A 144,179-nucleotide genomic window follows, 5' to 3' on the forward strand; every position below is an offset into this window, starting at 1 on the left:
GCAGACACCTACAGCTAGTCTCTCATTGGTTCTCCCTATTCCTGTTCATCTTGCGCAGAAATTGCAAACTGTGCCAAACAGCAGGTTAAAGGCACTGACTCTCCAAGTGGGTAGAGTGTTAGTAAAGGGTCTGGAATTGTGAACCCAAGTAAAAGGGGACGAAAACTGAGATGCATTTGAAAACGTTTCCCGGTCACACGGTGCACCATACTGTGGGTTTCCCATGCATGTTTTAGCTGAAGGAAGAATCGCTTAAACCTGGAGAGTTGGGACCCATGGAATGGGTACCATGCAGTATGACTTCAAATGGTCTGCGTTTGCTCTTCGAACCTCACCAATGCTATCAGCCCGAAGTGTCCAACTTTATGTCTCACTCAGCTCTGGGTGTAGATGAGGTAAATCCAGGTTGCATCACAAGCCCTGAATGAATTATTTAAGAATTGCTCTCTATTTCACTGTCATTGTGTTTTGTTTTTGTAATTCATTTTGATAATAGGATTTATCGGATTTTCTCTGCTACCTTCATGCAGCTGTACACACGCTTGATTCTCTTATGGAGACATATAAATCCATGGGTTTGAAGATTCTTACTAGTCAGGTGTATTCCTAGGCGTTGAATATAGGGTGTTTAGCCCATTTCGTTGAGCAAGGTGTAGGTCTTGACTATTACATATTTGACGTATGGAATGGTATCTGTGCTAATTTCTATCTCTGGTTTTATGCAGCACCCCAACTCACCTTTCCCCTTAAGCAAACATAAGTTGGTTTTCTAAATTTGAGACCCTGTTCTGTTTTGTAATTCAGTTCATGTGTAGCCAAGATTACATTCGGTGTATTAGAGATAACTTATGATGTTTCATTTTCTGTGTGACTTATTTCTCTTAGAATCATCGTACCTGAATCCACTCATTATGCCACGACGGGCCAGATGACATAGATTTCATTGGTGAGTGATATTCCATTGTACGTACGTACCACAACTTCTTTATCCATTTTTCGCTTTCTGGGATATTTAACTTGTACCGTAGACGAGGTTCTTGTAAACAGAGCCGTCTGAAAGTTTGGGGTGGCTGTGTGTTTTTTATTTTAATTTCCCTAAGCTATAGGACCATAAGTGGAAGAGCCGTAGGCTCCGTTGCTTTGTTTCTTAGGTGTTTCAGGAAACACCATACACTTCTCCAGAGTGGCTGTTGGCAATTTACATCCCGCCCATCAGCATAACAAGGCTCCCTGTTCTCCATGGCCTGTGCCGCCTTTCTGGATTTTACACTTTTTTCAGATGGCCCTTTTGACCGGGGGGCAGTGAGACTTCATTGTAGTGCAGATTTCTTTAACATGCTTGCTTGGTTGGCCAAAAAGTGCGTATGCGTTTTTTCCTGAATATATTCAGGAAAAAACGCATACGCCGTTTTTGGCCAAGTGCATCATTGTCGACGTTCTGCCTCTTTTCCTATGCTTTAAATGCAATTCCAGTCTACCCCCTGAAATCGTTTTCCTGCAATTCTGCCCCGCTTTCAAGTCCTCTTCGCAGCCTTCCTTCAATATATTTTTGGACGATAGCTGTCATTTATAACTCTGCAGGTTTGTGAATTACAGTGCCCCTGAGCTCCTTTCTTCAAATCGCTTTCTTGTGAGCTGGCCGCAAACCCGCAGGATTGCTTCAGGCCCTAATCTTGTTCCGGCACGGCATGCTGAGCCTTTGGTTAATTCGTCTTTCTGGTGGGAAATGTGCGTTAAATTTGCCCGTGCAGACACCTACAGCTAGTCTCTCATTGGTTCTCCCTATTCCTGTTCATCTTGCGCAGAAATTGCAAACTGTGCCAAACAGGAGGTTAAAGGCACTGACTCTCCAAGTCTGGAGAGTGTTAGAAAAGGGTCTGGAATTGTGAATCCGAGTAAAAGGGGACGAAAATTGAGATGCCTTTGAAAACGTTTCCTGGTCACACGGTGCACCATACTGTGGGCTTCCCATGCATGCTTTAGCTGAAGGAAGAATCGCTTAAACCTGGAGAGTTGGGACCCATGGAATGGGTACCATGCAGTATGACTTCAAATGGTCTGCATTTGCTCATCGAACCTCACCAGTGTTATTACCCCGAAGTGTCCAACCTTATGTCTCACTCAGCTCTGGGTGTAGATGAGGTAAATCCAGGTTGCATCTCAAGCCCTGAATGAATTATTTAAGAATTGTTCTCTCTTTCACTGTCATTGTGTTTTGTTTTTGTAATTCATTTTGATAATAGGATTTATCGGATTTTCTCTGCTCCCTTCATGCAGCTGTACACATGCTTGATTCTCATATGGAGACATATAAATCCATGGGTTTGAAGATTCTTACTAGTCAGGTGTATTCCTAGGCGTTGAATATAGGGTGTTTAGCCCATTTCGTTGAGCAAGGGATAGGTCTTGACTATTACATATTTTTTTTTTTTTTTTGCTGTACGCGGGCCTCTCAGTGTTGTGGCCTCTCCCGTTGCGGAGCACAGGCTCCGGACGCGCAGGCTCAACGGCCATGACTCACGGGGCCAGTAGCTCCGCGGCATGTGGGATCCTCTCGGACCGGGGCACGAACCCGCGTCCCCTGCATCGGCAGGCGAACTCTCAACCAGTGCGCCACCAGGGAAGCACCCTTGACTATTACATATATGACGTATGGAATGGTATCTGTGCTAATTTCTATCTCTGGTTTTATGCAGCACCCCAACTCACCTTTCCCCTTAAGCAAACATAAGTTGGTTTTCTAAATTTGAGACCCTGTTCTGTTTTGTAATTCAGTTCATGTGTAGCCAAGATTACATTCGGTGTATTAGTGATATCTTATGATGTTTCATTTTCTGTGTGACTTATTTCTCTTAGAATCATCGTACCTGAATCCACTCATTATGCCACGACGGGCCAGATGACATAGCTTTCCTTGGTGACTGATATTCCATTGTACGTACGTACCACAACTTCTTTATCCATTTTTCGCTTTCTGGGATATTTAACTTGTACCGTAGAAGAGGTTCTTGTAAACAGAGCCATCTGAAACTTTGGCTTGGCTGTGTGTTTTTGATTTAAATTTCCCTAAGCTATAGGACCATAAGTGGAAGTGCCGTAGGCTCTGTTGCTTTGTTTTTTAGGTGTTTCAGGAAACACCATACACTTCTCCAGAGTGGCTGTTGGCAATTTACATCCCGCCCATCAGCATAACAAGGCTCCCTGTTCTCCATGGCCTGTGCTGCCTTTCTGGATTTTACACTTTTTTCAGATGGCCCTTTTGACCGGGGGGCAGTGAGACTTCATTGTAGTGCAGATTTCTTTAACATGCTTGCTTGGTTGGCCAAAAAGGGCGTATGCGTATATTCCGGAAAAAACGCATACGCCCTTTTTGGCCAAGTGCATCATTGTCGACGTTCTGCTTCTTTTCCTATGCCTTAAATGCAATTCCAGTCTAACCCCTGAAATCGTTTTCCTGCAATTTTGCCCCGCTTTCAAGTCCTCTTCGCAGCCTTCCTTCAATATATTTTTGGACGATAGCTGTCATTTATAGCTCTGCAGGTTTGTGAATTACAGTGCCCCTGAGCTCCTTTCTTCAAATCGCTTTCTTTTGAGCTGGCCGCAAACCCGCAGGATTGCTTCAGGCCCTAATCTGGTTCCGGCACGGCATGCTGAGCGTTTGGTTAATTCCTCTTCCTGGTTGGAAATGAGCGTTAAATTTGCCCGTGCAGAAACCTACAGCTAGTCTCTCATTGGTTCTTCCTATTCCTATTCCTCTTGCGCAGAAATTGCAAACTGTGCCAAACAGCAGGTTAAAGGCACTGACTCTCCAAGTGGGGAGAGTGTTTGTAAAGGGTCTGGAATTCTGAACCCGAGTAAACGGGGACAAAAACTGAGATGCATTTGAAAATGTTTCCCGGTCACACGGTGCACCATACTGTGGGCTTCCCATGCATGTTTTAGCTGAAGGAAGAATCGCTTAAACCTGGAGAGTTGGGACCCATGGAATGGGTACCATGCAGTATGACTTCAAATGGTCTGCATTTGCTCATCGAACTTCACCAATGCTATCAGCCCGAAGTGTCCAACTTTATGTCTCATTCAGCTCTGGGTGTAGATGAGGTAAATCCAGGTTGCATCACAAGCCCTGAATGAATTATTTAAGAATTGCTCTCTATTTCACTGTCATTGTGTTTTGTTTTTGTAATTCATTTTGATAATAGGATTTATCGGATTTTCTCTGCTGCCTTCATGCAGCTGTACACACGCTTGATTCTCTTATGGAGACATATAAATCCATGGGTTTGAAGCTTCTTACTAGTCAGGTGTATTCCTAGGCGTTGAATATAGGGTGTTTAGCCCATTTCGTTGAGCAAGGGGTAGGTCTTGACTATTACATATTTTTTTTTTTTTTTTTGCTGTACGCGGGCCTCTCAGTGTTGTAGCCTCTCCCGTTGCGGAGCACAGGCTCCGGACGCGCAGGCTCAACAGCCATGACTGACGGGACCAGTAGCTCCACGGCATGTGGGATCCTCTCGGACCGGGGCACGAACCCGCGTCCCCTGCATCGGCAGGCGGTCTCTCAACCAGTGCGCCACCAGGGAAGCCCCCTTGACTATTACATATATGACGTATGGAATAGTATCTGTGCTAATTTCTATCTCTGGTTTTATGCAGCACCCCAACTCACCTTTCCCCTTAAGCAAACATAAGTTGGTTTTCTAAATTGAGACCCTGTTCTGTTTTGTAATTCAGTTCATGTGTAGCCAAGATTACATTCGGTGTATTAGTGATATCTTATGATGTTTCATTTTCTGTGTGACTTATTTCTCTTAGAATCATCGTACCTGAATCCACTCATTATGCCACGACGGGCCAGATGACATAGATTTCATTGGTGAGTGATATTCCATTGTACGTACGTACCACAAATTCTTTATCCATTTTTCGCTTTCTGGGATATTTAACTTGTACCGTAGAAGAGGTTCTTGTAAACAGAGCCGTCTGAAACTTTTGGGTGGCTGTGTGTTTTTTATTTTAATTTCCCTAAGCTATAGGACCATAAGTGGAAGTGCCGTAGGCTCCGTTGCTTTGTTTTTTGGTGTTTCAGGAAACACCATACACTTCTGCAGAGTGGCTGTTGGCAATTTACATCCCACCCATCAGCATAACAAGGCTCCCTGTTCTCCATGGCGTGTGCTGCATTTCTGGATTTTACACTTTTTTCAGATGGCCCTTTTGACCGGGGGGCAGTGAGACTTCATTGTAGTGCAGATTTCTTTAACATGCTTGCTTGGTTGGCCAAAAAGGGCGTATGCGTTTTTTCCTGAATATATTCAGGAAAAAACGCATACGCCCTTTTTTGGCCAAGTGCATCATTGTCGACGTTCTGCCTCTTTTCCTATGCTTTAAATGCAATTCCAGTCTACCCCCTGAAATCGTTTTCCTGAAATTCTGCCCCGCTTTCAAGTCCTCTTCGCAGCCTTCCTTCAATATATTTTTGGACGATAGCTGTCATTTATAACTCTGCAGGTTTGTGAATTACAGTGCCCCTGAGCTCCTTTCTTCAAATCGCTTTCTTGTGAGCTGGCCGCAAACCCGCAGGATTGCTTCAGTCCCTAATCTGGTTCCGGCACGGCATGCTGAGCGTTTGGTTAATTCCTCTTCCTGGTTTGAAATGAGCGTTAATTTTGCCCGTGCAGACAACTACAGCTAGTCTCTCATTGTTTCTCCCTATTCCTGTTCATCTTGCGCAGAAATTGCAAACTGTGCCAAACAGCAGGTTAAAGGCACTGACTCTCCAAGTGGGGAGAGTGTTTGTAAAGGGTCTGGAATTGTGAACCCGAGTAAAAGGGGACGAAAACTGAGATGCATTTGAAAACGTTTCCCGGTCACACGGTGCACCATACTGTGGGTTTCCCATGCATGTTTTAGCTGAAGGAAGCATCGCTTAAACCTGGAGAGTTGGGACCCATGGAATGGGTACCATGCAGTATGACTTCAAATGGTCTGCATTTGCTCATCGAACCTCACCAATGCTATCAGCCCGAAGTGTCCAACTTTATGTCTCACTCAGCTCTGGGTGTAGATGAGGTAAATCCAGGTTGCATCACAAGCCCTGAATGAATTATTTAAGAATTGCTCTCTATTTCACTGTCATTGTGTTTTGTTTTTGTAATTCATTTTGATAATAGGATTTATCGGATTTTCTCTGCTGCATTCATGCAGCTGTACACACGCTTGATTCTCTTATGGAGACATATAAATCCATGGGTTTGAAGATTCTTACTAGTCAGGTGTATTCCTAGGCGTTGAATATAGGGTGTTTAGCCCATTTCGTTGAGCAAGGGGTAGGTCTTGACTATTACATATTTGACGTATGGAATGGTATCTGTGCTAATTTCTATCTCTGGTTTTATGCAGCACCCCAACTCACCTTTCCCCTTAAGCAAACATAAGTTGGTTTTCTAAATTTGAGACCCTGTTCTGTTTTGTAATTCAGTTCATGTGTAGCCAAGATTACATTCGGTGTATTAGAGATAACTTATGATGTTTCATTTTCTGTGTGACTTATTTCACTTAGAATCATCGTACCTGAATCCACTCATTATGCCACGACGGGCATGATGACATAGATTTCCTTGGTGACTGATATTCCATTGTACGTACGTACCACAACTTCTTTATCCATTTTTCGCTTTCTGGGATATTTAACTTGTACCGCAGACGAGGTTCTTGTAAACAGAGCCGTCTGAAACATTGGGGTGGCTGTGTGTTTTTGATTTTAATATCCCTAAGCTATAGGACCATAAGTGGAAGTGCCGTAGGCTCCGTTGCTTTGTTTCTTAGGTGTTTCCGGAAACACCATACACTTCTCCAGAGTGGCTGTTGGCAATTTACATCCCACCCATGAGCATAACAAGGCTCCCTGTTCTCCATGGCCTGTGCTGCCTTTCTGGATTTTACACTTTTTTCACATGGCCCTTTTGACCGGGGGGCAGTGAGACTTCATTGTAGTGCAGATTTCTTTAACATGCTTGCTTGTTTGGCCAAAAAGGGCGTATGCGTTTTTTCCTGAATATATTCAGGAAAAAACGCATACGCCCTTTTTGGCCAAGTGCATCATTGTCGACGTCCTGCCTCTTTTCCTATGCTTTAAATGCAATTCCAGTCTACCCCCTGAAATCGTTTTCCTGCAATTCTGCCCCGCTTTCAAGTCCTCTTCGCAGCCTTCCTTCAATATATTTTTGGACGATAGCTGTCATTTATAACTCTGCAGGTTTGTGAATTACAGTGCCCCTGAGCTCCTTTCTTCAAATCGCTTTCTTTTGAGCTGGCCGCAAACCCGCAGGATTGCTTCAGGCCCTAATCTGGTTCCGGCACGGCATGCTGAGCGTTTGGTTAATTCCTCTTCCTGGTTGGAAATGAGCGTTAAATTTGCCCGTGCAGAAACCTACAGCTAGTCTCTCATTGGTTCTTCCTATTCCTATTCCTCTTGCGCAGAAATTGCAAACTGTGCCAAACAGCAGGTTAAAGGCACTGACTCTCCAAGTGGGGAGAGTGTTTGTAAAGGGTCTGGAATTCTGAACCCGAGTAAACGGGGACAAAAACTGAGATGCATTTGAAAATGTTTCCCGGTCACACGGTGCACCATACTGTGGGCTTCCCATGCATGTTTTAGCTGAAGGAAGAATCGCTTAAACCTGGAGAGTTGGGACCCATGGAATGGGTACCATGCAGTATGACTTCAAATGGTCTGCATTTGCTCATCGAACTTCACCAATGCTATCAGCCCGAAGTGTCCAACTTTATGTCTCACTCAGCTCTGGGTGTAGATGAGGTAAATCCAGGTTGCATCACAAGCCCTGAATGAATTATTTAAGAATTGCTCTCTATTTCACTGTCATTGTGTTTTGTTTTTGTAATTCATTTTGATAATAGGATTTACCGGATTTTCTCTGCTGCATTCATGCAGCTGTACACACACTTGATTCTCTTATGGAGACATATAAATCCATGGGTTTGAAGCTTCTTACTAGTCAGGTGTATTCCTAGGCGTTGAATATAGGGTGTTTAGCCCATTTCGTTGAGCAAGGGGTAGGTCTTGACTATTACATATTTTTTTTTTTTTTTTTTGCTGTACGCGGGCCTCTCAGTGTTGTAGCCTCTCCCGTTGCGGAGCACAGGCTCCTGACGCGCAGGCTCAACAGCCATGACTGACGGGACCAGTAGCTCCACGGCATGTGGGATCCTCTCGGACAGGGGCACGAACCCGCGTCCCCTGCATCGGCAGGCGGTCTGTCAACCAGTGCGCCACCAGGGAAGCCCCCTTGACTATTACATATATGACGTATGGAATAGTATCTGTGCTAATTTCTATCTCTGGTTTTATGCAGCACCCCAACTCACCTTTCCCCTTCAGCAAACATAAGTTGGTTTTCTAAATTTGAGACCCTGTTCTGTTTTGTAATTCAGTTCATGTGTAGCCAAGATTACATTCGGTGTATTAGTGATATCTTATGATGTTTCATTTTCTGTGTGACTTATTTCTCTTAGAATCATCGTACCTGAATCCACTCATTATGCCACGACGGGCCAGATGACATAGATTTCATTGGTGAGTGATATTCCATTGTACGTACGTACCACAAATTCTTTATCCATTTTTCGCTTTCTGGGATATTTAACTTGTACCGTAGAAGAGGTTCTTGTAAACAGAGCCGTCTGAAACTTTGGGGTGGCTGTGTGTTTTTTATTTTAATTTCCCTAAGCTATAGGACCATAAGTGGAAGTGCCGTAGGCTCCGTTGCTTTGTTTTTTAGGTGTTTCAGGAAACACCATACACTTCTGCAGAGTGGCTGTTGGCAATTTACATCCCACCCATCAGCATAACAAGGCTCCCTGTTCTCCATGGCGTGTGCTGCATTTCTGGATTTTACACTTTTTTCAGATGGCCCTTTTGACCGGGGGGCAGTGAGACTTCATTGTAGTGCAGATTTCTTTAACATGCTTGCTTGGTTGGCCAAAAAGGGCGTATGCGTTTTTTCCTGAATATATTCAGGAAAAAACGCATACGCCCTTTTTGGCCAAGTGCATCATTGTCGACGTTCTGCCTCTTTTCCTATGCTTTAAATGCAATTCCAGTCTACCCCCTGAAATCGTTTTCCTGAAATTCTGCCCCGCTTTCAAGTCCTCTTTGCATCCTTCCTTCAATATATTTTTGGACGATAGCTGTCATTTATAACTCTGCAGGTTTGTGAATTACAGTGCCCCTGAGCTCCTTTCTTCAAATCGCTTTCTTGTGAGCTGGCCGCAAACCCGCAGGATTGCTTCAGGCCCTAATCTGGTTCCGGCACGGCATGCTGAGCCTTTGGTTAATTCCTCTTCCTGGTGGGAAATGAGCGTTAAATTTGCCCGTGCAGACACCTAGAGCTAGTCTCTCATTCGTTCTCCCTATTCCTTTTCATCTTGCGCAGAAATTGCAAACTGTGCCCAACAGGAGGTTAAAGGCACTGACTCTCCAAGTGGGGAGAGTGTTCGTAAAGGGTCTGGAATGATGAACCCGAGTAAAAGGGGACGAAAACTGAGATGCATTTGAAAACGTTTGCCAGTCACACGGTGCACCATACTGTGGGTTTCCCATGCATGTTTTAGCTGAAGGAAGAATCCCTTAAACTTGGAGAGTTGGGACCCATGGAATGGGTACCATGCTGTATGACTTCAAAGGGTCTGCATTTGCTCATCGAACCTCACCAATGCTATCAGCCCGAAGTGGCCAACCTTATGTCTCACTCAGCTCTGGGTGTAGATGTGGTAAATCCAGGTTGCATCACAAGCCCTGAATGAATTATTTAAGAATTGCTCTCTATTTCACTGTCCTTGGGTTTTGTTTGTGTAATTAATTTTGATAATGGGATTTATCGGATTTTCTCTGCTGCATTCATGCCGCTGTACACACGCTTCATTCTCTTACGGAGACATATAAATCCATGGGTTTGAAGATTCTTACTAGTCAGGTGTATTCCTAGGCGTTGAATATGGGGTGTTTAGTCCATTTCGTTGAGCAAGGGGTAGGTCTTGACTATTACATATTTGGCTTATGGAAAGGTATCTGTGCTAATTTCTATCTCTGGTTTTATGCAGCACCCCAACTCACCTTTCCCCTTAAGCAAGCATAAGTTGGTTTTCTAAATTTGAGACCCTGTTCTGTTTTGTAATTCAGTTCATGTGTAGCCAAGTTTTCATTCCGTGTATTAGTGATATCTTATGATATTTCATTTTCTGTGTGACTTATTTCACTTAGAATCATCGTACCTGAATCCACTCATTATGCCGCGACGGGCCTGATGACATAGATTTCATTGCTGTGTGATATTCCACTGTACGTACGTACCACAACTTCTTTATCCATTTTTCACATTCTGGGATATTTAACTTGTACCGTAGACGAGGTTCTTGTGAACAGAGCCGCCCGACACTTTGGGGTGGCTGTGTGTTTTTGATTTTAATTTTCCTAAGCTATAGGACCATAAGGGGAAGTGCCGTAGGCTCCGTTGCTTTGTTTTTTAGATGTTCCGGGAAACACCATACACTTCTCCAGAGTGGCTGTTGGCAATTTACATCCCGCCCATCAGCATAACAAGGCTCGCTGTTCTCCATGGCCTGTGCTGCCTTTCTGGATTTTACACTTTTTTCAGATGGCCCTTTTGACCGGGGGGCAGTGAGACTTCATTGTAGTGCAGATTTCTTTAACATGCTTGCTTGGTTGGCCAAAAAGGGCGTATGCGTTTTTTCTTGAATATATTCAGGAAAAAACGCATACGCACTTTTTGGCCAAGAGCATCATTGTCGACGTTCTGCCTCTTTTCCTATGCTTTAAATGCAATTCCCGTCTACCCCCTGAAATCGTTTTCCTGCAATTCTGCCCCACTTTCAAGTCGTCTTCGCAGCCTTCCTTCAATATATTTTTGAACGATAGCTGTCATTTATAACTGTGCAGGTTTGTGAGTTACAGTGCCCCTGAGCTCCTTTCTTCAACTCGCTATCTTGTGAGCTGGCCGCAAACCCACAGGATTGCCTCAGGCCCTAATCTGGTTCCGGCACGGCATGCTGAGCCTTTGGTTAATTCCTCTTCCTGGTGGGAAATGAGCGTTAAATTTCCCCGTGCAGACACCTAGAGCTAGTCTCTCATTGGTTCTCCCTATTCCTTTTCATCTTGCGCAGAAATTGCAAACTGTGCCTGACAGGAGGTTAAAGGCACTGACTCTCCAAGTGGGGAGAGTGTTCGTAAAGGGTCTGGAATGGTGAACCCGAGTAAAAGGGGACGAAAACTGAGATGCATTTGAAAACGTTTGCCAGTCACACGGTGCACCATACTGTGGGTTTCCCATGCATGTTTTAGCTGAAGGAAGAATCCCTTAAACTTGGAGAGTTGGGACCCATGGAATGGGTACCATGCTGTATGACTTCAAAGGGTCTGCATTTGCTCATCGAACCTCACCAATGCTATCAGCCCGAAGTGCCCAACCTTATGTCTCACTCAGCTCTGGGTGTAGATGTGGTAAATCCAGGTTGCATCACAAGCCCTGAATGAATTATTTAAGAATTGCTCTCTATTTCACTGTCCTTGGGTTTTGTTTGTGTAATTCATTTTGATAATGGGATTTATCGGATTTTCTCTGCTGCATTCATGCCGCTGTACACACGCTTCATTCTCTTACGGAGACATATAAATCCATGGGTTTGAAGATTCTTACTACTCAGGTGTATTCCTAGGCGTTGAATATGGGGTGTTTAGTCCATTTCGTTGAGCAAGGGGTAGGTCTTGACTATTACATATTTGGCTTATGGAAAGGTATCTGTGCTAATTTCTATCTCTGGTTTTATGCAGCACCCCAACTCACCTTTCCCCTTAAGCAAGCATAAGTTGGTTTTCTAAATTTGAGACCCTGTTCTGTTTTGCAATTCAGTTCATGTGTAGCCAAGTTTACATTCCGTGTATTAGTGATATCTTATGATGTTTCATTTTCTGTGTGACTTATTTCACTTAGAATCATCGTACCTGAATCCACTCATTATGCCGCGATGGGCCTGATGACATAGATTTCATTGCTGAGTGATATTCCATTGTACGTACGTACCACAACTTCTTTATCCATTTTTCACATTGTGGGATATTTAACTTGTACCGTAGACGAGGTTCTTGTAAACAGAGCCGTCCGACACTTTGGGGTGGCTGTGTGTTTTTGATTTAAATTTCCCTAAGCTATAGAACCATAAGTGGAAGTGCCGTAGGCTCCGTAGCTTTGTTTTTTTGGTGTTCCGGGAAACACCATACACTTCTCCAGAGTGGCTGTTGGCAATTTACATCCCGCCCATCAGCATAACAAGGCTCCCTGTTCTCCATGGCCTGTGCTGCCTTTCTGGATTTTACACTTTTTTCAGATGGCCCTTTTGACCGGGGGGCAGTGAGACTTCATTGTAGTGCAGATTTCTTTAACATGCTTGCTTGGTTGGCCAAAAAGGGCGTATGCGTTTTTTCTTGAATATATTCAGGAAAAAACGCATACGCACTTTTTGGCCAAGAGCATCATTGTCGACGTTCTGCCTCTTTTCCTATGCTTTAAATGCAATTCCCGTCTACCCCCTGAAATCGTTTTCCTGCAATTCTGCCCCACTTTCAAGTCGTCTTCGCAGCCTTCCTTCAATATATTTTTGAACGATAGCTGTCATTTATAACTCTGCAGGTTTGTGAGTTACAGTGCCCCTGAGCTCCTTTCTTCAACTCGCTATCTTGTGAGCTGGCCGCAAACCCACAGGATTGCCTCAGGCCCTAATCTGGTTCCGGCACGGCATGCTGAGCCTTTGGTTAATTCCTCTTCCTGGTGGGAAATGAGCGTTAAATTTCCCCGTGCAGACACCTAGAGCTAGTCTCTCATTGGTTCTCCCTATTCCTTTTCATCTTGCGCAGAAATTGCAAACTGTGCCTAACAGGAGGTTAAAGGCACTGACTCTCCAAGTGGGGAGAGTGTTCGTAAAGGGTCTGGAATGGTGAACCCGAGTAAAAGGGGACGAAAACTGAGATGCATTTGAAAACGTTTGCCAGTCACACGGTGCACCATACTGTGGGTTTCCCATGCATGTTTTAGCTGAAGGAAGAATCCCTTAAACTTGGAGAGTTGGGACCCATGGAATGGGTACCATGCTGTATGACTTCAAAGGGTCTGCATTTGCTCATCGAACCTCACCAATGCTATCAGCCCGAAGTGCCCAACCTTATGTCTCACTCAGCTCTGGGTGTAGATGTGGTAAATCCAGGTTGCATCACAAGCCCTGAATGAATTATTTAAGAATTGCTCTCTATTTCACTGTCCTTGTGTTTTGTTTGTGTAATTAATTTTGATAATGGGATTTATCGGATTTTCTCTGCTGCATTCATGCCGCTGTACACACGCTTCATTCTCTTACGGAGACATATAAATCCATGGGTTTGAAGATTCTTACTACTCAGGTGTATTCCTAGGCGTTGAATATGGGGTGTTTAGTCCATTTCGTTGAGCAAGGGGTAGGTCTTGACTATTACATATTTGGCTTATGGAAAGGTATGTGTGCTAATTTCTATCTCTGGTTTTATGCAGCACCCCAACTCACCTTTCCCCTTAAGCAAGCATAAGTTGGTTTTCTAAATTTGAGACCCTGTTCTGTTTTGCAATTCAGTTCATGTGTAGCCAAGTTTACATTCCGTGTATTAGTGATATCTTATGATATTTCATTTTCTGTGTGACTTATTTCACTTAGAATCATCGTACCTGAACCCACTCATTATGCCGCGATGGGCCTGATGACATAGATTTCATTGCTGAGTGATATTCCATTGTACGTACGTACCACAACTTCTTTATCCATTTTTCACATTGTGGGATATTTAACTTGTACCGTAGACGAGGTTCTTGTAAACAGAGCCGTCCGACACTTTGGGGTGGCTGTGTGTTTTTGATTTAAATTTCCCTAAGCTATAGAACCATAAGTGGAAGTGCCGTAGGCTCCGTAGCTTTGTTTTTTTGGTGTTCCGGGAAACACCATACACTTCTCCAGAGTGGCTGTTGGCAATTTACATCCCGCCCATCAGCATAACAAGGCTCCCTGTTCTCCATGGCCTGTGCTGCCTTTCTGGATTTTACACTTTTTTCAGATGGCCCTTTTGACCGGGGGGCAGTGAGACTTCATTGTAGTGCAGATTTCATTAACATGCTTGCTTGGTTGGCCAAAAAGGGCGTATGCGTTTTTTCCTGAATATATTCAGGAAAAAACGCATACGCCCTTTTTGGCCAAGAGCATCATTGTTGACGTTCTGCCTCTTTTCCTATGCTTTAAATGCAATTCCCGTCTACCCCCTGAAATCGTTTTCCTGCAAATCTGTCCCGCTTACAAGTCGTCTTTGCAGACCTCCTTCAATATATTTTTGGACGATAGCTGTCATTTATTACTCTGCAGGTTTGTGAGTTACAGTGCCCCTGAGCTCCTTTCTTCAACTCGCTATCTTGTGAGCTGGCTGCAAACCCGCACGATTGTCAGGCCCTAATCTGTTTCAGGCACGGCATGTTGAGCCTTTGGTTAATTCCTCTTCCTGGTGCGAAATGAGCATTAAATTTGCCCGTGCAGACACCTACAGCTAGTCTCTCATTTGTTCTCCCTATTCCTGTTAATCTTGCGCAGAAATTGCAAACTGTGCCCAACAGGAGGTTAAAGGCACTGACTCTCCAAGTGGGGAGAGTGTTCGTAAAGGGTCTGGAATGGTGAACCCGAGTAAAAGGGGACGAAAACTGAGATGCATTTGAAAACGTTTGCCAGTCACACGGTGCACCATACTGTGGGTTTCCCATGCATGTTTTAGCTGAAGGAAGAATCCCTTAAACTTGGAGAGTTGGGACCCATGGAATGGGTACCATGCTGTATGACTTCAAAGGGTCTGCATTTGCTCATCGAACCTCACCAATGCTATCAGCCCGAAGTGCCCAACCTTATGTCTCACTCAGCTCTGGGTGTAGATGTGGTAAATCCAGGTTGCATCACAAGCCCTGAATGAATTATTTAAGAATTGCTCTCTATTTCACTGTCCTTGGGTTTTGTTTGTGTAATTCATTTTGATAATGGGATTTATCGGATTTTCTCTGCTGCATTCATGCCGCTGTACACATGCTTCATTCTCTTACGGAGTCATATAAATCCATGGGTTTGAAGATTCTTACTAGTCAGGTGTATTCCTAGGCGTTGAATATGGGGTGTTTAGTCCATTTCGTTGAGCAAGGGGTAGGTCTTGACTATTACATATTTGGCTTATGGAAAGGTATCTGTGCTAATTTCTATCTCTGGTTTTATGCAGCACCCCAACTCACCTTTCCCCTTAAGCAAGCATAAGTTGGTTTTCTAAATTTGAGACCCTGTTCTGTTTTGTAATTCAGTTCATGTGTAGCCAAGTTTACATTCCGTGTATTAGTGATATCTTATGATGTTTCATTTTCTGTGTGACTTATTTCACTTAGAATCATCGTACCTGAATCCACTCATTATGCCGCGACGGGCCTGATGACATAGATTTCATTGCTGTGTGATATTCCACTGTACGTACGTACCACAACTTCTTTATCCATTTTTCACATTCTGGGATATTTAACTTGTACCGTAGACGAGGTTCTTGTAAACAGAGCCGCCAGAGACTTTTGGGTGGCTGTGTGTTTTTGATTTTAATTTTCCTAAGCTATAGGACCATAAGGGGAAGTGCCGTAGGCTCCGTTGCTTTGTTTTTTAGATGTTCCGGGAAACACCATACACTTCTCCAGAGTGGCTGTTGGCAATTTACATCCCGCCCATCAGCATAACAAGGCTCGCTGTTCTCCATGGCCTTGCTGCCTTTCTGGATTTTACACTTTTTTCAGATGGCCCTTTTGACCGGGGGGCAGTGAGACTTCATTGTAGTGCAGATTTCTTTAACATGCTTGCTTGGTTGGCCAAAAAGGGCGTATGCGTTTTTTCCTGAATATATTCAGGAAAAAACGCATACGCACTTTTTGGCCAAGAGCATCATTGTCGACGTTCTGCCTCTTTTCCTATGCTTTAAATGCAATTCCCGTCTACCCCCTGAAATCGTTTTCCTGCAAATCTGTCCCGATTACAAGTCGTCTTCGCAGCCTTCCTTCAATATATTTTTGGACGATAGCTGTCATTTATAACTCTGCAGGTTTGTGAGTTACAGTGCCCCTGAGCTCCTTTCTTCAACTCGCTATCTTGTGAGCTGGCGGCAAACCCACAGGATTGCTTCAGGCCCTAATCTGGTTCCGGCACGGCATGCTGAGCCTTTGGTTAATTCCTCTTCCTGGTGGGAAATGAGCGTTAAATTTGCCCGTGCAGACACCTAGAGCTAGTCTCTCATTGGTTCTCCCTATTCCTTTTCATCTTGCGCAGAAATTGCAAACTGTGCCCAACAGGAGGTTAAAGGCACTGACTCTCCAAGTGGGGAGAGTGTTCGTAAAGGGTCTGGAATGGTGAACCCGAGTAAAAGAGGACGAAAACTGAGATGCATTTGAAAACGTTTGTCGGTCACACGGTGCACCATACTGTGGGTTTCCCATGCATGTTTTAGCTGAAGGAAGAATCCCTTAAATCTGGAGAGGTGGGAACCATGGAATGGGTACCATGCAGTATGACTTCAAAGGGTCTGCATTTGCTCATCGAACCTCACCAATGCTATCAGCCCAAAGTGCCCAACCTTATGTCTCACTCAGCTCTGTGTGTAGATGTGGTAAATCCAGGTTGCATCACAAGCCCTGAATGAAGTATTTAAGAATTGCTCTGTATTTCACTGTCCTTGGGTTTTATTTGTGTAATTCATTTTGATAATGGGATTTATCGGATTTTCTCTGCTGCGTTCATGCCGCTGTACACACGCTTCATTCTCTTACGGAGACATATAAATCCATGGGTTTGAAGATTCTTACTAGTCAGGTGTATTCGTAGGTGTTGAATATGGCGTGTTGAGTCCATTTCGTTGACCAGGGTGTAGGTTTTTTTTATTACATATTTGGCTTATCGAACGGTATCTGTGCTAATTTCAATCTCTGGTTTTATGCAGCTCCCCAACTCTCCTTTTTCCTTAAGCAAACATAAGTTGGTCTTCTAAATTTGAGACCCCATTCTGTTTTGTAATTCAGGTACTTTGTAGCCACGTTTACATTCCATGTATTAGTAATATCGTATGTCTTTTTCTTTTTGAATTATGTGACTTTGAATGATCATACGTAACTACTCTGGGGTTGTTACAACTGGCCATATTTCACTGATTTTCAGGCTGAGTAATATTCCACTCTATATAAGTGCCACACCTCTATCCATTTTTTCCCTCCAGAGACATATAAATTATATCCTAGTCGAGGATCTTTGAAACAGAGAGGCGGTAAACATTGGGGTGCCTGTGTCCTCTCCATTTTTGTCTTTCCCAAGATATACGTCCATGAGTGCAAGTGCCCTGTGCTCTGTAGCTCATTTTTTAGATGCTTTAGTAAACACAATACACTTCTCAAGAGTGACCATTGGCAATATACATTTCCACTATAAGCCTCACAGGGCTCCCTTTTCTCCTTGCCCTGTCCTGCATTTCTGGTGTTTACACTTTATGAGGAAGGCTCTTCTGACTGATGCGAAGTGATATGTTTTGTAGTACTGATTTCCAGTGCCCACCTGTTTGGTTGGCTAAAAAAGTGTATGCCCTTTTCTTGAATATATACAGAAAAAGACGCATACACCCTTTTTGGCCAACTGCAATGTTGGCAATGTTCAGCCCCTTTTCTTGTGCTTAATGGCGAGTCCTTTCTACCTCTTCCAATCCCTTTCCTGCCATTCTCCGTTGCTTACAAGTCCTTTTCTCTGACTTTCCTCAAGACATTTTTCAGTGAGAGATATTTTCAACTCTGCAGTTTCGTGAATTTTAGCGGCCCTGAGTTCCATTTTTCAACTTGTGTTTATGGGAACTGGCCACAAAGCAGCGGGATTTCCTCAAGCCCTATTCTGTTTCCATGGGCAACCCTAGCTTTTAGTCAATTCGTCTTCCTGATTGGAAATTAGAGTGACATGTGCCTGTCCGAACACCTAGGACTTGTCTCTCATTGTTCCTCCTCCTTCTGCTTCATTCTCTGGACAAATTCCAAACTGTATGCAACAGGATGTTGACAGTGCTGACATCTCCAAGTGGGAAGACTGTTCGTAAAGACGCTGGAGGGGTGAACCCGAGCACCAGGAGATGAGGAGATGAGATGCCTTTTCCAAACTCTTCCCGATCAGACGGTATACCATCTTCTGGGTGTGACAGGCATATTTTAGCTGTAGGAAGTGTCCCATTCATGTGAGGAGAACACCAGGGCTTTTTCAAAATCACTGTCTCTCCACAACCCAAACTGGGGAATTTTTTAAGCTACGGCTACACATATGTTCATTAAGGGCCTTGGGAAGTAGGCAGAGTCCAAACTTTAGATGATTGAAGTCTTCAGGGTCAGAAGCACTCACCACCGGCTTCCGTTAGGTTCCATTTTAACTGTCATTAATAGATGATGTCAATAAAAATATCTATTCTTTTTTCAGATTATTTCCCCTTATAGGTTATTGCAAAATATTGAGTGTAGTTCCCTGTGCTGTACAGTAGTTCCTTGTTGATGATCGATTTTATACATAGCAGTGTGTATGTGTTAATCCCAAACTGTTAATTTATCCCTCCTCCCACCTTTCCCCTTTGGTAATAATAAATTATAAGATTTTATACTTCTCAGAAATGGGGGAGCTGAAAGAGAGGTATCATTTTCAATGGAAAAGCATTTAAAACAAGATTGAAGCTTTAACCAAGATTATTAGATGTACATCCTTGGAAAGAAATCACTTCGTTTCTCTAGTATTGACCTGACAAATAAGACAAACCTTTCACTGAACTTGCTTATAATAAAGTGATGGAAATATCAAATGGAAGTGTTAGAAACATCTTATTTTACCCGAGCCTTATACACTGTTCTATGTTAATTACAGTTTGGCTCACACATCTGTTCATTGAAGTTACAATGTTCTCAATTTCTGTTACTGATCCTCCAGAGTGGACCCCAACAACTGTCCCCCTGCCCAGTGTCATTGGAGCCAACAGATCGAGACTGAGTTTGGTTCAGAAGCAAAGGAAACTTTATATTTTGATCAGAGAATGCAGAGGTGAGAGCATGTGCTACCCCGTGGGCTGTGGGCTGGGCTGCTGTGTAGAGATCCTGTCAGAGTCAGTGGGAGGGAGGGGGCGGAGCTCTCGAGGGCCCGGTTGGCTGCAGCTCAGGCTCTATATCACGGAGTCTGCACTGTGCTCCAGGAGCTGAAGTGTCGACCCAGCCATTCTGCACTAGGAAATCTGGTCTGAAGTGCCGGCTGTTGAACCTCTGTATGCGGGACCCTAGGAGCACGTGAAATTAGACAAAGCACAAAGGATAAAAAAGGTTAGACTTTATTTTATTGCCCAGATTCTATTTTTATCTCCCAGGGATTTTTAAGGGGCTTTGCCTGGGACAAACCCCTCTTCTGCATTTTGTCCCCTTCCTCATTCTTAGAGTGCTGAGGGTGCAGACCCTTCATCTGTAACTGCTGAGTGCTGAGTTAGGAGCCCTCATACCTGTGGGAGAGGGTCTGAACTTCTCCCCAGCAGCCTCCAGGTGACGTTGATTGTCCGCAGGCCTCCTGCCTCCCTGCTCGTCCGCCTGAGCACAAGTATTGGTAGTGTTATAGATTCTAATGACCTTTAAGGGTCCAGGAAGGAGATGTGCAGTGACGCTGTGAGGTCCAGTTTCACCTCGCCCCACATTTGTTCGGCCACCTTAGGCTGACCGTTTCTGCCAGCCTAGATGCTCTGACCAGTAGTCTGTGCTTTCTTCAGTTAGGCCCCTGAATTAACGTAAAAACAGCACCAGGTGTCAGCACCCTGACTGCTCAACTCCCAGACAGTCCAGGGTCAGTGGTGATGAAGGACCATGATGGCCACTGAGTCAACAGCCTTTTGAAGCAAACAGGAGTCCAGCCGGTCTTATTGGCCACCATCATCACAGTGTCTGTAGGCTTTTCTATGGTGACAGCTTGATATACTGTTCCCCTGCCAAGATTATTACCTCCCCTCTGGGTGCAGTAAGTCCTGCAAGCAGTAGTCTACTCTTTTGGGACACACTCTTGTTGTTTTATGAGAGAAACTCCAGGTCAAGTGATGGTCACACGAGTCGTCATGGTGCCCCTTTGCCCCAGTTATCTCTCTGGAGGTTGGAGTTGGAGGACCTCCTCACTCAAGGTCAGTGTGCCCACGGAGCAAACCCTGCAACTTCAGGGCATGGTTGGGGGTTAGGATCACCACGTGGGGTCCTTTTCCCTTAGGAGGGAGGTGGCCTTTTGGGCTGCTGATTTCCAGGTTTTCAGATACTGCCAGTATCTTGGCCAGATGTGGCGGTGGGACAAGCCCCTTGGTGACCGTAGTTTATCCTACCTGGATGGCATTCTTGCATTGTTCCATTTCAAGTGGTCCCAGGTTTTGCACTAATACTCCAATGGCCCTTCAAATTTCACTAGGAATGTAAAGGTCAAAGGGTTTAGCTAAATTAGGGAGTTCCAGGGCAAGGGTCTGAATTGACTGCTCTTTCCATTCTTGAAAGGCCACTTCTGGATTCTATTCAAAAGGATCATCATCTTTTTCTTTCAGTGTTTCATATAGAGGCCCAGCTAGTAGACTGTAGTTAGGGATCCAGAAGCAGAAAACCCTGGCCTCCCCAGGAACCCCTAAGCTGTCTTCTAGTTTTAGAAATGGGTAAGGCTGTAAATTGTTTCTTCCCTTTCCTGGGATGGGCTTCTCCGACCTTCTGTGAGAATGCAGCCCACGCAGGTCACCATAGTCTGTGATATTTGAGCTTTTTCTTGGACAACTTGTATCCTTTATTGGCTTGGTAGTTCAGAGGTCTCCTTAGTAGGGCTGGCGATCAGAATGTCGTCTGCATATTGAAGGAGTGTTTCCTTTTCCAGAGGTAGAACTTTTAGGTCTTTAGCTGAGCTTTCCCCAAAGATGGTGTGGGAATTTTTGAACCCTTGGGGCAACACGGCCCGGAAGTATTGTTTTAGTTGTATGTTGAGTCCTGCCACTCACAAGCCAAAATTTCTTGTGACTCTGGGACTAATAGAATACAAAAGAAGTCTTCATTGAAGACTAATACAGAATACCATGTCCTGGTGGTTAGTAGAATGACCAGCAGGGTGTAGGGTTTAGGAACTACTGGAGGTATATCCTCGGTGGCTTCACTGACTGTCCTGACATCTTTTACCAGGACTCCAGCAGCCCATGGGGCTCTCGAGGTCAGGCCAATCCCAGGATATGGAGCTCACCTGGGCAGGTACCCCACCCCCACCCCAGCCCACGGGGCTCTCGTGGTCAGGCCCCTCCCAGGATACAGAGCAACCCTTTCAGGTACCGTGGCAGGGCTGGGCACACAGGAGCCATGCACATCGCCCTCATTGCAGAGCACTCCCAGCTCACCTGTCACTCAGATCTGACACAGAGCACCTCAGAGCAGGACTTGAACTAACAAACAGCAGCTCCGACAGGTCTGTGACCCTGGGCATCACTCTGTGTGGCCTCCCTCCACCTGGTCTTCCAGAGACTTCCACTGCACCCGGGGCACCAGGCCTCTGTCTCCACCCACCACCCACCCCTCCTCTCCCTGACTCCTGGGTTCCTCTCATTAGGAGAGGGTTTTCTTGAAGTTGTCTCCCACTCATGGGCCAGATAATATAATTAGAAAACAAGCCAGAGCTGCAGCCCCTTGTCTATCCTGACTCTCAGGAGCCCACACCTGTTCCTTGGACCTGGCCGATTCAGCAAGTTCCAGTTTCTGCAACTGTGAGCCCCTGAGGGGTGATTATTGGCTGGCCTGGGAAGCCCGACCGTGCCGGCCAGACCTCCCCAGGTGTGCCTGGGTTGAGATCAATATAAACACCGCTCCAGGCAGCAAGAGCACCTGCAGCTGTGCCTGACGCCATTTTCTGCCCTGTCAGCAGTCTCGGGGCTGGACTGGTGGGAGGGAGTGAGAGGCCACGGCTTTGTGGGTTGCCCAGTGTGAGTGGGGCTCTGCTGGACTTTCTGCAGCAGTTGCCAAGATGCCACCTGCTAAAGAAGAGGATGTGCCACCCATACCTGCCGATGGAATTTCTCCCTGGGCAGAGGTGAGTAAGGAAGAAAGCAGTGGGGGCTGGGACAGGAGGGGTATCTCAGGCAGGGAAATGGAAAGCTTCCAGAAGAGCACCCAGGGCCAGGACCATCCTGTCTGGCCTGCAGGCACCAAGTCGGCTGGCATGCTGTCGCTCATGTGGCTCCATGGCCCTTCCTCTAGGCTTTCAAGTCCTTGTACATATTCAGGTGTTTTACCTGGGAAGGGTGGGAACATTTCTGCAGCAGCTGGCCTGGGGCTCGGCCCACGTTTACTCACAGATGCCTCGGCACGGGCCCCCAGCTTTGCAATGAGGACGCTTGTTGCGTGGGGCATGCTGGCTGAATGGGAGATGATTCCCCACCACTGACCAACTTCAGAATTGTTTACAACTGGAGCAAGGGCCCTGATACGGTTTTCCTCTGTGTAACTGGTGGGTTCTGTTTTTTTTTCTTTTTTTCGTTTTTGGTTCAAGGTAGATTTTATTCCTCTTTTTTGTATTTACAGATATAAGCATGGAAATAATTTATTCATATAAATACATGTATGTGAAGGGAAGAATATTTTTTCTGTTTTACTTTTTGTAATTTTGAATTTTATTTTATTTTTTTATACAGCAGGTTCTTTTTGGTTACCTATTTTATACATAGAAATGTATACATGCCAATCCCAATCTCTCAACTCCTCCCACCACCACCCCCCTAACAGCTTTCCCCCCTTGGTGTCCATACGTTTGTTGTCTACATCTGTTGCTCTATTTCTGCCTTGCAAAACGCTTCATCTGTACAACTTTTCTAGGTTCCACATATATGCATTTATATACAGGATTTGTTTTTCTCTTTCTGACTTACTTCACTCTGTATGACAGTCTCTAGATCCATCAACGTCTCTACAAATGACCCAATTTCATTCCTTTTTATGGCTTAGTAATATTCCATTTTATATATGTACCTCATCTTTATGCATTCGTCTGTCTGTGGGCATTTAGGTTGCTTCCATTACCTGGATATTGTAAATAGTGATGCAATGAACATTGCGGTGAATGTCTCTTTTCGTTTTATGGTTTTGTCTGGGTATATGCCCAGTAGTGGGATTGCTGTATTATATGGTAATTCTATTCTTAGTTTTATAAGAAACTCCATAATGTTCTCCACAGTGACTGCATCAATTTACATTCCCAACAATAGTGGAAGAGGTTTCCTTATCTCCGCACCCTTTCCAGCATTTGTTGTTTGTAGATTTTCTGATGATGCCCATTCTAACAGGTGTGAGGTGATACACCATGGATTAGTCTATTTCGTTGAGCAAAGAGTAGGTCTTGTCTATTACATATTTGGCTTATGGAACGGTATGTGTGCTCATTTCAATCTCTGGTTTTATACAGCACCCCAACTCAACTTTCCCGTTAAGCAAGCATAAGTTTTTATCTAAATGTGAGACTCTGCTCGGTTTTGTAATTCAGTTTATGTGTAGCCAAGTTTACACTCCCTCTATTTGTGATATCTTATGATAATTATGTTTCTCTGTGTGACATATTTCTCTTAGAATCATCATACTTAAATCCACTCAATTTGCTGCTACAGGCCTGATGACATTGATTTCATTGCTGAGTGATATTCCGTTGTACGTAAGTAGGACAACTCCTTTATCCATTTTTTTCTTTCTGGGATATTTAATTTGTACTGGACTCAAGGTTCTTGTAAACACAGCAGCCCTGGATATTGTGTTGGCTGTGTCTTGTTGATTTTAATTTTCCTAAGCTATAGGGCCAAAAGTGGAAGTGCCCTAGGCTCTGTAGCTTTGTTTTTTAGATGTTTCAGCATACACTATAAACATCACCAGAGTGTCTGTTGGCAATTTACATCCCGTCCATCAGCATAACAAGGCTCCCTGTTCTCCATGGCCTGGCCTGTGTTTCTGGGTTTTACACTTTTTTCAGATGGCTCTTTTGACGAATGGGAAATGAGAGTTCATTGTAGTGCGGATTTCCATTGCTCGAATTCTTGGTTGGCCACAAAGGGCATATGCGTTTTTTCCTGAATATATTCAGGAAAAAATGTATACACACTTTTTGTCCAAGTGCATCACTGTCAAAGATCTGCCGCTTTTCACATGCTTTAAATGCAATTCCAATCTACCTCCTGAAATATGATTCCTGCAATTCTGCCTCGTTTTCAAGTCCTCTGTGCAGACTTACTTCAATATATTTTTGCCAATAGCTGTCATTTACAACTCTGCAGGTTTGTGAATTACAGTGCCTGTGATTTCCTTTCTTAACTCGTTTCCTTGAAAGCTGGCCACAGAACCGCAGGTTTGCTTCAGGCCGTAATCAGGGTCCCGCACGGCACTCTGAGCCTTTGGTTAATTCCTCTTCCTGGTGGGAAATTAGAGTTAAATGTGCCCCTCCAGACACCTGCCTCACTCCCAGCCCCTTGGTGATGTGTGTCCTCTGGTTTGAGGCCACATGTGCTGGGTTCCTCACCTTTCGCAGATGTGGCCCCACTGGTGTGCGGACACTCCTGCCTGGTTCCCATCCCCTTGGTGATGTGAGCCCTCCAGTGAGAGTCTGATCCTGGTTGGGCTCCTCACACTTCTGTGAGGTGGGCCCTCTTCTCTGAGGTCACTCCTGCCTGGCTGACACACCCCGCCTTGGCGACGTCGGCCCTCTGGTGGCAGTTGGAGCCCGCTGGGAGCCTCCTCCCCTCAGTGATGAGACCCTCTGGCATCAGGCCCTAACTGCTGGTTACCCACATTTTCTGATACGTGCTAAGTGGTGTGAGGGCACTCCTGCCAGGTTCCCATCCCCATGTGCCTTCTGCTCTATGGTCCCAACACCTGTGTTGTTCACAGTTTCAGGATGTTGGCTCTCTGGTGTTAGTTCACTCAGGCCTAGATCCCATAGACTCTGTGCTCTGAGCCGCCTGCTGGGAGGTTCCTACTGCTGGATTCCTTACCATTTTTATTCTTTGGGTCCTGTGTTTTCATGCTCCTCCTTCCTGACTCACTCCCAGCCCCTTTGTGATGTGGGTCCTCTGGTTTGAGGCCACATGTGCCGGTTTCCTCACCTTTATTGATGTGGCCCCACTGGTGTGAGGACACTCCTGCCTGGTTCCCATCCCCTTGGTGATGGGGGCCCTCTGGTGAGAGTCTGATCCTGGCTGGATTCCTCACCCTTCTGGGAGGTGGGCCCTCTGCTGTGAGGTCACTCCTGCCTGGCTGGCACACATCACCTTGGCGATGTGGGTCCTCAGTTGGGAGTTGGTGCCTGCTGGGAGTCTCCTCCCCTCGGTAATGAGGGCCCTCTGGCGTCAGGCCCTAACTCATGGGCTCCCAAAATTTTCTGATATGTGCCCTGTCGTGCGAGTACACTCCTGCCACGTTCCCATCCCCATGGGGATGTGGGCCTTCTGCTCTGAGGTCCCACCAGCTGGGTTGCTCACAGTGTCATGATGTGAGCCCTCTGCTGTGAGTTCACTGTGGCCTGGATCACATAGGCTCCGTACTCTGGGCCACCTGCTGGGGGGTTCCAACTGCTGGATTCCTCACATTTTTTATTCTGTGGGCCCTGTGTTGTTAGGCTACTCCTGCCTGCCTCACTCGGAGCACCTTGGAAATGTGGGTCCTCTGGTTTAGGCCACATGTGCTGGGTTCGTCACCTTTCTATAATGTGGCCACACTGGTGTGAGGACACTCCTGCCTTGTTCCGGTCCCCTTGGTGATGTGGGCTCTCTGGTGAGAGTCTTATCCTGGCTGGTTTCCTCACCCTTCTGTGAGGTAGGCCCTCTGCTGTGAGGTCACTCCTGCCTGACTGGCACACGTCACCTTGGCGACGTGGGCCCTCAGTTGGGAGTTGGTGCCTGCTGGGAGTCTCCTCCCCTCGGTAATGAGGGCCCTCTGGCGTCAGGCTCTAACTCCTGGGCTCCCAAAATTTTCTGATGTGCGCCCTGTGGTGTGAGTACACTCCTGCCAGGTTTCCAACCCCATGGGAATATGGGCCTTCTGCTCTGAGGTCCCAACGGTGGGTGGCTCAGTTTCATGATGAGGGCCCTCTGGTGTGAGTTCACTCCGGCCTGGATCCCATAGCCTCGCTGCTCCTGGCCGCCTGCGGGGAGGTTCCAACTGCGGGATTCCTCACCTTTTCTCTTCTATGGGCCCTCTGTTTGGAGACTCCTCCTGCCTGACTCACTCCCAGCCCCTTGGTGATGTGTGTCCTCTGGTTTGAGGCCACGTGTGCTGGGTCCCTCACCTTTCGATGATGTGGCCCCGCTGGTGTGAGGACACTCCTGCCTGGTTTCTATCCCCTTGGTGATGTGGGCCCTCTGGTGAGAGTCTGATCCTGGCTGGGTTCCTCACCCTTCTGTGAGGTGGGCCCTCTGCTGTGAGGTCACTACTGACTGGCTGGCACACCCCGCCTTGGCGACATCGGCCCTCTTGTGGCAGTTGGAGCCTGCTGGGAGCCACCTCCCCTCGGTGATGAGGGCTCTCTAGCGTCAGGCCGTAACTGCTGGGTACCCACTTTTTCTGATACGTGCTAAGTGGTGCGAGGACACTCTTGCCATGTTCCCAACCCCATGGGGATGTGGGCCTTCTGCTGTGAGGTCCCAATGGCTGGGTTGCTCACAGTTTCATGATATGGGCCCTCTGCTGTGAGTTCACTGCAGCCTGGATCGCATAGACTCGGTGCTCTGGGCCGCCTGCTGGGAGGTTCCCACTGCAGGATTCCTCAGCTTTTTTATTCTATGGGCCCTGTGTTGTGAGGCTACTCCTGCATGCCTCACTCCGAGCCCCTTGGAGATGTGGGTCTTCTGGTTTAGGCCACATGTGCTGGGTTCCTCACCTTTCTATGATGTGGTCACCCTGGTGTGAAGACAGTCCTGCCTGGTTCTGATCCTCTTGGTGATGTGGGCCCTCTGGTGAGAGTCTAATCCTCTTTGGGTTCCTCACACTTTTTTGAGGTTGGCCCTCTGCTCTGAGGTCACTCCTGCCTGGCTGGCACACCCCGCATTGGCGACGTTGGCCCTCTTGTAGCAGTTGGAGCCTGCTGGTAGCCTCCTCTCCTCGGTGATGAGGGCCCTCTGGCATCAGGCCCTAACTGCTGGGCTCCCCACATTTTCTGATGTGTGCCCACTGGTGCGATGACACTCCTGCTTGGTTCGCTTCCCCATGGGGATGTGGGCCTTGTGCTCTGAGGTCACAATGGCTAGGTTGCTCACAGTTTCATGATGAGGGCCCTCTGTTGTGAGTTCATCATTGCCTGGATCCCATAGCCTCGGTGCTCTGGGCCGCCTGCTGGGATGTTCCAACTGCTGGATTCCTCACCTTTTTTATACAATGGGCCACGTGTTTTGAGGTTCATCCTGCCTGCCTCGCTCCGAGACCCATGGAGATGTGGGTCCTCTGGTTTGAGGCCACATGTGCTGGGTACCTCAACTTGCGATGATGTGGCCCCACGGGTGTGAAGACACTCCTGCCTGGTTCCCAGCCCCTTGCTGATGTGGGCCCTCTGGTGAGAGTCTGATAATGGCTGGGTCCCTTACCCTTCTGTGAGGTGGGCCCTCTGATGTGAGGTCACTCCTGCCTGGCTGGCTCACGTCACCTTGGCGATGTGGGCCCTCTGTTGGCCACTGAAGCATGCTGGGAGCCCCCTACCCTCTTTAAGGAGGGCCTTGGAAAAAACGCATATGCACTTTTTGAACAAGTGCATCATTGTTGAGGTTCTGCCTCTTCTCCTATGCTTTCAGTGCATTTCCCGTCTACCTCCTGAAATCGTTTTCCTGGAATTCTGCCCCGCTTTCAAGTCCTCTTCGCAGCCTTCCTTCAATATATTTTTGGACGATAGCTGTCATTTATAACTCTGCAGGTTTGTGAATTACAGTGCCCCTGAGCTCCTTTGTTCAACTCGCTATCTTGTGAGCTGCCTGCACACCCGCAGTATTGCTTCAGGCCCTAATCTGGTTCCGGCACGGCATTCTGAGCCTTTGGTTAATTCCACTTCCTGGTGAGAAATGAGCATTAAATTGCCCGTGCAGACACCTACAGCTAGTCTCTCATTGGTTCTCCCTATTCCTGTTCATCTTGCGCAGAAATTGCAAACTGTGACAAACAGGAGGTTAAAGGCACTGACTCTCCAAGTGGGGAGAGTGTTAGTTAAGCATCTGGAATGGTGAACCCGAGTATAAAGGGACGAAAACTGAGATGCATTTGAAAACGTTTCCCAATCACATGGTGGACCATGCTCTGGGTTTCCCATACATGATGTAGCGGAAGGAAGAATCCCTTAAACCAGGAGAGTTGGGACCCTTGGAATGGGTACCATGCAGTATGACTTCAAAGGGTCTGCAATTGCTCACCGAACCTCAACAATACTATCAGGGCGAAGTGTCCGGCCTTATGTCTCCCCAGCACTGGGTGTACATGTGGTAAATCCAGGTTGCATCAGAAGCCCTGAGTGAATTATTTAAGAATTGCTCTCTATTTCACTGTCATTGTGTTTTGTTTTTGAAATTTATTTTGATAATGTGATTTATCGGATTTTCACTGTTGCCTTTAGGCCACTGAACACACGCTGGATTCTCTTATGGACACATATAAATCCATGGGTTTTAAGATTCTTGCTAGGCAGGTATATTCCTAGGCGTTGAATATGGGGTGTTGAGCCCATTTCGTTGAGCAAGCAGTAGGTCTTGTCTATTACATATTTGGCTTATGGAACGGTATCAGTGCGAATTTCAATCTCTGTTTTTATGCAGCACCCGAACTCACCTTTCCCAAAAAGCAAGCATAAGTTGGTTTTCTAAATTTGAGACACTGTTCTGTTTTGTAATTCATTTCATGTGTAGCCAAGTTTACATTCCGTGTATTAGTGATATCTTATGATGTTTCTTTTTCTGTGTGACCTATTGCACGTAGAATCATCGTACCTGAATCCACTCATTATGCCGCGACAGGCCTGATGACATAGATTTCATTGCTGAGTGATATTCCATTGTACGTAAGAACCACAACTTCTTTATCCATTTTTCGCCCTCTGGGATATTTAACTTGTACCGTACAAGAGGTTCTTGTAAACAGAGCCGTTCCAAACTTTGGGGTGCCTGTGTGGTTTTGATTTTAATTTCCCTAAGCTATAGGACCATAAGTGGAAGTGCCATAGGCTGTGTTGCTTTGTTTCTTATGTGTTTCAGGAAATACCATACACTTCTCCAGAGTGGCTGTTGGCAATTCACATGCCGACCATCAGGATAACAATGCTCCCTCTTCTCCATGGCCTGTCCTGCCTTTCTGGATTTTACACTTTTTTCAGATGGCCCTTTTGACCGGGGGGCAGAGAGACTTCATTTTAGTGCAGATTTCTTTACACGCTTGCTTGGTTGGCCAAAAAGGGCGTATGCGTTTTTTCCTGATTATATTCAGGAAAAAACGCATACGCCCTTTTTGGCCAAGTGCATCATTGTCGCTGTTCTCCGTCTTTTCCTAGGCTTTAAGTGCAACTCCTGTCTACCCCCTGAAATCGTTTTCCTGAATTTCTGCCCAAATTCTAAGTCCTCTTCGCAGACATACTTCAATATATTTTTGGACGATAGCTGTCATTTATAACTCTGCAGGTTTGTGAGTTACAGTGCCCCTGAGCTCCTTTCTTCATCTCGCTAACTTGTGAGCTGGCCGCAAACCCGCAGGATTGCTTCAGGCCCTTATCTGGTTCCAGCAGGGCATGCTGAGCCTTTGGTTAATTCCTCTTCCTGGTGGGAAATGAGCGTTAAATTTGCCCGTACAGACACCTACAGCTAGTCTCTCATTGGTTCTCCCTATTCCTGTTCATCTTGCGCAGAAATTGCAAACTGTGCCCAACAGGAGGTTAAAGGCACTGACTCTCCAAGTGGGGAGAGTGTGAGTAAAGGGTCTGGAATGGTGAACCCGTGTAAAAGGGGAGGAAAACTGAGATGCATTTGAAAACGTTTGCCGGTCACACGGTCCACCATACTGTGGGTTTCCCATGCATGTTTTGAGCTGAAGGAAGAATCCCTTATAACTGGAGATTTGGGACCCATGGAATGGGTACCATGCAGTATGTCTTCAAAGGGTCTGCATTTGCTCATCGAACCTCACCAGTGCTATCAGCCCGAAGTGCCCAACCTTATGTCACACTCAGCTCTGGGTGTAGATGTGGTAAATCCAGGTTGCATCACAAGCCTGAATGAATTATTTAAGAATTGCTCTCTATTTCACTGTCCTTGTGTTTGGTTTTTGTAATTCATTTTGATAATGGGATTTATCGGATTTTCTCTGCTGCATTAATGTTGATGTACACACGCTTCATTCCCTAACGGAGACATATAAATCCATGGGTTTGAAGATTCTTACCAGTCAGGTGTATTCCTAGGCGTTGAATATGGGGTATTTAGTCCATTTCATTGCGCAAAGGGTAGGCCTTGACTATTACATATTTGGCTTATGTGAAGGTATCTGTGCTAATTTCTATCTCTGGTTTTATGCAGCACCCCAACTCACCTTTCCCCTTAAGCAAGCATACGTTGGTTTTCTAAATTTGAGACCCTGTTCTGTTTTGTAATTCAGTTCATGTGTAGCCAAGTTTACATTCCGTGTAGTAGTGATATCTTATGATGTTTCATTTTCTGTGTGACTTATTTCACTTAGAATCATCGTACCTGAATCCACTCATTATGCCGCGACGGGCCTGATGACATAGATTTCATTGCTGAGTGATATTCCATTGTACGTACGTACCACAACTTCGTTATCCATTTTTCACATTCTGGGATATTTAACTTGTACCGTAGACGAGGTTCTTGTAAACAGAGCCGTCCGACACTTTGGGGTGGCTGTGTGTTTTTGATTTTAACTTTCCTAAGCTATAGGACCATAAGGGGAAGTGCCATAGGCTCCGTTGCTTTGTTTTTTAGATGTTCCGGGAAACACCATACATTTTTCCAGACTGGCTGTTGGCAATTTACATCCCGCCCATCAGCATAACAAGGCTCGCTGTTCTCCATGGCCTGTGCTGCCTTTCTGGATTTTACACTTTTTTCAGATGGCCCTTTTGACCGGGGGGCAGTGAGACTTCATTGTAGTGCAGATTTCTTTAACATGCTGGCTTGGTTGGCCAAAAAGCGCATATGATTTATTTCCTGAATAAATTCAGGAAAAAACGCATACACCCTTTTTGGCCAAGAGCATCATTGTCGACGTTCTGCCTCTTTTCCTATGCTTTAAATGCAATTCCCGTCTACCCCCTGAAATCGTTCTCCTGCAATTCTGCCCCACATACAAGTCGTCTTCGCAGCCTTCCTTCAATATATTTTTGGACGATAGCTGTCATTTATAACTCTGCAGGTTTGTGAGTTACAGTGCCCCTGAGCTCATTTCTTCAACTCGCTATCTTGTGAGCTGGCCGCAAACCCACAGGATTGCCTCAGGCCCTAATCTGGTTCCTGCACGGCATGCTGAGCCTTTGGTTAATTCCTCTTCCTGGTGGGAAATGAGCGTTAAATTTGCCCGTGCAGACACCTAGAGCTAGTCTCTCATTCGTTCTCCCTATTCCTTTTCATCTTGCGCAGAAATTGCAAACTGTGCCCAACAGGAGGTTAAAGGCACTGACTCTCCAAGTGGGGAGAGTGTTCGTAAAGGGTCTGGAATGGTGAACCCGAGTAAAAGGGGACGAAAACTGAGATGCATTTGAAAACGTTTGCCAGTCACACGGTGCACCATACTGTGGGTTTCCCATGCATGTTTTAGCTGAAGGAAGAATCCCTTAAACTTGGAGAGTTGGGACCCATGGAATGGGTACCATGCTGTATGACTTCAAAGGGTCTGCATTTGCTCATCGAACCTCACCAATGCTATCAGCCCGAAGTGCCCAACCTTATGTCTCACTCAGCTCTGGGTGTAGATGTGGTAAATCCAGGTTGCATCACAAGCCCTGAATGAATTATTTAAGAATTGCTCTCTATTTCACTGTCCTTGGGTTTTGTTTGTGTAATTCATTTTGATAATGGGATTTATCGGATTTTCTCTGCTGAATTCATGCCGCTGTACACATGCTTCATTCTCTTACGGAGTCATATAAATCCATGGGTTTGAAGATTCTTACTAGTCAGGTGTATTCCTAGGCGTTGAATATGGGGTGTTTAGTCCATTTCGTTGAGCAAGGGGTAGGTCTTGACTATTACATATTTGGCTTATGGAAAGGTATCTGTGCTAATTTCTATCTCTGGTTTTATGCAGCACCCCAACTCACCTTTCCCCTTAAGCAAGCATAAGTTGGTTTTCTAAATTTGAGACCCTGTTCTGTTTTGTAATTCAGTTCATGTGTAGCCAAGTTTACATTCCGTGTATTAGTGATATCTTATGATGTTTCATTTTCTGTGTGACTTATTTCACTTAGAATCATCGTACCTGAATCCACTCATTATGCCGCGACGGGCCTGATGACATAGATTTCATTGCTGTGTGATATTCCACTGTACGTACGTACCACAACTTCTTTATCCATTTTTCACATTCTGGGATATTTAACTTGTACCGTAGACGAGGTTCTTGTAAACAGAGCCGCCAGAGACTTTTGGGTGGCTGTGTGTTTTTGATTTTAATTTTCCTAAGCTATAGGACCATAAGGGGAAGTGCCGTAGGCTCCGTTGCTTTGTTTTTTAGATGTTCCGGGAAACACCATACACTTCTCCAGAGTGGCTGTTGGCAATTTACATCCCGCCCATCAGCATAACAAGGCTCGCTGTTCTCCATGGCCTTGCTGCCTTTCTGGATTTTACAGTTTTTTCAGATGGCCCTTTTGACCGGGGGGCAGTGAGACTTCATTGTAGTGCAGATTTCTTTAACATGCTTGCTTGGTTGGCCAAAAAGGGCGTATGCGTTTTTTCCTGAATATATTCAGGAAAAAACGCATACGCACTTTTTGGCCAAGAGCATCATTGTCGACGTTCTGCCTCTTTTCCTATGCTTTAAATGCAATTCCCGTCTACCCCCTGAAATCGTTTTCCTGCAAATCTGTCCCGATTACAAGTCGTCTTCGCAGCCTTCCTTCAATATATTTTTGGACGATAGCTGTCATTTATAACTCTGCAGGTTTGTGAGTTACAGTGCCCCTGAGCTCCTTTCTTCAACTCGCTATCTTGTGAGCTGGCCGCAAACCCACAGGATTGCTTCAGGCCCTAATCTGGTTCCGGCACGGCATGCTGAGCCTTTGGTTAATTCCTCTTCCTGGTGGGAAATGAGCGTTAAATTTGCCCGTGCAGACACCTAGAGCTAGTCTCTCATTGGTTCTCCCTATTCCTTTTCATCTTGCGCAGAAATTGCAAACTGTGCCCAACAGGAGGTTAAAGGCACTGACTCTCCAAGTGGGGAGAGTGTTCGTAAAGGGTCTGGAATGGTGAACCCGAGTAAAAGAGGACGAAAACTGAGATGCATTTGAAAACGTTTGTCGGTCACACGGTGCACCATACTGTGGGTTTCCCATGCATGTTTTAGCTGAAGGAAGAATCCCTTAAATCTGGAGAGGTGGGAGCCATGGAATGGGTACCATGCAGTATGACTTCAAAGGGTCTGCATTTGCTCATCGAACCTCACCAATGCTATCAGCCCAAAGTGCCCAACCTTATGTCTCACTCAGCTCTGTGTGTAGATGTGGTAAATCCAGGTTGCATCACAAGCCCTGAATGAAGTATTTAAGAATTGCTCTCTATTTCACTGTCCTTGGGTTTTATTTGTGTAATTCATTTTGATAATGGGATTTATCGGATTTTCTCTGCTGCGTTCATGCCGCTGTACACACGCTTCATTCTCTTACGGAGACATATAAATCCATGGGTTTGAAGATTCTTACTAGTCAGGTGTATTCGTAGGTGTTGAATATGGCGTGTTGAGTCCATTTCGTTGACCAGGGTGTAGGTTTTTTTTATTACATATTTGGCTTATCGAACGGTATCTGTGCTAATTTCAATCTCTGGTTTTATGCAGCTCCCCAACTCTCCTTTTTCCTTAAGCAAACATAAGTTGGTCTTCTAAATTTGAGACCCCATTCTGTTTTGTAATTCAGGTACTTTGTAGCCACGTTTACATTCCATGTATTAGTAATATCGTATGTCTTTTTCTTTTTGAATTATGTGACTTTGAATGATCATACGTAACTACTCTGGGGTTGTTACAACTGGCCATATTTCACTGATTTTCAGGCTGAGTAATATTCCACTCTATATAAGTGCCACACCTCTATCCATTTTTTCCCTCCAGAGACATATAAATTATATCCTAGTCGAGGATCTTTGAAACAGAGAGGCGGTAAACATTGGGGTGCCTGTGTCCTCTCCATTTTTGTCTTTCCCAAGATATACGTCCATGAGTGCAAGTGCCCTGTGCTCTGTAGCTCATTTTTTAGATGCTTTAGTAAACACAATACACTTCTCAAGAGTGACCATTGGCAATATACATTTCCACTATAAGCCTCACAGGGCTCCCTTTTCTCCTTGCCCTGTCCTGCATTTCTGGTGTTTACACTTTATGAGGAAGGCTCTTCTGACTGATGCGAAGTGATATGTTTTGTAGTACTGATTTCCAGTGCCCACCTGTTTGGTTGGCTAAAAAAGTGTATGCCCTTTTCTTGAATATATACAGAAAAAGACGCATACACCCTTTTTGGCCAACTGCAATGTTGGCAATGTTCAGCCCCTTTTCTTGTGCTTAATGGCGAGTCCTTTCTACCTCTTCCAATCCCTTTCCTGCCATTCTCCGTTGCTTACAAGTCCTTTTCTCTGACTTTCCTCAAGACATTTTTCAGTGAGAGATATTTTCAACTCTGCAGTTTCGTGAATTTTAGCGGCCCTGAGTTCCATTTTTCAACTTGTGTTTATGGGAACTGGCCACAAAGCAGCGGGATTTCCTCAAGCCCTATTCTGTTTCCATGGGCAACCCTAGCTTTTAGTCAATTCGTCTTCCTGATTGGAAATTAGAGTGACATGTGCCTGTCCGAACACCTAGGACTTGTCTCTCATTGTTCCTCCTCCTTCTGCTTCATTCTCTGGACAAATTCCAAACTGTATGCAACAGGATGTTGACAGTGCTGACATCTCCAAGTGGGAAGACTGTTCGTAAAGACGCTGGAGGGGTGAACCCGAGCACCAGGAGATGAGGAGATGAGATGCCTTTTCCAAACTCTTCCCGATCAGACGGTATACCATCTTCTGGGTGTGACAGGCATATTTTAGCTGTAGGAAGTGTCCCATTCATGTGAGGAGAACACCAGGGCTTTTTCAAAATCACTGTCTCTCCACAACCCAAACTGGGGAATTTTTTAAGCTACGGCTACACATATGTTCATTAAGGGCCTTGGGAAGTAGGCAGAGTCCAAACTTTAGATGATTGAAGTCTTCAGGGTCAGAAGCACTCACCACCGGCTTCCCTTAGGTTCCATTTTAACTGTCATTAATAGATGATGTCAATAAAAATATCTATTCTTTTTTCAGATTATTTCCCCTTATAGGTTATTGCAAAATATTGAGTGTAGTTCCCTGTGCTGTACAGTAGTTCCTTGTTGATGATCGATTTTATACATAGCAGTGTGTATGTGTTAATCCCAAACTGTTAATTTATCCCTCCTCCCACCTTTCCCCTTTGGTAATAATAAATTATAAGATTTTATACTTCTCAGAAATGGGGGAGCTGAAAGAGAGGTATCATTTTCAATGGAAAAGCATTTAAAACAAGATTGAAGCTTTAACCAAGATTATTAGATGTACATCCTTGGAAAGAAATCACTTCGTTTCTCTAGTATTGACCTGACAAATAAGACAAACCTTTCACTGAACTTGCTTATAATAAAGTGATGGAAATATCAAATGGAAGTGTTAGAAACATCTTATTTTACCCGAGCCTTATACACTGTTCTATGTTAATTACAGTTTGGCTCACACATCTGTTCATTGAAGTTACAATGTTCTCAATTTCTGTTACTGATCCTCCAGAGTGGACCCCAACAAGTGTCCCCCTGCCCAGTGTCATTGGAGCCAACAGATCGAGACTGAGTTTGGTTCAGAAGCAAAGGAAACTTTATATTTTGATCAGAGAATGCAGAGGTGAGAGCATGTGCTACCCCGTGGGCTGTGGGCTGGGCTGCTGTGTAGAGATCCTGTCAGAGTCAGTGGGAGGGAGGGGGCGGAGCTCTCGAGGGCCCGGTTGGCTGCAGCTCAGGCTCTATATCGCGGAGTCTGCACTGTGCTCCAGGAGCTGAAGTGTCGACCCAGCCATTCTGCACTAGGAAATCTGGTCTGAAGTGCCGGCTGTTGAACCTCTGTATGCGGGACCCTAGGAGCACGTGAAATTAGACAAAGCACAAAGGATAAAAAAGGTTAGACTTTATTTTATTGCCCAGATTCTATTTTTATCTCCCAGGGATTTTTAAGGGGCTTTGCCTGGGACAAACCCCTCTTCTGCATTTTGTCCCCTTCCTCATTCTTAGAGTGCTGAGGGTGCAGACCCTTCATCTGTAACTGCTGAGTGCTGAGTTAGGAGCCCTCATACCTGTGGGAGAGGGTCTGAACTTCTCCCCAGCAGCCTCCAGGTGACGTTGATTGTCCGCAGGCCTCCTGCCTCCCTGCTCGTCCGCCTGAGCACAAGTATTGGTAGTGTTATAGATTCTAATGACCTTTAAGGGTCCAGGAAGGAGATGTGCAGTGACGCTGTGAGGTCCAGTTTCACCCCGCCCCACATTTGTTCGGCCACCTTAGGCTGACCGTTTCTGCCAGCCTAGATGCTCTGACCAGTAGTCTGTGCTTTCTTCAGTTAGGCCCCTGAATTAACGTAAAAACAGCACCAGGTGTCAGCACCCTGACTGCTCAACTCCCAGACAGTCCAGGGTCAGTGGTGATGAAGGACCATGATGGCCACTGAGTCAACAGCCTTTTGAAGCAAACAGGAGTCCAGCCGGTCTTATTGGCCACCATCATCACAGTGTCTGTAGGCTTTTCTATGGTGACAGCGTGATATACTGTTCCCCTGCCAAGATTATTACCTCCCCTCTGGGTGCAGTAAGTCCTGCAAGCAGTAGTCTACTCTTTTGGGACACACTCTTGTTGTTTTATGAGAGAAACTCCAGGTCAAGTGATGGTCACACGAGTCGTCATGGTGCCCCTTTGCCCCAGTTATCTCTCTGGAGGTTGGAGTTGGAGGACCTCCTCACTCAAGGTCAGTGTGCCCACGGAGCAAACCCTGCAACTTCAGGGCATGGTTGGGGGTTAGGATCACCACGTGGGGTCCTTTTCCCTTAGGAGGGAGGTGGCCTTTTGGGCTGCTGATTTCCAGGTTTTCAGATACTGCCAGTATCTTGGCCAGATGTGGCGGTGGGCCAAGCCCCTTGGTGACCGTAGTTTATCCTACCTGGATGGCATTCTTGCATTGTTCCATTTCAAGTGGTCCCAGGTTTTGCACTAATACTCCAATGGCCCTTCAAATTTCACTAGGAATGTAAAGGTCAAAGGGTTTAGCTAAATTAGGGAGTTCCAGGGCAAGGGTCTGAATTGACTGCTCTTTCCATTCTTGAAAGGCCACTTCTGGATTCTATTCAAAAGGATCATCATCTTTTTCTTTCAGTGTTTCATATAGAGGCCCAGCTAGTAGACTGTAGTTAGGGATCCAGAAGCAGCAAACCCTGGCCTCCCCAGGAACCCCTAAGCTGTCTTCTAGTTTTAGAAATGGGTAAGGCTGTAAATTGTTTCTTCCCTTTCCTGGGATGGGCTTCTCCGACCTTCTGTGAGAATGCAGCCCACGCAGGTCACCATAGTCTGTGATATTTGAGCTTTTTCTTGGACAACTTGTATCCTTTATTGGCTTGGTAGTTCAGAGGTCTCCTTAGTAGGGCTGGCGATCAGAATGTCGTCTGCATATTGAAGGAGTGTTTCCTTTTCCAGAGGTAGAACTTTTAGGTCTTTAGCTGAGCTTTCCCCAAAGATGGTGTGGGAATTTTTGAACCCTTGGGGCAACACGGCCCGGAAGTATTGTTTTAGTTGTATGTTGAGTCCTGCCACTCACAAGCCAAAATTTCTTGTGACTCTGGGACTAATAGAATACAAAAGAAGTCTTCATTGAAGACTAATACAGAATACCATGTCCTGGTGGTTAGTAGAATGACCAGCAGGGTGTAGGGTTTAGGAACTACTGGAGGTATATCCTCGGTGGCTTCACTGACTGTCCTGACATCTTTTACCAGGACTCCAGCAGCCCATGGGGCTCTCGAGGTCAGGCCAATCCCAGGATATGGAGCTCACCTGGGCAGGTACCCCACCCCCACCCCAGCCCACGGGGCTCTCGTGGTCAGGCCCCTCCCAGGATACAGAGCAACCCTTTCAGGTACCGTGGCAGGGCTGGGCACACAGGAGCCATGCACATCGCCCTCATTGCAGAGCACTCCCAGCTCACCTGTCACTCAGATCTGACACAGAGCACCTCAGAGCAGGACTTGAACTAACAAACAGCAGCTCCGACAGGTCTGTGACCCTGGGCATCACTCTGTGTGGCCTCCCTCCACCTGGTCTTCCAGAGACTTCCACTGCACCCGGGGCACCAGGCCTCTGTCTCCACCCACCACCCACCCCTCCTCTCCCTGACTCCTGGGTTCCTCTCATTAGGAGAGGGTTTTCTTGAAGTTGTCTCCCACTCATGGGCCAGATAATATAATTAGAAAACAAGCCAGAGCTGCAGCCCCTTGTCTATCCTGACTCTCAGGAGCCCACACCTGTTCCTCGGACCTGGCCGATTCAGCAAGTTCCAGTTTCTGCAACTGTGAGCCCCTGAGGGGTGATTATTGGCTGGCCTGGGAAGCCTGACCGTGCCGGCCAGCCCTCCCCAGGTGTGCCTGGGTTGAGATCAATATAAACACCGCTCCAGGCAGCAAGAGCCCCTGCAGCTGTGCCTGACGCCATTTTCTCTGCCCTGTCAGCAGTCTCGGGGCTGGACTGGTGGGAGGGAGTGAGAGGCCATGGCTTTGTTGGTGGCCCAGTGTGAGTGGGGCTCTGCTGGACTTTCTGCAGCAGTTGCCAAGATGCCACCTGCTAAAGAAGAGGATGTGTCACCCATACCTGCCGCTGGAATTTCTCCCTGGGCAGAGGTGAGTGAGGAAGAAAGCAGTGGGGGCTGGGACAGGAGGGGTATCTCAGGCAGGGAAATGGAAAGCTTCCAGAAGAGCACCCAGGGCCAGGACCATCCTGTCTGGCCTGCAGGCACCAAGTCGGCTGGCATGCTGTCGCTCATGTGGCTCCATGGCCCTTCCTCTAGGCTTTCAAGTCCTTGTACATATTCAGGTGTTTTACCTGGGAAGGGTGGGAACATTTCTGCAGCAGCTGGCCTGGGGCTCGGCCCACGTTTACTCACAGATGCCTCGGCACGGGCCCCCAGCTTTGCAATGAGGACGCTTGTTGCGTGGGGCATGCTGGCTGAATGGGAGATGATTCCCCACCACTGACCAACTTCAGAATTGTTTACAACTGGAGCAAGGGCCCTGATACGGTTTTCCTCTGTGTAACTGGTGGGTTCTGTTTTTTTTTCTTTTTTTCGTTTTTGGTTCAAGGTAGATTTTATTCCTCTTTTTTGTATTTACAGATATAAGCATGGAAATAATTTATTCATATAAATACATGTATGTGAAGGGAAGAATATTTTTTCTGTTTTACTTTTTGTAATTTTGAATTTTATTTTATTTTTTTATACAGCAGGTTCTTTTTGGTTACCTATTTTATACATAGAAATGTATACATGCCAATCCCAATCTCTCAACTCCTCCCACCACCACCCCCCTAACAGCTTTCCCCCCTTGGTGTCCATACGTTTGTTGTCTACATCTGTTGCTCTATTTCTGCCTTGCAAAACGCTTCATCTGTACAACTTTTCTAGGTTCCACATATATGCATTTATATACAGGATTTGTTTTTCTCTTTCTGACTTACTTCACTCTGTATGACAGTCTCTAGATCCATCAACGTCTCTACAAATGACCCAATTTCATTCCTTTTTATGGCTTAGTAATATTCCATTTTATATATGTACCTCATCTTTATGCATTCGTCTGTCTGTGGGCATTTAGGTTGCTTCCATTACCTGGATATTGTAAATAGTGATGCAATGAACATTGCGGTGAATGTCTCTTTTCGTTTTATGGTTTTGTCTGGGTATATGCCCAGTAGTGGGATTGCTGTATTATATGGTAATTCTATTCTTAGTTTTATAAGAAACTCCATAATGTTCTCCACAGTGACTGCATCAATTTACATTCCCAACAATAGTGGAAGAGGTTTCCTTATCTCCGCACCCTTTCCAGCATTTGTTGTTTGTAGATTTTCTGATGATGCCCATTCTAACAGGTGTGAGGTGATACACCATGGATTAGTCTATTTCGTTGAGCAAAGAGTAGGTCTTGTCTATTACATATTTGGCTTATGGAACGGTATGTGTGCTCATTTCAATCTCTGGTTTTATACAGCACCCCAACTCAACTTTCCCGTTAAGCAAGCATAAGTTTTTATCTAAATGTGAGACTCTGCTCGGTTTTGTAATTCAGTTTATGTGTAGCCAAGTTTACACTCCCTCTATTTGTGATATCTTATGATAATTATGTTTCTCTGTGTGACATATTTCTCTTAGAATCATCATACTTAAATCCACTCAATTTGCTGCTACAGGCCTGATGACATTGATTTCATTGCTGAGTGATATTCCGTTGTACGTAAGTAGGACAACTCCTTTATCCATTTTTTTCTTTCTGGGATATTTAATTTGTACTGGACTCAAGGTTCTTGTAAACACAGCAGCCCTGGATATTGTGTTGGCTGTGTCTTGTTGATTTTAATTTTCCTAAGCTATAGGGCCAAAAGTGGAAGTGCCCTAGGCTCTGTAGCTTTGTTTTTTAGATGTTTCAGCATACACTATAAACATCACCAGAGTGTCTGTTGGCAATTTACATCCCGTCCATCAGCATAACAAGGCTCCCTGTTCTCCATGGCCTGTCCTGTGTTTCTGGGTTTTACACTTTTTTCAGATGGCTCTTTTGACGAATGGGAAATGAGAGTTCATTGTAGTGCGGATTTCCATTGCTCGAATTCTTGGTTGGCCACAAAGGGCATATGCGTTTTTTCCTGAATATATTCAGGAAAAAATGTATACGCACTTTTTGTCCAAGTGCATCACTGTCAAAGATCTGCCGCTTTTCACATGCTTTAAATGCAATTCCAATCTACCTCCTGAAATATGATTCCTGCAATTCTGCCTCGTTTTCAAGTCCTCTGTGCAGACTTACTTCAATATATTTTTGCCAATAGCTGTCATTTACAACTCTGCAGGTTTGTGAATTACAGTGCCTGTGATTTCCTTTCTTAACTCGTTTCCTTGAAAGCTGGCCACAGAACCGCAGGTTTGCTTCAGGCCGTAATCAGGGTCCCGCACGGCACTCTGAGCCTTTGGTTAATTCCTCTTCCTGGTGGGAAATTAGAGTTAAATGTGCCCCTCCAGACACCTGCCTCACTCCCAGCCCCTTGGTGATGTGTGTCCTCTGGTTTGAGGCCACATGTGCTGGGTTCCTCACCTTTCGCAGATGTGGCCCCACTGGTGTGCGGACACTCCTGCCTGGTTCCCATCCCCTTGGTGATGTGAGCCCTCCAGTGAGAGTCTGATCCTGGTTGGGCTCCTCACACTTCTGTGAGGTGGGCCCTCTTCTCTGAGGTCACTCCTGCCTGGCTGACACACCCCGCCTTGGCGACGTCGGCCCTCTGGTGGCAGTTGGAGCCCGCTGGGAGCCTCCTCCCCTCAGTGATGAGACCCTCTGGCATCAGGCCCTAACTGCTGGTTACCCACATTTTCTGATACGTGCTAAGTGGTGTGAGGGCACTCCTGCCAGGTTCCCATCCCCATGTGCCTTCTGCTCTATGGTCCCAACACCTGTGTTGTTCACAGTTTCAGGATGTTGGCTCTCTGGTGTTAGTTCACTCAGGCCTAGATCCCATAGACTCTGTGCTCTGAGCCGCCTGCTGGGAGGTTCCTACTGCTGGATTCCTTACCATTTTTATTCTTTGGGTCCTGTGTTTTCATGCTCCTCCTTCCTGACTCACTCCCAGCCCCTTTGTGATGTGGGTCCTCTGGTTTGAGGCCACATGTGCCGGTTTCCTCACCTTTATTGATGTGGCCCCACTGGTGTGAGGACACTCCTGCCTGGTTCCCATCCCCTTGGTGATGGGGGCCCTCTGGTGAGAGTCTGATCCTGGCTGGATTCCTCACCCTTCTGGGAGGTGGGCCCTCTGCTGTGAGGTCACTCCTGCCTGGCTGGCACACATCACCTTGGCGATGTGGGTCCTCAGTTGGGAGTTGGTGCCTGCTGGGAGTCTCCTCCCCTCGGTAATGAGGGCCCTCTGGCGTCAGGCCCTAACTCATGGGCTCCCAAAATTTTCTGATATGTGCCCTGTCGTGCGAGTACACTCCTGCCACGTTCCCATCCCCATGGGGATGTGGGCCTTCTGCTCTGAGGTCCCACCAGCTGGGTTGCTCACAGTGTCATGATGTGAGCCCTCTGCTGTGAGTTCACTGTGGCCTGGATCACATAGGCTCCGTACTCTGGGCCACCTGCTGGGGGGTTCCAACTGCTGGATTCCTCACATTTTTTATTCTGTGGGCCCTGTGTTGTTAGGCTACTCCTGCCTGCCTCACTCGGAGCACCTTGGAAATGTGGGTCCTCTGGTTTAGGCCACATGTGCTGGGTTCGTCACCTTTCTATAATGTGGCCACACTGGTGTGAGGACACTCCTGCCTTGTTCCGGTCCCCTTGGTGATGTGGGCTCTCTGGTGAGAGTCTTATCCTGGCTGGTTTCCTCACCCTTCTGTGAGGTAGGCCCTCTGCTGTGAGGTCACTCCTGCCTGACTGGCACACGTCACCTTGGTGACGTGGGCCCTCAGTTGGGAGTTGGTGCCTGCTGGGAGTCTCCTCCCCTCGGTAATGAGGGCCCTCTGGCGTCAGGCTCTAACTCCTGGGCTCCCAAAATTTTCTGATGTGCGCCCTGTGGTGTGAGTACACTCCTGCCAGGTTTCCAACCCCATGGGAATATGGGCCTTCTGCTCTGAGGTCCCAACGGTGGGTGGCTCAGTTTCATGATGAGGGCCCTCTGGTGTGAGTTCACTCCGGCCTGGATCCCATAGCCTCGCTGCTCCTGGCCGCCTGCGGGGAGGTTCCAACTGCGGGATTCCTCACCTTTTCTCTTCTATGGGCCCTCTGTTTGGAGACTCCTCCTGCCTGACTCACTCCCAGCCCCTTGGTGATGTGTGTCCTCTGGTTTGAGGCCACGTGTGCTGGGTCCCTCACCTTTCGATGATGTGGCCCCACTGGTGTGAGGACACTCCTGCCTGGTTTCTATCCCCTTGGTGATGTGGGCCCTCTGGTGAGAGTCTGATCCTGGCTGGGTTCCTCACCCTTCTGTGAGGTGGGCCCTCTGCTGTGAGGTCACTACTGACTGGCTGACACACCCCGCCTTGGCGACATCGGCCCTCTTGTGGCAGTTGGAGCCTGCTGGGAGCCACCTCCCCTCGGTGATGAGGGCTCTCTAGCGTCAGGCCGTAACTGCTGGGTACCCACTTTTTCTGATACGTGCTAAGTGGTGCGAGGACACTCTTGCCATGTTCCCAACCCCATGGGGATGTGGGCCTTCTGCTGTGAGGTCCCAATGGCTGGGTTGCTCACAGTTTCATGATATGGGCCCTCTGCTGTGAGTTCACTGCAGCCTGGATCGCATAGACTCGGTGCTCTGGGCCGCCTGCTGGGAGGTTCCCACTGCAGGATTCCTCAGCTTTTTTATTCTATGGGCCCTGTGTTGTGAGGCTACTCCTGCATGCCTCACTCCGAGCCCCTTGGAGATGTGGGTCTTCTGGTTTAGGCCACATGTGCTGGGTTCCTCACCTTTCTATGATGTGGTCACCCTGGTGTGAAGACAGTCCTGCCTGGTTCTGATCCTCTTGGTGATGTGGGCCCTCTGGTGAGAGTCTAATCCTCTTTGGGTTCCTCACACTTTTTTGAGGTTGGCCCTCTGCTCTGAGGTCACTCCTGCCTGGCTGGCACACCCCGCATTGGCGACGTTGGCCCTCTTGTAGCAGTTGGAGCCTGCTGGTAGCCTCCTCTCCTCGGTGATGAGGGCCCTCTGGCATCAGGCCCTAACTGCTGGGCTCCCCACATTTTCTGATGTGTGCCCACTGGTGCGATGACACTCCTGCTTGGTTCGCTTCCCCATGGGGATGTGGGCCTTGTGCTCTGAGGTCACAATGGCTAGGTTGCTCACAGTTTCATGATGAGGGCCCTCTGTTGTGAGTTCATCATTGCCTGGATCCCATAGCCTCGGTGCTCTGGGCCGCCTGCTGGGATGTTCCAACTGCTGGATTCCTCACCTTTTTTATACAATGGGCCACGTGTTTTGAGGTTCATCCTGCCTGCCTCGCTCCGAGACCCATGGAGATGTGGGTCCTCTGGTTTGAGGCCACATGTGCTGGGTACCTCAACTTGCGATGATGTGGCCCCACGGGTGTGAAGACACTCCTGCCTGGTTCCCAGCCCCTTGCTGATGTGGGCCCTCTGGTGAGAGTCTGATAATGGCTGGGTCCCTTACCCTTCTGTGAGGTGGGCCCTCTGATGTGAGGTCACTCCTGCCTGGCTGGCTCACGTCACCTTGGCGATGTGGGCCCTCTGTTGGCCACTGAAGCATGCTGGGAGCCCCCTACCCTCTTTAAGGAGGGCCTTGGAAAAAACGCATATGCACTTTTTGAACAAGTGCATCATTGTTGAGGTTCTGCCTCTTCTCCTATGCTTTCAGTGCATTTCCCGTCTACCTCCTGAAATCGTTTTCCTGGAATTCTGCCCCGCTTTCAAGTCCTCTTCGCAGCCTTCCTTCAATATATTTTTGGACGATAGCTGTCATTTATAACTCTGCAGGTTTGTGAATTACAGTGCCCCTGAGCTCCTTTGTTCAACTCGCTATCTTGTGAGCTGCCTGCACACCCGCAGTATTGCTTCAGGCCCTAATCTGGTTCCGGCACGGCATTCTGAGCCTTTGGTTAATTCCACTTCCTGGTGAGAAATGAGCATTAAATTGCCCGTGCAGACACCTACAGCTAGTCTCTCATTGGTTCTCCCTATTCCTGTTCATCTTGCGCAGAAATTGCAAACTGTGACAAACAGGAGGTTAAAGGCACTGACTCTCCAAGTGGGGAGAGTGTTAGTTAAGCATCTGGAATGGTGAACCCGAGTATAAAGGGACGAAAACTGAGATGCATTTGAAAACGTTTCCCAATCACATGGTGGACCATACTCTGGGTTTCCCATACATGATGTAGCGGAAGGAAGAATCCCTTAAACCAGGAGAGTTGGGACCCTTGGAATGGGTACCATGCAGTATGACTTCAAAGGGTCTGCAATTGCTCACCGAACCTCAACAATACTATCAGGGCGAAGTGTCCGGCCTTATGTCTCCCCAGCACTGGGTGTACATGTGGTAAATCCAGGTTGCATCAGAAGCCCTGAGTGAATTATTTAAGAATTGCTCTCTATTTCACTGTCATTGTGTTTTGTTTTTGAAATTTATTTTGATAATGTGATTTATCGGATTTTCACTGTTGCCTTTAGGCCACTGAACACACGCTGGATTCTCTTATGGACACATATAAATCCATGGGTTTTAAGATTCTTGCTAGGCAGGTATATTCCTAGGCGTTGAATATGGGGTGTTGAGCCCATTTCGTTGAGCAAGCAGTAGGTCTTGTCTATTACATATTTGGCTTATGGAACGGTATCAGTGCGAATTTCAATCTCTGTTTTTATGCAGCACCCGAACTCACCTTTCCCAAAAAGCAAGCATAAGTTGGTTTTCTAAATTTGAGACACTGTTCTGTTTTGTAATTCATTTCATGTGTAGCCAAGTTTACATTCCGTGTATTAGTGATATCTTATGATGTTTCTTTTTCTGTGTGACCTATTGCACGTAGAATCATCGTACCTGAATCCACTCATTATGCTACGACAGGCCTGATGACATAGATTTCATTGCTGAGTGATATTCCATTGTACGTAAGAACCACAACTTCTTTATCCATTTTTCGCCCTCTGGGATATTTAACTTGTACCGTACAAGAGGTTCTTGTAAACAGAGCCGTTCCAAACTTTGGGGTGCCTGTGTGGTTTTGATTTTAATTTCCCTAAGCTATAGGACCATAAGTGGAAGTGCCATAGGCTGTGTTGCTTTGTTTCTTATGTGTTTCAGGAAATACCATACACTTCTCCAGAGTGGCTGTTGGCAATTCACATGCCGACCATCAGGATAACAATGCTCCCTCTTCTCCATGGCCTGTCCTGCCTTTCTGGATTTTACACTTTTTTCAGATGGCCCTTTTGACCGGGGGGCAGAGAGACTTCATTTTAGTGCAGATTTCTTTACACGCTTGCTTGGTTGGCCAAAAAGGGCGTATGCGTTTTTTCCTGATTATATTCAGGAAAAAACGCATACGCCCTTTTTGGCCAAGTGCATCATTGTCGCTGTTCTCCGTCTTTTCCTAGGCTTTAAGTGCAACTCCTGTCTACCCCCTGAAATCGTTTTCCTGAATTTCTGCCCAAATTCTAAGTCCTCTTCGCAGACATACTTCAATATATTTTTGGACGATAGCTGTCATTTATAACTCTGCAGGTTTGTGAGTTACAGTGCCCCTGAGCTCCTTTCTTCATCTCGCTAACTTGTGAGCTGGCCGCAAACCCGCAGGATTGCTTCAGGCCCTTATCTGGTTCCAGCAGGGCATGCTGAGCCTTTGGTTAATTCCTCTTCCTGGTGGGAAATGAGCGTTAAATTTGCCCGTACAGACACCTACAGCTAGTCTCTCATTGGTTCTCCCTATTCCTGTTCATCTTGCGCAGAAATTGCAAACTGTGCCCAACAGGAGGTTAAAGGCACTGACTCTCCAAGTGGGGAGAGTGTGAGTAAAGGGTCTGGAATGGTGAACCCGTGTAAAAGGGGAGGAAAACTGAGATGCATTTGAAAACGTTTGCCGGTCACACGGTCCACCATACTGTGGGTTTCCCATGCATGTTTTGAGCTGAAGGAAGAATCCCTTATAACTGGAGATTTGGGACCCATGGAATGGGTACCATGCAGTATGTCTTCAAAGGGTCTGCATTTGCTCATCGAACCTCACCAGTGCTATCAGCCCGAAGTGCCCAACCTTATGTCACACTCAGCTCTGGGTGTAGATGTGGTAAATCCAGGTTGCATCACAAGCCTGAATGAATTATTTAAGAATTGCTCTCTATTTCACGGTCCTTGTGTTTGGTTTTTGTAATTCATTTTGATAATGGGATTTATCGGATTTTCTCTGCTGCATTCATGTTGATGTACACACGCTTCATTCCCTAACGGAGACATATAAATCCATGGGTTTGAAGATTCTTACCAGTCAGGTGTATTCCTAGGCGTTGAATATGGGGTATTTAGTCCATTTCATTGCGCAAAGGGTAGGCCTTGACTATTACATATTTGGCTTATGTGAAGGTATCTGTGCTAATTTCTATCTCTGGTTTTATGCAGCACCCCAACTCACCTTTCCCCTTAAGCAAGCATACGTTGGTTTTCTAAATTTGAGACCCTGTTCTGTTTTGTAATTCAGTTCATGTGTAGCCAAGTTTACATTCCGTGTAGTAGTGATATCTTATGATGTTTCATTTTCTGTGTGACTTATTTCACTTAGAATCATCGTACCTGAATCCACTCATTATGCCGCGACGGGCCTGATGACATAGATTTCATTGCTGAGTGATATTCCATTGTACGTACGTACCACAACTTCGTTATCCATTTTTCACATTCTGGGATATTTAACTTGTACCGTAGACGAGGTTCTTGTAAACAGAGCCGTCCGACACTTTGGGGTGGCTGTGTGTTTTTGATTTTAACTTTCCTAAGCTATAGGACCATAAGGGGAAGTGCCATAGGCTCCGTTGCTTTGTTTTTTAGATATTCCGGGAAACACCATACATTTTTCCAGACTGGCTGTTGGCAATTTACATCCCGCCCATCAGCATAACAAGGCTCGCTGTTCTCCATGGCCTGTGCTGCCTTTCTGGATTTTACACTTTTTTCAGATGGCCCTTTTGACCGGGGGGCAGTGAGACTTCATTGTAGTGCAGATTTCTTTAACATGCTGGCTTGGTTGGCCAAAAAGCGCATATGCTTTATTTCCTGAATAAATTCAGGAAAAAACGCATACACCCTTTTTGGCCAAGAGCATCATTGTCGACGTTCTGCCTCTTTTCCTATGCTTTAAATGCAATTCCCGTCTACCCCCTGAAATCGTTCTCCTGCAATTCTGCCCCACTTACAAGTCGTCTTCGCAGCCTTCCTTCAATATATTTTTGGACGATAGCTGTCATTTATAACTCTGCAGGTTTGTGAGTTACAGTGCCCCTGAGCTCATTTCTTCAACTCGCTATCTTGTGAGCTGGCCGCAAACCCACAGGATTGCCTCAGGCCCTAATCTGGTTCCGGCACGGCATGCTGAGCCTTTGGTTAATTCCTCTTCCTGGTGGGAAATGAGCGTTAAATTTGCCCGTGCAGACACCTAGAGCTAGTCTCTCATTGGTTCTCCCTATTCCTTTTCATCTTGCGCAGAAATTGCAAACTGTGCCCAACAGGAGGTTAAAGGCACTGACTCTCCAAGTGGGGAGAGTGTTCGTAAAGGGTCTGGAATGGTGAACCCGAGTAAAAGGGGACGAAAACTGAGATGCATTTGAAAACGTTTGCCAGTCACACGGTGCACCATACTGTGGGTTTCCCATGCATGTTTTAGCTGAAGGAAGAATCCCTTAAACTTGGAGAGTTGGGACCCATGGAATGGGTACCATGCTGTATGACTTCAAAGGGTCTGCATTTGCTCATCGAACCTCACCAATGCTATCAGCCCGAAATGCACAACCTTATGTCTCACTCAGCTCTGGGTGTAGATATGGTAAATCCAGGTTGCATCACAAGCCCTGAATGAATTATTTAAGAATTGCTCTCTATTTCACTGTCCTTGGGTTTTGTTTGTGTAACTCATTTTGATAATGGGATTTATCGGATTTTCTCTGCTGCATTCATGCCGCTGTACACACGCTTCATTCTCTTACGGAGACATATAAATCCATGGGTTTGAAGATTCTTACTAGTCAGGTGTATTCCTAGGCGTTGAATATGGGGTGTTTAGTCCATTTCGTTGAGCAAGGGGTAGGTCTTGACTATTACATATTTGGCTTATGGAAAGGTATCTGTGCTAATTTCTATCTCTGGTTTTATGCAGCACCCCAACTCACCTTTCCCCTTAAGCAAGCATAAGTTGGTTTTCTAAATTTGAGACCCTGTTCTGTTTTGTAATTTAGTTCATGTGTAGCCAAGTTTACATTCCGTGTAGTAGTGATATCTTATGATGTTTCATTTTCTGTGTGACTTATTTCACTTAGAATCATCGTACCTGAATCCACTCATTATGCCGCGACGGGCCTGATGACATAGATTTCATTGCTGAGTGATATTCCATTGTACGTACGTACAACAACTTCTTTATCCATTTTTCACATTCTGGGATATTTAACTTGTACCGTAGACGAGGTTCTTGTAAACAGAGCCGTCCGACACTTTGGGGTGGCTGTGTGTTTTTGATTTTAATTTCCCTAAGCTATAGGACCATAAGTGGAAGTGCCGTAGGCTCCGTTGCTTTGTTTCTTAGGTGTTCCGGGAAACACCATACACTTCTCCAGGGTGGCTGTTGGCAATTTACATCCCGCCCATCAGCATAACAAGGCTCCCTGTTCTCCATGGCCTGTGCTGCCTTTCTGGATTTTACACTTTTTTCAGATGGCCCTTTTGACCGGGGGGCAGTGAGACTTCATTGTAGTGCAGATTTCTTTAACATGCTTGCTTGGTTGGCCAAAAAGGGCGTATGCGTTTTTTCCTGAATATATTCAGGAGAAAACGCATACGCCCTTTTTGGCCAAGAGCATCATTGTCGACGTTCTGCCTCTTTTCCTATGCTTTAAATGCAATTCCCGTCTACCCCCTGAAATCGTTCTCCTGCAATTCTGCCCCAATTACAAGTCGTCTTCGCAGCCTTCCTTCAATATATTTTTGGACGATAGCTGTCATTTATAACTCTGCAGGTTTGTGAGTTACAGTGCCCCTGAGCTCATTTCTTCAACTCGCTATCTTGTGAGCTGGCCGCAAACCCACAGGATTGCCTCAGGCCCTAATCTCGTTCCAGCACGGCATGCTGAGCCTTTGGTTAATTCCTCTTCCTGGTGGGAAATGAGCGTTAAATTTGCCCGTGCAGACACCTACAGCTAGTCTCTCATTCGTTCTCCTTATTCCTTTTCATCTTGCGCAGAAATTGCAAACTGTGCCCAACAGGAGGTTAAAGGCACTGACTCTCCAAGTGGGGAGAGTGTTCGTAAAGGGTCTGGAATGGTGAACCCGAGTAAAAGGGGACGAAAACTGAGATGTATTTGAAAACGTTTGCCAGTCACACGGTGCACCATACTGTGGGTTTCCCATGCATGTTTTAGCTGAAGGAAGAATCCCTTAAACTTGGAGAGTTGGGACCCATGGAATGGGTACCATGCTGTATGACTTCAAAGGGTCTGCATTTGCTCATCGAACCTCACCAATGCTATCAGCCCGAAGTGCACAACCTTATGTCTCACTCAGCTCTGGGTGTAGATGTGGTAAATCCAGGTTGCATCACAAGCCCTGAATGAATTATTTAAGAATTGCTCTCTATTTCACTGTCCTTGGGTTTTGTTTGTGTAATTCATTTTGATAATGGGATTTATCGGATTTTCTCTGCTGCATTCATGCCGCTGTACACACGCTTCATTCTCTTACGGAGACATATAAATCCATGGGTTTGAAGATTCTTACTAGTCAGGTGTATTCCTAGGCGTTGAATATGGGGTGTTTAGTCCATTTCGTTGAGCAAGGGGTAGGACTTGACTATTACATATTTGGCTTATGGAAAGGTATCTGTGCTAATTTCTATCTCTGGTTTTATGCAGCACCCCAACTCACCTTTCCCCTTAAGCAAGCATAAGTTGGTTTTCTAAATTTGAGACCCTGTTCTGTTTTGTAATTCAGTTCATGTGTAGCCAAGTTTACATTCCGTGTATTAGTGATATCTTATGATGTTTCATTTTCTGTGTGACTTATTTCACTTAGAATCATCGTACCTGAATCCACTCATTATGCCGCGACGGGCCTGATGACATAGATTTCATTGCTGAGTGATATTCCATTGTACGTACGTACCACAACTTCTTTATCCATTTTTCACATTCTGGGATATTTAACTTGTACCGTAGACGAGGTTCTTGTAAACAGAGCCGTCCGACACTTTGGGGTGGCTTTGTGTTTTTGATTTTAATTTCCCTAAGCTATAGGACAATAAGTGGAAGTGCCGTAGGCTCCGTAGCTTTGTTTTTTCGGTGTTCCGGGAAACACCATACACTTCTCCAGGGTGGCTGTTGGCAATTTACATCCCGCCCATCAGCATAACAAGGCTCCCTGTTCTCCATGGCCTGTGCTGCCTTTCTGGATTTTACAGTTTTTTCAGATGGCCCTTTTGACCGGGGGGCAGTGAGACTTCATTGTAGTGCAGATTTCTTTAACATGCTTGCTTGGTTGGCCAAAAAGGGCGTATGCGTTTTTTCCTGAATATATTCAGGAAAAAACGCATACGCACTTTTTGGCCAAGAGCATCATTGTCGACGTTCTGCCTCTTTTCCTATGCTTTAAATGCAATTCCCGTCTACCCCCTGAAATCGTTTTCCTGCAATTCTGCCCCACTTACAAGTCGTCTTCGCAGCCTTCCTTCAATATATTTTTGGACGATAGCTGTCATTTATAACTCTGCAGGTTTGTGAGTTACAGTGCCCCTGAGCTCATTTCTTCAACTCGCTATCTTGTGAGCTGGCCGCAAACCTACAGGATTGCCTCAGGCCCTAATCTGGTTCAGGCACGGCATGCTGAGCCTTTGGTTAATTCCTCTTCCTGGTTGGAAATGAGCGTTAAATTTGCCCGTGCAGACACCTAGAGCTAGTCTCTCATTGGTTCTCCCTATTCCTTTTCATCTTGCGCAGAAATTGCAAACTGTGGCCAACAGGAGGTTAAAGGCACTGACTCTCCAAGTGGGGAGAGTGTTCGTAAAGGGTCTGGAATGGTGAACCCGAGTAAAAGGGGACGAAAACTGAGATGCATTTGAAAACGTTTGCCAGTCACACGTTGCACCATACTGTGGGTTTCCCATGCATGTTTTAGCTGAAGGAAGTATCCCTTAAACTTGGAGAGTTGGGACCCATGGAATGGGTACCAAGCTGTATGACTTCAATGGGTCTGCATTTGCTCATCGAACCTCACCAATGCTATCAGCCCGAAGTGCCCAACCTTATGTCTCACTCAGCTCTGGGTATACATGTGGTAAATCCAGGTTGCATCACAAGCCCTTAATGAATTATTTAAGAATTGCTCTCTATTTCACTGTCCTTGGGTTTTGTTTGTGTAATTCATTTTGATAATGGGATTTATCGGATTTTTTCTGCTGCATTCATGCCGCTGTACACACGCTTCATTCTCTTACGGAGACATATAAATCCATGGGTTTGAAGATTCTTACTAGTCAGGTGTATTCCTAGGCGTTGAATATGGGTGTTTAGTCCATTTCGTTGAGCAAGGGGTAGGACTTGACTATTACATATTTGGCTTATGGAAAGGTATCTGTGCTAATTTCTATCTCTGGTTTTATGCAGCACCCCAACTCACCTTTCCCCTTAAGCAAGCATAAGTTGGTTTTCTAAATTTGAGACCCTGTTCTGTTTTGTAATTCAGTTCATGTGTAGCCAAGTTTACATTCCGTGTAGTAGTGATATCTTATGATGTTTCATTTTCTGTGTGACTTATTTCACTTAGAATCATCGTACCTGAATCCACTCATTATGCCGCGACGGGCCTGATGACATAGATTTCATTGCTGAGTGATATTCCATTGTACGTACGTACCACAACTTCTTTATCCATTTTTCACATTCTGGGATATTTAACTTTACCGTAGACGAGGTTCTTGTAAACAGAGCCGTCCGACACTTTGGGGTGGCTGTGTGTTTTTGATTTTAATTTCCCTAAGCTATAGGACCATAAGTGGAAGTGCCGTAGGCTCCGTAGCTTTGTTTTTTCGGTGTTCCGGGAAACACCATACACTTCTCCAGGGTGGCTGTTGGCAATTTACATCCCGCCCATCAGCATAACAAGGCTCCCTGTTCTCCATGGCCTGTGCTGCCTTTCTGGATTTTACACTTTTTTCAGATGGCCCTTTTGACCGGGGGGCAGTGAGACTTCATTTTAGTGCAGATTTCTTTAACATGCTTGCTTGGTTGGCCAAAAAGGGCGTATGCGTTTTTTCCTGAATATATTCAGGAAAAAACGCATACGCCCTTTTTGGCCAAGAGCATCATTGTCGACGTTCTGCCTCTTTACCTATGCTTTAAATGCAATTCCCGTCTACCCCCTGAAATCGTTCTCCTGCAATTCTGCCCCACTTACAAGTCGTCTTCGCAGCCTTCCTTCAATATATTTTTGGACGATAGCTGTCATTTATAACTCTGCAGGTTTGTGAGTTACCGTGCCCCTGAGCTCATTTCTTCAACTCGCTATCTTGTGAGCTGGCCGCAAACATACAGGATTGCCTCAGGCCCTAATCTGGTTCCGGCACGGCATGCTGAGCCTTTGGTTAATTCCTCTTCCTGGTGGGAAATGAGCGTTAAATTTGCCCGTGCAGACACCTAGAGCTAGTCTCTCATTGGTTCTCCCTATTCCTTTTCATCTTGCGCAGAAATTGCAAACTGTGCCCAACAGGAGGTTAAAGGCACTGACTCTCCAAGTGGGGAGAGTGTTCGTAAAGGGTCTGGAATGGTGAACCCGAGTAAAAGGGGACGAAAACTGAGATGCATTTGAAAACGTTTGCCAGTCACACGGTGCACCATACTTTGGGTTTCCCATGCATGTTTTAGCTGAAGGAAGAATCCCTTAAACTTGGAGAGTTGGGACCCATGGAATGGGTACCATGCTGTATGACTTCAAAGGGTCTGCATTTGCTCATCGAACCTCACCAATGCTATCAGCCCGAAGTGCCCAACCTTATGTCTCACTCAGCTCTGGGTGTACATGTGGTAAATCCAGGTTGCATCACAAGCCCTGAATGAATTATTTAAGAATTGCTCTCTATTTCACTGTCCTTGGGTTTTGTTTGTGTAATTCATTTTGATAATGGGATTTATCGGATTTTCTCTGCTGCATTCATGCCGCGGTACACACGCTTCATTCTCTTATGGAGACATATAAATCCATGGGTTTGAAGGTTCTTACTAGTCAGGTGTATTCCTAGGCGTTGAATATGGGGTGTTTAGTCCATTTCGTTGAGCAAGGGGTAGGACTTGACTATTACATATTTGGCTTATGGAAAGGTATCTGTGCTAATTTCTATCTCTGGTTTTATGCAGCACCCCAACTCACCTTTCCCCTTAAGCAAGCATAAGTTGGTTTTCTAAATTTGAGACCCTGTTCTGTTTTGTAATTCAGTTCATGTGTAGCCAAGTTTACATTCCATGTAGTAGTGATATCTTATGATGTTTCATTTTCTGTGTGACTTATTTCACTTAGAATCATCGTACCTGAATCCACTCATTATGCCGCGACGGGCCTGATGACATAGATTTCATTGCTGAGTGATATTCCATTGTACGTACGTACCACAACTTCTTTATCCATTTTTCACATTCTGGGATATTTAACTTGTACCGTAGACGAGGTTCTTGTAAACAGAGCCGTCCGACACTTTGGGGTGGCTGTGTGTTTTTGATTTTAATTTCCCTAAGCTATAGGACCATAAGTGGAAGTGCCGTAGGCTCCGTAGCTTTGTTTTTTCGGTGTTCCGGGAAACACCATACACTTCTCCAGGGTGGCTGTTGGCAATTTACATCCCGCCCATCAGCATAACAAGGCTCCCTGTTCTCCATGTCCTGTGCTGCCTTTCTGGATTTTACACTTTTTTCAGATGGCCCTTTTGACCGGGGGGCAGTGAGACTTCATTGTAGTGCAGATTTCTTTAACATGCTTGCTTGGTTGGCCAAAAAGGGCGTATGCGTTTTTTCCTGAATATATTCAGGAAAAAACGCATACGCCCTTTTTGGCCAAGAGCATCATTGTTGACTTTCTGCCTCTTTTCCTATGCTTTAAATGCAATTGCCGTCTACCCCCTGAAATCGTTTTCCTGCAAATCTGTCCCGCTTACAAGTCGTCTTTGCAGACATCCTTCAATATATTTTTGGACGATAGCTGTCATTTATTACTCTGCAGGTTTGTGAGTTACAGTGCCCCTGAGCTCCTTTCTTCAACTCGCTATCTTGTGAGCTGGCTGCAAACCCGCACGATTGTCAGGCCCTAATCTGGTTCAGGCACGGCATGCTGAGCCTTTGGTTAATTCCTCCTCCTGGTGGGAAATGAGCACTAAATTTGCCGGTGCAGACACCTACAGCTAGTCTCTCATTGGTTCTCCCTATTCCTGTTCATCTTGCGCAGAAATTGCAAACTGTGCCAAACAGAAAGTTAAAAGCACTGACTCTCCAAGTGGGGAGAGTGTTAGTAAAGGGTCTGGAATGGTGAACCCGAGTAAAAGGGGACGAAAACTGAGATGCATTTGAAAACGTTTGCCGGTCACATGGTGCACCATACTGTGGGTTTCCCATGCATGTTTTAGCTGAAGGAAGAATCCCTTAAACCTGGAGAGTTGGGACCCATGGAATGGGTACCATGCAGTATGACTTCAAATGGTCTGCATTTGCTCATCGAACTTCACCAATGCTATCAGCCCGAAGTGCCCAAACTTATGTCTCACTCAGCTCTGGGTTTAGATGTGGTAAATCCAGGTTGCATCACAAGCCCTGAATGAATTATTTAAGAATTGCTCTCTATTTCACTGTCCTTGGGTTTTGTTTGTGTAATTCATTTTGATAATGGGATTTATCGGATTTTCTCTGCTGCATTCATGCCGCTGTACACACGCTTCATTCTCTTACAGAGACATATAAATCCAAGTGTTTGAAGATTCTTACTACACAGGTGTATTCCTAGGGGTTGAATATGGTGTGTTTAGTCCATTTCGTTGAGCAAGGGGTAGGTCTTGACTATTACATATTTGGCTTATGGAAAGGTATCTGTGCTAATTTCTATCTCTGGTTTTATGCAGCACCCAAACTCACCTTTCCCCTTAAGCAAGCATAAGTTGGTTTTCTAAATTTGAGACCCTGTTCTGTTTTGTAATTCAGTTCATGTGTAGCCAAGTTTACATTCCGTGTAGTAGTGATATCTTATGATGTTTCATTTTCTGTGTGACTTATTTCACTTAGAATCATCGTACCTGAATCCACTCATTATGCCGCGACGGGCCTGATGACATAGATTTCATTGCTGAGTGATATTCCATTGTACGTACGTACCACAACTTCTTTATCCATTTTTCACATTCTGGGATATTTAACTTGTACCGTAGACGAGGTTCTTGTAAACAGAGCCGTCCGACACTTTGGGGTGGCTGTGTGTTTTTGATATTAATTTCCCTAAGCTATAGGACCATAAGTGGAAGTGCCGTAGGCTCCGTAGCTTTGTTTTTTCGGTGTTCCGGGAAACACCATACACTTCTCCAGAGTGGCTGTTGGCAATTTACATCCCGCCCATCAGCATAACAAGGCTCCCTGTTCTCCATGGCCTGTGCTGCCTTTCTGGATTTTACACTTTTTTCAGATGGCCCTTTTGACCGGGGGGCAGTGAGACTTCATTGTAGTGCAGATATCTTTAACATGCTTGCTTGGTTGGCCAAAAAGGGCGTATGCGTTTTTTCCTGAATATATTCAGGAGAAAACGCATACGCCCTTTTTGGCCAAGAGCATCATTGTCCACGTTCTGCCTCTTTTCCTATGCTTTAAATGCAATTCCCGTCTACCCCTTGAAATCGTTTTCCTGCAATTCTGCCCCACTTACAAGTCATCTTCGCAGCCTTCCTTCAATATATTTTTGGACGATAGCTGTCATTTATAACTCTGCAAGTTTGTGAGTTACAGTGCCCGTGAGCTCCTTTCTTCAACTCGCTATCTTGTGAGCTGGCCGCAAACCCACAGGATTGCCTCAGGCCCTAATCTGGTTCCGGCATGGCATGCTGAGCCTTTGGTTAATTCCTCTTCCTGGTGGGAAATGAGCGTTAAATTTGCCCGTGCAGACACCTAGAGCTAGTCTCTCATTGGTTCTCCCTATTCCTTTTCATCTTGCGCAGAAATTGCAAACTGTGCCCAACAGGAGGTTAAAGGCACTGACTCTCCAAGTGGGGAGAGTGTTCGTAAAGGGTCTGGAATGGTGAACCCGAGTAAAAGGGGACGAAAACTGAGATGCATTTGAAAACGTTTGCCGGTCACACGGTGCACCATACTGTGGTTTCCCATGCATGTTTTAGCTGAAGGAAGAATCCCTTAAACTTGGAGAGTTGGGACCCATGGAATGGGTACCATGCTGTATGACTTCAAAGGGTCTGCATTTGCTCATCGAACCTCACCAATGCTATCAGCCCGAAGTGCCCAACCTTATGTCTCACTCAGCTCTGGGTGTAGATGTGGTAAATCCAGGTTGCATCACAAGCCCTGAATGAATTATTTAAGAATTGCTCTCTATTTCACTGTCCTTGGGTTTTGTTTGTGTAATTCATTTTGATAATGGGATTTATCGGATTTTCTCTGCTGCATTCATGCCGCTGTACACACGCTTCATTCTCTTACGGAGACATATAAATCCATGGGTTTGAAGATTCTTACTAGTCAGGTGTATTCCTAGGCGTTGAATATGGGGTGTTTAGTCCATTTCGTTGAGCAAGGGGTAGGTCTTGACTATTACATATTTGGCTTATGGAAAGGTATCTGTGCTAATTTCTATCTCTGGTTTTATGCAGCACCCCAATTCACCGTTCCCCTTAAGCAAGCATAAGTTGGTTTTCTAAATTTGAGACCCTGTTCTGTTTTGTAATTCAGTTCATGTGTAGCCAAGTTTACATTCCGTGTATTAGTGATATCTTATGATGTTTCATTTTCTGTGTGACTTATTTCACTTAGAATCATCGTACCTGAATCCACTCATTATGCCGCGACGGGCCTGATGACATAGATTTCATTGCTGAGTGATATTCCATTGTACGTACGTACCACAACTTCTTTATCCATTTTTCACATTCTGGGATATTTAACTTGTACCGTAGACGAGGTTCTTGTAAACAGAGCCGTCCGACACTTTGGGGTGGCTGTGTGTTTTTGATTTTAATTTCCCTAAGCTATAGGACCATAAGTGGAAGTGCCGTAGGCTCCGTAGCTTTGTTTTTTCGGTGTTCCTGGAAACACCATACACTTCTCCAGGGTGGCTGTTGGCAATTTACATCCCGCCCATCAGCATAACAAGGCTCCCTGTTCTCCATGGCCTGTGCTGCCTTTCTGGATTTTACACTTTTTTCAGATGGCCCTTTTGACCGGGGGGCAGTGAGACTTCATTGTAGTTCAGATTTCTTTAACATGCTTGCTTGGTTGGCCAAAAAGTGCGTATGCGTTTTTTCCTGAATATATTCAGGAGAAAACGCATACGCCCTTTTTGGCCAAGAGCATCATTGTCGACGTTCTGCCTCTTTTCCTATGTTTTAAATGCAATTCCCGTCTACCCCCTGAAATCGTTTTCCTGCACTTCTGCCCCACTTACAAGTCGTCTGCGCAGCCTTCCTTCAATATATTTTTGGACGATAGCTGTCATTTATAACTCTGCAGGTTTGTGAGTTACAGTGCCCCTGAGCTCATTTCTTCAACTCGCTATCTTGTGAGCTGGCCGCAAACCCACAGGATTGCCTCAGGCCCTAATCTGGTTCCGGCACGGCATGCTGAGCCTTTGGTTAATTCCTCTTCCTGGTGGGAAATGAGCGTTAAATTTGCCCGTGCAGACACCTAGAGCTAGTCTCTCATTCGTTCTCCCTATTCCTTTTCATCTTGCGCAGAAATTGCAAACTGTGCCCAACAGGAGGTTAAAGGCACTGAATCTCCAAGTGGGGAGAGTGTTCGTAAAGGGTCTGGAATGGTGAACCCGAGTAAAAGGGGACGAAAACTGAGATGCATTTGAAAACGTTTGCCAGTCACACGTTGCACCATAATGTGGGTTTCCCATGCATGTTTTAGCTGAAGGAAGAATCCCTTAAACTTGGAGAGTTGGGACCCATGGAATGGGTACCATGCTGTATGACTTCAAAGGGTCTGCATTTGCTCATCGAACCTCACCAATGCTATCAGCCCGAAGTGCCCAACCTTATGTCTCACTCAGCTCTGGGTGTAGATGTGGTAAATACAGGTTGCATCACAAGCCCTGAATGAATTATTTAAGAATTGCTCTCTATTTCACTGTCCTTGGGTTTTCTTTGTGTAATTCATTTTGATAATGGGATTTATCGGATTTTCTCTGCTGCATTCATGCCGCTGTACACACGCTTCATTCTCTTACGGAGACATATAAATCCATGGGTTTGAAGATTCTTACTAGTCAGGTGTATTCCTAGGCGTTGAATATGGGGTGTTTAGTCCATTTCGTTGAGCAAGGGGTAGGTCTTGACTATTACATATTTGGCTTATGGAAAGGTATCTGTGCTAATTTCTATCTCTGGTTTTATGCAGCACCCCAACTCACCTTTCCCCTTAAGCAAGCATAAGTTGGTTTTCTAAATTTGAGACCCTGTTCTGTTTTGTAATTCAGTTCATGTGTAGCCAAGTTTACATTCCGTGTAGTAGTGATATCTTATGATGTTTCATTTTCTGTGTGACTTATTTCACTTAGAATCATCGTGCCTGAATCCACTCATTATGCCGCGACGGGCCTGATGACATAGATTTCATTGCTGAGTGATATTCCATTGTACGTACGTACCACAACTTCTTTATCCATTTTTCACATTCTGGGATATTTAACTTGTACCGTAGACGAGGTTCTTGTAAACAGAGCCGTCCGACACTTTGGGGTGGCTGTGTGTTTTTGATTTTAATTTCCCTAAGCTATAGGACCATAAGTGGAAGTGCCGTAGGCTCCGTAGCTTTGTTTTTTCGGTGTTCCGGGAAACACCATACACTTCTCCAGGGTGGCTGTTGGCAATTTACATCCCGCCCATCAGCATAACAAGGCTCCCTGTTCTCCATGGCCTGTGCTGCCTTTCTGGATTTTACACACTTTTCAGATGGCCCTTTTGACCGGGGGGCAGTGAGACTTCATTGTAGTGCAGATTTCTTTAACATGCTTGCTTGGTTGGCCAAAAAGGGCGTATGCGTTTTTTCCTGAATATATTCAGGAGAAAACGCATACGCCCTTTTTGGCCAAGAGCATCATTGTCGACGTTCTGCCTCTTTTCCTATGCTTTAAATGCAATTCCCGTCTACCCCCTGAAATCGTTTTCCTGCGATTCTGCCCCACTTACAAGTCGTCTTGGCAGCCTTCCTTCAATATATTTTTGGACGATAGCTGTCATTTATAACTCTGCAGGTTTGTGAGTTACAGTGCCCCTGAGCTCATTTCTTCAACTCGCTATCTTGTGAGCTGGCCGGAAACCCACAGGATTGCCTCAGGCCCTAATCTGGTTCCGGCACGGCATGCTGAGCCTTTGGTTAATTCCTCTTCCTGGTGGGAAATGAGCGTTAAATTTGCCCGTGCAGCCACCTAGAGCTAGTCTCTCATTCGTTCTCCCTATTCCTTTTCATCTTGCGCAGAAATTGCAAACTGTGCCCAACAGGAGGTTAAAGGCACTGACTCTCCAAGTGGGGAGAGTGTTCGTAAAGGGTCTGGAATGGTGAACCCGAGTAAAAGGGGACGAAAACTGAGATGCATTTGAAAACGTTTGCCAGTCACACGTTGCACCATACTGTGGGTTTCCCATGCATGTTTTAGCTGAAGGAAGAATCCCTTAAACTTGGAGAGTTGGGACCCATGGAATGGGTACCATGCTGTATGACTTCAAAGGGTCTGCATTTGCTCATCGAACCTCACCAATGCTATCAGCCCGAAGTGCCCAACCTTATGTCTCACTCAGCTCTGGGTGTACATGTGGTAAATCCAGGTTGCATCACAAGCCCTGAATGAATTATTTAAGAATTGCTCTCTATTTCACTGTCCTTGGGTTTTGTTTGTGTAATTCATTTTGATAATGGGATTTATCGGATTTTCTCTGCTGCATTCATGCCGCTGTACACACGCTTCATTCTCTTACGGAGACAAATAAATCCATGGGTTTGAAGATTCTTACTATTCAGGTGTATTCCTAGGCGTTGAATATGGGGTGTTTAGTCCATTTCGTTGAGCAAGGGGTAGGTCTTGACTATTACATATTTGGCTTATGGAAAGGTATCTGTGCTAATTTCTATCTCTGGTTTTATGCAGCACCCCAACTCACCTTTCCCCTTAAGCAAGCATAAGTTGGTTTTCTAAATTTGAGACCCTGTTCTGTTTTGTAATTCAGTTCATGTGTAGCCAAGTTTACATTCCGTGTAGTAGTGATATCTTATGATGTTTCATTTTCTGTGTGACTTATTTCACTTAGAATCATCGTACCTGAATCCACTCACTATGCCGCGACGGGCCTGATGACATAGATTTCATTGCTGAGTGATATTCCATTGTACGTACGTACCACAACTTCTTTATCCATTTTTCACATTCTGGGATATTTAACTTGTACCGTAGACGAGGTTCTTGTAAACAGAGCCGTCCGACACTTTGGGGTGGCTGTGTGTTTTTCATTTTAATTTCCCTAAGCTATAGGACCATAAGTGGAAGTGACGTAGGCTCCGTAGCTTTGTTTTTTCGGTGGTCCGGGAAACACCATACACTTCTCCAGAGTGGCTGTTGGCAATTTACATCCCGCCCATCAGCATAACAAGGCTCCCTGTTCTCCGTGGCCTGTGTTGCCTTTCTGGATTTTACACTTTTTTCAGATGGCCCTTTTGCCGGGGGGCAGTGAGACTTCATTGTAGTGCAGATTTCTTTAACATGCTTGCTTGGTTGGCCAAAAAGGGCGTATGCGTTTTTTCCTGAATATATTCAGGAAAAAACGCATACGCCCTTTTTGGCCAAGAGCATCATTGTCGACGTTCTGCCTCTTTTCCTATGCTTTAAATGCAATTCCAGTCTACCCCCTGAAATCGTTTTCCTGCAAATCTGTCCAGCTTACACGTCGTCTTCTCAGCCTTCCTTCAATATATTTTTGGACGATAGCTGTCATTTATAACTCTGCAGGTTTGTGAGTTACAGTGCCCCTGAGCTCCTTTCTTCAACTCGCTATCTTGTGAGCTGGCCGCAAACCCACAGGATTGCTTCAGGCCCTAATCTGGTTCCGGCACGGCATGCTGAGCCTTTGGTTAATTCCTCTTCCTGGTGGGAAATGAGGGTTAAATTTGCCCGTGCAGACACCTAGAGCTAGTCTCTCATTCGTTCTCCCTCTTCCTTTTCATCTTGCGCAGAAATTGCAAACTCTGCCCAAAAGGAGGTTAGAGGCACTGACTCTCCAAGTGGGGAGAGTGTTCGTAAAGGGTCTGGAATGGTGAACCCGAGTAAAAGGGGACGAAAACTGAGATGCATTTGAAAACGTTTGCCAGTCACACGGTGCACCATACTGTGGTTTCCCATGCATGTTTTAGCTGAAGGAAGAATCCCTTAAACTTGGAGAGTTGGGACACATGGAATGGGTACCATGCTGTATGACTTCAAAGGGTCTGCATTTGCTCATCGAACCTCACCAATGCTATCAGCCAGAAGTGCCCAACCTTATGTCTCACTCAGCTCTGGGTGTAGATGTGGTAAATCCAGGTTGCATCACAAGCCCTGAATGAATTATTTAAGAATTGCTCTCTATTTCACTGTCCTTGGGTTTTGTTTGTGTAATTCATTTTGATAATGGGATTTATCGGATTTTCTCTGCTGCATTCATGCCGCTGTACACACGCTTCATTCTCTTACGGAGACATATAAATCCATGGGTTTGAAGATTCTTACTAGTCAGGTGTATTCCTAGGCGTTGAATATGGGGTGTTTAGTCCATTTCGTTGAGCAAGGGGTAGGTCTTGACTATTACATATTTGGCTTATGGAAAGGTATCTGTGCTAATTTCTATCTCTGGTTTTATGCAGCACCCCAACTCACCTTTCCCCTTAAGCAAACATAAGTTGGTTTTCTAAATTTGAGACCCTGTTCTGTTTTGTAATTCAGTTCATGTGTAGCCAAGTTTACATTACGTGTATTAGTGATATCTTATGATGTTTCATTTCCTGTGTGACTTATTTCACTTAGAATCATCGTACCTGAATCCACTCATTATGCCGCGACGGGCCTGATGACATAGATTTCATTGCTGAGTGATATTCCATTGTACGTACCTACCACAACTTCTTTATCCATTTTTCACATTGTGGGATATTTAACTTGTACCGTAGACGAGGTTCTTGTAAACAGAGCCGTCCGACACTTTGGGGTGGCTGTGTGTTTTTGATTTTAATTTCCCTAAGCTATAGGACCATAAGTGGAAGTGCCGTAGGCTCCGTTGCTTTGTTTTTCAGGGGTTCCAGGAAACACCATACACTTCTCCAGAGTGGCTGTTGGCAATTTACATCCCGACCATCAGCATAACAAGGCTGTCTGTTCTCCTTGCCCTGTCCTGTCTTTGTGGATTTTACACTTGTTTCAGATATCCCTTTTGACCTGGGGGCAGTGAGACTTCATTGTAGTGCAGATTTCTTTAACATGCTTGCTTGGTTGGCCAAAAAGCGCATATGCTTTTTTTCCTGAATAAATTCAGGAAAAAACGCATACACCCTTTTTGGCCAAGAGCATCATTGTCGACGTTCTGCCTCTTTTCCTATGCTTTAAATGCAATTCCCGTGTACCCCCTGAAATCGATTTCCTGCAATTCTGCCCTGCTTACAAGTCGTATTCGCAGCCTTCCTTCAATATATTTTTGGACGATAGCTGTCATTTATAACTCTGCATGTTTGTGAGTTACAGTGCCCCTGAGCTCCATTCTTCAACTCGCAACTTGTGAGCTGGGCGCAAACCCGCAGGATTGCTTCAGGCCCTAATCTGGTTCCAGCACGGCATGCTGATCCTTTGGTTAATTCCTCTTCCTGGTGGGAAATGAGCATTAAATTTGCCCGTGCAGACACTTACTGCTAGTCTCTCATTGGTTCTCCCTATTTCTGTTCATCTTGCGCAGAAATTGCAAACTGTGCCAAACAGGAGGTTAAAGGCACTGACTCTCCAAGTGGGGAGAGTGTTAGTAAACGTTCTGGAATGGTGAACCCGAGTAAAAGGGGACGAAAACTGAGATGCATTTGAAAACCTTTCCTGGTCACACGGTGCACCATACTGTGGGTTTCCCATGCATGTTTTAGCTGAAGAAAGAATCCCTTAAACCTGGAGAGTTGGGACCCATGGAATGGGTACCATGCAGTATGACTTCAAAGGGTCTGCATTTGCTCATTGAACCTCAACAATGCTATCAGCCCGAAGTGCCCAACCTTATGTCTCACTCAGCTCTGGGTGTAGATGTGGTAAATCCAGGTTGCATCACAAGCCCTGAATGAATTATTTAAGAATTGCTCTCTATTTCACTCTCATTGTGTTTTGTTTTTGTAATTTATTTTGATAATGGGATTTATCGCATTTTCACTGCTCCGTTCATGCCGCTGTACTCACGCTTGATTCTCTTCCGGAGACATATAAATCCATGAGTTTGAAGATTCTTACTAGTCAGGTGTATTCGTAGGTGTTGAATATGGCGTGTTGAGCCCATTTTGTTGACCAGGGAGTAGGTTTTTTCTATTACATATTTGGCTTATGGAACGGTATCTGTGCTAATTTCAATCTCTGGTTTTATGCAGCTCCCCAACTCTCCTTTTTCCTTAAGCAAACATAAGTTGGTCTTCTAAATTTGAGACCCCATTCTGTTTTGTAATTCAGGTACTTTGTAGCCACGTTTACATTCCATGTATTAGTAATATTGTTTGTCTTTTTCTTTTTGAATTATGTGACTTTGAATGATCATACGTAACTACTCTGGGGTTGTTACAACTGGCTATATTTCACTGATTTTCAGGCTGAGTAATATTCCACTCTACATAAGTGCCACACCTCTATCCATTTTTTCCCTCCAGAGACATATAAATTATATCCTAGTCGAGGATCTTTTAAACAGAGAGGCGGTAAACATTGGGGTGCCTGTGTCCTCTCCATTTTTGTCTTTCCCAAGATATACGTCCATGAGTGCAAGTGCCCTGTGCTCTGTAGCTCATTTTTTAGATGCTTTAGTAAACACAATACACTTCTCAAGAGTGACCATTGGCAATATACATTTCCACTATAAGCCTCACAGGGCTCCCTTTTCTCCTTGCCCTGTCCTGCATTTCTGGTGTTTACACTTTATGAGGAAGGCTCTTCTGACTGATGCGAAGTGATATGTTTTGTAGTACTGATTTCCAGTGCGCACCTGTTTGGTTGGCTAAAAAAGTGTATGCCCTTTTCTTGAATATATACAGAAAAAGACGCATACACCCTTTTTGGCCAACTGCAATGTTGGCAATGTTCAGCCCCTTTTCTTGTGCTTAATGGCGAGTCCTTTCTACCTCTTCCAATCCCTTTCCTGCCATTCTCCGTTGCTTACAAGTCCTTTTCTCTGACTTTCCTCAAGACATTTTTCAGTGAGAGATATTTTCAACTCTGCAGTTTCGTGAATTTTAGTGTCTCTGAGTTCCATTTTTCAACTTGTGTTTATGGGAACTGGCCACAAAGCAGCGGGATTTCCTCAAGCCCTATTCTGTTTCCATGGGCAACCCTAGCTTTTAGTCAATTCGTCTTCCTGATTGGAAATTAGAGTGACATGTGCCTGTCCGAACACCTAGGACTTGTCTCTCATTGTTCCTCCTCCTTCTGCTTCATCCTCTGGACAAATTCCAAACTGTATGCAACAGGATGTTGACAGTGCTGACATCTCCAAGTGGGGAGACTGTTCGTAAAGACGCTGGAGGGGTGAACCCGAGCACCAGGAGATGAGGAGATGAGATGCCTTTTCCAAACTCTTCCCGATCAGACGGTATACCATCTTCTGGGTGTGACAGGCATATTTTAGCTGTAGGAAGTGTCCCATTCATGTGAGGAGAACACCAGGGCTTTTTCAAAATCACTGTCTCTCCACAACCCAAACTGGGGAATTTTTTAAGCTACGGCTACACATAGGTTCATTAAGGGCCTTGGGAAGTAGGCAGAGTCCAAACTTTAGATGATTGAAGTCTTCAGGGTCAGAAGCACTCACCACCGGCTTCCCTTAGGTTCCATTTTAACTGTCATTAATAGATGATGTCAATAAAAATATCTATTCTTTTTTCAGATTATTTCCCCTTATAGGTTATTGCAAAATATTGAGTGTAGTTCCCTGTGCTGTACAGTAGTTCCTTGTTAATGATCGATTTTATACATACCAGTGTGTATGTGTTAATCCCAAACTGTTAATTTATCCCTCCTCCCACCTTTCCCCTTTGGTAATAATAAATTATAAGATTTTATACTTCTCAGAAATGGGGGAGCTGAAAGAGAGGTATCATTTTCAATGGAAAAGCATTTAAAACAAGATTGAAGCTTTAACCAAGATTATTAGATGTACATCCTTGGAAAGAAATCACTTCGTTTCTCTAGTATTGACCTGACAAATAAGACAAACCTTTCACTGAACTTGCTTATAATAAAGTGATGGAAATATCAAATGGAAGTGTTAGAAACATCTTATTTTACCCGAGCCTTATACACTGTTCTATGTTAATTACAGTTTGGCTCACACATCTGTTCATTGAAGTTACAATGTTCTCAATTTCTGTTACTGATCCTCCAGAGTGGACCCCAACAAGTGTCCCCCTGCCCAGTGTCATTGGAGCCAACAGATCGAGACTGAGTTTGGTTCAGAAGCAAAGGAAACTTTATATTTTGATCAGAGAATGCAGAGGTGAGAGCATGTGCTACCCCGTGGGCTGTGGGCTGGGCTGCTGTGTAGAGATCCTGTCAGAGTCAGTGGGAGGGAGGGGGCGGAGCTCTCGAGGGCCCGGTTGGCTGCAGCTCAGGCTCTATATCGCGGAGTCTGCACTGTGCTCCAGGAGCTGAAGTGTCGACCCAGCCATTCTGCACTAGGAAATCTGGTCTGAAGTGCCGGCTGTTGAACCTCTGTATGCGGGACCCTAGGAGCACGTGAAATTAGACAAAGCACAAAGGATAAAAAAGGTTAGACTTTATTTTATTGCCCAGATTCTATTTTTATCTCCCAGGGATTTTTAAGGGGCTTTGCCTGGGACAAACCCCTCTTCTGCATTTTGTCCCCTTCCTCATTCTTAGAGTGCTGAGGGTGCAGACCCTTCATCTGTAACTGCTGAGTGCTGAGTTAGGAGCCCTCATACCCGTGGGAGAGGGTCTGAACTTCTCCCCAGCAGCCTCCAGGTGACATTGATTGTCCGCAGGCCTCCTGCCTCCCTGCTCGTCCGCCTGAGCACAAGTATTGGTAGTGTTATAGATTCTAATGACCTTTAAGGGTCCAGGAAGGAGATGTGCAGTGACGCTGTGAGGTCCAGTTTCACCCCGCCGCACATTTGTTCAGCCACCTTAGGCTGACCGTTTCTGCCAGCCTAGATGCTCTGACCAGTAGTCTGTGCTTTCTTCAGTTAGGCCCCTGAATTAACGTAAAAACAGCACCAGGTGTCAGCACCCTGACTGCTCAACTCCCAGACAGTCCAGGGTCAGTGGTGATGAAGGACCATGATGGCCACTGAGTCAACAGCCTTTTGAAGTAAACAGGAGTCCAGCCGGTCTTATTGGCCACCATCATCACAGTGTCTGTAGGCTTTTCTATGGGGACAGCATGATATACGGTTCCCCTGCCAAGATTATTACCTCCCCTCTGGGTGCAGTAAGTCCTGCAAGCAGTAGTCTACTCTTTTGGGACACACTCTTGTTGTTTTATGAGAGAAAATCCAGGTCAAGTGATGGTCACATGAGTCGTCATGGTGCCACTTTGCCCCAGTTATCTCTCTGGAGGTTGGAGTTGGAGGACCTCCTCACTCAAGGTCAGTGTGCCCACGGAGCAAACCCTGCAACTTCAGGGCATGGTTGGGGGTTAGGATCACCACGTGGGGTCCTTTTCCCTTAGGAGGGAGGTGGCCTTTTGGGCTGCTGATTTCCAGGTTTTCAGATACTGCCAGTATCTTGGCCAGATGTGGCGGTGGGCCAAGCCCCTTGGTGACCGTAGTTTATCCTACCTGGATGGCATTCTTGCATTGTTCCATTTCAAGTGGTCCCAGGTTTTGCACTAATACTCCAATGGCCATTCAAATTTCACTAGGAATGTAAAGGTCAAAGGGTTTAGCTAAATTAGGGAGTTCCAGGGCAAGGGTCTGAATTGACTGCTCTTTCCATTCTTGAAAGGCCACTTCTGGATTCTATTCAAAAGGATCATCATCTTTTTCTTTCAGTGTTTCATATAGAGGCCCAGCTAGTAGACTGTAGTTAGGGATCCAGAAGCAGCAAACCCTGGCCTCCCCAGGAACCCCTAAGCTGTCTCCTAGTTTTAGAAATGGGTAAGGCTGTAAATTGTTTCTTCCCTTTCCTGGGATGGGCTTCTCCGACCTTCTGTGAGAATGCAGCCCACGCAGGTCACCATAGTCTGTGATATTTGAGCTTTTTCTTGGACAACTTGTATCCTTTATTGGCTTGGTAGTTCAGAGGTCTCCTTAGTAGGGCTGGCGATCAGAATGTCGTCTGCATATTGAAGGAGTGTTTCCTTTTCCAGAGGTAGAACTTTTAGGTCTTTAGCTGAGCTTTCCCCAAAGATGGTGTGGGAATTTTTGAACCCTTGGGGCAACACGGCCCGGAAGTATTGTTTTAGTTGTATGTTGAGTCCTGCCACTCACAAGCCAAAATTTCTTGTGACTCTGGGACTAATAGAATACAAAAGAAGGCTTCATTGAAGACTAATACAGAATACCATGTCCTGGTGGTTAGTAGAATGACCAGCAGGGTGTAGGATTTAGGAACTACTGGAGGTATATCCTCGGTGGTTCACTGACTGTCCTGACATCTTTTACCAGGACTCCAGCTGCCCATGGGGCTCTCAAGGTCAGGCCAATCCCAGGATATGGAGCTCACCTGGGCAGGTACCCCACCCCCACCCCAGCCCACGGGGCTCTCGTGTTCAGGCCCCTCCCAGGATATGGGGTTCCCTGGGCAGGTTCCCCTGCAGCCCATGGGGCTCTCGTGGTCAGGCCCCTCCCAGGATACAGAGCTACCCTTTCAGGTACCGTGGCAGGGCTGGGCACACAGGAACCATGCACATCGCCCTCATTGCAGAGCACTCCCAGCTCACCTGTCACTCAGATCTGACACAGAGCACCTCAGAGCAGGACTTGAACTAACAAACAGCAGCTCCGACAGGTCTGTGACCCTGGGCATCACTCTGTGTGGCCTCCCTCCACCTGGTCTTCCAGAGATTTCCACTGCACCCGGGGCACCAGGCCTCTGTCTCCACCCACCACCCACCCCTGCTCTCCCTGACTCCTGGGTACTTCTCATTAGGAGATGGTTTTCTTGAAGTTGTCTCCCACTCATGGGCCAGATAATATAATTAGAAAACAAGCCAGAGCTGCAGCCCCTTGTCTATCCTGACTCTCAGGAGCCCACACCTGTTCCTTGGACCTGGCCGATTCAGCAAGTTCCAGTTTCTGCAACTGTGAGCCCCTGAGGGGTGATTATTGGCTGGCCTGGGAAGCCTGACCATGCCGGCCATCCCTCCCCAGGTGTGCCTGGGTTGAGATCAATATAAACACCGCTCCAGGCAGCAAGAGCACCTGCAGCTGTGCCTGACGCCATTTTCTGCCCTGTCAGCAGTCTCGGGGCTGGACTGGTGGGAGGGAGTGAGAGGCCACGGCTTTGTGCGTTGCCCAGTGTGAGTGGGACTCTGCTGGACTTTCTGCAGCAGTTGCCAAGATGCCACCTGCTAAAGAAGAGGATGTGCCACCCATACCTGCCGCTGGAATTTCTCCCTGGGCAGATGTGAGTAAGGAAGAAAGCAGTGGGGGCCGGGACAGGAGGGGTATCTCAGGCAGGGAAATGGAAAGCTTCCAGAAGAGCACCCAGGGCCAGGACCATCCTGTCTGGCCTGCAGGCACCAAGTCGGCTGGCATGCTGTCGCTCATGTGGCTCCATGGCCCTTCCTCTAGGCTTTCAAGTCCTTGTACATATTCAGGTGTTTTACCTGGGAAGGGTGGGAACATTTCAGCAGCAGCTGGCCTGGGGCTCGGCCCACGTTTACTCACAGATGCCTCGGCACGGGCCCCCAGCTTTGCAATGAGGACGCTTGTTGTGTGGGGCATGCTGGCTGAATGGGAGATGATTCCCCACCACTGACCAACTTCAGAATTGTTTACAACTGGAGCAAGGGCCCTGATACGGTTTTCCTCTGTGTAACTGGTGGGTTCTGTTTTTTTTTCTTTTTTTCGTTTTTGGTTCAAGGTAGAATTTATTCCTCTTTTTTGTATTTACAGATATAAGCATGGAAATAATTTATTCATATAAATACATGTATATGAAGGGAAGAATATTTTTTCTGTTTTACTTTTTGTAATTTTGAATTTTATTTTATTTTTTTATACAGCAGGTTCTTTTTGGTTACCTATTTATACATAGAAATGTATACATGCCAATCCCAATCTCTCAACTCCTCCCACCACCACCCCCCTAACAGCTTTCCCCCCTTGGTGTCCATACGTTTGTTGTCTACATCTGTTGCTCTATTTCTGCCTTGCAAAACGGTTCATCTGTACAACTTTTCTAGGTTCCACATATATGCATTTATATACAGGATTTGTTTTTCTCTTTCTGACTTACTTCACTCTGTATGACAGTCTCTAGATCCATCAACGTCTCTACAAATGACCCAATTTCATTCCTTTTTATGGCTTAGAAATATTCCATTTTATATATGTACCTTATCTTTATGCATTCGTCTGTCTGTGGGCATTTAGTTTGCTTCCATTACCTGGATATTGTAAATAGTGATGCAATGAACATTGCGGTGAATGTCTCTTTTCGTTTTATGGTTTTGTCTGGGTATATGCCCAGTAGTGGGATTGCTGTATTATATGGTAATTCTATTCTTAGTTTTATAAGAAACTCCATAATGTTCTCCACAGTGACTGCATCAATTTACATTCCCAACAATAGTGGAAGAGGTTTCCTTATCTCCGCACCCTTTCCAGCATTTGTTGTTTGTAGATTTTCTGATGATGCCCATTCTAACAGGTGTGAGGTGATACACCATGGATTAGTCTATTTCGTTGAGCAAAGAGTAGGTCTTGTCTATTACATATTTGGCTTATGGAACGGTATGTGTGCTCATTTCAATCTCTGGTTTTATACAGCACCCCAACTCAACTTTCCCGTTAAGCAAGCATAAGTTTTTATCTAAATGTGAGACTCTGTTCGGTTTTGTAATTCAGTTTATGTGTAGCCAAGTTTACACTCCCTCTATTTGTGATATCTTATGATAATTATGTTTCTCTGTGTGACATATTTCTCTTAGAATCATCATACTTAAATCCACTCAATTTGCTGCTACAGGCCTGATGACATTGATTTCATTGCTGAGTGATATTCCGTTGTACGTAAGTAGGACAACTCCTTTATCCATTTTTTTCTTTCTGGGATATTTAATTTGTACTGGACTCAAGGTTCTTGTAAACACAGCAGCCCTGGATATTGTGTTGGCTGTGTCTTGTTGATTTTAATTTTCCTAAGCTATAGGGCCAAAAGTGGAAGTGCCCTAGGCTCTGTAGCTTTGTTTTTTAGATGTTTCAGCATACACCATAAACATCACCAGAGTGTCTGTTGGCAATTTACATCCCGTCCATCAGCATAACAAGGCTCCCTGTTCTCCATGGCCTGTCCTGTGTTTCTGGGTTTTACACTTTTTTCAGATGACTCTTTTGACGAATGGGAAATGAGAGTTCATTGTAGTGCGGATTTCCATTGCTCGAATTCTTGGTTGGCCACAAAGGGCATATGCGTTTTTTCCTGAATATATTCAGGAAAAAATGTATACGCACTTTTTGTCCAAGTGCATCACTGTCAAAGATCTGCCGCTTTTCACATGCTTTAAATGCAATTCCAATCTACCTCCTGAAATATGATTCCTGCAATTCTGCCTCGTTTTCAAGTCCTCTGTGCAGACTTACTTCAATATATTTTTGCCAATAGCTGTCATTTATAACTCTGCAGGTTTGTGAATTACAGTGCCTGTGGTTTCCTTTCTTAACTCGTTTCCTTGAAAGCTGGCCACAGAACCGCAGGTTTGCTTCAGGCCGTAATCAGGGTCCCGCACGGCACTCTGAGCCTTTGGTTAATTCCTCTTCCTGGTGGGAAATTAGAGTTAAATGTGCCCCTCCAGACACCTGCCTCACTCCCAGCCCCTTGGTGATGTGTGTCCTCTGGTTTGAGGCCACATGTGCTGGGTTCCTCACCTTTCGCAGATGTGGCCCCACTGGTGTGCGGACACTCCTGCCTGGTTCCCATCCCCTTGGTGATGTGAGCCCTCCAGTGAGAGTCTGATCCTGGTTGGGCTCCTCACACTTCTGTGAGGTGGGCCCTCTTCTCTGAGGTCACTCCTGCCTGGCTGACACACCCCGCCTTGGCGACGTCGGCCCTCTGGTGGCAGTTGGAGCCCGCTGGGAGCCTCCTCCCCTCAGTGATGAGGCCCTCTGGCATCAGGCCCTAACTGCTGGTTACCCACATTTTCTGATACGTGCTAAGTGGTGTGAGGGCACTCCTGCCAGGTTCCCATCCCCATGTGCCTTCTGCTCTATGGTCCCAACACCTGTGTTGTTCACAGTTTCAGGATGTTGGCTCTCTGGTGTTAGTTCACTCAGGCCTAGATCCCATAGACTCTGTGCTCTGAGCCGCCTGCTGGGAGGTTCCTACTGCTGGATTCCTTACCATTTTTATTCTTTGGGTCCTGTGTTTTCATGCTCCTCCTTCCTGACTCACTCCCAGCCCCTTTGTGATGTGGGTCCTCTGGTTTGAGGCCACATGTGCCGGTTTCCTCACCTTTATTGATGTGGCCCCACTGGTGTGAGGACACTCCTGCCTGGTTCCCATCCCCTTGGTGATGGGGGCCCTCTGGTGAGAGTCTGATCCTGGCTGGATTCCTCACCCTTCTGGGAGGTGGGCCCTCTGCTGTGAGGTCACTCCTGCCTGGCTGGCACACATCACCTTGGCGATGTGGGTCCTCAGTTGGGAGTTGGTGCCTGCTGGGAGTCTCCTCCCCTCGGTAATGAGGGCCCTCTGGCGTCAGGCCCTAACTCATGGGCTCCCAAAATTTTCTGATATGTGCCCTGTCGTGCGAGTACACTCCTGCCACGTTCCCATCCCCATGGGGATGTGGGCCTTCTGCTCTGAGGTCCCACCAGCTGGGTTGCTCACAGTGTCATGATGTGAGCCCTCTGCTGTGAGTTCACTGTGGCCTGGATCACATAGGCTCCGTACTCTGGGCCACCTGCTGGGGGGTTCCAACTGCTGGATTCCTCACATTTTTTATTCTGTGGGCCCTGTGTTGTTAGGCTACTCCTGCCTGCCTCACTCGGAGCACCTTGGAAATGTGGGTCCTCTGGTTTAGGCCACATGTGCTGGGTTCGTCACCTTTCTATAATGTGGCCACACTGGTGTGAGGACACTCCTGCCTTGTTCCGGTCCCCTTGGTGATGTGGGCTCTCTGGTGAGAGTCTTATCCTGGCTGGTTTCCTCACCCTTCTGTGAGGTAGGCCCTCTGCTGTGAGGTCACTCCTGCCTGACTGGCACACGTCACCTTGGCGACGTGGGCCCTCAGGTGGGAGTTGGTGCCTGCTGGGAGTCTCCTCCCCTCGGTAATGAGGACCCTCTGGCGTCAGGCTCTAACTCCTGGGCTCCCAAAATTTTCTGATGTGCGCCCTGTGGTGTGAGTACACTCCTGCCAGGTTTCCAACCCCATGGGAATATGGGCCTTCTGCTCTGAGGTCCCAACGGTGGGTGGCTCAGTTTCATGATGAGGGCCCTCTGGTGTGAGTTCACTCCGGCCTGGATCCCATAGCCTCGCTGCTCCTGGCCGCCTGCGGGGAGGTTCCAACTGCGGGATTCCTCACCTTTTCTCTTCTATGGGCCCTCTGTTTGGAGACTCCTCCTGCCTGACTCACTCCCAGCCCCTTGGTGATGTGTGTCCTCTGGTTTGAGGCCACGTGTGCTGGGTCCCTCACCTTTCGATGATGTGGCCCCGCTGGTGTGAGGACACTCCTGCCTGGTTTCTATCCCCTTGGTGATGTGGGCCCTCTGGTGAGAGTCTGATCCTGGCTGGGTTCCTCACCCTTCTGTGAGGTGGGCCCTCTGCTGTGAGGTCACTACTGACTGGCTGGCACACCCCGCCTTGGCGACATCGGCCCTCTTGTGGCAGTTGGAGCCTGCTGGGAGCCACCTCCCCTCGGTGATGAGGGCTCTCTAGCGTCAGGCCGTAACTGCTGGGTACCCACTTTTTCTGATACGTGCTAAGTGGTGCGAGGACACTCTTGCCATGTTCCCAACCCCATGGGGATGTGGGCCTTCTGCTGTGAGGTCCCAATGGCTGGGTTGCTCACAGTTTCATGATATGGGCCCTCTGCTGTGAGTTCACTGCAGCCTGGATCGCATAGACTCGGTGCTCTGGGCCGCCTGCTGGGAGGTTCCCACTGCAGGATTCCTCAGCTTTTTTATTCTATGGGCCCTGTGTTGTGAGGCTACTCCTGCATGCCTCACTCCGAGCCCCTTGGAGATGTGGGTCTTCTGGTTTAGGCCACATGTGCTGGGTTCCTCACCTTTCTATGATGTGGTCACCCTGGTGTGAAGACAGTCCTGCCTGGTTCTGATCCTCTTGGTGATGTGGGCCCTCTGGTGAGAGTCTAATCCTCTTTGGGTTCCTCACACTTTTTTGAGGTTGGCCCTCTGCTCTGAGGTCACTCCTGCCTGGCTGGCACACCCCGCATTGGCGACGTTGGCCCTCTTGTAGCAGTTGGAGCCTGCTGGTAGCCTCCTCTCCTCGGTGATGAGGGCCCTCTGGCATCAGGCCCTAACTGCTGGGCTCCCCACATTTTCTGATGTGTGCCCACTGGTGCGATGACACTCCTGCTTGGTTCGCTTCCCCATGGGGATGTGGGCCTTGTGCTCTGAGGTCACAATGGCTAGGTTGCTCACAGTTTCATGATGAGGGCCCTCTGTTGTGAGTTCATCATTGCCTGGATCCCATAGCCTCGGTGCTCTGGGCCGCCTGCTGGGATGTTCCAACTGCTGGATTCCTCACCTTTTTTATACAATGGGCCACGTGTTTTGAGGTTCATCCTGCCTGCCTCGCTCCGAGACCCATGGAGATGTGGGTCCTCTGGTTTGAGGCCACATGTGCTGGGTACCTCAACTTGCGATGATGTGGCCCCACGGGTGTGAAGACACTCCTGCCTGGTTCCCAGCCCCTTGCTGATGTGGGCCCTCTGGTGAGAGTCTGATAATGGCTGGGTCCCTTACCCTTCTGTGAGGTGGGCCCTCTGATGTGAGGTCACTCCTGCCTGGCTGGCTCACGTCACCTTGGCGATGTGGGCCCTCTGTTGGCCACTGAAGCATGCTGGGAGCCCCCTACTCTCTTTAAGGAGGGCCTTGGAAAAAACGCATATGCACTTTTTGAACAAGTGCATCATTGTCGAGGTTCTGCCTCTTCTCCTATGCTTTCAGTGCATTTCCCGTCTACCTCCTGAAATCGTTTTCCTGGAATTCTGACCCACTTTCAAGTCCTCTTCGCAGCCTTCCTTCAATATATTTTTGGACGATAGCTGTCATTTATAACTCTGCAGGTTTGTGAATTACAGTGCCCCTGAGCTCCTTTGTTCAACTCGCTATCTTGTGAGCTGCCTGCACACCCGCAGTATTGCTTCAGGCCCTAATCTGGTTCCGGCACGGCATTCTGAGCCTTTGGTTAATTCCACTTCCTGGTGAGAAATGAGCATTAAATTGCCCGTGCAGACACCTACAGCTAGTCTCTCATTGGTTCTCCCTATTCCTGTTCATCTTGCGCAGAAATTGCAAACTGTGACAAACAGGAGGTTAAAGGCACTGACTCTCCAAGTGGGGAGAGTGTTAGTTAAGCATCTGGAATGGTGAACCCGAGTATAAAGGGACGAAAACTGAGATGCATTTGAAAACGTTTCCCAATCACATGGTGGACCATACTCTGGGTTTCCCATACATGATGTAGCGGAAGGAAGAATCCCTTAAACCTGGAGAGTTGGGACCCTTGGAATGGGTACCATGCAGTATGACTTCAAAGGGTCTGCAATTGCTCACCGAACCTCAACAATACTATCAGGGCGAAGTGTCCGGCCTTATGTCTCCCCAGCACTGGGTGTACATGTGGTAAATCCAGGTTGCATCAGAGCCCTGAGTGAATTATTTAAGAATTGCTCTCTATTTCACTGTCATTGTGTTTTGTTTTTGAAATTTATTTTGATAATGTGATTTATCGGATTTTCACTGTTGCCTTTAGGCCACTGAACACACGCTGGATTCTCTTATGGACACATATAAATCCATGGGTTTTAAGACTCTTGCTAGGCAGGTATATTCCTAGGCGTTGAATATGGGGTGTTGAGCCCATTTCGTTGAGCAAGCAGTAGGTCTTGTCTATTACATATTTGGCTTATGGAACGGTATCAGTGCGAATTTCAATCTCTGTTTTTATGCAGCACCCGAACTCACCTTTCCCAAAAAGCAAGCATAAGTTGGTTTTCTAAATTTGAGACACTGTTCTGTTTTGTAATTCATTTCATGTGTAGCCAAGTTTACATTCCGTGTATTAGTGATATCTTATGATGTTTCTTTTTCTGTGTGACCTATTGCACGTAGAATCATCGTACCTGAATCCACTCATTATGCCGCTACGGGCCTGATGACATAGATTTCATTGCTGAGTGATATTCCATTGTACGTAAGAACCACAACTTCTTTATCCATTTTTCGCCCTCTGGGATATTTAACTTGTACCGTAGACGAGGTTCTTGTAAACAGAGCCGTTCCAAACTTTGGGGTGCCTGTGTGGTTTTGATTTTAATTTCCCTAAGCTATAGGACCATAAGTGGAAGTGCCATAGGCTGTGTTGCTTTGTTTCTTATGTGTTTCAGGAAATACCATACACATCTCCAGAGTGGCTGTTGGCAATTCACATGCCGACCATCAGGATAACAATGCTCCCTCTTCTCCATGGCCTGTCCTGCCTTTCTGGATTTTACACTTTTTTCAGATGGCCCTTTTGACCGGGGGGCAGAGAGACTTCATTTTAGTGCAGATTTCTTTACACGCTTGCTTGGTTGGCCCAAAAGGGCATATGCGTTTTTTCCTGATTATATTCAGGAAAAAACGCATACGCCCTTTTTGGCCAAGTGCATCATTGTCGCTGTTCTCCGTCTTTTCCTAGGCTTTAAGTGCAATTCCAGTCTACCCCCTGAAATCGTTTTCCTGAATTTCTGCCCAAATTCTAAGTCCTCTTCGCAGACATACTTCAATATATTTTTGGACGATAGCTGTCATTTATAACTCTGCAGGTTTGTGAGTTAAAGTGCCCCTGAGCTCCTTTCTTCATCTCGCTAACTTGTGAGCTGGCCGCAAACCCGCAGGATTGCTTCAGGCCCTTATCTGGTTCCAGCAGGGCATGCTGAACCTTTGGTTAATTCCTCTTCCTGGTGGGAAATGAGCGTTAAATTTGCCCGTACAGACACCTACAGCTAGTCTCTCATTGGTTCTCCCTATTCCTGTTCATCTTGCGCAGAAATTGCAAACTGTGCCCAACAGGAGGTTAAAGGCACTGACTCTCCAAGTGGGGAGAGTGTGAGTAAAGGGTCTGGAATGGTGAACCCGAGTAAAAGGGGAGGAAAACTGAGATGCATTTGAAAACGTTTGCCGGTCACACGGTCCACCATACTGTGGGTTTCCCATGCATGTTTTGAGCTGAAGGAAGAATCCCTTATAACTGGAGATTTGGGACCCATGGAATGGGTACCATGCAGTATGTCTTCAAAGGGTCTGCATTTGCTCATTGAACCTCACCAGTGCTATCAGCCCGAAGTGCCCAACCTTATGTCACACTCAGCTCTGGGTGTAGATGTGGTAAATCCAGGTTGCATCACAAGCCTGAATGAATTGTTTAAGAATTGCTCTCTATTTCACTGTCCTTGTGTTTGGTTTTTGTAATTCATTTTGATAATGGGATTTATCGGATTTTCTCTGCTGCATTCATGTTGCTGTACACAGGCTTCATTCCCTAACGGAGACATATAAATCCATGGGTTTGAAGATTCTTACCAGTCAGGTGTATTCCTAGGCGTTGAATATGGGGTATTTAGTCGATTTCATTGTGCAAAGGTTAGGCCTTGACTATTACATATTTGGCTTATGTGAAGGTATCTGTGCTAATTTCTATCTCTGGTTTTATGCAGCACCCCAACTCACCTTTCCCCTTAAGCAAGCAAAAGTTGGTTTTCTAAATTTGAGACCCTGTTCTGTTTTGTAATTCAGTTCATGTGTAGCCAAGTTTACATTCCGTGTAGTAGTGATATCTTATGATGTTTCATTTTCTGTGTGACTTATTTCCCTTAGAATCTTTGAACATGAATCCACTCATTATGCCGCGACGGGCCTGATGACATAGATTTCATTGCTGTGTGATTTTCCATTGTATGTATGTACCACTACTACTTTATCCATTTTTCACATTCTGGGATATTTAACTTGAACCGTAGACGAGGTTCTTGTAAACAGAGCCGTCCGAAACTTTGGGGTGTTTGTGTGTTTTTGATTTTAATTTCCTTAAGCTATAGGACCATAAGTGGAAGTGCCGTAGGCTTCGTTGCTTTGTTTTTTCGGTGTTCCGGGAAACACCATACACTTGTCCAGAGTGGCTGTTGGCAATTTACATCCTGCCCATCAACATAACAAGGCTCCCTGTTCTCCATGGCCTCTGCTGCATTTCTGGATTTTACACTTTTTTCAGATGGCCCTTTTGACCGGGGGGCAGTGAGACTTCATTGTAGTGCAGATTTCTTTAACATGCTTGCTTGGTTGGCCAAAAAGGGCGTATGCGTTTTTTCCTGAATATATTCAGGAAAAAACGCATACGCCCTTTTTGGCCAAGAGCATCATTGTTGACTTTCTGCCTCTTTTCCTATGCTTTAAATGCAATTGCCGTCTACCCCCTGAAATCGTTTTCCTGCAAATCTGTCCCGCTTACAAGTCGTCTTTGCAGACCTCCTTCAATATATTTTTGGACGATAGCTGTCATTTATTACTCTGCAGGTTTGTGAGTTACAGTGCCCCTGAGCTCCTTTCTTCAACTCGCTATCTTGTGAGCTGGCTGCAAACCCGCACGATTGTCAGGCCCTAATCTGGTTCAGGCACGGCATGCTGAGCCTTTGGTTAATTCCTCCTCCTGGTGGGAAATGAGCACTAAATTTGCCCGTGCAGACACCTACAGCTAGTCTCTCATTGGTTCTCCCTATTCCTGTTCATCTTGCGCAGAAATTGCAAACTGTGCCAAACAGGAAGTTAAAAGCACTGACTCTCCAAGTGGGGAGAGTGTTAGTAAAGGGTCTGGAATGGTGAACCTGAGTAAAAGGGGACGAAAACTGAGATGCATTTGAAAACGTTTGCCGGTCACACGGTGCACCATCCTGTGGGTTTCCCATGCATGTTTTAGCTGAAGGAAGAATCCCTTAAACCTGGAGAGTTGGGACCCATGGAATGGGTACCATGCAGTATGACTTCAAATGGTCTGCATTTGCTCATCGAACTTCACCAATGCTATCAGCCCGAAGTGCCCAAACTTATGTCTCACTCAGCTCTGGGTTTAGATGTGGTAAATCCAGGTTGCATCACAAGCCCTGAATGAATTATTTAAGAATTGCTCTCTATTTCACTGTCCTTGGGTTTTGTTTGTGTAATTCATTTTGATAATGGGATTTATCGGATTTTCTCTGCTGCATTCATGCCACTGTACACACGCTTCATTCTCTTACAGAGACATATAAATCCAAGTGTTTGAAGATTCTTACTACACAGGTGTATTCCTAGGGGTTGAATATGGTTTGTTTAGTCCATTTCGTTGAGCAAGGGGTAGGTCTTGACTATTACATATTTGGCTTATGGAAAGGTATCTGTGCTAATTTCTATCTCTGGTTTTATGCAACACCTAAACTCACCTTTCCCCTTAAGCAAGCATAAGTTGGTTTTCTAAATTTGAGACCCTGTTCTGTTTTGTAATTCAGTTCATGTGTAGCCAAGTTTACATTCCGTGTATTAGTGATATCTTATGATGTTTCATTTTCTGTGTGACTTATTTCACTTAGAATCATCGTACCTGAATCCACTCATTATGCCGCGACGGGCCTGATGACATAGATTTCATTGCTGAGTGATATTCCATTGTACGTACGTACCACAACTTCTTTATCCATTTTTCACATTCTGGGATATTTAACTTGTACCGTAGACGAGGTTCTTGTAAACAGAGCCGTCCGACACATTGGGGTGGCTGTGTGTTTTTGATTTTAATTTCCCTAAGCTATAGGACCATAAGTGGAAGTGCCGTAGGCTCCGTAGCTTTGTTTTTTCAGTGTTCCTGGAAACACCATACACTTCTCCAGGGTGGCTGTTGGCAATTTACATCCCGCCCATCAGCATAACAAGGCTCCCTGTTCTCCATGTCCTGTGCTGCCTTTCTGGATTTTACACTTTTTTCAGATGGCCCTTTTGACCGGGGGGCAGTGAGACTTCATTGTAGTGCAGATTTCTTTAACATGCTTGCTTGGTTGGCCAAAAAGGGCGTATGCGTTTTTTCCTGAATATATTCAGGAAAAAACGCATACGCCCTTTTTGGCCAAGAGCATCATTGTTGACTTTCTGCCTCTTTTCCTATGCTTTAAATGCAATTGCCGTCTACCCCCTGAAATCGTTTTCCTGCAAATCTGTCCCGCTTACAAGTCGTCTTTGCAGACATCCTTCAATATATTTTTGGACGATAGCTGTCATTTATTACTCTGCAGGTTTGTGAGTTACAGTGCCCCTGAGCTCCTTTCTTCAACTCGCTATCTTGTGAGCTGGCTGCAAACCCGCACGATTGTCAGGCCCTAATCTGGTTCAGGCACGGCATGCTGAGCCTTTGGTTAATTCCTCCTCCTGGTGGGAAATGAGCACTAAATTTGCCGGTGCAGACACCTACAGCTAGTCTCTCATTGGTTCTCCCTATTCCTGTTCATCTTGCGCAGAAATTGCAAACTGTGCCAAACAGAAAGTTAAAAGCACTGACTCTCCAAGTGGGGAGAGTGTTAGTAAAGGGTCTGGAATGGTGAACCCGAGTAAAAGGGGACGAAAACTGAGATGCATTTGAAAACGTTTGCCGGTCACATGGTGCACCATACTGTGGGTTTCCCATGCATGTTTTAGCTGAAGGAAGAATCCCTTAAACCTGGAGAGTTGGGACCCATGGAATGGGTACCATGCAGTATGACTTCAAATGGTCTGCATTTGCTCATCGAACTTCACCAATGCTATCAGCCCGAAGTGCCCAAACTTATGTCTCACTCAGCTCTGGGTTTAGATGTGGTAAATCCAGGTTGCATCACAAGCCCTGAATGAATTATTTAAGAATTGCTCTCTATTTCACTGTCCTTGGGTTTTGTTTGTGTAATTCATTTTGATAATGGGATTTATCGGATTTTCTCTGCTGCATTCATGCCGCTGTACACACGCTTCATTCTCTTACAGAGACATATAAATCCAAGTGTTTGAAGATTCTTACTACACAGGTGTATTCCTAGGGGTTGAATATGGTGTGTTTAGTCCATTTCGTTGAGCAAGGGGTAGGTCTTGACTATTACATATTTGGCTTATGGAAAGGTATCTGTGCTAATTTCTATCTCTGGTTTTATGCAGCACCCAAACTCACCTTTCCCCTTAAGCAAGCATAAGTTGGTTTTCTAAATTTGAGACCCTGTTCTGTTTTGTAATTCAGTTCATGTGTAGCCAAGTTTACATTCCGTGTAGTAGTGATATCTTATGATGTTTCATTTTCTGTGTGACTTATTTCACTTAGAATCATCGTACCTGAATCCACTCATTATGCCGCGACGGGCCTGATGACATAGATTTCATTGCTGAGTGATATTCCATTGTACGTACGTACCACAACTTCTTTATCCATTTTTCACATTCTGGGATATTTAACTTGTACCGTAGACGAGGTTCTTGTAAACAGAGCCGTCCGACACTTTGGGGTGGCTGTGTGTTTTTGATATTAATTTCCCTAAGCTATAGGACCATAAGTGGAAGTGCCGTAGGCTCCGTAGCTTTGTTTTTTCGGTGTTCCGGGAAACACCATACACTTCTCCAGAGTGGCTGTTGGCAATTTACATCCCGCCCATCAGCATAACAAGGCTCCCTGTTCTCCATGGCCTGTGCTGCCTTTCTGGATTTTACACTTTTTTCAGATGGCCCTTTTGACCGGGGGGCAGTGAGACTTCATTGTAGTGCAGATATCTTTAACATGCTTGCTTGGTTGGCCAAAAAGGGCGTATGCGTTTTTTCCTGAATATATTCAGGAGAAAACGCATACGCCCTTTTTGGCCAAGAGCATCATTGTCCACGTTCTGCCTCTTTTCCTATGCTTTAAATGCAATTCCCGTCTACCCCTTGAAATCGTTTTCCTGCAATTCTGCCCCACTTACAAGTCATCTTCGCAGCCTTCCTTCAATATATTTTTGGACGATAGCTGTCATTTATAACTCTGCAAGTTTGTGAGTTACAGTGCCCGTGAGCTCCTTTCTTCAACTCGCTATCTTGTGAGCTGGCCGCAAACCCACAGGATTGCCTCAGGCCCTAATCTGGTTCCGGCATGGCATGCTGAGCCTTTGGTTAATTCCTCTTCCTGGTGGGAAATGAGCGTTAAATTTGCCCGTGCAGACACCTAGAGCTAGTCTCTCATTGGTTCTCCCTATTCCTTTTCATCTTGCGCAGAAATTGCAAACTGTGCCCAACAGGAGGTTAAAGGCACTGACTCTCCAAGTGGGGAGAGTGTTCGTAAAGGGTCTGGAATGGTGAACCCGAGTAAAAGGGGACGAAAACTGAGATGCATTTGAAAACGTTTGCCGGTCACACGGTGCACCATACTGTGGTTTCCCATGCATGTTTTAGCTGAAGGAAGAATCCCTTAAACTTGGAGAGTTGGGACCCATGGAATGGGTACCATGCTGTATGACTTCAAAGGGTCTGCATTTGCTCATCGAACCTCACCAATGCTATCAGCCCGAAGTGCCCAACCTTATGTCTCACTCAGCTCTGGGTGTAGATGTGGTAAATCCAGGTTGCATCACAAGCCCTGAATGAATTATTTAAGAATTGCTCTCTATTTCACTGTCCTTGGGTTTTCTTTGTGTAATTCATTTTGATAATGGGATTTATCGGATTTTCTCTGCTGCATTCATGCCGCTGTACACACGCTTCATTCTCTTACGGAGACATATAAATCCATGGGTTTGAAGATTCTTACTAGTCAGGTGTATTCCTAGGCGTTGAATATGGGGTGTTTAGTCCATTTCGTTGAGCAAGGGGTAGGTCTTGACTATTACATATTTGGCTTATGGAAAGGTATCTGTGCTAATTTCTATCTCTGGTTTTATGCAGCACCCCAATTCACCGTTCCCCTTAAGCAAGCATAAGTTGGTTTTCTAAATTTGAGACCCTGTTCTGTTTTGTAATTCAGTTCATGTGTAGCCAAGTTTACATTCCGTGTATTAGTGATATCTTATGATGTTTCATTTTCTGTGTGACTTATTTCACTTAGAATCATCGTACCTGAATCCACTCATTATGCCGCGATGGGCCTGATGACATAGATTTCATTGCTGAGTGATATTCCATTGTACGTACGTACCACAACTTCTTTATCCATTTTTCACATTCTGGGATATTTAACTTGTACCGTAGACGAGGTTCTTGTAAACAGAGCCGTCCGACACTTTGGGGTGGCTGTGTGTTTTTGATTTTAATTTCCCTAAGCTATAGGACCATAAGTGGAAGTGCCGTAGGCTCCATAGCTTTGTTTTTTCGGTGTTCCTGGAAACACCATACACTTCTCCAGGGTGGCTGTTGGCAATTTACATCCCGCCCATCAGCATAACAAGGCTCCCTGTTCTCCATGGCCTGTGCTGCCTTTCTGGATTTTACACTTTTTTCAGATGGCCCTTTTGACCGGGGGGCAGTGAGACTTCATTGTAGTTCAGATTTCTTTAACATGCTTGCTTGGTTGGCCAAAAAGTGCGTATGCGTTTTTTCCTGAATATATTCAGGAGAAAACGCATACGCCCTTTTTGGCCAAGAGCATCATTGTCGACGTTCTGCCTCTTTTCCTATGCTTTAAATGCAATTCCCGTCTACCCCCTGAAATCGTTTTCCTGCGATTCTGCCCCACTTACAAGTCGTCTTGGCAGCCTTCCTTCAATATATTTTTGGACGATAGCTGTCATTTATAACTCTGCAGGTTTGTGAGTTACAGTGCCCCTGAGCTCATTTCTTCAACTCGCTATCTTGTGAGCTGGCCGGAAACCCACAGGATTGCCTCAGGCCCTAATCTGGTTCCGGCACGGCATGCTGAGCCTTTGGTTAATTCCTCTTCCTGGTGGGAAATGAGCGTTAAATTTGCCCGTGCAGCCACCTAGAGCTAGTCTCTCATTCGTTCTCCCTATTCCTTTTCATCTTGCGCAGAAATTGCAAACTGTGCCCAACAGGAGGTTAAAGGCACTGACTCTCCAAGTGGGGAGAGTGTTCGTAAAGGGTCTGGAATGGTGAACCCGAGTAAAAGGGGACGAAAACTGAGATGCATTTGAAAACGTTTGCCAGTCACACGTTGCACCATACTGTGGGTTTCCCATGCATGTTTTAGCTGAAGGAAGAATCCCTTAAACTTGGAGAGTTGGGACCCATGGAATGGGTACCATGCTGTATGACTTCAAAGGGTCTGCATTTGCTCATCGAACCTCACCAATGCTATCAGCCCGAAGTGCCCAACCTTATGTCTCACTCAGCTCTGGGTGTACATGTGGTAAATCCAGGTTGCATCACAAGCCCTGAATGAATTATTTAAGAATTGCTCTCTATTTCACTGTCCTTGGGTTTTGTTTGTGTAATTCATTTTGATAATGGGATTTATCGGATTTTCTCTGCTGCATTCATGCCGCTGTACACACGCTTCATTCTCTTACGGAGACAAATAAATCCATGGGTTTGAAGATTCTTACTATTCAGGTGTATTCCTAGGCGTTGAATATGGGGTGTTTAGTCCATTTCGTTGAGCAAGGGGTAGGTCTTGACTATTACATATTTGGCTTATGGAAAGGTATCTGTGCTAATTTCTATCTCTGGTTTTATGCAGCACCCCAACTCACCTTTCCCCTTAAGCAAGCATAAGTTGGTTTTCTAAATTTGAGACCCTGTTCTGTTTTGTAATTCAGTTCATGTGTAGCCAAGTTTACATTCCGTGTAGTAGTGATATCTTATGATGTTTCATTTTCTGTGTGACTTATTTCACTTAGAATCATCGTACCTGAATCCACTCACTATGCCGCGACGGGCCTGATGACATAGATTTCATTGCTGAGTGATATTCCATTGTACGTACGTACCACAACTTCTTTATCCATTTTTCACATTCTGGGATATTTAACTTGTACCGTAGACGAGGTTCTTGTAAACAGAGCCGTCCGACACTTTGGGGTGGCTGTGTGTTTTTCATTTTAATTTCCCTAAGCTATAGGACCATAAGTGGAAGTGACGTAGGCTCCGTAGCTTTGTTTTTTCGGTGGTCCGGGAAACACCATACACTTCTCCAGAGTGGCTGTTGGCAATTTACATCCCGCCCATCAGCATAACAAGGCTCCCTGTTCTCCGTGGCCTGTGTTGCCTTTCTGGATTTTACACTTTTTTCAGATGGCCCTTTTGCCGGGGGGCAGTGAGACTTCATTGTAGTGCAGATTTCTTTAACATGCTTGCTTGGTTGGCCAAAAAGGGCGTATGCGTTTTTTCCTGAATATATTCAGGAAAAAACGCATACGCCCTTTTTGGCCAAGAGCATCATTGTCGACGTTCTGCCTCTTTTCCTATGCTTTAAATGCAATTCCAGTCTACCCCCTGAAATCGTTTTCCTGCAAATCTGTCCAGCTTACACGTCGTCTTCTCAGCCTTCCTTCAATATATTTTTGGACGATAGCTGTCATTTATAACTCTGCAGGTTTGTGAGTTACAGTGCCCCTGAGCTCCTTTCTTCAACTCGCTATCTTGTGAGCTGGCCGCAAACCCACAGGATTGCTTCAGGCCCTAATCTGGTTCCGGCACGGCATGCTGAGCCTTTGGTTAATTCCTCTTCCTGGTGGGAAATGAGGGTTAAATTTGCCCGTGCAGACACCTAGAGCTAGTCTCTCATTCGTTCTCCCTCTTCCTTTTCATCTTGCGCAGAAATTGCAAACTCTGCCCAAAAGGAGGTTAGAGGCACTGACTCTCCAAGTGGGGAGAGTGTTCGTAAAGGGTCTGGAATGGTGAACCCGAGTAAAAGGGGACGAAAACTGAGATGCATTTGAAAACGTTTGCCAGTCACACGGTGCACCATACTGTGGTTTCCCATGCATGTTTTAGCTGAAGGAAGAATCCCTTAAACTTGGAGAGTTGGGACACATGGAATGGGTACCATGCTGTATGACTTCAAAGGGTCTGCATTTGCTCATCGAACCTCACCAATGCTATCAGCCAGAAGTGCCCAACCTTATGTCTCACTCAGCTCTGGGTGTAGATGTGGTAAATCCAGGTTGCATCACAAGCCCTGAATGAATTATTTAAGAATTGCTCTCTATTTCACTGTCCTTGGGTTTTGTTTGTGTAATTCATTTTGATAATGGGATTTATCGGATTTTCTCTGCTGCATTCATGCCGCTGTACACACGCTTCATTCTCTTACGGAGACATATAAATCCATGGGTTTGAAGATTCTTACTAGTCAGGTGTATTCCTAGGCGTTGAATATGGGGTGTTTAGTCCATTTCGTTGAGCAAGGGGTAGGTCTTGACTATTACATATTTGGCTTATGGAAAGGTATCTGTGCTAATTTCTATCTCTGGTTTTATGCAGCACCCCAACTCACCTTTCCCCTTAAGCAAACATAAGTTGGTTTTCTAAATTTGAGACCCTGTTCTGTTTTGTAATTCAGTTCATGTGTAGCCAAGTTTACATTACGTGTATTAGTGATATCTTATGATGTTTCATTTCCTGTGTGACTTATTTCACTTAGAATCATCGTACCTGAATCCACTCATTATGCCGCGACGGGCCTGATGACATAGATTTCATTGCTGAGTGATATTCCATTGTACGTACCTACCACAACTTCTTTATCCATTTTTCACATTCTGGGATATTTAACTTGTACCGTAGACGAGGTTCTTGTAAACAGAGCCGTCCGACACTTTGGGGTGGCTGTGTGTTTTTGATTTTAATTTCCCTAAGCTATAGGACCATAAGTGGAAGTGCCGTAGGCTCCGTTGCTTTGTTTTTCAGGGGTTCCAGGAAACACCATACACTTCTCCAGAGTGGCTGTTGGCAATTTACATCCCGACCATCAGCATAACAAGGCTGTCTGTTCTCCTTGCCCTGTCCTGTCTTTGTGGATTTTACACTTGTTTCAGATATCCCTTTTGACCTGGGGGCAGTGAGACTTCATTGTAGTGCAGATTTCTTTAACATGCTTGCTTGGTTGGCCAAAAAGCGCATATGCTTTTTTTCCTGAATAAATTCAGGAAAAAACGCATACACCCTTTTTGGCCAAGAGCATCATTGTCGACGTTCTGCCTCTTTTCCTATGCTTTAAATGCAATTCCCGTGTACCCCCTGAAATCGATTTCCTGCAATTCTGCCCTGCTTACAAGTCGTATTCGCAGCCTTCCTTCAATATATTTTTGGACGATAGCTGTCATTTATAACTCTGCATGTTTGTGAGTTACAGTGCCCCTGAGCTCCATTCTTCAACTCGCAACTTGTGAGCTGGGCGCAAACCCGCAGGATTGCTTCAGGCCCTAATCTGGTTCCAGCACGGCATGCTGATCCTTTGGTTAATTCCTCTTCCTGGTGGGAAATGAGCATTAAATTTGCCCGTGCAGACACTTACTGCTAGTCTGTCATTGGTTCTCCCTATTTCTGTTCATCTTGCGCAGAAATTGCAAACTGTGCCAAACAGGAGGTTAAAGGCACTGACTCTCCAAGTGGGGAGAGTGTTAGTAAACGTTCTGGAATGGTGAACCCGAGTAAAAGGGGACGAAAACTGAGATGCATTTGAAAACCTTTCCTGGTCACACGGTGCACCATACTGTGGGTTTCCCATGCATGTTTTAGCTGAAGAAAGAATCCCTTAAACCTGGAGAGTTGGGACCCATGGAATGGGTACCATGCAGTATGACTTCAAAGGGTCTGCATTTGCTCATTGAACCTCAACAATGCTATCAGCCCGAAGTGCCCAACCTTATGTCTCACTCAGCTCTGGGTGTAGATGTGGTAAATCCAGGTTGCATCACAAGCCCTGAATGAATTATTTAAGAATTGCTCTCTATTTCACTCTCATTGTGTTTTGTTTTTGTAATTTATTTTGATAATGGGATTTATCGCATTTTCACTGCTCCGTTCATGCCGCTGTACTCACGCTTGATTCTCTTCCGGAGACATATAAATCCATGAGTTTGAAGATTCTTACTAGTCAGGTGTATTCGTAGGTGTTGAATATGGCGTGTTGAGCCCATTTTGTTGACCAGGGAGTAGGTTTTTTCTATTACATATTTGGCTTATGGAACGGTATCTGTGCTAATTTCAATCTCTGGTTTTATGCAGCTCCCCAACTCTCCTTTTTCCTTAAGCAAACATAAGTTGGTCTTCTAAATTTGAGACCCCATTCTGTTTTGTAATTCAGGTACTTTGTAGCCACGTTTACATTCCATGTATTAGTAATATTGTTTGTCTTTTTCTTTTTGAATTATGTGACTTTGAATGATCATACGTAACTACTCTGGGGTTGTTACAACTGGCTATATTTCACTGATTTTCAGGCTGAGTAATATTCCACTCTACATAAGTGCCACACCTCTATCCATTTTTTCCCTCCAGAGACATATAAATTATATCCTAGTCGAGGATCTTTTAAACAGAGAGGCGGTAAACATTGGGGTGCCTGTGTCCTCTCCATTTTTGTCTTTCCCAAGATATACGTCCATGAGTGCAAGTGCCCTGTGCTCTGTAGCTCATTTTTTAGATGCTTTAGTAAACACAATACACTTCTCAAGAGTGACCATTGGCAATATACATTTCCACTATAAGCCTCACAGGGCTCCCTTTTCTCCTTGCCCTGTCCTGCATTTCTGGTGTTTACACTTTATGAGGAAGGCTCTTCTGACTGATGCGAAGTGATATGTTTTGTAGTACTGATTTCCAGTGCGCACCTGTTTGGTTGGCTAAAAAAGTGTATGCCCTTTTCTTGAATATATACAGAAAAAGACGCATACACCCTTTTTGGCCAACTGCAATGTTGGCAATGTTCAGCCCCTTTTCTTGTGCTTAATGGCGAGTCCTTTCTACCTCTTCCAATCCCTTTCCTGCCATTCTCCGTTGCTTACAAGTCCTTTTCTCTGACTTTCCTCAAGACATTTTTCAGTGAGAGATATTTTCAACTCTGCAGTTTCGTGAATTTTAGTGTCCCTGAGTTCCATTTTTCAACTTGTGTTTATGGGAACTGGCCACAAAGCAGCGGGATTTCCTCAAGCCCTATTCTGTTTCCATGGGCAACCCTAGCTTTTAGTCAATTCGTCTTCCTGATTGGAAATTAGAGTGACATGTGCCTGTCCGAACACCTAGGACTTGTCTCTCATTGTTCCTCCTCCTTCTGCTTCATCCTCTGGACAAATTCCAAACTGTATGCAACAGGATGTTGACAGTGCTGACATCTCCAAGTGGGGAGACTGTTCGTAAAGACGCTGGAGGGGTGAACCCGAGCACCAGGAGATGAGGAGATGAGATGCCTTTTCCAAACTCTTCCCGATCAGACGGTATACCATCTTCTGGGTGTGACAGGCATATTTTAGCTGTAGGAAGTGTCCCATTCATGTGAGGAGAACACCAGGGCTTTTTCAAAATCACTGTCTCTCCACAACCCAAACTGGGGAATTTTTTAAGCTACGGCTACACATAGGTTCATTAAGGGCCTTGGGAAGTAGGCAGAGTCCAAACTTTAGATGATTGAAGTCTTCAGGGTCAGAAGCACTCACCACCGGCTTCCCTTAGGTTCCATTTTAACTGTCATTAATAGATGATGTCAATAAAAATATCTATTCTTTTTTCAGATTATTTCCCCTTATAGGTTATTGCAAAATATTGAGTGTAGTTCCCTGTGCTGTACAGTAGTTCCTTGTTAATGATCGATTTTATACATACCAGTGTGTATGTGTTAATCCCAAACTGTTAATTTATCCCTCCTCCCACCTTTCCCCTTTGGTAATAATAAATTATAAGATTTTATACTTCTCAGAAATGGGGGAGCTGAAAGAGAGGTATCATTTTCAATGGAAAAGCATTTAAAACAAGATTGAAGCTTTAACCAAGATTATTAGATGTACATCCTTGGAAAGAAATCACTTCGTTTCTCTAGTATTGACCTGACAAATAAGACAAACCTTTCACTGAACTTGCTTATAATAAAGTGATGGAAATATCAAATGGAAGTGTTAGAAACATCTTATTTTACCCGAGCCTTATACACTGTTCTATGTTAATTACAGTTTGGCTCACACATCTGTTCATTGAAGTTACAATGTTCTCAATTTCTGTTACTGATCCTCCAGAGTGGACCCCAACAAGTGTCCCCCTGCCCAGTGTCATTGGAGCCAACAGATCGAGACTGAGTTTGGTTCAGAAGCAAAGGAAACTTTATATTTTGATCAGAGAATGCAGAGGTGAGAGCATGTGCTACCCCGTGGGCTGTGGGCTGGGCTGCTGTGTAGAGATCCTGTCAGAGTCAGTGGGAGGGAGGGGGCGGAGCTCTCGAGGGCCCGGTTGGCTGCAGCTCAGGCTCTATATCGCGGAGTCTGCACTGTGCTCCAGGAGCTGAAGTGTCGACCCAGCCATTCTGCACTAGGAAATCTGGTCTGAAGTGCCGGCTGTTGAACCTCTGTATGCGGGACCCTAGGAGCACGTGAAATTAGACAAAGCACAAAGGATAAAAAAGGTTAGACTTTATTTTATTGCCCAGATTCTATTTTTATCTCCCAGGGATTTTTAAGGGGCTTTGCCTGGGACAAACCCCTCTTCTGCATTTTGTCCCCTTCCTCATTCTTAGAGTGCTGAGGGTGCAGACCCTTCATCTGTAACTGCTGAGTGCTGAGTTAGGAGCCCTCATACCCGTGGGAGAGGGTCTGAACTTCTCCCCAGCAGCCTCCAGGTGACATTGATTGTCCGCAGGCCTCCTGCCTCCCTGCTCGTCCGCCTGAGCACAAGTATTGGTAGTGTTATAGATTCTAATGACCTTTAAGGGTCCAGGAAGGAGATGTGCAGTGACGCTGTGAGGTCCAGTTTCACCCCGCCGCACATTTGTTCAGCCACCTTAGGCTGACCGTTTCTGCCAGCCTAGATGCTCTGACCAGTAGTCTGTGCTTTCTTCAGTTAGGCCCCTGAATTAACGTAAAAACAGCACCAGGTGTCAGCACCCTGACTGCTCAACTCCCAGACAGTCCAGGGTCAGTGGTGATGAAGGACCATGATGGCCACTGAGTCAACAGCCTTTTGAAGTAAACAGGAGTCCAGCCGGTCTTATTGGCCACCATCATCACAGTGTCTGTAGGCTTTTCTATGGGGACAGCATGATATACGGTTCCCCTGCCAAGATTATTACCTCCCCTCTGGGTGCAGTAAGTCCTGCAAGCAGTAGTCTACTCTTTTGGGACACACTCTTGTTGTTTTATGAGAGAAAATCCAGGTCAAGTGATGGTCACATGAGTCGTCATGGTGCCACTTTGCCCCAGTTATCTCTCTGGAGGTTGGAGTTGGAGGACCTCCTCACTCAAGGTCAGTGTGCCCACGGAGCAAACCCTGCAACTTCAGGGCATGGTTGGGGGTTAGGATCACCACGTGGGGTCCTTTTCCCTTAGGAGGGAGGTGGCCTTTTGGGCTGCTGATTTCCAGGTTTTCAGATACTGCCAGTATCTTGGCCAGATGTGGCGGTGGGCCAAGCCCCTTGGTGACCGTAGTTTATCCTACCTGGATGGCATTCTTGCATTGTTCCATTTCAAGTGGTCCCAGGTTTTGCACTAATACTCCAATGGCCATTCAAATTTCACTAGGAATGTAAAGGTCAAAGGGTTTAGCTAAATTAGGGAGTTCCAGGGCAAGGGTCTGAATTGACTGCTCTTTCCATTCTTGAAAGGCCACTTCTGGATTCTATTCAAAAGGATCATCATCTTTTTCTTTCAGTGTTTCATATAGAGGCCCAGCTAGTAGACTGTAGTTAGGGATCCAGAAGCAGCAAACCCTGGCCTCCCCAGGAACCCCTAAGCTGTCTCCTAGTTTTAGAAATGGGTAAGGCTGTAAATTGTTTCTTCCCTTTCCTGGGATGGGCTTCTCCGACCTTCTGTGAGAATGCAGCCCACGCAGGTCACCATAGTCTGTGATATTTGAGCTTTTTCTTGGACAACTTGTATCCTTTATTGGCTTGGTAGTTCAGAGGTCTCCTTAGTAGGGCTGGCGATCAGAATGTCGTCTGCATATTGAAGGAGTGTTTCCTTTTCCAGAGGTAGAACTTTTAGGTCTTTAGCTGAGCTTTCCCCAAAGATGGTGTGGGAATTTTTGAACCCTTGGGGCAACACGGCCCGGAAGTATTGTTTTAGTTGTATGTTGAGTCCTGCCACTCACAAGCCAAAATTTCTTGTGACTCTGGGACTAATAGAATACAAAAGAAGGCTTCATTGAAGACTAATACAGAATACCATGTCCTGGTGGTTAGTAGAATGACCAGCAGGGTGTAGGATTTAGGAACTACTGGAGGTATATCCTCGGTGGTTCACTGACTGTCCTGACATCTTTTACCAGGACTCCAGCTGCCCATGGGGCTCTCAAGGTCAGGCCAATCCCAGGATATGGAGCTCACCTGGGCAGGTACCCCACCCCCACCCCAGCCCACGGGGCTCTCGTGTTCAGGCCCCTCCCAGGATATGGGGTTCCCTGGGCAGGTTCCCCTGCAGCCCATGGGGCTCTCGTGGTCAGGCCCCTCCCAGGATACAGAGCTACCCTTTCAGGTACCGTGGCAGGGCTGGGCACACAGGAACCATGCACATCGCCCTCATTGCAGAGCACTCCCAGCTCACCTGTCACTCAGATCTGACACAGAGCACCTCAGAGCAGGACTTGAACTAACAAACAGCAGCTCCGACAGGTCTGTGACCCTGGGCATCACTCTGTGTGGCCTCCCTCCACCTGGTCTTCCAGAGATTTCCACTGCACCCGGGGCACCAGGCCTCTGTCTCCACCCACCACCCACCCCTGCTCTCCCTGACTCCTGGGTACTTCTCATTAGGAGATGGTTTTCTTGAAGTTGTCTCCCACTCATGGGCCAGATAATATAATTAGAAAACAAGCCAGAGCTGCAGCCCCTTGTCTATCCTGACTCTCAGGAGCCCACACCTGTTCCTTGGACCTGGCCGATTCAGCAAGTTCCAGTTTCTGCAACTGTGAGCCCCTGAGGGGTGATTATTGGCTGGCCTGGGAAGCCTGACCATGCCGGCCATCCCTCCCCAGGTGTGCCTGGGTTGAGATCAATATAAACACCGCTCCAGGCAGCAAGAGCACCTGCAGCTGTGCCTGACGCCATTTTCTGCCCTGTCAGCAGTCTCGGGGCTGGACTGGTGGGAGGGAGTGAGAGGCCACGGCTTTGTGCGTTGCCCAGTGTGAGTGGGACTCTGCTGGACTTTCTGCAGCAGTTGCCAAGATGCCACCTGCTAAAGAAGAGGATGTGCCACCCATACCTGCCGCTGGAATTTCTCCCTGGGCAGATGTGAGTAAGGAAGAAAGCAGTGGGGGCCGGGACAGGAGGGGTATCTCAGGCAGGGAAATGGAAAGCTTCCAGAAGAGCACCCAGGGCCAGGACCATCCTGTCTGGCCTGCAGGCACCAAGTCGGCTGGCATGCTGTCGCTCATGTGGCTCCATGGCCCTTCCTCTAGGCTTTCAAGTCCTTGTACATATTCAGGTGTTTTACCTGGGAAGGGTGGGAACATTTCAGCAGCAGCTGGCCTGGGGCTCGGCCCACGTTTACTCACAGATGCCTCGGCACGGGCCCCCAGCTTTGCAATGAGGACGCTTGTTGTGTGGGGCATGCTGGCTGAATGGGAGATGATTCCCCACCACTGACCAACTTCAGAATTGTTTACAACTGGAGCAAGGGCCCTGATACGGTTTTCCTCTGTGTAACTGGTGGGTTCTGTTTTTTTTTCTTTTTTTCGTTTTTGGTTCAAGGTAGAATTTATTCCTCTTTTTTGTATTTACAGATATAAGCATGGAAATAATTTATTCATATAAATACATGTATATGAAGGGAAGAATATTTTTTCTGTTTTACTTTTTGTAATTTTGAATTTTATTTTATTTTTTTATACAGCAGGTTCTTTTTGGTTACCTATTTATACATAGAAATGTATACATGCCAATCCCAATCTCTCAACTCCTCCCACCACCACCCCCCTAACAGCTTTCCCCCCTTGGTGTCCATACGTTTGTTGTCTACATCTGTTGCTCTATTTCTGCCTTGCAAAACGGTTCATCTGTACAACTTTTCTAGGTTCCACATATATGCATTTATATACAGGATTTGTTTTTCTCTTTCTGACTTACTTCACTCTGTATGACAGTCTCTAGATCCATCAACGTCTCTACAAATGACCCAATTTCATTCCTTTTTATGGCTTAGAAATATTCCATTTTATATATGTACCTTATCTTTATGCATTCGTCTGTCTGTGGGCATTTAGTTTGCTTCCATTACCTGGATATTGTAAATAGTGATGCAATGAACATTGCGGTGAATGTCTCTTTTCGTTTTATGGTTTTGTCTGGGTATATGCCCAGTAGTGGGATTGCTGTATTATATGGTAATTCTATTCTTAGTTTTATAAGAAACTCCATAATGTTCTCCACAGTGACTGCATCAATTTACATTCCCAACAATAGTGGAAGAGGTTTCCTTATCTCCGCACCCTTTCCAGCATTTGTTGTTTGTAGATTTTCTGATGATGCCCATTCTAACAGGTGTGAGGTGATACACCATGGATTAGTCTATTTCGTTGAGCAAAGAGTAGGTCTTGTCTATTACATATTTGGCTTATGGAACGGTATGTGTGCTCATTTCAATCTCTGGTTTTATACAGCACCCCAACTCAACTTTCCCGTTAAGCAAGCATAAGTTTTTATCTAAATGTGAGACTCTGTTCGGTTTTGTAATTCAGTTTATGTGTAGCCAAGTTTACACTCCCTCTATTTGTGATATCTTATGATAATTATGTTTCTCTGTGTGACATATTTCTCTTAGAATCATCATACTTAAATCCACTCAATTTGCTGCTACAGGCCTGATGACATTGATTTCATTGCTGAGTGATATTCCGTTGTACGTAAGTAGGACAACTCCTTTATCCATTTTTTTCTTTCTGGGATATTTAATTTGTACTGGACTCAAGGTTCTTGTAAACACAGCAGCCCTGGATATTGTGTTGGCTGTGTCTTGTTGATTTTAATTTTCCTAAGCTATAGGGCCAAAAGTGGAAGTGCCCTAGGCTCTGTAGCTTTGTTTTTTAGATGTTTCAGCATACACCATAAACATCACCAGAGTGTCTGTTGGCAATTTACATCCCGTCCATCAGCATAACAAGGCTCCCTGTTCTCCATGGCCTGTCCTGTGTTTCTGGGTTTTACACTTTTTTCAGATGACTCTTTTGACGAATGGGAAATGAGAGTTCATTGTAGTGCGGATTTCCATTGCTCGAATTCTTGGTTGGCCACAAAGGGCATATGCGTTTTTTCCTGAATATATTCAGGAAAAAATGTATACGCACTTTTTGTCCAAGTGCATCACTGTCAAAGATCTGCCGCTTTTCACATGCTTTAAATGCAATTCCAATCTACCTCCTGAAATATGATTCCTGCAATTCTGCCTCGTTTTCAAGTCCTCTGTGCAGACTTACTTCAATATATTTTTGCCAATAGCTGTCATTTATAACTCTGCAGGTTTGTGAATTACAGTGCCTGTGGTTTCCTTTCTTAACTCGTTTCCTTGAAAGCTGGCCACAGAACCGCAGGTTTGCTTCAGGCCGTAATCAGGGTCCCGCACGGCACTCTGAGCCTTTGGTTAATTCCTCTTCCTGGTGGGAAATTAGAGTTAAATGTGCCCCTCCAGACACCTGCCTCACTCCCAGCCCCTTGGTGATGTGTGTCCTCTGGTTTGAGGCCACATGTGCTGGGTTCCTCACCTTTCGCAGATGTGGCCCCACTGGTGTGCGGACACTCCTGCCTGGTTCCCATCCCCTTGGTGATGTGAGCCCTCCAGTGAGAGTCTGATCCTGGTTGGGCTCCTCACACTTCTGTGAGGTGGGCCCTCTTCTCTGAGGTCACTCCTGCCTGGCTGACACACCCCGCCTTGGCGACGTCGGCCCTCTGGTGGCAGTTGGAGCCCGCTGGGAGCCTCCTCCCCTCAGTGATGAGGCCCTCTGGCATCAGGCCCTAACTGTTGGTTACCCACATTTTCTGATACGTGCTAAGTGGTGCGAGGGCACTCCTGCGAGGTTCCCATCCCCATGGGGATGTGGGCCTTCTGCTGTGAGGTCCCAATGGCTGGGTTGCTCACAGTTTCATGATGTGGGCCCTCTGCTGTGAGTTCACTGCAGCCTGGATCGCATAGACTTGGTGCTCTGGGCCGCCTGCTGGGAGGTTCACACTGCAAGTTTCCTCAGCTTTTTTATCCTATGGTCCCTGTGTTGTGAGGCTCCTCCTGCCTGCCTCACTCCGAGCCCCTTGGAGATGTGGATCCTCTGGTTTAGGCCACATGTGCTGGGTTCCTCACCTTTCTATGATGTGGCCACACTGGTGTGAAGACAGTCCTGCCTGTTTCTGATCCCATTGGTGATGTGGGCCCTCTGGTGAGAGTCTTATCCTGGCTGGGTTCCTCACCCTTCTGTGAGGTAGGCCCTCTGCTGTGAGGTCACTCCTGCCTGGCTGTCACACGTCACCTTGGCGACATGGGCCCTCAGTTGGGAGTTGGTGCCTGCTTGGAGTCTCCTCCCCTTGGTAATGAGGGCCCTCTGGCGTCAGGCCCTAACTTCTGGGCTTCCAAAATTCTCTGATGTGTGCCCTGTGGTGCTAGTACACTTATGCCATGTTCCCAGCCACATGGGAATGTGGGCCTTCTGCTCTGAGGTCCCAACGGCTGGGTTGCTCACAGTTTCATGATGAGGGCACTCTGTTTTGAGTTCAGTCAGGTCTGGATCCCATAGCCTCGCTGCTCCTGGCCGCCTGCTAGGAGGTTCCAACTGCGGGATACCTCACCATTTTTATTCTATGGTCCCTATGTTTTGAGGCTCCTCCTGCCTGCCTCACTCCCAGCCCCTTGGTGATATGTGTCCTCTGGTTTGAAGCCACGTGTGCTGGGTCACTCACATTTCGGTGATGAGGCCCCACTGGTGTGAGGACACTCCAGCCTGGTTCCCATTCCCTTGGTGATGTGGGCCCTGTGGTGAGAGTCTGATCCTCTTTGGGTTCCTCACACTTTTGTGTGGTGGGCCCTCTGCTCTGAGGTCACTCCTGCCTGGCTGGCACATCCCGCATTGGCGATGGCGGCCCTCTGGTAGCAGTTGGAGCCTGCTGTGAGCCTCCTCTCCTCGGTGATGAGAGCCCTCTGGCGTCAGGCCCTAACTGCTGGGCTCCCCACATTTTCTGATGTGTGCCCACTGGTGTGATGACACTCCTGCTTGGTTCCCTTCCCCATGGGGATGTGGGCCTTGTGCTCTGAGGTCACAACGGCTGGTTTCCTCACAGTTTCATGATGAGGGACCTCTGTTGTGAGTTCATCACTGCCTGGATCCCATAGCCCTGGTGCTCTGGGACGCCTGCTGGGATGTTCCAACTGCTGGATTCCTCACCTTTTTTATACAATGGGCCATGTGTTGTGAGGTTAATCCTGCCTGCCTCGCTCTGAGACCCATGGTGATGTGGGTCCTCTGGTTTGAGGCCACATTTCCTGGGTACCTCAACCTTTGATGATGTGGCCCCATGGGTGTGATGACACTCCTGTCTGGTTCACAGCCCCTTGCTGATGTGGGCACTCTGGTGAGAGTCTGATCCTGGCTGGGTTCCTTACCCTTCTGTGAGGTGGGCCCTCTGATGTGAGGTCACTCCTGCCTGGCTGGCTCACATCGCCTTGGCGATGTGGGCCCTCTGTTGGCCACGAAAGCATGCTGGGAGCCCCCTACCCTCTTTAATGAGGGCCCTGAAAAAACTCATATGCACTTTTTGACCAAGTGCATCATTGTCGAGAATCTGCCTCTTCTCCTATGCTTTCAGAGCACTTCCCGTCTACCTCCTGAAATCATATTACTGGAATTCTGCCCCACTTTCAAGTCCTCTTCGCAGCCTTACTTCAATATATTTTTGTTTGATACCTGCCATTTATAACTCTGCAGGTTTGTTAATTACAGTGTCCCTGAGCTCCTTTCTTCAACTAGCTTTCTTGTGAGCTGGCCGCAAAACCGCAGGATTGCTTCAGGCCCTAATCTGGTTTCCGCACAGCATGCTGAGCGTTTGGAAAATTCCTTTTTCTGGTGGGAAATGAGCGTTAAATTTGCCCGTGCAGACAACTACAGCTAGTCTCTCATTGGTTCTCCCTATTCCTGTTCATCTTGCGCAGATATTGCAAACTGTGCCCAACAGGAGGTTAAAGGCACTGACTCTCCAAGTGGGGAGAGAGTTAGTAAAGCGTCTGGAATGGTGAACCTGAGTACCAAGGGACGAAACCTGAGAGGCATTTAAAATCGCTTCCCAGTCACATGGTGGACCATACTCTGGGATTCAGGTGCATGATTTAGGTGAAGGAAGAATCCTGTAAACAGGAAAGTTGGGACCCATGGAATGGGAACCATGCAGTATGACTTCAAAGGGTCTGCGTTTGCTCATCGAACCTCACCAATGCTATCAGCACGAAGTGTCCAACCTTATGTCTCAATCAGCTCTGGGTGTAGATGTGGTAAATCCAGGGTGCATTACAAGCCCTGAATGAATTATTTAAGAATTGCTCTCTATTTCAGTGTCATTGTGTTTTGTTTTTGTAATTCATTTTGATAATGGGATTTATCGGATTTTCTCTGCTGCATTCATGCAGTTGTACACACGCTTGATTCTCTTATGCAGACATATAAATCCATGGGTTTGAAGATTCTTACTAGTCAGGTGTATTCCTAGGCATTGAATATGGGGTGTTTAGTCCATTTCGTTGAGCAAGGTGTAGGTTTTGACTATGACATATTTGGCTTATGGAAAGGTATCTGTGCTAATTTCTATCTCTGGTATGATGCACCACCCCAACTCACCTTTCCCCTTAAGCAAGCATAAGTTGGTTTTCTAAATTTGAGACCCTGTTCTGTTTTGTAATTCAGTTCATGTGTAGCCAAGTTTACATTCCGTGTATTAGTGATATCTTATGATGTTTCATTTTCTGTGTGACTTATTTCACTTAGAATCATCGTACCTGAATCCACTCATTATGCCGCGACGGGCCTGATGACCTAGATTTCATTGCTGAGTGATATTACATTGTACGTACGTACCACAACTTCTTTATCCATTTTTAACGTTCTGGGATATTTAACTTGTTCCGCAGATGGTGTTCTTGTAAACAGAGCCGTCCGAAACTTTGGGGTGGCTGTGTGTTTTTGATTTTAATTCTGTAAGCTATAGGACCATAAGTGGAAGTGCCGTAGGCTCCGTTGCTTTGCTTTTTAGGTGTTTCAGGAAACACCATACACTTCTCCAGAGTGGCTGTTGGCAATTTATATCCCGTCCATCAGCATAACAAGTCTCCCTGTTCTCCATGGCCTGTCCTGCCTTTCTGGATTTTACACTTTTTTCAGAAGGCCCTTTTGACCAGGGGGCAGTGAGACTTCATTGTAGTGCAGATTTCCTTTACACGCTTGCTTGGTTGGCCAAAAAGTGCGTATGGGTTATTTCCTGAATATATTCAGTTAAAAACGCATACGCCCTTTTTGGCCAAGGCATCATTGTCGACGTTATGACTCTTTTCTATGCTTTAAATGCAATTCCAGTCTACCCCCTGAAATCGTTTTCCAGCAATTCTGCCCCGCTGTCAAGTCCTCTTCGCAGCCTTCTTCAATGTATTTCTGGACGATAGTTGGCATTTATAACTCTGCAGGTTTGTGAATGACAGTGCCCCTGAGCTCCTTTCTTCAACTCGTTTCCTTGTGAGCTGGCCGCAAAACCGCAGGATTGCTTCAGGCCCTAATCTGGTTCCGGCCCGGCATGCTGAGCCTTTGGTTAATTCCACTTCCTGGAGGGAAATGAGCATAAATTTGCCCGTGCAGACACCTACAGCTAGTCTCTCATTGTTTCTCCCTATTCCTTTTCATCTTGTGCAGAAATTGCATACTGTGTCAAACAGGAGGTTAAAGGCACTGACTCTCCAAGCGGGGAGAGTGTTATTATACCGTCTGGAATGGTCAACCCGAGTATCAGGGGACGAAAACTTACATGCATTTAAAAATGTTGCGCAGTCACAGGGACCATACTCTGGGTTTCCCATGCATGTTTTAGCTAAAGGAAGAATCCCTTAAACCTGGAGAGTTGGGACCCATGGAATGGGTATCATGCAGTATGACTTCAAAGGGTCTGCATTTGCTCACCGAACCTCACCAATGCTATCAGCTCAAAGTGTCCAGCCTTATGTCTCACCCAGCTCTGGGTGTAGATATGGTAAATCCAGGTTGCATCACAAGTCCTGAATGAATTATTTAAGAATTGCTTTCTATTTCACTGTCATTGTGTTTTGTTTTTATAATTCATTTTGATAATGGGATTTATCGGATTTTCACTGCTGCGTTTATACCGCTGTACACACGCTTGATTGTCTTATGGAGACATATAAATCCATGGGTTTTAAGATTCTTACTAGTCAGGTATATTCCTAGGCGTTGAATTTGGGGTGTTGAGTCCATTTTATTGAGCAAGGAGTAGGTCTTGACTATTGCATATTTGACTTATGGAACGGTATCTGTGCTAATTTCAATCTCTGGTTTTATGTAGCACCCCAACTCACCTTTCGCCTTAAGCAAGCATTGGTTGGTTTGCTAAATTTGAGACCCTGTTCTGTTTTGTAATTCAGTTCATGTGTAGCCAAGTTTACATTCCGTGTATTAGTGGTATCTTATGATGTTTCTTTCTCTGTGTGACTAATTTCACTTAGAGTCTTCATACCTGAATCCACTCGTTATGCCGCGACGGGCCTGAAGACATAGATTTCATTGCTGTGTGATATTCCATTGTACGTTCGTAGCACAACTTCTTTATCCATTTTCCGCTTTCTGGGATATTTAACTTGTACCATAGATGAGTATATTGTAAACAGAGCCATTCGAAAATTTGGGGTGGCTGCGTCTTTTTTATTTTAATTTCCCTAAACTATAGGACCATAAGTGGAAGTGCCGTAGGCGCCGTTGCTTTTTTTTTTAGGTGTTTGAGGAAACACCATACACTTCTCCAGAGTGGCTGTTGGCAATTTACATCCCGCCCATCAGCATAAGAAGGCTTCCTGTTCTCCATGGCCTGTGCTGCCTTTCTGGATTTTACACTTTTTTCAGATGGCCCTTTTGACCATGGGGGAGATGAGACTTCATTGTAGTGCAGATTACTTTAACATGCTTGCTTGGTTGGCCAAAAAGGGCGTATGCGTTTTTTCCTGAATATATTCAGGAAAAAACGCACACGCTCTTTTTGCCCAAAAGCATCATTGTCGACGTTCTGCCTCTTTTCCTATGCTTTAAATGCAATTCCAGTCTACCCCCTGAAATCGTTTTCCTGCAATTCTGCCCCGCTTTCAAGTATCTTCGCAGCCTAACTTCAATATATTTTTGGACGATAGCTGTCAATTATAACTCTGCAGGTTTGTGAATTATAGTGTCCCTGAGCTCCTTTCTTCAACTCGCTTTCTTGTGAGCTGGCCACAAACCCGGAGGATTGCTTCAGGCCCTAATCTGATTCCGGAACGGCATGCTGAGCCTTTGGTTAATTCCTCTTCCTGGTGGGAAATGAGCGTTAAATTTGCCCCTGCAGACACCTACAGCTAGTCTCTCATTGGTTCTCCCTATTCCTGTACATCTTGCGCAGAAATTGCAAACTGTGCCAAACAGGAGGTTAAAGGCACTGACTCTCCAAGTGGGGAGGGTGTTAGTAAAGGGTCTGGAATGGTGAACCCGTGTAAAAGGGGACGAAAACTGAGATTCATTTGAAAACGTTTTCCGGTCACACGGTGCACCATACTGTGGGTTTCCCATGCATGTTTTAGCTGAAGGAAGAATCCCTTAAACCTGGAGAGTTGGGACCCATGGAATGGGTACTATGCAGTATGACTACAAACGGTCTGCATTTGCTCATCGAACCTCATCCATGCTGTCAGCCCGAAGTGTCCAACCTTATGTCTCACTCAGCTCTGGGTGTAGATGAGGTAAATCCAGGTTGCATCACAAGCCCTGAATGAATTATTTAAGAATTGCTCTCTATTTCACTGTCATTTTTTTTGTTTTTGAAATTTATTTTGATAATGGGATTTAGCTGATTTTCACTGCTGCGTTTTTGTCACTGTACACACGCTTGATTCTCTTATGGAGACATATAAATCCATAGGTATTAAGACTCTTACTCATCCTGTATATTCCTAGGCACTGAATATGGGGTGTTGAGTCCATTTCGTTGACCAGGAAGTAGGTTTTTTCTATTACATATTTGGCTTATGGAACGGTATCTGTGCTAATTTCAATCTCTGGTTTTATGCAGCACCCCAACTCTCCTTGATCCTTAAGCAAGCATAAGTTGGTTTTCTAAATTTGAGACCCCGTTCTCTTTTGTAATTCAGTTCATTTGTAGCCACGTTTACATTCCATGTATTAGTAATATCGTATGTCTTTGTCTTTTTGAATTATGTGACTTCAAATGATCATACGTAACTCCTCTGGGGTTGTTACAACTGGCCATGTTTCATTGATCTTCAGGCTGAGTAATATTCCACTCTACATAAGTGCCACACCTCTGTCCATTTTTTCCCTCCAGAGACATATAAATTATATCCTAATCGAGGATATATTAAACAGAGAGGCGGTAAACATTGGGGTGCCTGTGTCCTCTCGATTTTTCTTTTTCCCAAGATATACGTCCATGAGTGCATGTACCCTGTGCTCTGTAGCTCATTTTTTAGATGCTTTAGTAATCACAATACACTTTTCCAGAGTGACCGTTGGCAATATACATTTCCACTATAAGCCTCACAGGGCTCCCTTTTCTCCTTGCCCTGTCCTGCATTTCTGGTGTTTACACTTTATGAGGAAGGCTCTTCTGACTGATGCGAAGTGATATGTTTTGTAGTATTGATTTCCAGTGCCCACCTGTTTGGTTGGCTAAAAAAGTGTATGCCCTTTTCTTGAATATATACAGAAAAAGATGCATACACCCTTTTTGGCCAACTGCAATGTTGGCAATGTTCAGCCCCTTTTCTTGTGCTTAATGGCGAGTCCTTTCTACCTCATCCAATCCCTTTCCTGCCATTCTCCGTTGCTTACAAGTCCTTTTCTCTGACTTTCCTCAAGACATTTTTCAGTGATAGATATTTTCAACTCTGCAGTTTCGTGAATTTTAGTGTCCCTGAGTTCCATTTTTCAACTTGTGTTTATGGGAACTGGCCACAAAGCAGCGGGATTTCCTCAAGCCCTATTCTGTTTCCATGGGCAACCCTAGCCTTTGGTCAATTCGTCTTCCTGATTGGAAATTAGAGTGACATATGTCTGTCCGAAAACCTAGGACTTGTCTCTCATTGTTCCTCCTCCTTCTGCTTCATCCTTGGACAAATTCCAAACTGTGTGCAACAGGATGTTGACAGTGCTGACATCTCCAAGTGGGGAGACTGTTAGTAAAGACGCCGGAGTGGTGAACCCGAGCACCAGGAGATGAGGAGATGAGATGCCTTTTCCAAACTCTTCCCGATCAGACGATATACCATCCTCTGGGTGTGACAGGCATGTTTTAGCTGTAGGAAGTGTCCTGTTCATGTGAGGAGAACACCAGGGCTTTTTCAAAATCAGTGTCTCTCCGCTACCCAAACTGGGGAATTTTTTAAGCTACGGCTACACATATGTTCATTAAGGGCCTTGGGAAGTAGGCAGAGTCCAAACTTTAGATGATTGAAGTCTTCAGGGTCAGAAGCACTGACCACCGGCTTCCCTTAGGTTCCATTTTAACTGTCATTGATAGATGATGTCAATAAAAATATCTATTCTTTTTCAGATTATTTCCCCTTATAGGTTATTGCAAAATATTGAGTGTAGTTCCCTGTGCTATAGAGTAGTTCCTTGTTGACGATCTATTTTATACATAGCAGTGTGTATGTGTTAATCCCAAACTGTTAATTTATCCCTCCTCCCACCTTTCCACTTTGGTAATAATAAATTATAAGATTTTATACTTCTCAGAAATGGGGGAGCTGAATGAGAGGTATCATTTTCAATGGAAAAGCATTTAAAACAAGATTGAAGATTTAACCAAGATTATTAGATGCACATCCTTGGAAAGAAATCACTTCGCTTCTCTAATATTGACCTGACAAATAAGACAAACCTTTTCACTGAACTTGCTTATAATAAAGTGATGGAAATATCAAATGGAAGTGTTAGAAACATCTTATTTTACCCGAGCCTTATACACTGTTCTATGTTAATTATAGTTTGGCTCACACATCTGTTCATTGAAGTTACAACGTTCTCAATTTCTGTTACTGATCCTCCAGAGTGGACCCCAACAAGTGTCCCCATGCCCAGTGTCATTGGAGCCAAAAGATCGAGACTGAGTTTGGTTCAGAAGCAAAGGAAACTTTATATTTTGATCAGAGAATGGAGAGGTGAGAGCATGTGCTACCCCGTGGGCTGTGGGCTGGGCTGCTGTGTAGAGATCCTGTCAGATTCAGTGGGAGGGAGGGGGCAGAGCTCTCGAGGGCCCTGTTGGCTGCAGCTCAGGCTCTATATCGCGGAGTCTGCACTGGGCCCCAGGACCTGATGTGTCGACCCAGCCATTCTGTACTAGGAAATCTGGTCTGAAGTGCCGGGTGTGGAACCTCTGTATGCGGGACCCTAGGAGCACATGAAATTAGACAAAGCACAAAGGATAAAAAAGGTTAGACTTTATTTTATTGCCCAGATTCTATTTTTATCTCCCAGGGATTTTTAATGGGCTTTGCCTGGGACAAACCCCTCTTCTGCCTTTTGTCCTCTTCCTCATTCTTGGAGTGCTGAGGGTGCAGACCCTTCTTCTGTAACTGCTGAGTGCTGAGTTAGGAGCCCTTATACCCGTGGGCGAGGGTCAGAACTTCTCCCCAGCAGCCTCTAGGTGACGTTGATTGTCCCCAGGCCTCCAGCCTCCCTGTTCATCTGCCTGAGCATGAGCATTGGAAGTGTTATAGATTCTAATGACCTTTAAGGGTCCGGGAAGGAAATGTGCAGTGACGCTGTGAGGTCCACTTTCACCCCGCCACACATTTGTTCAGACACTTTAGGCTGACCGTTTCTGCCAGCCTAGATGCTCTGACTAGTAGTCTGCACTTTCTTCAATTAGGCCTCTGAATTAACGTAAAAACAGCACCAGGTGTCAGGACCCTGCCTGCTCAACTCCCGGACAGTCCAGGGTCAGTTGTGATGAAGGACCATGATGGCCACTGAGTCAACAGCCTTTTGAAGTAAACAGGAGTCCAGCCGGTCTTACTGGTCACCATCATCACGGTGTCTGTAGGCTTTTCTATGGTGACAGCGTGATATACGGTTCCCCTGCCAAGATTATTACCTCCCCTCTGGGTGCAGTAAGTCCTGCAAGCAGTAGTCTACTCTTTTGTGACACACTCTTGTTGTTTTATGAGAGAAACTCCAGGTCAAGTGATGGTCACATGTGTCGTCATGGTGCCCCGTTGCCCCCGGATATCTCTCTGGATGTTGGAGTAGGAGGGCTTCCTCACTGGAGGTCAGTGTGCCCACGGAGCAAACCCTGCAACTTCAGGGCATGGTTGGGGGTTAGGAACACCACGTGGGGTCCTTTTCCCTTAGGAGGGAGGTGGCCTTTTGGGCTGCTGATTTCCAGGTTTTTAGATACCGCCAGTATGTTGGCCAGATGTTGCAGTGGGCCAAGCCCCTTGGTGACTATAGTTTATCCTACCTGGATGGCATTCTTGCATTGTTCCATTTCAAGTGGTCCCAGGTTTTGCACTAATACTCCAATGGCAATTCACCTTTCACCAGGAATGTAAAGGTCAAAGGGTTTAGCTAAATTAGGGAGTTCCAGGGCAAGGGTCTGAATTGACTGCTCTTTCCATTCTTGAAAGGCCACTTCTGGATTCTATTCAAAAGGATCATCATCTTTTCCTTTCAGTGTTTCATATAGAGGCCCAGCTAGTAGACTGTAGTTAGGGATCCAGAAGCAGCAAACTCTGGCCTCCCCAGGAACCCCTAAGCTGTCTTCTAGTTTTAGAAAGGGGTAAGGCTGTAAATTGTTTCTTCCCTTTCCTGGGATGAGCTTCTCCGACCTTCTGTGAGAATGAAGCCCAGGCAGGTCACCGTAGTCTGTGATATTTGAGCTTTTTCTTGGACAACTTCTATCCTTTATTGGCTTGGTAGTTCAGAGGCCTCCTTAGTAGGGCTGGTGATCAGAATGTCGTCAGCATATTGAAGGAGTGTTTCCTTTTCCAGAGGTAGAACTTTTACGTCTTTAGCTAAGCTTTCCCCAAAGATGGTGTGGGAATTTTTGAACACTTGGGGCAAGACGGCCTGGATGTATTGTTTTAGTTGTATGTTGAGTCCTGCCACTTACAAGCCAAAATTTCTTGTGACTCTGGGACTAATGGCATACAAAAGAAGGCATCATTGAAGACTAATACAGAATACCGTCTCCTGGTGGTTGGTAGAATGACCAGCAGGGTGTAGGAATTAGGAACTACTGGAGGTATATACTCGGTGGCTTCACTGACGATCCTGACATCTTTACCAGGCCCCTGGCAGCCCATGGGGCTCTCGTGGTCAGGCCAATCTCAGGATATGGAGCTCACCTGGGCAGGTACCCCACCTCCACACCAGCCCATGGGGCTCTTATGGTCAGGCCCATCCCAGGATATGGGGTTCCCTGGGCAGGTCCCCTGCAGCCCATGGGGCTCTCGTGGTCAGCTCCCTCCCAGGATACAGAGCTACACTTGCAGGTACTGTGGCAGGGCAGGGCACACAGGAACCGTGCACATTGCCCTCATTGCAGAGCACTCTCAGCTCACCTGTCACTCAGATCTGACACAGAGCACCTCAGAGCAGGACTTGAACTAACAAATAGCAACTCCGACAGGTCTGTGACCCTGGGCATCACTCTGTACGGCCTGCCACCACCTGGTCTTCCAGAGACTTCCACTGCACCCGGGGCACCAGGCCTCTGTCTCCACCCACCACCCACCCCTCCTCTCCCTGACTCCTGGGGTCCTCTTATTAGGCCAGGGTTTTCTTGAAGCTGTCTCCCACTCATGGGCCAGATAAAATGATTAGAATACAAGCCAGAGCTGCAGCCCATTGTCTATCCTGACTCTCAAGAGCCCACACCTGTTCCTTGGACCTGGCCGATTCAGCAAGTTCCAGTTTCTGCAACTGTGAGACCCTGAGGGGTGATGATTGGCTGACCTGGGCAGCCTGACCATGCCGGCCAGCCCTCCCCAGGTGTGCCTGTTTTGAGATCAATATAAACACCGCTCCAGGCAGCAAGAACCCCTGCAGCTGTGCCTGACGCCATTTTCTCTGCCCTGTCAGCAGTCTCGGGGCTGGGCTGGTGGGAGGGAGTGACAGGTCACGGCGTTGTGGGTGGCCCAGTGTGAGTGGGGCTCTGCTGGACTTTCTGCAGCAGTTGTCAAGATGCCACCTGCTAAAGAAGAGGATGTGTCACCCATACCTGGCGCTGGAATTTCTCCCTGGGCAGACGTGAGGAAGGAAGAAAGCAGTGGGGGCCGGGACAGGAGGGGTATCTCAGGCAGGGAAATGGAAAGCTTCCAGAAGAGCACCCAGGGCCAGGACCATCCTGGCTGGCCTGCAGGCACCAAGTTGGCTGGCATGCAATCACTCGTGTGGCTCCATTGCCCTTCCTCTAGGCTTTCAAGTCCTTGAACATATTCAGGTGTTTTATCTGGGAAGGGTGGGAACATTTCAGCAGCAGCTGGCCTGGGGCTCGGACCACGTTTACTCACAGATGCCTCAGCACGGTCCCCCAGCTTTGCAATGAGGACGCTTGTTGCGTGGGGCCTGCTGGCTGTATGGGAGATGATTCCCCACCACTGACCAACTTCAGAATTGTTTACAACTGGAGCAAGTGTCCTGATACGGTTTTCCTCTGTGTAACTTGTGGATTCTGTTTGTTTTTTCTATTTTTCGTTTTTGGTTCAAGGTAGATTTCATTCCTCTTTTTTGCATTTACAAATATAAGCATAGAAATAATTTATTCATATAAATACATGTATGTGGAGGGAAGAATATTTTTTCTGTTATACTTTTTAATTTTATTTTTTTTAATTTTTAATCTTATTTTTTATACAGCAGGTTCTTATTGGTTATCTATTTTATACATATAAATGTATACATGTCAATCCCAATCTCTCAACTCTTCACACCACCATCCCCCCAACAGCTTTCTGCCCTTGGTGCAGATTTCCTTTACAGGCTTGCTTGGTTGGCCATCAAGGGTGTATGCGTTTTTTCCTGAATATATTCAGGAAAAAATGCATACGCCCTTTTTGGCAAAGTGCATCATTGTCGACATTCTGCCTCATTTCCTATGCTTTAAGTGCAATTCCAGTCTACCCCCTGAAATAGTTTTCCTCAAATGCTGCCCCCCTTTCCAGTCCTCTTCGCAGACTTACTTCAATATATTTTTGGACGATAGCTGTCATTCATAACTCTGCAGGTTTGTGAATTAGAGTGCCCCTGAGCTCCTTTCTTCAACTCGCTTTCTTGTGAGCTGGCCGAAAACCGCAGGAATGCTTCAGGCGCTAATCTGTTTCTGGCAGGGCACGCTGACCCTTTGGTTAAATCCTCTTCCTGGTGGGAAATGGTCGTTACACTTGCCCGTGCAGGCACCTACAGCTAGTCTCTCATTGGTTCTCCCTATTCCTGTTCATCTTGCTCAGAAATTGCAAACTGTGCTGAACAGGATGTTAAAGGCATTGACTCTCCAAGTGGGGAGAGTGTTAGTAAAGCGTCTGGAATGGTGAACCGGAGTACCAGGGCACAAAAACTGAGATGCATTTGAAAACGTTTCGCAATCACATGGTGGAATATACTCTGCGTTTCTCATGCATGTTTTAGCTGAAGGAAGAATCCCTTAAACCTGGAGAGTTGGGACCCATGGAATGGGTACCATGCAGTATGCCTTCAAACGGTCTGCATTTGCTCACCGAGCCTCACCAATGGTATCAGCGCGAAGGGTCCAGCCTTATGTCTCACCCAGCTCTGGGTGTAGATGTGGTAAATCCAGGTTGCATCACAAGCCCTGAATGAATTATTTAAGAATTGCTCTCTATTTCACTGTCCTTGGGTTTTGTTTGTGTAATTCATTTTGATAATGGGATTTATCGGATTTTCTCTGCTGCATTCATGCCGCTGTACACACGCTTCATTCTCTTACAGAGACATATAAATCCATGGGTTTGAAGATTCTTACTAGTCAGGTGTATTCCTGGGCATTGAATATGGGGTGTTTAGTCCATTTCGTTGAGCAAGGGATAGGTCTTGAGTATTATATATTTGGCTTATGGAAAGGTATCTGTGCTAATTTCTATCTCTGGTTTTATGCAGCACCCCAACTCACCTTTCCCCTTAAGCAAGCATAAGTTGGTTTTCTAAATTTGAGACCCTGTTCTGTTTTGTAATTCAGTTCATGTGTAGCCAAGTTTACATTCCATGTATTAGTGATATCTTATGATGTTTCATTTTCTGTGTGACTTATTTCACTTTGAATCATCGTACCTGAATCCACTCATTATGCCGTGACAGGCCTGATGACATAGATTTCATTGCTGAGTGATATTCCATTGTACGTACGTACCACAACTTCTTTATCCATTTTTCACATTCTGGGATATTTAACTGGTACCGTAGACGAGGTTCTTGTAAACAGAGCCGCCCGAGACTTTTGGGTGGCTGTGTGTTTTTGATTTTAATTTTCCTAAGCTATAGGACCATAAGGGGAATTTCCGTAGGCTCCGTTGCTTTGTTTTTTAGATGTTCCGGGAAACACCATACATTTATCCAGACTGGCTGTTGGCAATTTACATCCCGCCCATGAGGATAACAAGGCTCCCTGTTCTCCATGGCCTGTGCTGCCTTTCTGGATTTTACACTTTTTTCAGATGGCCCTTTTGACCGGGGGGCAGTGAGACTTCATTGTAGTGCAGATTTCTTTAACATGCTTGCTTGGTTGGCCAAAAAGGGCATATGCGTTTTTTCCTGAATATATTCAGGAAAAAACGCATACGCACTTTTTGGCCAAGAGCATCATTGTCGACATTCTGCCTCTTTTCCTATGCCTTAAATGCAATTCCCGTCTACCCCCTGAAATCGTTTTCCTGCAAATCTGTCCCGCTTACAAGTCGTCTTCGTAGCCTTCCTTCAATATATTTTTGGACGATAGCTGTCATTTATAACTCTGCAGGTTTGTGAGTTACAGTGCCCCTGAGCTCATTTCTTCAACTTGCTATCTTGTGAGCTGGCCGCAAACCCACAGGATTGCCTCAGGCCCTAATCTGGTTCCGGCACGGCATGCTGAGCCTTTGGTTAATTCCTCTTCCTTGTGGGAAATGAGCATTAAATTTGCCCGTGCAGACACCTAGAGCTAGTCTCTCATTCGTTCTCCCTATTCCTTTTCATCTTGCGCAGAAATTGCAAACTGTGCCCAACAGGAGGTTAAAGGCACTGACTCTCCAAGTGGGGAGAGTGTTCGTAAAGGGTCTGGAATTGTGAACCCGAGTAAAAGGGGATGAAAACTGAGATGCATTTGAAAACGTTTGCCAGTCACACGGTGCACCATACTGTGGGTTTCCCATGCATGTTTTAGCTGAAGGAAGAATCCCTTAAACTTGGAGAGTTGGGACCCATGGAATGGGTACCATGCTGTATGACTTCAAAGGGTCTGCATTTGCTCATCGAACCTCACCAATTCTATCAGCCCGAAGTGCCCAACCTTATGTCTCACTCAGCTCTGGGTGTAGATGTGGTAAATCCAGGTTGCATCACAAGCCCTGAATGAATTATTTAAGAATTGCTCTCTATTTCACTGTCCTTGGGTTTTGTTTGTGTAATTCATTTTGATAATGGGATTTATCGGATTTCCTCTGCTGCATTCATGCTGCTGTACACACGCTTCATTCTCTTACGGAGACATATAAATCCATGGGTTTGAAGATTCTTACTAGTCAGGTGTATTCCTAGGCATTGAATATGGGGTGTTTAGTCCATTTCGTTGAGCAAGGGGTACGTCTTGACTATTACATATTTGGCTTATGGAAAGGTATCTGTGCTAATTTCTATCTCTGGTTTTATGCAGCACCCCAACTCACCTTTCCCCTTAAGCAAGCATAAGTTGGTTTTCTAAATTTGAGACCCTGTTCTGTTTTGTAATTCAGTTCATGTGTAGCCAAGTTTACATTCCGTGTAGTAGTGATATCTTATGATGTTTCATTTTCTGTGTGACTTATTTCACTTAGAATATCGTACCTGAATCCACTCATTATGCCGCGACGGGCCTGATGACATAGATTTCATTGCTGAGTGATATTCCATTGTACGTACGTACCACAACTTCTTTATCCATTTTTCACATTCTGGGATATTTAACTTGTACCGTAGACGAGGTTCTTGTAAACAGAGCCTTCCGACACTTTGGGGTGGCTGTGTGTTTTTGATTTTAATTCCCTAAGCTATAGGACCATAAGTGGAAGTGCCGTAGGCTCCGTAGCTTTGTTTTTTCGGTGTTCCGGGAAACACCATAAACTTCTCCAGAGTGGCTGTTGGCAATTTACATCCCGCCCATCAGCATAACAAGGCTCCCTGTTCTCCATGGCCTGTGCTGCCTTTCTGGATTTTACACTTTTTTCAGATGGCCCTTTTGACCGGGGGGCAGTGAGACTTCATTGTAGTGCAGATTTCTTTAACATGCTTGCTTGGTTGGCCAAAAAGGGCGTATGCGTTTTTTCCTGAATATATTCAGGAAAAAACGCATACGCCCTTTTTGGCCAAGAGCATCATTGTCGACGTTCTGCCTCTTTTCCTATGCTTTAAATGCAATTCCCGTCTACCCCCTGAAATCGTTTTCCTGCAAATCTGTCCCGCTTACAAGTCGTCTTCGCAGCCTTCCTTCAATATATTTTTGGACGATAGCTGTCATTTATAACTCTGCAGGTTTGTGAGTTACAGTGCCCCTGAGCTCCTTTCTTCAACTCGCTATCTTGTGAGCTGGCCGCAAACCCACAGGATTGCTTCAGGCCCTAATCTGGTTCCGGCACGGCATGCTGAGCCTTTGGTTAATTCCTCTTCCTGGTGGGAAATGAGCGTTAAATTTGCCCGTGCAGACACCTACAGCTAGTCTCTCATTGGTTCTCCCTATTCCTGTTCATCTTGCGCAGAAATTGCAAACTGTGCCCAACAGGAGGTTAAAGGCACTGACTCTCCAAGTGGGGAGAGTGTTCGTAAAGGGTCTGGAATGGTGAACCCGCGTAAAAGGGGACGAAAACTGAGATGCATTTGAAAACGTTTGCCAGTCACACGGTGCACCATACTGTGGGTTTCCCATGCATGTTTTAGCTGAAGGAAGAATCCCTTAAACTTGGAGAGTTGGGACCCATGGAAAGGGTACCATGCTGTATGACTTCAAAGGGTCTGCATTTGCTCATCGAACCTCACCAATGCTATCAGCCCGAAGGGCCCAACCTTATGTCTCACTCAGCTCTGGGTGTAGATGTGGTAAATCCAGGTTGCATCACAAGCCCTGAATGAATTATTTATGAATTGCTCTCTATTTCACTGTCCTTGGGTTTTCTTTGTGTAATTCATTTTGATAATGGGATTTATCGGATTTTCTCTGCTGCATTCATGCCGCTGTACACACGCTTCATTCTCTTACGGAGACATATAAATCCATGGGTTTGAAGATTCTTACTAGTCAGGTGTATTCCTAGGCGTTGAATATGGGGTGTTTAGTCCATTTCGTTGAGCAAGGGGTAGGTCTTGACTATTACATATTTGGCTTATGGAAAGGTATCTGTGCTAATTTCTATCTCTGGTTTTATGCAGCACCCCAACTCACCTTTCCCCTTAAGCAAGCATAAGTTGGTTTTCTAAATTTGAGACCCTGTTCTGTTTTGTAATTCAGTTCATGTGTAGCCAAGTTTACATTCCGTGTAGTAGTGATATCTTATGATGTTTCATTTTCTGTGTGACTTATTTCACTTAGAATCATCGTACCTGAATCCACTCATTATGCCGCGACGGGCCTGATGACATAGATTTCATTGCTGAGTGATATTCCATTGTACGTACGTACCACAACTTCTTTATCCATTTTTCACATTCTGGGATATTTAACTTGTACCGTAGACGAGGTTCTTGTAAACAGAGCCGCCCGAGACATTTGGGTGGCTGTGTGTTTTTGATTTTAATTTTCCTAAGCTATAGGACCATAAGGGGAAGTGCCGTAGGCTCCGTTGCTTTGTTTTTTCGGTGTTCCGGGAAACACCATACACTTCTCCAGAGTGGCTGTTGGCAATTTACATCCCGCCCATCAGCATAACAAGGCTCCCTGTTCTCCATGGCCTGTGCTGCCTTTCTGGATTTTACACTTTTTTCAGATGGCCCTTTTGACCGGGGGGCAGTGAGACTTCATTGTAGTGCAGATTTCTTTAACATGCTTGCTTGGTTGGCCAAAAAGGGCGTATGCGTTTTTTCCTGAATATATTCAGGAAAAAACGCATACGCCCTTTTTGGCCAAGAGCATCATTGTCGACGTTCTGCCTCTTTTCCTATTCTTTAAATGCAATTCCCGTCTACTCCATGAAATCGTTTTCCTGCAAATCTGTCCTGCTTAAAAGTCGTCTTCGCAGCCTTCCTTCAATATATTTTTGGACGATAGCTGTCATTTATAACTCTGCAGGTTTGTGAGTTACAGAGCCCCTGAGCTCCTTTCTTCAACTCGCTATCTTGTGAGCTGACGGCAAACCCACAGGATTGCTTCAGGCCCTAATCTGGTTCCGGCACGGCATGCTGAGCCTTTGGTTAATTCCTCTTCCTGGTGGGAAATGAGCGTTAAATTTGCCCGTGCAGACAACTAGAGCTAGTCTCTCATTGGTTCTCCCTATTCCTTTTCATCTTGCGCAGAAATTGCAAACTGTGCCCAACAGGAGGTTAAAGGCACTGACTCTCCAAGTGGGGAGAGTGTTCGTAAAGGGTCTGGAATGGTGAACCCGAGTAAAAGGGGACGAAAACTGAGATGCATTTGAAAACGTTTGCCAGTCACACGGTGCACCATACTGTGGGTTTCCCATGCATGTTTTAGCTGAAGGAAGAATCCCTTAAACTTGGAGAGTTGGGACCCATGGAATGGGTACCATGCTGTATGACTTCAAAGGGTCTGCATTTGCTCATCGAACCTCACCAATGCTATCAGCCCGAAGTGCCCAACCTTATGTCTCACTCAGCTCTGGGTGTAGATGTGGTAAATCCAGGTTGCATCACAAGCCCTGAATGAATTATTTAAGAATTGCTCTCTATTTCACTGTCCTTGTGTTTTGTTTCTGTAATTCATTTTGATAATGGGATTTATCGGATTTTCTCTGCTGCATTCATGCCCCTGTACACACGCTTCATTCTCTTACGGAGACATATAAATCCATGGGTTTGAAGATTCTTACTAGTCAGGTGTATTCCTAGGCATTGAATATGGGGTGTTTAGTCCATTTCGTTGAGCAAGGGGTAGGTCTTGACTATTACATATTTGGCTTATGGAAAGGTATCTGTGCTAATTTCTATCTCTGGTTTTATGCAGCACCCCAACTCACCTTTCCCCTTAAGCAAGCATAAGTTGGTTTTCTAAATTTGAGACCCTGTTCTGTTTTGTAATTCAGTTCATGTGTAGCCAAGTTTACATTCCGTGTAGTAGTGATATCTTATGATGTTTCATTTTCTGTGTGACTTATTTCACTTAGAATATCGTACCTGAATCCACTCATTATGCCGCGACGGGCCTGATGACATAGATTTCATTGCTGAGTGATATTCCATTGTACGTACGTACCACAACTTCTTTATCCATTTTTCACATTCTGGGATATTTAACTTGTACCGTAGACGAGGTTCTTGTAAACAGAGCCTTCCGACACTTTGGGGTGGCTGTGTGTTTTTGATTTTAATTTCCCTAAGCTATAGGACCATAAGTGGAAGTGCCGTAGGCTCCGTAGCTTTGTTTTTTCGGTGTTCCGGGAAACACCATACACTTCTCCAGAGTGGCTGTTGGCAATTTACATCCCGCCCGTCAGCATAACAAGGCTCCCTGTTCTCCATGGCCTGTGCTGCCTTTCTGGATTTTACACTTTTTTCAGATGGCCCTTTTGACCGGGGGGCAGTGAGACTTCATTGTAGTGCAGATTTCTTTAACATGCTTGCTTGGTTGGCCAAAAAGGGCGTATGCGTTTTTTCCTGAATATATTCAGGACAAAACGCATACGCCCTTTTTGGCCAAGAGCATCATTGTCGACGTTCTGCCTCTTTTCCTATGCTTTAAATGCAATTCCCGTCTACCCCCTGAAATCGTTTTCCTGCAAATCTGTCCCGCTTACAAGTCGTCTTCGCAGCCTTCCTTCAATATATTTTTGGACGATAGCTGTCATTTATAACTCTGCAGGTTTGTGAGTTACAGTGCCCCTGAGCTCCTTTCTTCAACTCGCTATCTTGTGAGCTGGCCGCAAACCCACAGGATTGCTTCAGGCCCTAATCTGGTTCCGGCACGGCATGCTGAGCCTTTGGTTAATTCCTCTTCCTGGTGGGAAATGAGCGTTAAATTTGCCCGTGCAGACACCTACAGCTAGTCTCTCATTGGTTCTCCCTATTCCTGTTCATCTTGCGCAGAAATTGCAAACTGTGCCCAACAGGAGGTTAAAGGCACTGACTCTCCAAGTGGGGAGCGTGTTAGTAAAGGGTCTGGAATAGTGAACCCAAATAAAAGGGGACGAAAACTGAGATGCATTTGAAAAGGTTTCCCGGTCACACGGTGCACCATACTGTGGGATTCCCATGCATGTTTTAGCTGAAGGAAGTATCGCTTAAACCTGGAGAGTTGGGACCCATGGAATGGGTACCATGCTGTATGACTTCAAATGGTCTTCATTTGCTCATCGAACCTCACCAATGCTATCAGCCCGAAGTGTCCAACCTTATGTCTCACTCAGCTCTGGGTGTAGATGTGGTAAATCCAGGTTGCATCACAAGCCCTGAATGAATTATTTAAGAATTGCTCTCTATTTCACTGTCCTTGGGTTTTGTTTGTGTAATTCATTTTGATAATGGGATTTATCGGATTTTCTCTGCTGCATTCATGCCGCTGTACACACGCTTCATTCTCTTATGGAGACATATAAATCCATGGGTTTGAAGATTCTTACTAGTCAGGTGTATTCCTAGTCGTTGAATATGGGGTGTTTAGTCCATTTCGTTGAGCAAGGGGTAGGTCTTGACTATTACATATTTGGCTTATGGAAAGGTATCTGTGCTAATTTCTATCTCTGGTTTTATGCAGCACCCCAACTCACCTTTCCCCTTAAGCAAGCATAAGTTGGTTTTCTAAATTTGAGACCCTGTTCTGTTTTGTAATTCAGTTCATGTGTAGCCAAGTTTACATTCCGTGTATTAGTGATATCTTATGATGTTTCATTTTCTGTGTGACTTATTTCACTTAGAATCATCGTACCTGAATCCACTCATTATGCCGCGACGGGCCTGAAGACATGGATTTCATTGCTGTGTGATATTCCATTGTACGTACGTACCACAACTTCTTTATCCATTTTTCACATTCTGGGATATTTAACTTGTACCGTAGACGAGGTTCTTGTAAACAGAGCCGCCCGAGGCTTTTGGGTGGCTGTGTGTTTTTGATTTTAATTTTCCTAAGCTATAGGGCAATAAGGGGAATTGCCGTAGGCTCCGTTGCTGTGTTTTTTAGATGTTCCGGGAAACACCATATATTTTTCCAGACTGGCTGTTGGCAACTTACATCCCGCCCATCAGCATAACAAGGCTCGCTGTTCTCCATGGCCTGTGCTGCCTTTCTGGATTTTACACTTTTTTCAGATGGCCCTTTTGACCGGGGGGCAGTGAGACTTCATTGTAGTGCAGATTTCTTTAACATGCTTGCTTGGTTGGCCAAAAAGGGCGTATGCGTTTTTTCCTGAATATATTCAGGAAAAAACGCATACGCCCTTTTTGGCCAAGAGCATCATTGTCGACGTTCTGCCTCTTTTCCTATGCTTTAAATGCAATTCCCGTCTACCCCCTGAAATCGTTTTCCTGCAAATCTGTCCCGCTTACAAGTCGTCTTCGCAGCCTTCCTTTAATATATTTTTGGACGATAGCTGTCATTTATAACTCTGCAGGTTTGTGAGTTACAGTGCCCCTGAGCTCCTTTCTTCAACTCGCTATCTTGTGAGCTGGCCGCAAAGCCACAGGATTGCTTCAGGCCCTAATCTGGTTCCGGCACGGCATGCTGAGCCTTTGGTTAATTCCTCTTCCTGGTGGGAAATGAGCGTTAAATTTGCCCGTGCAGACACCTACAGCTAGTCTCTCATTGGTTCTCCCTATTCCTTTTCATCTTGCGCAGAAATTGCAAACTGTGCCCAACAGGAGGTTAAAGGCACTGACTCTCCAAGTGGGGAGATTGTTCGTAAAGGGTCTGGAATGGTGAACCCGAGTAAAAGGGGACGAAAACTGAGATGCATTTGAAAACGTTTGCCAGTCACACGGTGCACCATACTGTGGGTTTCCCATGCATGTTTTAGCTGAAGGAAGAATCCCTTAAACTTGGAGAGTTGGGACCCATGGAATGGGTACCATGCTGTATGACTTCAAAGGGTCTGCATTTGCTCATCGAACCTCACCAATGCTATCAGCCCAAAGTGCCCAACCTTATGTCTCACTCAGCTCTGGGTGTAGATGTCGTAAATCCAGGTTGCATCACAAGCCCTGAATGAATTATTTAAGAATTGCTCTCTATTTCACTGTCCTTGGGTTTTGTTTGTGTAATTCATTTTGATAATGGGATTTATCGGATTTTCTCTGCTGCATTCATGCCGCTGTACACACGCTTCATTCTCTTACGGAGACATATAAATCCATGGGTTTGAAGATTCTTACTAGTCAGGTGTATTCCTAGGCGTTGAATATGGGGTGTTTAGTCCATTTCGTTGAGCAAGGGGTAGGTCTTGACTATTACATATTTGGCTTATGGAAAGGTATCTGTGCTAATTTCTATCTCTGGTTTTATGCAGCACCCCAACTCACCTTTCCCCTTAAGCAAGCATAAGTTGGTTTTCTAAATTTGAGACCCTGTTCTGTTTTGTAATTCAGTTCATGTGTAGCCAAGTTTACATTCCGTGTATTAGTGATATCTTATGATGGTTCATTTTCTGTGTGACTTATTTCACTTAGAATCATCGTACCTGAATCCACTCATTATGCCGCGACGGGCCTGATGACATAGATTTCATTGCTGAGTTATATTCCATTGTACGTACGTACCACAACTTCTTTATCCATTTTTCACATTCTGGGATATTTAAATTGTACCGTAGACGAGGTTCTTGTAAACAGAGCCGTCCGACACTTTGGGGTGGCTGTGTGTTTTTGATTTTAATTTCCCTAAGCTATAGGACCATAAGTGGAAGTGCCGTAGGCTCCGTAGCTTTGTTTTTTCGGTGTTCCGGGAAACACCATACACTTCTCCAGAGTGGCTGTTGGCAATTTACATCCCGCCCGTCAGCATAACAAGGCTCCCTGTTCTCCATGGCCTGTGCTGCCTTTCTGGATTTTACACTTTTTTCAGATGGCCCTTTTGACCGGGGGGCAGTGAGACTTCATTGTAGTGCAGATTTCTTTAACATGCTTGCTTGGTTGGCCAAAAAGTGCGTATGCGTTTTTTTCTGAATATATTCAGGAAAAAACGCATACGCCCTTTTTGGCCAAGAGCATCATTGTCGACGTTCTGCCTCTTTTCCTATTCTTTAAATGCAATTCCCGTCTACCCCCTGAAATCGTTTTCCTGCAAATCTGTCCCGCTTACAAGTCGTCTTCGCAGCCTTCCTTTAATATATTTTTGGACGATAGCTGTCATTTATAACTCTGCAGGTTTGTAAGTTACAGTGCCCCTGAGCTCCTTTCTTCAACTCGCTATCTTGTGAGCTGGCCGCAAACCCACAGGATTGCTTCAGGCCCTAATCTGGTTCCGGCACGGCATGCTGAGCCTTTGGTTAATTCCTCTTCCTGGTGGAAAATGAGCGTTAAAATTGCCCGTGCAGACACCTACAGCTAGTCTCTCATTGGTTCTCCCTATTCCTTTTCATCTTGCGCAGAAATTGCAAACTGTGCCCAACAGGAGGTTAAAGGCACTGACTCTCCAAGTGGGGAGAGTGTTCGTAAAGGGTCTGGAATGGTGAACCCGCGTAAAAGGGGACGAAAACTGAGATGCATTTGAAAACGTTTGCCAGTCACACGGTGCACCATACTGTGGGTTTCCCATGCATGTTTTAGCTGAAGGAAGAATCCCTTAAACTTGGAGAGTTGGGACCCATGGAATGGGTACCATGCCGTATGACTTCAAAGGGTCTGCATTTGCTCATCGAACCTCACCAATGCTATCAGCCCGAAGTGCCCAACCTTATGTCTCACTCAGCTCTGGGTGTAGATGTGGTAAATCCAGGTTGCATCACAAGCCCTGAATGAATTATTTAAGAATTGCTCTCTATTTCACTGTCCTTGGGTTTTGTTTGTGTAATTCATTTTGATAATGGGATTTATCGGATTTTCTCTGCTGCATTCATGCCCCTGTACACACGCTTCATTCTCTTACGGAGACATATAAATCCATGGGTTTGAAGATTCTTACTAGTCAGGTGTATTCCTAGGCGTTGAATATGGGGTGTTTAGTCCATTTCGTTGAGCAAGGGGTAGGTCTTGACTATTACATATTTGGCTTATGGAAAGGTATCTGTACTAATTTCTATCTCTGGTTTTATGCAGCACCCCAACTCACCTTTCCCCTTAAGCAAGCATAAGTTGGTTTTCTAAATTTGAGACCCTGTTCTGTTTTGTAATTCAGTTCATGTGTAGCCAAGTTTACATTCCGTGTAGTAGTGATATCTTATGATGTTTCATTTTCTGTGTGACTTATTTCACTTAGAATATCGTACCTGAATCCACTCATTATGCCGCGACGGGCCTGATGACATAGATTTCATTGCTGAGTGATATTCCATTGTACGTACGTACCACAACTTCTTTATCCATTTTTCACATTCTGGGATATTTAACTTGTACCGTAGACGAGGTTCTTGTAAACAGAGCCTTCCGACACTTTGGGGTGGCTGTGTGTTTTTGATTTTAATTTCCCTAAGCTATAGGACCATAAGTGGAAGTGCCGTAGGCTCTGTAGCTTTGTTTTTTCGGTGTTCCGGGAAACACCATACACTTCTCCAGAGTGGCTGTTGGCAATTTACATCCCGCCCATCAGCATAACAAGGCTCCCTGTTCTCCATGGCCTGTGCTGCCTTTCTGGATTTTACACTTTTTTCAGATGGCCCTTTTGACCGGGGGGCAGTGAGACTTCATTGTAGTGCAGATTTCTTTAACATGCTTGCTTGGTTGGCCAAAAAGGGCGTATGCGTTTTTTCCTGAATATATTCAGGAAAAAACGCATACGCCCTTTTTGGCCAAGAGCATCATTGTCGACGTTCTGCCTCTTTTCCTATGCTTTAAATGCAATTCCCGTCTACCCCCTGAAATCGTTTTCCTGCAAATCTGTCCCGCTTACAAGTCGTCTTCGCAGCCTTCCTTCAATATATTTTTGGACGATAGCTGTCATTTATAACTCTGCAGGTTTGTGAGTTACAGTGCCCCTGAGCTCCTTTCTTCAACTCGCTATCTTGTGAGCTGGCCGCAAACCCACAGGATTGCTTCAGGCCCTAATCTGGTTCCGGCACGGCATGCTGAGCCTTTGGTTAATTCCTCTTCCTGGTGGGAAATGAGCGTTAAATTTGCCCGTGCAGACACCTACAGCTAGTCTCTCATTGGTTCTCCCTATTCCTTTTCATCATGCGCAGAAATTGCAAACTGTGCCCAACAGGAGGTTAAAGGCACTGACTCTCCAAGTGGGGAGCGTGTTAGTAAAGGGTCTGGAATAGTGAACCCAAATAAAAGGGGACGAAAACTGAGATGCATTTGAAAAGGTTTCCCGGTCACACGGTGCACCATACTGTGGGATTCCCATGCATGTTTTAGCTGAAGGAAGTATCGCTTAAACCTGGAGAGTTGGGACCCATGGAATGGGTACCATGCTGTATGACTTCAAATGGTCTTCATTTGCTCATCGAACCTCACCAATGCTATCAGCCCGAAGTGTCCAACCTTATGTCTCACTCAGCTCTGGGTGTAGATGTGGTAAATCCAGGTTGCATCACAAGCCCTGAATGAATTATTTAAGAATTGCTCTCTATTTCACTGTCCTTGGGTTTTGTTTGTGTAATTCATTTTGATAATGGGATTTATCGGATTTTCTCTGCTGCATTCATGCCGCTGTACACACGCTTCATTCTCTTACGGAGACATATAAATCCATGGGTTTGAAGATTCTTACTAGTCAGGTGTATTCCTAGTCGTTGAATATGGGGTGTTTAGTCCATTTCGTTGAGCAAGGGGTAGGTCTTGACTATTACATATTTGGCTTATGGAAAGGTATCTGTGCTAATTTCTATCTCTGGTTTTATGCAGCACCCCAACTCACCTTTCCCCTTAAGCAAGCATAAGTTGGTTTTCTAAATTTGAGACCCTGTTCTGTTTTGTAATTCAGTTCATGTGTAGCCAAGTTTACATTCCGTGTATTAGTGATATCTTATGATGTTTCATTTTCTGTGTGACTTATTTCACTTTGAATCATCGTACCTGAATCCACTCATTATGCCGCGACGGGCCTGAAGACATGGATTTCATTGCTGTGTGATATTCCATTGTACGTACGTACCACAACTTCTTTATCCATTTTTCACATTCTGGGATATTTAACTTGTACCGTAGACGAGGTTCTTGTAAACAGAGCCGCCCGAGGCTTTTGGGTGGCTGTGTGTTTTTGATTTTAATTTTCCTAAGCTATAGGGCAATAAGGGGAATTGCCGTAGGCTCCGTTGCTGTGTTTTTTAGATGTTCCGGGAAACACCATATATTTTTCCAGACTGGCTGTTGGCAACTTACATCCCGCCCATCAGCATAACAAGGCTCGCTGTTCTCCATGGCCTGTGCTGCCTTTCTGGATTTTACACTTTTTTCAGATGGCCCTTTTGACCGGGGGGCAGTGAGACTTCATTGTAGTGCAGATTTCTTTAACATGCTTGCTTGGTTGGCCAAAAAGGGCGTATGCGTTTTTTCCTGAATATATTCAGGAAAAAACGCATACGCCCTTTTTGGCCAAGAGCATCATTGTCGACGTTCTGCCTCTTTTCCTATGCTTTAAATGCAATTCCCGTCTACCCCCTGAAATCGTTTTCCTGCAAATCTGTCCCGCTTACAAGTCGTCTTCGCAGCCTTCCTTTAATATATTTTTGGACGATAGCTGTCATTTATAACTCTGCAGGTTTGTGAGTTACAGTGCCCCTGAGCTCCTTTCTTAAACTCGCTCTCTTGTGAGCTGGCCGCAAAGCCACAGGATTGCTTCAGGCCCTAATCTGGTTCCGGCACGGCATGCTGAGCCTTTGGTTAATTCCTCTTCCTGGTGGGAAATGAGCGTTAAATTTGCCCGTGCAGACAACTAGAGCTAGTCTCTCATTGGTTCTCCCTATTCCTTTTCATCTTGCGCAGAAATTGCAAACTGTGCCCAACAGGAGGTTAAAGGCACTGACTCTCCAAGTGGGGAGATTGTTCGTAAAGGGTCTGGAATGGTGAACCCGAGTAAAAGGGGACGAAAACTGAGATGCATTTGAAAACGTTTGCCAGTCACACGGTGCACCATACTGTGGGTTTCCCATGCATGTTTTAGCTGAAGGAAGAATCCCTTAAACTTGGAGAGTTGGGACCCATGGAATGGGTACCATGCTGTATGACTTCAAAGGGTCTGCATTTGCTCATCGAACCTCACCAATGCTATCAGCCCAAAGTGCCCAACCTTATGTCTCACTCAGCTCTGGGTGTAGATGTGGTAAATCCAGGTTGCATCACAAGCCCTGAATGAATTATTTAAGAATTGCTCTCTATTTCACTGTCCTTGGGTTTTGTTTGTGTAATTCATTTTGATAATGGGATTTATCGGATTTTCTCTGCTGCATTCATGCCGCTGTACACACGCTTCATTCTCTTACGGAGACATATAAATCCATGGGTTTGAAGATTCTTACTAGTCAGGTGTATTCCTAGGCGTTGAATATGGGGTGTTTAGTCCATTTCGTTGAGCAAGGGGTAGGTCTTGACTATTACATATTTGGCTTATGGAAAGGTATCTGTGCTAATTTCTATCTCTGGTTTTATGCAGCACCCCAACTCACCTTTCCCCTTAAGCAAGCATAAGTTGGTTTTCTAAATTTGAGACCCTGTTCTGTTTTGTAATTCAGTTCATGTGTAGCCAAGTTTACATTCCGTGTATTAGTGATATCTTATGATGGTTCATTTTCTGTGTGACTTATTTCACTTAGAATCATCGTACCTGAATCCACTCATTATGCCGCGACGGGCCTGATGACATAGATTTTATTGCTGAGTGATATTCCATTGTACGTACGTACCACAACTTCTTTATCCATTTTTCACATTCTGGGATATTTAACTTGTACCGTAGACGAGGTTCTTGTAAACAGAGCCGTCCGACACTTTGGGGTGGCTGTGTGTTTTTGATTTTAATTTCCCTAAGCTATAGGACCATAAGTGGAAGTGCCGTAGGCTCCGTAGCTTTGTTTTTTCGGTGTTCCGGGAAACACCATACACTTCTCCAGAGTGGCTGTTGGCAATTTACATCCCGCCCGTCAGCATAACAAGGCTCCCTGTTCTCCATGGCCTGTGCTGCCTTTCTGGATTTTACACTTTTTTCAGATGGCCCTTTTGACCGGGGGGCAGTGAGACTTCATTGTAGTGCAGATTTCTTTAACATGCTTGCTTGGTTGGCCAAAAAGGGCGTATGCGTTTTTTTCTGAATATATTCAGGAAAAAACGCATACGCCCTTTTTGGCCAAGAGCATCATTGTCGACGTTCTGCCTCTTTTCCTATGCTTTAAATGCAATTCCCGTCTACCCCCTGAAATCGTTTTCCTGCAAATCTGTCCTGCTTACAAGTCGTCTTCGCAGCCTTCCTTTAATATATTTTTGGACGATAGCTGTCATTTATAACTCTGCAGGTTTGTGAGTTACAGTGCCCCTGAGCTCCTTTCTTCAACTTGCTTTCTTGTGAGCTGGCCGCAAACCCACAGGATTGCTTCAGGCCCTAATCTGGTTCCGGCACGGCATGCTGAGCCTTTGGTTAATTCCTCTTCCTGGTGGGAAATGAGCGTTAAATTTGCCTGTGCAGACACCTAGAGTTAGTCTCTCATTCGTTCTCCCTATTCATTTTCATCTTGCGCAGAAATTGCAAACTGTGCCCAACAGGAGGTTAAAGGCACTGACTCTCCAAGTGGGGAGAGTGTTCGTAAAGGGTCTGGAATGGTGAACCCGAGTAAAAGGGGACGAAAACTGAGATGCATTTGAAAACGTTTGCCAGTCACACGGTGCAGCATACTGTGGGTTTCCCATGCATGTTTTAGCTGAAGGAAGAATCCCTTAAACTTGGAGAGTTGGGACCCATGGAATGGGTACCATGCTGTATGACTTCACAGGGTCTGCATTTGCTCATCGAACCTCACCAATGCTATCAGCCCGAAGTGCCCAACCTTATGTCTCACTCAGCTCTGGGTGTAGATGTGGTAAATCCAGGTTGCATCACAAGCCCTGAATGAATTATTTAAGAATTGCTCTCTATCTCACTCTCCTTGGGTTTTGTTTGTGTAATTCATTTTGATAATGGGATTTATCGGATTTTCTCTGCTGCATTCATGCCGCTGTACACACGCTTCATTCTCTTACGGAGACATATAAATCCATGGGTTTGAAGATTCTTACTAGTCAGGTGTATTCCTAGGCGTTGAATATGGGGTGTTTAGTCCATTTCGTTGAGCAAGGGGTAGGTCTTGACTATTACATATTTGGCTTATGGAAAGGTATCTGTGCTAATTTCTATCTCTGGTTTTATGCAGCACCCCAACTCACCTTTCCCATTAAGCAAGCATAAGTTGGTTTTCTAAATTTGAGACCCTGTTCTGTTTTGTAATTCAGTTCATGTGTAGCCAAGTTTACATTCCGTGTAGTAGTGATATCTTATGATGTTTCATTTTCTGTGTGACTTATTTCACTTAGAATCATTGTACCTGAATCCACTCATTATGCCGCGACGGGCCTGATGTCATAGATTTCATTGCTGAGTGATATTCCATTGTACGTACGTACCACAACTTCTTTATCCATTTTTCACATTCTGGGATATTTAACTTGTACCGTAGACGAGGTTCTTGTAAACAGAGCCGTCCGACACTTTGGGGTGGCTGTGTGTTTTTGATTTTAATTTCCCTAAGCTATAGGACCATAAGTGGAAGTGCCGTAGACTCCGTAGCTTTGTTTTTTCGGTGTTCCTTGAAACACCATTCACTTCTCCAGAGTGGCTGTTGGCAATTTACATCCCGCCCATCAGCATAACAAGGCTCCCTGTTCTCCATGGCCTGTGCTGCCTTTCTGGATTTTACACTTTTTTCAGATGGCCCTCTTGACCGGGGGGCAGTGAGACTTCATTGTAGTGCAGATTTCTTTAACATGCTTGCTTGGTTGGCCAAAAAGGGCGTATGCGTTTTTTCCTGAATATATTCAGGAAAAAACGCATACGCCCTTTTTGGCCAAGAGCATCATTGTCGACGTTCTGCCTCTTTTCCTATGCTTTAAATGCAATTCCCGTCTACCCCCTGAAATCGTTTTCCTGCAATTCTGTCCCTCTTACAAGTCGTCTTCGCAGCCTTCCTTCAATATATTTTTGGACGATAGCTGTCATTTATAACTCTGCAGGTTTGTGACTTACAGTGCCCCTGAGCTCCTTTCTTCAACTCGCTATCTTGTGAGCTGGCCGCAAACCCACAGGATTGCTTCAGGCCCTAATCTGGTTCCGGCACGGCATGCTGAGCCTTTGGTTAATTCCTCTTCCTGGTGGAAAATGAGCGTTAAAATTGCCCGTGCAGACACCTACAGCTAGTCACTCATTCGTTCTCCCTATTCCTTTTCATCTTGCGCAGAAATTGCAAACTGTGCCCAACAGGAGGTTAAAGGCACTGACTCTCCAAGTGGGGAGAGTGTTCGTAAAGGGTCTGGAATGGTGAACCCGCGTAAAAGGGGACGAAAACTGAGATGCATTTGAAAACGTTTGCCAGTCACACGGTGCACCATACTGTGGGTTTCCCATGCATGTTTTAGCTGAAGGAAGAATCCCTTAAACTTGGAGAGTTGGGACCCATGGAAAGGGTACCATGCTGTATGACTTCAAAGGGTCTGCATTTGCTCATCGAACCTCACCAATGCTATCAGCCCGAAGTGCCCAACCTTATGTCTCACTCAGCTCTGGGTGTAGATGTGGTAAATCCAGGTTGCATCACAAGCCCTGAATGAATTATTTAAGAATTGCTCTCTATTTCACTGTCCTTGGGTTTTCTTTGTGTAATTCATTTTGATAATGGGATTTATCGGATTTTCTCTGCTGCATTCATGCCGCTGTACACACGCTTCATTCTCTTACGGAGACATATAAATCCATGGGTTTGAAGATTCTTACTAGTCAGGTGTATTCCTAGGCGTTGAATATGGGGTGTTTAGTCCATTTCGTTGAGCAAGGGGTAGGTCTTGACTATTACATATTTGGCTTATGGAAAGGTATCTGTGCTAATTTCTATCTCTGGTTTTATGCAGCACCCCAACTCACCTTTCCCCTTAAGCAAGCATAAGTGGGTTTTCTAAATTTGAGACCCTGTTCTGTTTTGTAATTCAGTTCATGTGTAGCCAAGTTTACATTCCGTGTAGTAGTGATATCTTATGATGTTTCATTTTCTGTGTGACTTATTTCACTTAGAATCATCGTACCTGAATCCACTCATTATGCCGCGACGGGCCTGATGTCATAGATTTCATTGCTGAGTGATATTCCATTGTACGTACGTACCACAACTTCTTTATCCATTTTTCACATTCTGGGATATTTAACTTGTACCGTAGACGAGGTTCTTGTAAACAGAGCCGCCCGAGACTTTTGGGTGGCTGTGTGTTTTTGATTTTAATTTCCCTAAGCTATAGGACCATAAGGGGAAGTGCCGTAGGCTCCGTTGCTTTGTTTTTTAGATGTTCCGGGAAACACCATACATTTTTCCAGACTGGCTGTTGGCAATTTACATCCCGCCCATCAGCATAACAAGGCTCGCTGTTCTCCATGGCCTGTGCTGCCTTTCTGGATTTTACACTTTTTTCAGATGGCCCTTTTGACCGGGGGGCAGTGAGACTTCATTGTAGTGCAGATTTCTTTAACATGCTTGCTTGGTTGGCCAAAAAGGGCGTATGCGTTTTTTCCTGAATATATTCAGGAAAAAACGCATACGCCCTTTTTGGCCAAGAGCATCATTGTCGACGTTCTGCCTCTTTTCCTATGCTTTAAATGCAATTCCCGTCTACCCCCTGAAATCGTTTTCCTGCAATTCTGCCCCGCTTACAAGTCGTCTTCGCAGCCTTCCTTCAATATATTTTTGGACGATAGCTGTCATTTATAACTCTGCAGGTTTGTGAGTTACAGTGCCCCTGAGCTCCTTTCTTCAACTCGCTATCTTGTGAGCTGACGGCAAACCCACAGGATTGCTTCAGGCCCTAATCTGGTTCCGGCACGGCATGCTGAGCCTTTGGTTAATTCCTCTTCCTGGTGGGAAATGAGCGTTAAATTTGCCCGTGCAGACAACTAGAGCTAGTCTCTCATTGGTTCTCCCTATTCCTTTTCATCTTGCGCAGAAATTGCAAACTGTGCCCAACAGGAGGTTAAAGGCACTGACTCTCCAAGTGGGGAGAGTGTTCGTAATGGGTCTGGAATGGTGAACCCGAGTAAAAGGGGACGAAAACTGAGATGCATTTGAAAACGTTTGCCAGTCACACGGTGCACCATACTGTGGGTTTCCCATGCATGTTTTAGCTGAAGGAAGAATCCCTTAAACTTGGAGAGTTGGGACCCATGGAATGGGTACCATGCTGTATGACTTCAAAGGGTCTGCATTTGCTCATCGAACCTCACCAATGCTATCAGCCCGAAGTGCCCAACCTTATGTCTCACTCAGCTCTGGGTGTAGATGTGGTAAATCCAGGTTGCATCACAAGCCCTGAATGAATTATTTAAGAATTGCTCTCTATTTCACTGTCCTTGGGTTTTGTTTGTGTAATTCATTTTGATAATGGGATTTATCGGATTTTCTCTGCTGCATTCATGCCCCTGTACACACGCTTCATTCTCTTACGGAGACATATAAATCCATGGGTTTGAAGATTCTTACTAGTCAGGTGTATTCCTAGGCGTTGAATATGGGGTGTTTAGTCCATTTCGTTGAGCAAGGGGTAGGTCTTGACTATTACATATTTGGCTTATGGAAAGGTATCTGTACTAATTTCTATCTCTGGTTTTATGCAGCACCCCAACTCACCTTTCCCCTTAAGCAAGCATAAGTTGGTTTTCTAAATTTGAGACCCTGTTCTGTTTTGTAATTCAGTTCATGTGTAGCCAAGTTTACATTCCGTGTAGTAGTGATATCTTATGATGTTTCATTTTCTGTGTGACTTATTTCACTTAGAATATCGTACCTGAATCCACTCATTATGCCGCGACGGGCCTGATGACATAGATTTCATTGCTGAGTGATATTCCATTGTACGTACGTACCACAACTTCTTTATCCATTTTTCACATTCTGGGATATTTAACTTGTACCGTAGACGAGGTTCTTGTAAACAGAGCCTTCCGACACTTTGGGGTGGCTGTGTGTTTTTGATTTTAATTTCCCTAAGCTATAGGACCATAAGTGGAAGTGCCGTAGGCTCTGTAGCTTTGTTTTTTCGGTGTTCCGGGAAACACCATACACTTCTCCAGAGTGGCTGTTGGCAATTTACATCCCGCCCATCAGCATAACAAGGCTCCCTGTTCTCCATGGCCTGTGCTGCCTTTCTGGATTTTACACTTTTTTCAGATGGCCCTTTTGACCGGGGGGCAGTGAGACTTCATTGTAGTGCAGATTTCTTTAACATGCTTGCTTGGTTGGCCAAAAAGGGCGTATGCGTTTTTTCCTGAATATATTCAGGAAAAAACGCATACGCCCTTTTTGGCCAAGAGCATCATTGTCGACGTTCTGCCTCTTTTCCTATGCTTTAAATGCAATTCCCGTCTACCCCCTGAAATCGTTTTCCTGCAAATCTGTCCCGCTTACAAGTCGTCTTCGCAGCCTTCCTTCAATATATTTTTGGACGATAGCTGTCATTTATAACTCTGCAGGTTTGTGAGTTACAGTGCCCCTGAGCTCCTTTCTTCAACTCGCTATCTTGTGAGCTGGCCGCAAACCCACAGGATTGCTTCAGGCCCTAATCTGGTTCCGGCACGGCATGCTGAGCCTTTGGTTAATTCCTCTTCCTGGTGGGAAATGAGCGTTAAATTTGCCCGTGCAGACACCTACAGCTAGTCTCTCATTGGTTCTCCCTATTCCTTTTCATCATGCGCAGAAATTGCAAACTGTGCCCAACAGGAGGTTAAAGGCACTGACTCTCCAAGTGGGGAGCGTGTTAGTAAAGGGTCTGGAATAGTGAACCCAAATAAAAGGGGACGAAAACTGAGATGCATTTGAAAAGGTTTCCCGGTCACACGGTGCACCATACTGTGGGATTCCCATGCATGTTTTAGCTGAAGGAAGTATCGCTTAAACCTGGAGAGTTGGGACCCATGGAATGGGTACCATGCTGTATGACTTCAAATGGTCTTCATTTGCTCATCGAACCTCACCAATGCTATCAGCCCGAAGTGTCCAACCTTATGTCTCACTCAGCTCTGGGTGTAGATGTGGTAAATCCAGGTTGCATCACAAGCCCTGAATGAATTATTTAAGAATTGCTCTCTATTTCACTGTCCTTGGGTTTTGTTTGTGTAATTCATTTTGATAATGGGATTTATCGGATTTTCTCTGCTGCATTCATGCCGCTGTACACACGCTTCATTCTCTTACGGAGACATATAAATCCATGGGTTTGAAGATTCTTACTAGTCAGGTGTATTCCTAGTCGTTGAATATGGGGTGTTTAGTCCATTTCGTTGAGCAAGGGGTAGGTCTTGACTATTACATATTTGGCTTATGGAAAGGTATCTGTGCTAATTTCTATCTCTGGTTTTATGCAGCACCCCAACTCACCTTTCCCCTTAAGCAAGCATAAGTTGGTTTTCTAAATTTGAGACCCTGTTCTGTTTTGTAATTCAGTTCATGTGTAGCCAAGTTTACATTCCGTGTATTAGTGATATCTTATGATGTTTCATTTTCTGTGTGACTTATTTCACTTAGAATCATCGTACCTGAATCCACTCATTATGCCGCGACGGGCCTGAAGACATGGATTTCATTGCTGTGTGATATTCCATTGTACGTACGTACCACAACTTCTTTATCCATTTTTCACATTCTGGGATATTTAACTTGTACCGTAGACGAGGTTCTTGTAAACAGAGCCGCCCGAGGCTTTTGGGTGGCTGTGTGTTTTTGATTTTAATTTTCCTAAGCTATAGGGCAATAAGGGGAATTGCCGTAGGCTCCGTTGCTGTGTTTTTTAGATGTTCCGGGAAACACCATATATTTTTCCAGACTGGCTGTTGGCAACTTACATCCCGCCCATCAGCATAACAAGGCTCGCTGTTCTCCATGGCCTGTGCTGCCTTTCTGGATTTTACACTTTTTTCAGATGGCCCTTTTGACCGGGGGGCAGTGAGACTTCATTGTAGTGCAGATTTCTTTAACATGCTTGCTTGGTTGGCCAAAAAGGGCGTATGCGTTTTTTCCTGAATATATTCAGGAAAAAACGCATACGCCCTTTTTGGCCAAGAGCATCATTGTCGACGTTCTGCCTCTTTTCCTATGCTTTAAATGCAATTCCCGTCTACCCCCTGAAATCGTTTTCCTGCAAATCTGTCCCGCTTACAAGTCGTCTTCGCAGCCTTCCTTTAATATATTTTTGGACGATAGCTGTCATTTATAACTCTGCAGGTTTGTGAGTTACAGTGCCCCTGAGCTCCTTTCTTAAACTCGCTCTCTTGTGAGCTGGCCGCAAAGCCACAGGATTGCTTCAGGCCCTAATCTGGTTCCGGCACGGCATGCTGAGCCTTTGGTTAATTCCTCTTCCTGGTGGGAAATGAGCGTTAAATTTGCCCGTGCAGACAACTAGAGCTAGTCTCTCATTGGTTCTCCCTATTCCTTTTCATCTTGCGCAGAAATTGCAAACTGTGCCCAACAGGAGGTTAAAGGCACTGACTCTCCAAGTGGGGAGATTGTTCGTAAAGGGTCTGGAATGGTGAACCCGAGTAAAAGGGGACGAAAACTGAGATGCATTTGAAAACGTTTGCCAGTCACACGGTGCACCATACTGTGGGTTTCCCATGCATGTTTTAGCTGAAGGAAGAATCCCTTAAACTTGGAGAGTTGGGACCCATGGAATGGGTACCATGCTGTATGACTTCAAAGGGTCTGCATTTGCTCATCGAACCTCACCAATGCTATCAGCCCAAAGTGCCCAACCTTATGTCTCACTCAGCTCTGGGTGTAGATGTGGTAAATCCAGGTTGCATCACAAGCCCTGAATGAATTATTTAAGAATTGCTCTCTATTTCACTGTCCTTGGGTTTTGTTTGTGTAATTCATTTTGATAATGGGATTTATCGGATTTTCTCTGCTGCATTCATGCCGCTGTACACACGCTTCATTCTCTTACGGAGACATATAAATCCATGGGTTTGAAGATTCTTACTAGTCAGGTGTATTCCTAGGCGTTGAATATGGGGTGTTTAGTCCATTTCGTTGAGCAAGGGGTAGGTCTTGACTATTACATATTTGGCTTATGGAAAGGTATCTGTGCTAATTTCTATCTCTGGTTTTATGCAGCACCCCAACTCACCTTTCCCCTTAAGCAAGCATAAGTTGGTTTTCTAAATTTGAGACCCTGTTCTGTTTTGTAATTCAGTTCATGTGTAGCCAAGTTTACATTCCGTGTATTAGTGATATCTTATGATGGTTCATTTTCTGTGTGACTTATTTCACTTAGAATCATCGTACCTGAATCCACTCATTATGCCGCGACGGGCCTGATGACATAGATTTTATTGCTGAGTGATATTCCATTGTACGTACGTACCACAACTTCTTTATCCATTTTTCACATTCTGGGATATTTAACTTGTACCGTAGACGAGGTTCTTGTAAACAGAGCCGTCCGACACTTTGGGGTGGCTGTGTGTTTTTGATTTTAATTTCCCTAAGCTATAGGACCATAAGTGGAAGTGCCGTAGGCTCCGTAGCTTTGTTTTTTCGGTGTTCCGGGAAACACCATACACTTCTCCAGAGTGGCTGTTGGCAATTTACATCCCGCCCGTCAGCATAACAAGGCTCCCTGTTCTCCATGGCCTGTGCTGCCTTTCTGGATTTTACACTTTTTTCAGATGGCCCTTTTGACCGGGGGGCAGTGAGACTTCATTGTAGTGCAGATTTCTTTAACATGCTTGCTTGGTTGGCCAAAAAGGGCGTATGCGTTTTTTTCTGAATATATTCAGGAAAAAACGCATACGCCCTTTTTGGCCAAGAGCATCATTGTCGACGTTCTGCCTCTTTTCCTATGCTTTAAATGCAATTCCCGTCTACCCCCTGAAATCGTTTTCCTGCAAATCTGTCCTGCTTACAAGTCGTCTTCGCAGCCTTCCTTTAATATATTTTTGGACGATAGCTGTCATTTATAACTCTGCAGGTTTGTGAGTTACAGTGCCCCTGAGCTCCTTTCTTCAACTTGCTTTCTTGTGAGCTGGCCGCAAACCCACAGGATTGCTTCAGGCCCTAATCTGGTTCCGGCACGGCATGCTGAGCCTTTGGTTAATTCCTCTTCCTGGTGGGAAATGAGCGTTAAATTTGCCTGTGCAGACACCTAGAGTTAGTCTCTCATTCGTTCTCCCTATTCATTTTCATCTTGCGCAGAAATTGCAAACTGTGCCCAACAGGAGGTTAAAGGCACTGACTCTCCAAGTGGGGAGAGTGTTCGTAAAGGGTCTGGAATGGTGAACCCGAGTAAAAGGGGACGAAAACTGAGATGCATTTGAAAACGTTTGCCAGTCACACGGTGCAGCATACTGTGGGTTTCCCATGCATGTTTTAGCTGAAGGAAGAATCCCTTAAACTTGGAGAGTTGGGACCCATGGAATGGGTACCATGCTGTATGACTTCACAGGGTCTGCATTTGCTCATCGAACCTCACCAATGCTATCAGCCCGAAGTGCCCAACCTTATGTCTCACTCAGCTCTGGGTGTAGATGTGGTAAATCCAGGTTGCATCACAAGCCCTGAATGAATTATTTAAGAATTGCTCTCTATCTCACTCTCCTTGGGTTTTGTTTGTGTAATTCATTTTGATAATGGGATTTATCGGATTTTCTCTGCTGCATTCATGCCGCTGTACACACGCTTCATTCTCTTACGGAGACATATAAATCCATGGGTTTGAAGATTCTTACTAGTCAGGTGTATTCCTAGGCGTTGAATATGGGGTGTTTAGTCCATTTCGTTGAGCAAGGGGTAGGTCTTGACTATTACATATTTGGCTTATGGAAAGGTATCTGTGCTAATTTCTATCTCTGGTTTTATGCAGCACCCCAACTCACCTTTCCCATTAAGCAAGCATAAGTTGGTTTTCTAAATTTGAGACCCTGTTCTGTTTTGTAATTCAGTTCATGTGTAGCCAAGTTTACATTCCGTGTAGTAGTGATATCTTATGATGTTTCATTTTCTGTGTGACTTATTTCACTTAGAATCATTGTACCTGAATCCACTCATTATGCCGCGACGGGCCTGATGTCATAGATTTCATTGCTGAGTGATATTCCATTGTACGTACGTACCACAACTTCTTTATCCATTTTTCACATTCTGGGATATTTAACTTGTACCGTAGACGAGGTTCTTGTAAACAGAGCCGTCCGACACTTTGGGGTGGCTGTGTGTTTTTGATTTTAATTTCCCTAAGCTATAGGACCATAAGTGGAAGTGCCGTAGACTCCGTAGCTTTGTTTTTTCGGTGTTCCTTGAAACACCATTCACTTCTCCAGAGTGGCTGTTGGCAATTTACATCCCGCCCATCAGCATAACAAGGCTCCCTGTTCTCCATGGCCTGTGCTGCCTTTCTGGATTTTACACTTTTTTCAGATGGCCCTCTTGACCGGGGGGCAGTGAGACTTCATTGTAGTGCAGATTTCTTTAACATGCTTGCTTGGTTGGCCAAAAAGGGCGTATGCGTTTTTTCCTGAATATATTCAGGAAAAAACGCATACGCCCTTTTTGGCCAAGAGCATCATTGTCGACGTTCTGCCTCTTTTCCTATGCTTTAAATGCAATTCCCGTCTACCCCCTGAAATCGTTTTCCTGCAATTCTGTCCCTCTTACAAGTCGTCTTCGCAGCCTTCCTTCAATATATTTTTGGACGATAGCTGTCATTTATAACTCTGCAGGTTTGTGACTTACAGTGCCCCTGAGCTCCTTTCTTCAACTCGCTATCTTGTGAGCTGGCCGCAAACCCACAGGATTGCTTCAGGCCCTAATCTGGTTCCGGCACGGCATGCTGAGCCTTTGGTTAATTCCTCTTCCTGGTGGAAAATGAGCGTTAAAATTGCCCGTGCAGACACCTACAGCTAGTCACTCATTCGTTCTCCCTATTCCTTTTCATCTTGCGCAGAAATTGCAAACTGTGCCCAACAGGAGGTTAAAGGCACTGACTCTCCAAGTGGGGAGAGTGTTCGTAAAGGGTCTGGAATGGTGAACCCGCGTAAAAGGGGACGAAAACTGAGATGCATTTGAAAACGTTTGCCAGTCACACGGTGCACCATACTGTGGGTTTCCCATGCATGTTTTAGCTGAAGGAAGAATCCCTTAAACTTGGAGAGTTGGGACCCATGGAAAGGGTACCATGCTGTATGACTTCAAAGGGTCTGCATTTGCTCATCGAACCTCACCAATGCTATCAGCCCGAAGTGCCCAACCTTATGTCTCACTCAGCTCTGGGTGTAGATGTGGTAAATCCAGGTTGCATCACAAGCCCTGAATGAATTATTTAAGAATTGCTCTCTATTTCACTGTCCTTGGGTTTTCTTTGTGTAATTCATTTTGATAATGGGATTTATCGGATTTTCTCTGCTGCATTCATGCCGCTGTACACACGCTTCATTCTCTTACGGAGACATATAAATCCATGGGTTTGAAGATTCTTACTAGTCAGGTGTATTCCTAGGCGTTGAATATGGGGTGTTTAGTCCATTTCGTTGAGCAAGGGGTAGGTCTTGACTATTACATATTTGGCTTATGGAAAGGTATCTGTGCTAATTTCTATCTCTGGTTTTATGCAGCACCCCAACTCACCTTTCCCCTTAAGCAAGCATAAGTGGGTTTTCTAAATTTGAGACCCTGTTCTGTTTTGTAATTCAGTTCATGTGTAGCCAAGTTTACATTCCGTGTAGTAGTGATATCTTATGATGTTTCATTTTCTGTGTGACTTATTTCACTTAGAATCATCGTACCTGAATCCACTCATTATGCCGCGACGGGCCTGATGTCATAGATTTCATTGCTGAGTGATATTCCATTGTACGTACGTACCACAACTTCTTTATCCATTTTTCACATTCTGGGATATTTAACTTGTACCGTAGACGAGGTTCTTGTAAACAGAGCCGCCCGAGACTTTTGGGTGGCTGTGTGTTTTTGATTTTAATTTCCCTAAGCTATAGGACCATAAGGGGAAGTGCCGTAGGCTCCGTTGCTTTGTTTTTTAGATGTTCCGGGAAACACCATACATTTTTCCAGACTGGCTGTTGGCAATTTACATCCCGCCCATCAGCATAACAAGGCTCGCTGTTCTCCATGGCCTGTGCTGCCTTTCTGGATTTTACACTTTTTTCAGATGGCCCTTTTGACCGGGGGGCAGTGAGACTTCATTGTAGTGCAGATTTCTTTAACATGCTTGCTTGGTTGGCCAAAAAGGGCGTATGCGTTTTTTCCTGAATATATTCAGGAAAAAACGCATACGCCCTTTTTGGCCAAGAGCATCATTGTCGACGTTCTGCCTCTTTTCCTATGCTTTAAATGCAATTCCCGTCTACCCCCTGAAATCGTTTTCCTGCAATTCTGCCCCGCTTACAAGTCGTCTTCGCAGCCTTCCTTCAATATATTTTTGGACGATAGCTGTCATTTATAACTCTGCAGGTTTGTGAGTTACAGTGCCCCTGAGCTCCTTTCTTCAACTCGCTATCTTGTGAGCTGACGGCAAACCCACAGGATTGCTTCAGGCCCTAATCTGGTTCCGGCACGGCATGCTGAGCCTTTGGTTAATTCCTCTTCCTGGTGGGAAATGAGCGTTAAATTTGCCCGTGCAGACAACTAGAGCTAGTCTCTCATTGGTTCTCCCTATTCCTTTTCATCTTGCGCAGAAATTGCAAACTGTGCCCAACAGGAGGTTAAAGGCACTGACTCTCCAAGTGGGGAGAGTGTTCGTAATGGGTCTGGAATGGTGAACCCGAGTAAAAGGGGACGAAAACTGAGATGCATTTGAAAACGTTTGCCAGTCACACGGTGCACCATACTGTGGGTTTCCCATGCATGTTTTAGCTGAAGGAAGAATCCCTTAAACTTGGAGAGTTGGGACCCATGGAATGGGTACCATGCTGTATGACTTCAAAGGGTCTGCATTTGCTCATCGAACCTCACCAATGCTATCAGCCCGAAGTGCCCAACCTTATGTCTCACTCAGCTCTGGGTGTAGATGTGGTAAATCCAGGTTGCATCACAAGCCCTGAATGAATTATTTAAGAATTGCTCTCTATTTCACTGTCCTTGGGTTTTGTTTGTGTAATTCATTTTGATAATGGGATTTATCGGATTTTCTCTGCTGCATTCATGCCCCTGTACACACGCTTCATTCTCTTACGGAGACATATAAATCCATGGGTTTGAAGATTCTTACTAGTCAGGTGTATTCCTAGGCGTTGAATATGGGGTGTTTAGTCCATTTCGTTGAGCAAGGGGTAGGTCTTGACTATTACATATTTGGCTTATGGAAAGGTATCTGTGCTAATTTCTATCTCTGGTTTTATGCAGCACCCCAACTCACCTTTCCCCTTAAGGAAGCATAAGTTGGTTTTCTAAATTTGAGACCCTGTTCTGTTTTGTAATTCAGTTCATGTGTAGCCAAGTTTACATTCCGTGTAGTAGTGATATCTTATGATGTTTCATTTTCTGTGTGACTTATTTCACTTAGAATCATTGTACCTGAATCCACTCATTATGCCGCGACGGGCCTGATGTCATAGATTTCATTGCTGAGTGATATTCCATTGTACGTACGTACCACAACTTCTTTATCCATTTTTCACATTCTGGGATATTTAACTTGTACCGTAGACGAGGTTCTTGTAAACAGAGCCGTCCGACACTTTGGGGTGGCTGTGTGTTTTTGATTTTAATTTCCCTAAGCTATAGGACCATAAGTGGAAGTGCCGTAGGCTCCGTAGCTTTGTTTTCTCGGTGTTCCTTGAAACACCATTCACTTCTCCAGAGTGGCTGTTGGCAATTTACATCCCGCCCATCAGCATAACAAGGCTCCCTGTTCTCCATGGCCTGTGCTGCCTTTCTGGATTTTACACTTTTTTCAGATGGCCCTCTTGACCGGGGGGCATTGAGACTTCATTGTAGTGCAGATTTCTTTAACATGCTTGCTTGGTTGGCCAAAAAGGGCGTATGCGTTTTTTCCTGAATATATTCAGGAAAAAACGCATACGCCCTTTTTGGCCAAGAGCATCATTGTCGACGTTCTGCCTCTTTTCCTATGCTTTAAATGCAATTCCCGTCTACCCCCTGAAATCGTTTTCCTGCAATTCTGCCCCTCTTACAAGTCGTCTTCGCAGCCTTCCTTCAATATATTTTTGGACGATAGCTGTCATTTATAACTCTGCAGGTTTGTGAGATACAGTGCCCCTGAGCTCCTTTCTTCAACTCGCTATCTTGTGAGCTGGCCGCAAACCCGCAGGATTGCTTCAGGCCCTAATCTGGTTCCGGCACGGCATGCTGAGCCTTTGGTTAATTCCTCTTCCTGGTGGGAAATGAGCGTTAAAATTGCCCGTGCAGACACCTACAGCTAGTCTCTCATTCGTTCTCCCTATTCCTTTTCATCTTGCGCAGAAATTGCAAACTGTGCCCAACAGGAGGTTAAAGGCACTGACTCTCCAAGTGGGGAGAGTGTTCGTAAAGGGTCTGGAATGGTGAACCCGCGTAAAAGGGGACGAAAACTGAGATGCATTTGAAAACGTTTGCCAGTCACACGGTGCACCATACTGTGGGTTTCCCATGCATGTTTTAGCTGAAGGAAGAATCCCTTAAACTTGGAGAATTGGGACCCATGGAAAGGGTAGCATGCTGTATGACTTCAAAGGGTCTGCATTTGCTCATCGAACCTCACCAATGCTATCAGCCCGAAGTGCCCAACCTTATGTCTCACTCAGCTCTGGGTGTAGATGTGGTAAATCCAGGTTGCATCACAAGCCCTGAATGAATTATTTAAGAATTGCTCTCTATTTCACTGTCCTTGGGTTTTGTTTGTGTAATTCATTTTGATAATGGGATTTATCGGATTTTCTCTGCTGCATTCATGCCGCTGTACACACGCTTCATTCTCTTATGGAGACATATAAATCCATGGGTTTGAAGATTCTTACTAGTCAGGTGTATTCCTAGGCGTTGAATATGGGGTGTTTAGTCCATTTCGTTGAGCAAGGGGTAGGTCTTGACTATTACATATTTGGCTTATGGAAAGGTATCTGTGCTAATTTCTATCTCTGGTTTTATGCAGCACCCCAACTCACCTTTCCCCTTAAGCAAGCATAAGTTGGTTTTCTAAATTTGAGACCCTGTTCTGTTTTGTAATTCAGTTCATGTGTAGCCAAGTTTACATTCCGTGTAGTAGTGATATCTTATGATGTTTCATTTTCTGTGTGACTTATTTCACTTAGAATCATCGTACCTGAATCTACTCATTATGCCGCAACGGGCCTGATGACATAGATTTCATTGCTGTGTGATATTCCATTGTACGTACGTACCACAACTTCTTTATCCATTTTTCACATTCTGGGATATTTAACTTGTACCGTAGACGAGGTTCTTGTAAACAGAGCCGCCCGAGACTTTTGGGTGGCTGTGTGTTTTTGATTTTAATTTCCCTAAGCTATAGGACCATAAGGGGAAGTGCCGTAGGCTCCGTTGCTTTGTTTTTTAGATGTTCCGGGAAACACCATACATTTTTCCAGACTGGCTGTTGGCAATTTACATCCCGCCCATCAGCATAACAAGGCTCGCTGTTCTCCATGGCCTGTGCTGCCTTTCTGGATTTTACACTTTTTTCAGATGGCCCTTTTGACCGGGGGGCAGTGAGACTTCATTGTAGTGCAGATTTCTTTAACATGCTTGCTTGGTTGGCCAAAAAGGGCGTATGCGTTTTTTCCTGAATATATTCAGGAAAAAACGCATACGCCCTTTTTGGCCAAGAGCATCATTGTCGACGTTCTGCCTCTTTTCCTATGCTTTAAATGCAATTCCCGTCTACCCCCTGAAATCGTTTTCCTGCAATTCTGCCCCGCTTACAAGTCGTCTTCGCAGCCTTCCTTCAATATATTTTTGGACGATAGCTGTCATTTATAACTCTGCAGGTTTGTGAGTTACAGTGCCCCTGAGCTCATTTCTTCAACTCGCTATCTTATGACCTGGCCGCAAACCCACAGGATTGCCTCTGGCCCTAATCTGTATCCTGCACGGCATGCTGAGCCTTTGGTTAATTCCTCTTCCTGGTGGGAAATGAGCGTTAAATTTGCCCGTGCAGACACCTAGAGCTAGTCTCTCATTCGTTCTCCCTATTCCTTTTCATCTTGCGCAGAAATTGCAAACTGTGCCCAACAGGAGGTTAAAGGCACTGACTCTCCAAATGGAGAGAGTGTTTTTAAAGGGTCTGGAATGGTGAACCCGAGTAAAAGGGGACGAAAACTGAGATGCATTTGAAAACGTTTGCCAGTCACACGGTGCACCATACTGTGGGTTTCCCATGCATGTTTTAGCTGAAGGAAGAATCCCTTAAACTTGGAGAGTTGGGACCCCTGGAATGGGTACCATGCTGTATGACTTCAAAGGGTCTGCATTTGCTCATCGAACCTCACCAATGCTATCAGCCCGAAGTGCCCAACCTTATGTCTCACTCAGCTCTGGGTGTAGATGTGGTAAATCCAGGTTGCATCACAAGCCCTGAATGAATTATTTAAGAATTGCTCTCTATTTCACTGTCCTTGGGTTTTGTTTGTGTAATTCATTTTGATAATGGGATTTATCGGATTTTCTCTGCTGCATTCATGCCGCTGTACACACGCTTCATTCTCTTACGGAGACATATAAATCCATGGGTTTGAAGATTCTTACTAGTCAGGTGTATTCCTAGGCGTTGAATATGGGGTGTTTAGACCATTTCGTTGAGCAAGGGGTAGGTCTTGACTATTACATATTTGGCTTATGGAAAGGTATCTGTGCTAATTTCTATCTCTGGTTCTATGCAGCACCCCAACTCACCTTTCCCCTTAAGCAAGCATAAGTTGGTTTTCTAAATTTGAGACCCTGTTCTGTTTTGTAATTCAGTTCATGTGTAGCCAAGTTTACATTCCGTGTTGTAGTGATATCTTATGATGTTTCATTTTCTGTGTGACTTATTTCACTTAGAATCATCGTACCTGAATCCACTCATTATGCCGTGACGGGCCTGATGACATAGATTTCATTGCTAAGTGATATCCCATTGTAGGTACGTACCACAACTTCTTTATCCATTTTTCACATTCTGGGATATTTAACTTGTACCGTAGACGAGGTTCTTGTAAACAGAGCCGTCCGACACTTTGGGGTGGCTGTGTGTTTTTGATTTTAATTTCCCTAAGCTATAGGACCATAAGTGGAAGTGCCGTAGGCTCCGTAGCTTTGTTTTTTCGGTGTTCCGGGAAACACCATACACTTCTCCAGAGTGGCTGTTGGCAATTTACATCCCGCCCATCAGCATAACAAGGCTCCCTGTTCTCCATGGCCTGTGCTGCCTTTCTGGATTTTACACTTTTTTCAGATGGCCCTTTTGACCGGGGGGCAGTGAGACTTCATTGTAGTGCATATTTCTTTAACATGCTTGCTTGGTTGGCCAAAAAGGGCGTATGCGTTTTTTCCTGAATATATTCAGGAAAAAACGCATACGCCCTTTTTGGCCAAGAGCATAATTGTCGACGTTCTGCCTCTTTTCCTATGCTTTAAATGCAATTCCCGTCTACCCCTTGAAATCGTTTTCCTGCAATTCTGCCCCACTTACAAGTCGTCTTCGCAGCCTTCCTTCAATATATTTTTGGACGATAGCTGTCATTTATAACTCTGCAGGTTTGTGAGTTACAGTGCCCCTCAGCTCATTTCTTCAACTCGCTATCTTGTGAGCTGGCCGCAAACCCACAGGATTGCCTCAGGCCCTAATCTGGTTCCGGCACGGCATGCTGAGCCTTTGGTTAATTCCTCTTCCTGGTGGGAAATGAGCGTTAAATTTGCCCGTGCAGACACCTAGAGCTAGTCTCTCATTAGTTCTCCCTATTCCTTTTCATCTTGCGCAGAAATTGCAAACTGTGCCCAACAGGAGGTTAAAGGCACTGACTCTCCAAGTGGGGAGAGTGTTCGTAAAGAGTCTGGAATGGTGAACCCGAGTAAAAGGGGACGAAAACTGAGATGCATTTGAAAACGTTTGCCAGTCACACGGTGCACCATACTGTGGGTTTCCCATGCATGTTTTAGCTGAAGGAAGAATCCCTTAAACATGGATAGTTGGGACCCATGGAATGGGTACCATGCTGTATGACTTCAAAGGGTCTGCATTTGCTCATCGAACCTCACCAATGCTATCAGCCCGAAGTGCCCAACCTTATGTCTCACTCAGCTCTGGGTGTAGATGTGGTAAATCCAGGTTGCATCACAAGCCCTGAATGAATTATTTAAGAATTGCTCTCTATTTCACTGTCCTTGGGTTTTGTTTGTGTAATTCATTTTGATAATGGGATTTATCGGATTTTCTCTGCTGCATTCATGCCGCTGTACACACGCTTCATTCTCTTACGGAGACATATAAATCCATGGGTTTGAAGATTCTTACTAGTCAGGTGTATTCCTAGGCGTTGAATATGGGGTGTTTAGTCCATTTCGTTGAGCAAGGGGTAGGTCTTGACTATTACATATTTGGCTTATGGAAAGGTATCTGTGCTAATTTCTATCTCTGGTTTTATGCAGCACCCCAACTCACCTTTCCCCTTAAGCAAGCATAAGTTGGTTTTCTAAATTTGAGATCCTGTTCTGTTTTGTAATTCAGTTCATGTGTAGCCAAGTTTACATTCCGTGTAGTAGTGATATCTTATGATGTTTCATTTTCTGTGTGACTTATTTCACTTAGAATCATCGTACCTGAATCCACTCATTATGCCGCGACGGGCCTGATGACATAGATTTCATTGCTGAGTGATATTCCA

The sequence above is a fragment of the Delphinapterus leucas genome, chromosome 7 (genome assembly GCF_059928025.1).
Source record: "Delphinapterus leucas isolate spDelLeu-1000000601 "Yukka" chromosome 7, BTC_Dleu_Yukka2, whole genome shotgun sequence".
NCBI lineage: Eukaryota > Metazoa > Chordata > Mammalia > Artiodactyla > Monodontidae > Delphinapterus > Delphinapterus leucas.